General features: G+C 42.3%; 3 protein-coding genes across 18 annotated transcripts; all 3 read right to left on the bottom strand.

Annotated features, from left to right (window-relative positions):
- Nucleotides 1-4,973: 4,973 nt before the first annotated feature.
- pdlim2 (PDZ and LIM domain 2 (mystique)) lies at nucleotides 4,974-64,569 on the bottom strand. Of its 2 annotated transcripts, none has more exons than XM_015972309.3 (10): nucleotides 64,336-64,569; nucleotides 51,988-52,116; nucleotides 41,594-41,745; nucleotides 37,415-37,484; nucleotides 36,868-37,016; nucleotides 31,388-31,448; nucleotides 12,175-12,293; nucleotides 9,034-9,182; nucleotides 5,781-5,886; nucleotides 4,974-5,416 (listed from the first exon to the last, which is right to left on the bottom strand). In XM_015972309.3, exons 2-10 carry the CDS (start codon nucleotides 52,078-52,080, stop codon nucleotides 5,224-5,226), a joined length of 1,092 nt encoding a protein of 363 aa, XP_015827795.3. In that variant the 5' UTR covers nucleotides 52,081-52,116; nucleotides 64,336-64,569; the 3' UTR covers nucleotides 4,974-5,223. The 2 variants fall into 2 exon arrangements, with proteins under 2 accessions (XP_015827795.3, XP_054587382.2); XM_054731407.2 differs by having other exon boundaries at nucleotides 9,034-9,179.
- Nucleotides 64,570-65,501: 932 nt separating this feature from the next.
- Nucleotides 65,502-94,448, bottom strand: sorbs3 (sorbin and SH3 domain containing 3). Of its 15 annotated transcripts, none has more exons than XM_054731399.2 (23): nucleotides 94,314-94,438; nucleotides 93,635-93,733; nucleotides 79,464-79,534; nucleotides 78,742-78,933; nucleotides 78,511-78,583; nucleotides 78,121-78,254; nucleotides 77,963-78,026; nucleotides 77,410-77,442; nucleotides 77,240-77,330; nucleotides 75,574-75,682; nucleotides 73,406-73,459; nucleotides 73,157-73,264; nucleotides 72,483-72,532; nucleotides 72,191-72,250; nucleotides 71,390-71,460; nucleotides 70,911-70,972; nucleotides 70,767-70,813; nucleotides 69,987-70,101; nucleotides 69,776-69,901; nucleotides 67,432-67,908; nucleotides 67,228-67,316; nucleotides 67,022-67,128; nucleotides 66,541-66,749 (listed from the first exon to the last, which is right to left on the bottom strand). In XM_054731399.2, the coding sequence occupies exons 3-23, from the start codon at nucleotides 79,473-79,475 to the stop codon at nucleotides 66,688-66,690; spliced, it is 2,136 nt and encodes a 711-aa protein (XP_054587374.2). In that variant the 5' UTR covers nucleotides 79,476-79,534; nucleotides 93,635-93,733; nucleotides 94,314-94,438; the 3' UTR covers nucleotides 66,541-66,687. The 15 variants fall into 15 exon arrangements, with proteins under 15 accessions (XP_054587379.2, XP_054587374.2, XP_054587377.2 ...); XM_054731402.2 differs by having other exon boundaries at nucleotides 78,742-78,930; XM_054731404.2 differs by lacking the exons at nucleotides 66,541-66,749; nucleotides 93,635-93,733 and adding an exon at nucleotides 65,502-66,114 and having other exon boundaries at nucleotides 94,314-94,448.
- Nucleotides 94,449-98,075: 3,627 nt separating this feature from the next.
- Nucleotides 98,076-100,254, bottom strand: LOC107393732 (E3 ubiquitin-protein ligase NEURL3). The gene is made up of 4 exons (XM_015972294.3): nucleotides 100,163-100,254; nucleotides 98,613-99,122; nucleotides 98,350-98,502; nucleotides 98,076-98,249 (listed from the first exon to the last, which is right to left on the bottom strand). Exons 2-4 carry the CDS (start codon nucleotides 99,115-99,117, stop codon nucleotides 98,113-98,115), a joined length of 795 nt encoding a protein of 264 aa, XP_015827780.1. The 5' UTR covers nucleotides 99,118-99,122; nucleotides 100,163-100,254; the 3' UTR covers nucleotides 98,076-98,112.
- Between the last annotated feature and the right edge of the window lie 9,236 nt (nucleotides 100,255-109,490).

Raw genomic sequence — 109,490 nt, 5'->3', positions numbered from 1 at the left:
ATTTTTCCCAAACCACAATAATTCTGATGCCATTTTTATTTAAGGAAAAATAAAAAAGAGTATTTTCCCCCTCTGAATGTATGAGTACGTGTTTGAAAAGTTCCCAAAATATAACACAGCATTCCTGTTTTAAAAGCGCTTTTCATACACGAGAGGCCTGGCAGGATGGAGACCGTGGCGATTCAAATCTGGAGAGCATTTCAAAATATGAGCCGTCGAAGCAGGAAAGCATTTGAAATGGGATTTTATGCAATTGGGCTTGACAAGTTTTCACCAACGTCGTCAAACTGCAGGCACCTCAAGTCATGCAAGCAGCCTGGAAATATAATAGTGCACTGTACTGTGACCCCCACAGCAGAGCCCCAGCTTGTTATTCCTGTATATGATACTGTATGCTGGAGCCGGCTCAGCGTGATTATTGAAAGAAAACACAAGGAGTAGATGGATGCCTGCTCAGTAATGAAACAGAGGGCTGTTTATCCAAGCTGTTAAATAAGGCTTCATGTACAACACCCCCCACCCTAACCTCACAGGGCCCAAAATCTCTCTCATCTGGAGAGCACAGTTTCCATTTTGAATGTCACGTCCCAAACTGCACATTACATCAAATTGTACTTAATGGCATCCAGACAAACTTTAAAGTCCGTCCAACATTTTCTCTCTATACACTCCTCACCCCTCCTCGCTCCTTATAGCCGAGCAAGCAATCTCTCCTTTCTCTGCTCCACATCTGGACTCCATTCCAGGTGGGGTACGGAGCGAGGAGAGAACACGGGGACGGAGAGGTGAAGAGCACAGAGGCTTGGAAGTGTGAAAACAAAAATTGAGACGCGGTGTTTATTTGATTTTGGTGGAAGTTGTGCACGTCTTTGACAGACATGACTAATGGAAGATCATGAAAGATCCACTGAGGGTGCAGAATGTTTACATTTCCTCCAAATCAGACAACTGAGCAGGAATACGTTGAGAAAAGCGTCCTAGTTATGGACAGAATGAGATTGAGGAAAAGTGTGGGATTGTGTTTCTGTGAGAGGATAAACAAAAGAAAAGATTGAGCCAGAGCACTTCCCCTGCTGCCAAGCTGTTTTCCTGAGAAGCCCACGACACCTAGTGGAGGAAGGAGCAGGGCCCTGCAGCATCTCAGCAAGTGGTAGAGCTGTTTTCTTTAGCTCTGCACTTTCAGCACTGTATTACACTGGGGCAACGATTGCGCAGGAGTTAAGTGCTCACCTCGTAGGTTCGTGCCCCGCTCAGTCTGTCACTATCGTTGTGTCCTTGGGCAAGACATTTAACCCACCTTGCCTTATGGTGGTGGTCGGAGGGACCGGTGGTGCCTGTGAACAGCAGACGCGCCTCTGTCAGTGTGCCCCAGGGCAGCTGTGGCTACATTGTGCCTTGGGGAGTTCCAGGACTCTAGAAGATATCAAATATGGGCCGTTTACCATACACTTGGCCGTATTGGTGGAGCTGTTTCTACACTTTGTTTAGCTTTATTTCTCAATTGCAAACTTTTACTGCCCTTGATAAGTGGCTGATAGCTTATAGAAATGTTATTTATGAAGCTGTAAACTTAATAAACCATTAATAAGTGTTTATTATGCATTAAGGGAGAGAAAGACAAAACTGAGTTATTGCAAAATAGTTAGCCTAACATTTTCATCTGTTAATTTAAAGTGAAAAAAAAACCATCCTCCCAATGTCTGATAAAGGGGATGATCATCGTGTTGTTCTTTACCACTCTACAATCCGGTTTGTTCCAGACGCTCCTTTTAAAACTCATCGCTCTGTATTCTTCTCTGAACTGGCCACCATTGTACTCCAGTTGTCCATTGGTTTATCCCTCATATAATCCTCATATGTTCTAGCATTTCTACTTGTGCACAAGAAAAGGCTGAAACAAAACTCCTTATAGAAATATTATATAATATTTCTCAAGTTCCAATTTTTTATGTGATTTTCATCCTTAGCTTCAGCTCTCACAAAGCATTATAAAATATGTGTGTGTTTCTAAGACCTAACCCCTTTATTGCCAGGTTTATTATCAAATCCAGAACTATGAAAAAATAAAAATAGTGTGTTTTGTCCAGAGGACCTGTTTTGGGGGTGAATTGTTGCTGCCTTGGAGTGTCACAAATGGGCCTAAACATAGTTTTTGTGTAATGTCATATCTTCTAAAAAAGCCAATTGTAATATTTCTGCACAAAAGTCCCAACTTTTTTACATGAATTATATCCTTGGTTTCATTCTTTTTGTTACAACCCAGGCATCCAGGGGACCTGGGGCAACATGGAGGACGAGTGACTCTGTGATAAAATCTAACAATTGTTTTATTTTAGGCATTCTTTTCTTTTACTTTTGTTTCTTTGTTTCCCCAAAGGTCACAACACAATAATGACAGTGGCACAGGAGTTAAGTGCTCGCTCCATAATCGGAAGGTTGCAGGTTAGATCGCCGCTCAGTCTAGTGGTGGCCAGAGGGACTGGTGGGGCCTGCGTACGGCAGTCTCGCCTCTGTCAGTGCACCCCAGGGCAACTGTGGCTATAATGTAGCTCATCACCACCAGTGTGTGTGAATGGGTGGATGACTGATTGTGTTGTAAAGTGCCTTGGGGGGTCCCAAGACCCTAGAAGGCACTATATCAAATAGAGGCCATTTAATTAATGAACTCAGACAGGTCTTTGCCCAATAATAAGCTTTAAACAAGAGAGCTCTGAAAGGACTCTCAAAGTACCACACCAAACAATACACCTCATCTTATCCTTAAACAGTCCTTTACACACACTAACAAAATATCAAAGTCTGAAATGGGAGACAGCAGGCCGGAGGAAAGGCAGCTCTGAACTGTTGCTCTTCTGGTGTGCTCCAGCAGGTCCTTTATGCAATCAGCATAATCAGCTGCATTGCCAGGTTTATAATAAAAACAAAAAGGTAAACACATTTTTTAAAAGTTTGTTTTGTGAGTTATGTCTCAATGGTTTGCTATATGGGTGAATGTTTAACACCTTGTGTCACAAACGGGCACAAAAATATTGATTTGCCTTTGTGTATGAAATGTGCTACATAAATAAAGCTGCCTTTTTATTTTTTCTAAGCAGTGCCAGTTATTGCTCAGCTATGCATGGGGACAATATACAACAGAAGACAATAAAACATAAGAAGTCTGTGACTGGTCTGGGAACCCAAACATAACAACAATAAAAGCTAATATTTATGCTTATTAAAAAATCTTTTCATGGAAGTCAATAGAAAAAAATAATGAATGCTATAAAACCCTTTCAGCATTTTATTAATTTTCCTAGAGACCGGGATCTTAACGATATATGCTGCGGTCATTCAGACTGATTAACATTCATCTATGGCTGCTAATAAAAATACCATAAGATTAATTCATGTGTTTGTAAATGTGTGATATTTTGTATATTTGTGTTATTGTATCATTTGTTTTATTATAAAGTCCCATTTTCTTCTCAGGCAACGGCTGTAAATGAGGAATTTGTCCTTAATCTGTTTTTTGTCTGGTTAAATTAAAGGTTAAAACAATCTAGAGTTATTATTAAACATCTCAGGCTAAGTTTCCACCTAATAAGTACTATAAACATTTCCTAACATAATTTTTACCATCTAATACTACACTATCACTGTATTATGAATATAAACTGATTTAAAGGTACTGGTGTTGTAAAGTGGTACATGGTTTTCTGGATGTGATAACTTAGATGGTATATCTAAACTATTGTTTTTTTAATTAAAAAATTGTTTTATTATTCAACAGTAAACGAATATTCGTGTCATTTGCTACAGGGCCAAATTGTGACAAAAAAGTTTAGTGTGTTACAATGCTGCCCTCTTCTGATAAGCAGGTAGTAATACACACTATTTGTACTTGAAAGCATGCCCAAATTAAAAGCTACTAACAGTTTTAAATGTTTAGTCTCAGCTGTAACTCACCACACCTTAATACTACAAACTACTTCTATCTTGGTACAATTATTACATATAAATGAATCGACCAATCAGCTTGCAGGTTAGTTTTGCTTTGAGAATGTTTTATGGAAAAGAAAAGTACAAGAAAAACCAAAATGTTACACAAAAATGCAATTAACACTTTTCTTCTATTTAATTCTGGTTTCTGAGTGACTACCATTCATAGAAATAGATGTCAATTAGGTTACTATAATCTGCTTGTACTTATATGAGCTGTGAAGATGTGATTTGAAGGAACAAAGCACTTTGTAATTGAATTAAAGACTGAAACGCATTTGAATTGGTCACAAATACCATCAACTACACCAAAATTAAGCTTCAGCTTGTGCAATTTTATTATATTCCAAATAAAATGTGAACATTAGGTTCATCTCTGAGTATTGCTGTAACCGGACACGTGCAGCATCATAAATTAATCTGACACTGACTGTCCTGTGCACACACCATATGATCTATAATATATATTTTTAACATTTCCATCACAAGAATATCAAAAAAAAACTTTTGCATACTGAAAATATATCAAGTCCCTCAAAAATCTACAAAACAGCCAATCTTTTTTCTTTTCTCCAAATTCTTACAACACAAACAGATGGTCTTTGGTCTGGATCTAGCAGAAAACTCATTTTGTCTCCAAACACTTGGCTCCCATCTTCCTTTTACTTTCTTGCTCAGGTACTCACACACTCACACGCACGCACACACTCACTCACTCACTCACACTCTCACTCACTCACACTCTCTCTCACTCACACTCTCTCTCACTCACACTCACACTCACACTCACTCACTCACACACTCACGCACACACTCACGCACGCACACAACCAAATAATGGGAAGGCATGCACACCTCTGCCTTTACAATCATGCACTCATATCCACTCACACAGCAGAACATGGCTAACACGGCATGCAGACGTGGTTAGATATTGGTCCCTTTGTGTCAACAGAAAAATCAAATGGTGATCTTCATCCCTGAAGTTGGTGGTGTTGATGTCTAATAATTGTTGCTGTTAACAGGCCTGTTGATCATGATGTACTGCAGAGGCTGCACCACAAAAACCAAAAAAGCCCCGTTCTTATAAAAGAATATGAAAGTATATCATAGTAGAGCAAATATGAATAAATGTGATCGGAAATGAATCTAAAGGTCTGCCCCGCTGTAGCATCCCAAAGTCAATAACCGAGTCAGACGGGGTGATGTTTCCACAGCACTCTTTAACCAGAGGAGGCCGGCTCATTGGCGGGGGGACACAGTGGCTTGGAGGGAGGTTTCTGGGCCCTGGTACCTCTCTTTGGCATGCTTCTCACAATACATGACATCTCCGACCCAAAAGTGACCTCTCATCTTCAGGTTGAGCCCACAATCTGAGCAGGTGTAGCACTCTGGGTGGAGGAAAGTGTCTTCCCTGATGCGCACCGCACATGTGCTGTGGAGACAAGCAAAGTCCGACACCAGATTAACACATAAATAGATCTGACAGGATAAATTCAAGTGACTATTTTAATCCAGACCATAACAAAAATGTCATAAAGAGTCATTTTATTTGTTGTTCTGTTCTTTTCCATTTACCCCACGCTTTAATTGATGCTTCGTTAGACTATTCTTTCTGGAGCTGGACATTAAAAGTTTTTAAAATCTATAAAAAGCAACACGTAATCTCCTGCAGTTGTCCATTTATTAACTACTGTTTCACACAAGGATGATTATGCTGTCGGACAAGTCAAACCAATGTACAAAAAACCTAGGCAGTCCACATTATCACACAGATCCAAGCCTCCAGTGAGACTTACAGAATTTTGTTGCCACACTTCTCACAGGTGTGGTGTTTGCTGACTCCTCCAGATGTCTGTTTAGGGGCGTTGGGGGAAAGCTTCCCTGGAAACTGCAAGGCTGCCTCTGGAAACACACCCAGAACACATGAGCTGCTAACGCAGATGTTCCCTTTCAGTGAATCCTGTCCTCCACTCATCACCCACAGGACACACCTCATGAAACACACAGCATCAGTCATTAACACATCATAAAAGAATGTCAGAACTCAACGGTTTTGTCAAAGCCATGAGGGAGAAGAACGACACTGGAGGGGTATTCCCTCCACCCAGAACAGGTAGAAACCAAAACTGATGTGAGGAAATCACACTCTTATTTTCCTTGATGCAAACTAGACAGGAGTGGAGTCGCAGCCAGTGAACAAGAGTAGGAGGGGATGTAAATGATGTTACTTGGACACAAAACGTGAGTCACCAATGCTTATTCTACAGAAATAATCTTTATCATTATTGAGTTAATATAATAAAACCCTCTTAACCTCTACAGATTTTTATTTAGATCATTTTGTGACATTATCATCGTCTTCAAATGAGACATATTACGACTTTCTAAGGTCATAATAGTTCTATTGTCAACAAAAACACATGAAGTTCTTTGAATAAAATCTCTACCATAAAGCAATTTCAGCTGTTTTAATCTCAACATTTTCAGTACCTTCCAGATTGAGCCATTTCAAGGCCACACCCACCCATCCCCTTTGCCCAGGCTGCTATTGACCCATTGCACCTACATCTACTGATCACGCGGTTAAACCAATATGATGATATTGGTTGGCAAAAGCATGTAAACCGTGAGCGCTAAAATTACTAAACAAAGGGAAAAGTTGTGCCCGGGATTGTTGTTGTTGTTTTTGTTGTTGTTGTTTTGCAATGTTTAGCATGGCTTCAACAGGTTCAAGCCCATTTCAGTTATCGGAATAAGTAGCACACCTAGGTGGGGCAACAGTGAATTACAAGTGTGTTGAACGGAGAGGAAAAGTGGCGACTGAGGTCGTTTTATGTCCAGTTTAGCCTGGTTTCTACTGGTTCAAGCCCAGTTCACCTGTGGGAAGACTTAGCACACCGAAGTTGGGCTCATAGAGAGCAGTGTTTGCTAAAGTTATGTGTTACCTAGCTTGTGAATGTTAGCTTATATTCTACCAGCTGCTGGTCACCAATGTAAACAAGTTGCCGACATTGCCAGAATTCACCCTGCTGGGTTTATAATAGGGATGTCCCGATCAGGTTCTTTGGCTCTCGAGTCCGAGTCATTTGATTTTGAGAATCTGCAGATACCGAGTCCCGATTCGATACTTTCGATACATAGAAAACAAATAAAGAAAGCAAAGAAACAGATCCAGAATGTCCCATATTTCTTATTAAATTTACTTTATTCTAACATTTAACAACTATGTTAACAAACAGATCACTTCTGTGAGATAGCTTGAACAATCAAGTAATTAATAACATTACTCCTTCACTTTTGAACTTTGTTGCAATTATAAAGAAGTCCAATACTAAAACAAATAGCAACTCAACATAAAAACCAGGCAGGGGTCTATTTTGCCTTGACCCTCAAAATGCCTTGATACGTCCCTGAGCATGGGACTGAGTTTTGAAGTTGATCTGAATTGTGTCAAATAGATAAATACTGCATGCAGATAAATGATTGCTTTATAAAGGTAAAAATGAGTAGTGGGATCAAACTACCTACATTTTATTTTTCAAGAGCTCTGTTTTGTTTTCTTGGTTTTTATTTACCTATTTTCGTGTTGTGTCCGCCTCGGATCTTCCTGCATCTCCTCTCAGTCCTACAGAAAACCTGCTGCCTGCTTCCTCCTTTTTCACCACACAAGTTACTTCTTAACTAAAAGGATCAAATGGATCTACTGACTGCTATAACAGTGGAGAGTGCACTGCCCGGCCGCACCAGTGACATGGAGTCACCGGACCAAGGGCGATGAGCGCTGCAGCGGCAGAGCGAGTCTATACGCATCAGGCTCGAATAAAAGACAGAAATTACTAGAGAGAAAATGAACGGACATGAACGATTGTGTGTTAATTATTTATTTTTTGGGTGTCACCACTTTGAAAATCTTGCTGTTTCAGTGTGGAGGACGCAGCTGCCTGGAGTGCATGAATAGCTCACAAGAACCCCTGCTACACTAGGGATCCGGACTTTTTAAAAATCAGCTTTGGTGTAAATGGAAACGCTGTTTACAACATAAAGTTATAAATCCAGAGGGGTGAATTTAGACAAAGACAGCAACATGTTTACATCGGTGAACAGCTGCAGAGAGAACGTAAGCTAACGTTGGTAAGCTAGTTAACATACCGCTCTCTATGAGCCCCGGCTAGATGCGCTACTTCTTCTGAAAACTGAACTGGGCAGGAACTAGTTGAAGGAATGCTGGAGGAGTTTTGTTTTTGTCTTGATCGCAAAAACAATTTCAGGCTCTACTTTTCCCTTTGTTTAGTACTCGTGTCGCTCACTGTTTACATGCTTTTGCCATCCAGCATGATGGACCCATGCGATTAGGTGACGTCAGTGCAAAGGGTCAATATCGGGATGGAACGCCCGATCCGAGTCTGAAACCACGTGATCGGGACATTCCTGGTTTATAACATTACATGATAAACAGCGTTTCACTTTACACTGGAGCTGATAAAAGAAAACTAAGAAAAGGTCTGGACCCCTTCTAGTTTTCTGCTGGTGGGGTCACCGGGTTGAGATGCTACTCTCACACCAGGATGAGACAAGATATCTCATAACAGCAACACTCATGATAAAAAAATAATGTAACTTTAACTAACTAATCCTACACTGGAACAGCATTATTATAATAAATAATGATCTTGCATTTCATTACAGTGGATGGTAATGCACATTCTCCTCAGTGAAATATAGGATTATCAATATGAACACATCACATTTATCATTTCAGGTCCATCACAGTCAGCCCCTGTCTTCCTCATAAAATATGTGAATGTTAATCTGAGTTTGTGACATCACAAATGGGGACTTTTTGAAACAGCTTGTTGTTGGTACATAAATCCTAAAACCAAACACTGACAGAAACTGGATGGATGGAATTTTTTCATGTTTGGAGTGCTTATAGAGGATGTAGATTCCCACAAGGCAGCACAAAATTCTGCAAAAGGTGAGATTTGCTACTTTAATAATTACTGAATTCAGTTGTTTGTGCCCCACCTTAGAGAACTAATTCACTCTAACCTTTCTCATCAGCCTCCAGAGCTTCTTGTAACGCTTTAAAGGCATTGGACTGACGAGGAGCAGCGCGGGACTCCTTGTTCTCCTGGATCATCTTGTACACCTCTGAATCTCTGTCGAACTTCTGCATGGCAAAGTCAGAACTGGAGCTACTGCAGAGAAGAATAGCGACACATTAGAGGTTCTTACATACAAGACTGCACAAAAGAAACAAAGAGCAGAAACCTTTTAAAACACTAAAGTAATATAATGAAAAGAAAGACCTAAAAGTCAAAATAATGATAACACAAAATTAAACATTAATTATATTAATGTTTAGGACAGCTTATGTGTCTAACGAAGCATGATTGCTGAACTTTCCACCTTGTTCTATAGTCTAAACCCACAAAAGGAAATGCAACATACACATATGCACGCACACGCACACACGCACACGCACACGCACACGCACACACACACACACACACACACACACTAACACTAACACACAACAAACTCTACAGCCATGGGTGTTCGTTCCTGTTGGTAGGAACCAGTTGGACGGGAATTCTACGGTTAACACAGGTGTGGTTGTCAACTCATCAGTCAGAATCTGTCAACTAGACCAGATGGACTGTCCCACCTGTTGTCCCTCACAGCAGGATGCTAGTTGTCAACACACACCTGCTGTGTGAAGAACTTACAAGTCAGTGACCTCATCAGTAGCACCGTGGTTTCTGCACACTCCCTTCACCCCATCAGGCAGCATGTTCAACTCAAATGTTACAAAACAACACGTTTACAACATAAAGGGCCTTTTTATTATAATTATTCCTTCATCAGACCCGAGGTCGGGAGTCTCGTCCGTCCCCAGCTCTGAAGTGTCACTCCTCTAGTTAGGACAATTAAACCCGAGTTTTCAATGCCAAACAACAACCGTTGAAACAGGTGACTGGTTTTGGTCTTGTTGATAAACAGCAAGGTCCAAATGACTCTATGAGGATGGATGGGTTGACTCGTGGTTCCATCTGCAGCAGCAACAACTTAAAAAAGTTTTTCAGATCAAAATATGAAACATCAAGAAAACACGTCTTCTATTCACCGCTCGAGGAAACATTGTGGCTCACGCATGATTTTTTAGCAAAAATCAAATATGTTCAGGAAGATTTCTAAGCTCCGTCCACTTAAAACACGAGAATGTAGTGAGATTTAGTCTGAACTGTATTTCAGCAGCAGAAGTCTGTTTCCCACTATAATCGGGCCTCAACAGGACAAAACAGAAAACAAATATGAGGGTGAAACAATATGCTCTCGGCCTTTCCTCTGCATCAAGGTTCAAATTGAAAACAGACTTCTGAAGCACAGCCTCCAAGTTTTCCACATGTACAACTCCACCCTCAGCTAGCTATTTCCCCCTTTTCCTCCCACGTTATTACATGCAGTCTCAAACAACTCAGACGTCTTTGACAAACAGGAAGAAAACTGTAGATCTGACAGTAAAGAAGGAGGCTAATTATTATATTTTAATCACCTATGAACTAATTGGGCGTTTGCTGAATATTTAATGAAGTTTTGTTTTTCAATCTGAAGGTATGCAGCTGTGTGAATTAGCTACAAGTGCAACAGATGTGTTTTTGGCTTCCATAGCAGCCCAGAGGGACCAAAGACAACCATCTAGTCAAAGCAGGGACTGAACATGAACGCAGTATGAACACATCTGAGATCTCAGAGCTAAATTATGAAACCTCCCGTACAACAATTAAAAACAACATCTGCTGAGAAATTTTACCTGGATGAGAAACTGATGACAAGACTCACCTCTGAATGGAAACAGTCACAAAACAAAGAGATGCTAAACTTCAGATGTGACAACGTTCTGTTGATTCTAATGTCAACCTCAAGAGGAAAAGAACAACAGCACACACACTTAAATACAGAACACACACCTCTATCTAAGCAGCCAGGGAGAAAAACAAGATTGTGACTGAAAGGTGTGCCCCGGGGCTTAAACTCATTGGCTACACAGCAAAAAGAGGCGGGCAAAAGGGTGTCACAGAGCTTCTTATTGGCTGGAGAAGAACAGGGACAGGCCTGCTGAGCGGGGTAGGGGCTCCAGACTGGGGGCCGATCAGGGGTGAAGTAACTGGTCTTTTTTGGGAATATAAGATTTGAGGATAAGACTACAGCTGCTGACACGTTTCTATTGCTGGCTGTAGTTAGTTACCCAATGGGGAAAAACTAGGGCCAAAGTCAATCATCCTCCATTATGAAAACACCAGCTTCTCCAGCAGGACCTATAGTCACAAAGTATTTCAAGATGACTGAACAAAAAAATATGTTGTTATTTCTATGAAGACAAAATAGTTTCCAAGCAAAGTCCAGAGGGCAGCATTAGCACACTGGAAGGCCACAAACTGATTCGTACTCAGTGACTCCAAAGAGCTGTTTGTGCAACCAAAGGTTAACAATCAACAGTGGTGAATTCACCAGCTAAACAACAAAATCACTGATTCAATCAACTTGATTCAATATGCATTTTAAACATGAATTAGAATGAAAAATACAAATAAAACAAAACATTTCCAAAAGATGCAACTATTTCTACTAAAATCTTTTATAATGGCCCAAAATCAACCTTTATCGCGCTAATATGGGTCATTTTTAACTACAGAGTGGAACATTTTCGATGATAATTTTTCTGAACCAATACCTCACACCCTATAATCTCCATTTTTATAAGCGACTTTCTCAAGTGCAACACAACCCTGAACCTTTCTTTGAAACGCTGCATGTGGGAACCCATCTAATCAAATTAACATTTATTTAGCTGAAGCCCCAGGGAGGTTCAAGGATGGGATGGGTGCGCCGTATTTGATTGCAGAATTCAAAACTGACAAAATCTGTTGATCACCTAATTTACTGGAAGTAAAACAAAGTGACACATTCCTTCGCTCTGCACACCTGACAGTTATTATATTGTGTATAAAGTTAATACTAATAAAGTCATTCTGCACTTCGTTTGTAACCCAATTCGTAGACATGAACATACTAGTGCTGAAAACCAAGTCATTAACAAGCTTTTGAAGAACTTTGTGACCTACTGAGCAGATTCACCAATCATTTAAATGAGGTGTTTTGGTGCAGTGGAGTAAAATCTGTATTTACCTGCGTCTGGGAGACATGGGTACGTCCTGGTCGATGGGGCTGTGAGGTGAGTAGCGTCCTGGTGGAGTTGGGGTCCTGCTGGACACAGAGTGATGTCTGAAGTTTGGGGGGAAGAACTCCTGAGAGGGAGAGGAAGACTCGTGATTAAGGAGAGTTTCATGAAATGACATACAAACCATTTAAAGTAGCAATTCAGAGATTTCCCCATTTCAGGAATTATGTATGACTTTTTAGAAATCCGCAAAAGCGATAGTCTTACCCTGTACTGTGATATAATCTAGGCCTAAGTCAATTTTGTTTTGCTAAACCCGCGCCCGTTATGTAGAGCCATATATAATTTAAATTAGGGATGGACAATATATAGGCATCAATATCAGTATTGGCCGATGTTAGTCATTTTTTAACACATCGGTATCGGTCTGATTAATAAAAACGGGCCGATATTAACAACCGATATTTTTTCCATCTGGTCTCCATTTGTTTACCTGTTTCGAGGAGGTAATTGTTTTGTCATATGAACAGTGAATGAAATCATCTCAGAACCATAAATATGTGTGTTATGTGTACATAATAACGTAAATTCAGCTTTAATAATTTTCATTCTATACAAATTCTGCTGATTTTAGAAGCATTAATGTCAGTATATATTGGTATCTGCAAATATCGGTTATCGGCCATAACAGTGATCTTAATATCGGTATCGGCCCAAAAATTTCTTATTGGTGCATCACTAATTTAAATTGAGCGCTGTTCAGCATTAGCCAATAGCGTTAGACCTTTATCTACATACAGATGTCAATCGCAGAGCATGTACAAGGTTTGTAGAAATACCTAGACCGACGCAGATTTGGCGACATTTCTTCTGGACAAGTAAGTCTTTAATATATATATTCCAAGCTCGGGTCCTCTACCAGAGGCCTGGGAGCCTGAGAGTTCTGCAGTATCATAGCTGTTCCTAGAACTGCACTTTTCTGGACTGAGATGTCTGATGTTCTTCCTGGGATCTGCTGTAGCCACTCCACCAGTTTGGAGGTTACTGCCCCAAGTGCCCCGATGTCCACGGGCACTACCGATGTCTTCACTCTCCAGGCTTTCTCAAGTTCTTCTTCGAGGCCCTGGTACTTCTCTAGTTTCTTATGTTCCTTTTTCCTGATGTTGCCATCACTCGGTATTGCCACATCAACCACAACTGCTGTCCTCTGTTTGTTCACCACCACAATGTCCGGTTGGTTTGGCATCACCTGTTTGTCAGTCTGGATCTGAAAGTCCCACAGGATCTTGGCTCGCTCGTTCTCTACCACCTTAGAAGGTGTTACCCACTTTGACCTTGGGGCTTCCAGCCACTTGGTTGTGGCATTCCATGTATGCTTTCTCTGCCAGCATCTTCAGACAGTAAGGACAACTACAAGCCCCTTGGTATCCCACAAGCAAATGGCAACCTCGACGAAGCCGCAAGGAAAGGAGCTACAGCCAAATACCTACAAAAACTAAGTCCTAAGAATTCAGCTGAATAAAAATATAGCACATGAAAAATAATTGTAAACTAGTGTGTTTTAGTTCTGTTGCCTGGCTAAGTGAGTATTCACGAACTACAGCTGTTGCTCCTACCTAAATCACGAAATTAAGGAGTGGGCATATGGTGCAATACACTTTTCAGCCTCTAGATGGTGGCCTCAGAGAAAAATACTTTGGATTTCTGCTTTAATTGTGATGCAAAGCAGCAGAAAACAGACCCAAGAGTCTGGAATTCAACATCTTCTGAATAATCTCTAGGCATGGAAAGGCAGATTTAAACGTCCTATTAAGAACGGTGAAAATGGAGAAAGACTACATGCCAATCAGAAGAAGTCATCCTGTTTAACTGAAACCTAAAAACATTTGTTTCAGGTTTGTGTTGCAAAAGCAGCACATGGCCATAGTTTCATTGTTTGATTCGACGAGTTTCTGTTGCACTAGTCACACCCAACTTTCTTCTGTTAAAACCCGGCTGTTTCAGTTAACTAGTCTCATTTAGAGTATTTTCCCTTCACTATTTGTTCTCACGAAATTATTAAAACGTAGAAAACATTCTATATAAAAAAGACTTGCTTGACATTGTTTGATTTGACTGAAGAGGGCGCCACACACCAACTGAACACAACCAGGCCCCAAACAAAAGCCTCAACACCGCTGGTTCACTGTTCCAGTAGTAAACCAAATCAGAAACAGATACTTGTATTATTACCTGTAAGAAGTGATTTATTTAACACCATGAGAACACGTAAGTGGGCTAATCGCGGAGATGACAAAAGCCACAAAGCACTGAGAACATTAAGGCCAAGTCTGCACGGTCTGTATATCATCAGAGACACATTTACTGTCAGGAATCCCACGAAAACGACGCTCATGGTGTTAAACCATGTCCACCTGTAGAGCTGACCACTTCCTGATCACAAAGACCAAACTCATCCACTTTCAAACCAGCAAGATGTTTACTAAAGGGACATGTTTGCGTCATGAGTTTGTAGACGACTCATGAACACATCTCTCACAGTGAGTTTTCTTCTTTCAGCCATCACCAGCTGGCATCAGCGCTACCCAGCCCATCCAAGAAAGGAACGGCTCCACCCGACTCTAACCAGTCTGAGGCTTGAGTCAGAGCTCACGCTGGAGCTCAGTGTCAACATAGTGGCATGGATAAAGTTAAATATTTGTGTCCAGTGCCAGCACCCGTTTCCAATTCAAAAACTCTTTAAACAACCTTTCTGTTCTCAATCAAGTCAAATTTTCCCCATCTTTTTCCTTAGCGAGTGGGCAGATTAGCAGGGAATGCCAGGAAGCCTTTGGCAGAAACGGCCATTGGGATGGCTCCCGGTGGTTTCTCCTCAGATAAACCTGCTACAATAACTCAAGGCTCATCAGATCATGCTTTTTATGTTAATGTTAAATGAACCTAAACCTAACCCTCACAGCATAGAAACTGAGATCTTCACCCACTCTCCTGCTGTGAAGCAATCTAAAGAGCATTTACACGAGGAAGATTTACGCTTTAGAGAGGAAAACCAAGAGAAGACCAATGCATCCGCACTAATACAAACCAATTGTGTCTTACATAAGTGTCTGGCTTCTGACAGACGATCTTCAGGCTTTCCAACTACACACGCCTTTGCAGATAGAAATCACAACTGTGATCTATTGGACTCAAGAGGAATGGAAGCAGTTGACAAAAACAACACAGAACAGGGAGAACAAGGTCCAACTCTGCAGAAATTAAACAAAGCTCCCATCAAAATGTTCTATTCTCTAAAGCCAGAGGTTCACCACAGCAGCCATGGCAAAGTTGGCATGAACTTCCACTGGAGTCTGATGAAAACTGATTATCGTTTCATTCCAAGTCATCAACTCATTATTCATTAATGCATTTGATAAACTGCAACATGTCAACAATGAACCAGCTGAGGGAGGGGCACAGGAAAAGTGAGGAAAGCCTTTTATTTTTCCTTGGATAGTAGCATGGACATAGATGGGAGAGAACACTGAAGGACATCAGCCAGTTTTCAGCGGTTGTTGCGGCTGCCAAGAGGAGGAAGCTCTGATTAAAGCTGCACTGAACTCTAATCAGGAGTTCATAGTCAACAGACCCAGGATCATTAGGGCAAGTCACTGGTATGCTGCACTGGGTTTAAGCTGCACATACAGTAAAACATGCATTTGGCATTCAGATTGAAGCATGTAAACCTGAAGCGTGTAAAACAGATTCAGTTTCTTTTTGTGTGTGTGTGTAATTAATAGTCATTTACCAGCAACATCAGAAATTAAATTAAAGCTGCAGTGCCGAATTTAGAAAACTAATTAGCTTACAACATTTTTCATGCTTCTGAACAATGTTTTAATATAGCATAGCTATAAAAATATTGTGGAGTTTAATAAAAACAAAAAAATTATAATTAAGTGGTTCTCTTGCATTTGTCTAAAACCCACTAATAACAGGCTTCGGACCATCCTATTGTTGGTCTCGGGTTAGGGTACCTTAACCCGAACTGCCACACTTCCCTGGGTCCTCCACTCATTACACACTCCTGTATTTAGTAACAAAACACCACTGGTGTGAGAGGTTCTCCGCTCAATAACATCAGAGAAGGAGAAACAGGCGGCTGCTACCACTTCAACTTTCGGACAAACTACCAGAGTCCCAAAAAGAAATACACCATTTGAAGTCACGGACATCCAAAGACGTTTGGACCTAGAAAACGGCGACTGGTGTTTAGCGCTATGTCGTTTCCTCCGGAAACACAGATTTCTGGTTCAGGCAGAGGGAAGATATCTGAGGGGGTGAGTGTTCACATTCAAAGCCTAACTTGTTTGCAGATTCATAACAGATTGAAACAAAAATGCCTATAATTTCTGAGCTTTCCAGAAGATGCCTGCAGTAAAGTATTTAGTTCAACTATGACAAATCGCAGAACTCTGAGATTTAATTGAGCAGATAGACTGGGTATTAATATACATGACTCAGTATGAAAATATTTTTTAAAAATACTTCACATATTTCTGTGCTTGAACTGATAAATTTCCAGCAGACATGTCTCTTTGGACTTATGCAAACAAGTAACATGTCCCACTGTGGGACTAAATATTGCAGCAAAATACACAGTGACCCTAATCATGGCTCGACAGCATAGGCTCCACACTATAAGGACCTATCTAAACGCCAAACTGAAGGACTTGTACAATTGTAGCGTGTCTAAAGTGACCATTAACTTGAAGACTCTGATAACACAACCTTGTCACTCACTGAAGGGCCACCTCAGCTTAAAAGTATGTTATTAAGGAAGAAACTGATTTGGAGCCAGCTTACACCGAACACCCAGAGTTTGGAATAAAAATTTCCAACCAGTCGTTTCCACCTCCAGCTCGCCACCATCCTGCATTAATTGTAGCTCAGAGAAAAAAAGTCAGGACTCTGATTCACTTTGTTTTCAGCCTTCGGGACATTAATGCAGAAGGTTAGATTGGCTATTAACAGCAGCTTCCTGTCAGCAACTACAGGGTTCATTTAACTTTAAACAGAATGCTTCGCACATAACTTTGTTTTCCCATCAGCTCAGGAACAAGAAGACAGATGTTATGTTAATTTGTCAAACAACTCTAGAAAAGAATGAGGTCAGTGGAAATGTCTGGCTTTACAAATCTCACATCTGACTTCTCACGGCTTTTGTGGGTATTTTAGATGTTAGAATGACACCTTTTGACTTAGTATCAAATTTAACCTCAACACGCAAGAACAGCTTTGTGAGTGTCTTGTTTGGTTACATTATCAACTTTGATTACTGCACATAACAACCAATTAAAAAAAAGCAAGACTGATGGAATCAGTTTTTCAAAAATAACTCTGCTAAGTGATCATTTTATACTAAATTAAATACAATTTTACATTTACAACATCACAATTATTGAAAGGACCTTTTTAGTGAACTATTTTTTTAATTAATAATTTGGTCCCTCTGCACACTTTACAGGGTATTTGTTACATGCTACTATGACCATATATGCAGATGACACCACATTATTTGCACCTGCACAAACAGAAAGCCAACTAAATTATGACTTAATTAAGGAGTTTGCCTCAGTCACACTGTGGATTGTAGCCAACAAATTAGTTCTCAATGAAGAAAAAAAAAACTAAATGTATGATAGTTGGATTGAAACACACATTGAAATGACACCAAGTGTACATTTAAAGCTGCAATAGCAAATTTAGAAAACAAGTTAGTTTGAAACATTTTTCCCATGCCTCTAAACAACCTTCTAACATTGTATAGCTATAATTATATTATGGAGATTGAAAAAAAGAAGATTAAACAATTAACAAAGTGGTTCATCAACACATTTTGGACTGATAGCAACTAGTGGCCCATCTACTCATCCGTTTGCCAAACCACCGCACCTGGGCCCTCCATTCATTGTGCACTTGTGTATTTAGAAAAAGAACACCACTGGTGTGAGATGTTCTCCACTCAATAATATCAGAGAAGGAGAAACAGCCGGCTGCTACCACTTCAACTTAACTACCAGAGTCCCAAAAAGAAATACATCATTTAAAATCATGAACAACAAAAGATTTTTGGACCTAGAAAATGGTGAATGGTGTTTAGCACTTTCTTGTTTACACAGAATTTTGATGCAAAACACGTAATGGTGGAGATGGGAGCTAATGTGGTTATTAGTAAATAAATAGATAAAATCCTGGACTTAAATGTCCATCTTTGTATTAGATTTATCTTTTCTAATGTTAAATCACCAGTGAAAAACTGTGATCCTCTAACAGTGTTGACAATGGTGCTTTTTCTGTGGTGTTTATAGCAAAACACATCACAAACATTTAATGCCGACTCATAAAGATGTCACACAATAAAAAGACAAGTGTCTTCTTTAGCTGCATTTCAACAGGCTGCTGTGGTGATGAGCTTCCCTTCTTTCTGAATGTATTTATTTGGTAGGAAATGTAAAGTAGGACAAGCCACATTTCACTTTTCTGTCTCTACATGTGACAGTACTTTACATCTGATTTTAACCAAAAAATTGTGTTTCAGATTTAAGAAACAAACAAGTAATAAAGGCAAGCTGTAATGGCAGCTGTTTGAGATCAAGATCAATGGGAGACATTGGGGACAGCGCCAGCAGATGAGTCTTCAGTCTGGCTCCAAGTAAGCCACTCTGCATCATCATTACCACCCTGCAGCTCCAATTACAGGGCATCGGTTAGCAGTACATAGGTGGGATGCCTACAGCAGCTTGTACTCTGGGAACCCTGGTGGAGCTGTGAGATGGTGCCACAACTGTTCATCCTGCCCTCACTACAGACATGAGTGCTATAAAGTTATGAGTAATAAATACCATGGTCTGACTGATAATCAGAGCAGTGTATAGTGGTTCCCATCAATGTCCAAAGGTTAAAGGTCATGAGAAAAAAACAGTTACCTAATACTAATACCTAACAGAAAAATATCCAACATAAGAATGAAATGTGTGACATTAACCCTTTCACAGCTCCATTCTGCAACAGAAACTCAACACTGTGGTGTTATATTCAAAAAAAGAAAAAACAACATAATGTGACTGGAACAGTTTGTGCTGATGGGCGTACAATAGCCAACTCTACCAGACTCATCAGTACTGTGTGTGCTGTGTCAGCAGGCAGAATTATCCTGTTTCATCTATGGTAATGTCCATAATGGTAGAAGGGGGTCTTTTCCACCTGGATACAGAAGAGTCAATGCAACCATTGCTTTTCTATTTGCAGTTTCTCAGGTGCTAACTTTAGCCGGCTTTGTGAAGAAACCAGATGCTAAAAGCTGGATAATACTAGCGCCAGACCCTGCTGAGCCAGACTAAATACATAATAAACACAGCTTCAATAAAAGCTCATTGGAAGGATGATCCAGGCTCTGTTACTCTACATGAGTAGGTGATACATGTAATATAACTACACTGCCCACAGAATATTGTTTTGTTATCATAACACATGGCTTATTTCATTATTGCGCATTAGCTGTGTCATATTGGAGAGCACAGAAAGCTCTGAAAGAACAACTCAACCCTCTCCAGTCCTCTGATGCATTCTGACTGCAGTACAGTGTTCAATAACAGGGATAAAGCATGGCAGAATGTTGGGCTGAAAGAACCATTACCTCCTTCTCTCCACATTCATTCACAACAGTCACACACAATCAGACTGGAACAGATATAAAACATATGTACAAGGCTTGGAGGTCGAATGAACAGTAGAGAAGAAGACAACAGGGTAACCAAACATGCAGTAATTCCTTCCACTGTCGGATACAGTAGAGCTCCTTTTAAACTCAAAACCATAATTTAATTTCCAATTTCCAAAGTGTTTTTGCAACAGTCAACCAATCAGTGGCTCTTACGATTGCCCAAGAAAAACGCTCCAAACCATGTCTGCCATCAAGAACACGACAATTACTCAGTCCTGTAGTTTTATTTTTAACGTGTATTAAATGATTCTCAAAGCTCCGTATAGTAAATCAAATCCTAGGTGGTCTGCTGGAAGCATTCACACTGCCACCAAAACACAGAGAATCAATGAGGGATAAATGTAGCTCTGAGGGTTTATTTACAGATGGATGGGGCCTCCAGCAACTATTTATTTTCACCTCCAATACATTTCAGTGAATATCTTAAGCTGGTGCAACACAATCAAGCTCATTAAACATCTGGAACTCGTTCAACGCTAACGATGACTGGACTTAATGAGTCTTTCACACTTCATGGTCTTCATGGTCGGAAAACTAACTTGATGTAAATGAACAGGAAGGTTCGGGTGTACCAAAAATAATATATTGTGAGGATTGCAAATTTCTGCTGAGGACAATTATGTATTTTGTTATTTTTACATTTTCTGTATTATTAGTACGAGTAGATTGTTCCCAGTATGGGTTGGATTTCACCAATTTGACTTTGCTCTGATTTCAGTTAAAGGCCAAGTTCAATGAGAAACAGTTTTTTGCTTGTTATTTTTCAAATTTGATTGGTCACTCTTAGTTTAACATGCAGGCTGAATGTGGAAACAGTCTTCTACCCCTTTCTCCTGCATTAGCCGCTGATAGAAAATAGACTGGGAAACGCTTGGATTAGAAAAGTCAGACAACTCTACGTCACATTGCTAAATTAGCATTCAGACTCACCCATCTTGGCTTGTGACGGGAAAGGCTGTTGTTGATTAAGCATCCAGGTGACAGCAGAACATGTCATGGCTAGTAGAAGTTAACCATTAGCATTAGCGACCTCACAACACGGTGAAGCTCAATGGGTGTTTCTTAATGTCAAGGAACCTCACCTTGATGTATTGGTCCCGCCCTGGTTGCCTAGAAGATATGTCATCAGGAACCTCCAAGGCGTGTCCCAATGTATATGTTCTACCGAGGAGTCTGTTCTCCATTTGTTAGCCGCTTAGCTAGCGGAACAAGGATACACAGGAGGAGTCTTGTAGCATAGCCTTGGTCAAAAAAACATCCATGTTGCAGAGCGACTGGAGTCAGTGGTAGAGTGATCATCATGTTAGCCAATCAGAGGCGAGATGTCCATAAATCAGAAAATAAAATTCCAAATCATGCCGTTTTCTGCTCACGTCTGCTCTTGCTCACTTCTACTTCCTGGAGAACCAGAGCTCTTTCACACATAAATTGACTCACAGGGCATTCATTTATACTAAAGAACACTGAAAATGTGTTTAAAAAACAAGTGAACTTGGTCTTTAACTTGAGACTGACCAAGATAAGGCCAACATCTTAAGTTACGACCCTCAAAAAAAAAAAAATCTTGATATTTGGACCCAAAGAACAAAAAAGCAGATATACAGTACAGGCCAAAGGTTTGGACACACCTTCTCATTCAATGGGTTTTCTTAATTTTCATGACCATGACCAGTTACAAAGGAGTCAACAAGTGCTAAACACTTTTGGGAACTCCTTCAAGACTGTTGGAAAACCATTTCAGGTGACTACCTCTTGAAGCTCATCAAGAGAATGCCAAGAGTGTGCAAAGTGGTAATCAGAGCAAAGGGTGGCTATTTTGAAATAAATTGAATATAAAACATGTTTTCGGTTATTTCATTTTTTTGGTTAAGTACATAACTCCACATGTGTTCATTCGTAGTTTTGATGCCTTCAGTGAGAATCTACCAATTGATGGTCATGAAAATAAAGACAACACATTGAATGAGACTGGTGTGTCCAAACTTTTGACCTGTACTGTACATAGCGAGAAGGTGTTTTCACCATTAGGTGGCCTAGCTCAACCAGACATTAAAAGGTGAGGAGCTTCATCGTTTGCAGGGAGGGCTCAGAGTGCTGATCCTTCACATCAAAAGATGCCAGCTGAGGTGGTTCAGTCAGATCATTAGATTGTCTCATGGTCATCTGCCTCTGGAGGTTTGCCAGGCACATCCTACTGGGAGGAGACAGCAGAACTTGATGGAGGGATTATATATCTTGTCTGGCCTGGGAACACCTTGGGACTCCTCAGGGAAAGCTGGAAAGAGCCACTCAGGAAAGGAATGTCTGGGTATTCCTACTAGATTTGTTATTTTGACATTCTGACTTTGGATAAGCAGCTGAAAAGTAATTATTTAAAAGAATTATCATAATCTGCAATCTGTATGAAATTATCCAAATGTGTCAAAATCTACCAGTTTCATTACGACTGATTACAGGCCTCTCACCCAGACAGTCTATTTTTGTACCAACATCCTATATGTATCGGCAGACTTTACATTTATAGTCTCTGTTGGAGAATTATTCTAGTTTCAACTACAGATGACATGTTTTCTACCAACTCTGATTTATGACAAACAAATGGTGCCATAGAAACCATTAATCTTATACGTTGGTGTAGTCGGAGGTAAAACTAGGCCAATTTAAGCTAACAGGTTTATTTTGGTTGGCACACACCTTGTCAGTTACTAATGTTGCTGACTTGGGAACGACATCTAGAACGATGGCATACCACTCAGCCCCTTTCATAAACAGCACCAACTAACAAAATGGGTCCATCTCACTGGGCCAACATTCCTCCATAAAACACACAGGGCCAGTGGTCGGAGGCCTGCAAAGCACAGGCAATCAAAAGTCCCCTAGTCTGCGTTTCCACTCCTGGGGAAAGAAAAACACGCAGGCTGATCCATCAGTGGGGATGAGGCGAGGCATGCTGCCCATGGAGTGGCCACAATGGACCCGAGCTTAACGGCTAGCAGTCCACGTGAAAAGGCCACACACTGGCTAGTCACAGAGCTCAGTGTGCACAGAAGAAGAAAACAGCTCCCCGCTAAAGCCACAGCGAGCAGTACTCCCCGGACACTGGCTCAGCTTAGGCCAGCACCAACATGCCAAACCAAACAGGAAGAGCAGTCATAGCAGCACTGAAATAGTGCATCATTCAGAGTCACCATCATCACCACCAACTATAAGATATGCACGTGTTTGTCAAGTGCTGTTTGAGGAGTCATCAAAAGTGAGGTATAATGAGTTTCAAAGGTAAACGTTCTACCAACTATATGTTTTAACCAAAGCTACTTAATATAAAGCTTCATATATCAACTTCATTAAAAAATAAAACCTTTTTTCTATTTGTGCATGCCAAGTTTTTACTCAAGCTCTAAAGCAATGACCACAGTTTTGCTCCACATCTTTAAAAACTGAAGACTTTTGCAGAGAATAGTGAACAAAAATGTGCAGATAGAGGATGAATGGAGAGATCCTGATTAGCTTAATGACACATTTCACAAACAAAACCATTAAGCAGAATAAAACGTTGGGACAAAAGGTCCAAAAAGCATGTTTTAATTGGACAAAGAGGCCATTGTGTAGAAAAATACTTGTGCAGGAACGTTTGTGTCTCATTAGACAACCCTCAGTACCCTCAAAATGATGCGTTACAAAGACAGACAGGGAGCTTGGTTATGATAAGGGATGGTCAGGTCTCATGAAAAGTAGTCTTGTTTTGGTTGTGTTCACTGCAATAGAGATCTTGTTGTGGCTACTTCTGGATGATATAAACAAATGCTCTGAGTCGTGACAGTGGCCAGGTACATCAGATACAATCTTGTGCCCAGCTTTCTGGAATTTAGGAAGCATGTAACTCTTGTCGTGCTAGTGAGCTTGAGGATATTAAAGTCTCTGAAGACAGCCGACCACAGCTTGGCATGACAAAGAATAATCACAGGTTACAGGGTTACATCCATCAGTGGATTGACGTTTCAGAATCTGACATTTAAAAAAAAAAGTTTGGCTTTTTGTTCTGCAGATGTTTGTCTTTGGATTAAGGTTTGTTCTGTCTGATGCTGCAGGATTTAAACTAAATGTTTGAAAAAAGGAGCAATTGTTGTGACGGCTTAAGAACAGTTTGGGAATGTCAGGAGGTTCCCCGGTGCCCACCCCGCTCCAACCCAATCCCCTTTCTGTTCCAGCTCACATCACACAACAGGCCTTGTGACATGAGGGAAAAGCAAGACCATACGGCCACAGCACCAGCCATCACAGCCACCATTATTCTAAGGGTTTTTCTCAAGACATCCAATATCATGGAAGACAGGGGATTCTGTCACATATCCCACTTTCAACTTGGGCAGCCAGAAAAAAAAAGAGGTGGAAGAAGCTTTTAGGAGCTTTTTATTGAGCTTGATCACCTGATACAGCAGCACTCTGCACCTCTCAGAGAGGACAGAGGCCCTTGTCATGGACGTTCCACGTCTCGACACTCATTGAGCTGCTGTGTTGCGGCCAGCTAGAGCAGCATAATGGACAAAGAACCATGGCAGGCCTCTTCCCAGCCTTTTCCTCACCAGGAACTATGAATGAGCTCTACTCACTGAGCTCAGTGCTGAGAGGGAGGCTGAGGTTCATCTCAGCTTTAAAAACAAGCATCAATCAGAGGACAGACTGTGGAAAAATCTAAAACTTTTATCTATTTAACGGATTAAACTACAAGATAATTAAATAAATAAATATATATAAAAAAGTCTCAAAGAATATAAAACAGATATCAAAACGTGAAGAAGTTAGAAAAAGAACATTTTTCTTAGAGATCCTAATCTAACCCATTTCCGCATTCCTGTGGCAGCCTGCCCCCAATTTTATTTTCACCTTAAACACTTCCACCAATGACATTCCACGCAAACACACACTTAGAGCCTTGGGAGTGAGCACACTCAACAGCATTTGGCAAGGGGACCTTTCAGCCTCATCCCGAGTGCCGGTGCCCACTTCCATTTTTAAACTGCACTTAAACACAGAGGGCTGTGGGGGGAAGTGAGGTTGTGTGGTTGCATCAGCTGGCGTAGGCCAGACGATGCCCGCACTGCCTGCTCACCACAGCCATGGAATACACCTCATCAACACTGTATTGGAGCAGGTGGAGGGAGGCTAGGGGTCTTAGCACACCTCTGTTGTTGCTTGGCTTCCCAGGGCTGGTGGCTAGCCGTCTGGTTGGGGTCTGGGGTGGCGGGATGCTTTGCTCAGCGTTGGGCGGGGGAGCCTGCTCATCATCACCCCAGCAGGAAGGGACGAACTCTGGGAGCAAGTGATGGTTGTACCCCTTGTGCAGCAGTACCAGGACCAGAGTGAATAGGGTGTTTGTAGGGAGCATGAGTGGGTGTCTAGCGTTCATTTTTGTAAGTCTTAGGTTGTATGTGTATGTGTGAGCATGAGGGAGGGAGTGTGTGACTGTGTCTGTGTATGGCTGTACATGTCAGGTGGGGTCTTGGACTCCTCCCCTCTCCTGGGACTTCTTGTGCTGCTACCAAGTCCCCACAATGCGGCTCAAAAATTGAGGCCAACCCGGAAGTACCAAAAATTGCAGTTCCACCCTCATCCGCTGGGGGCTGGTGTCAGAAGCGAGCAAATCCTCATTGACTCCCATGTTAAAAATACCAATTTCACAGCAGAAATAAACATGTTTACAGCCTGGTACCAAAACATGTTTTTTGTTTAAATTATCTAGTTTACGCTCATGACAACTCTGAGGGGGGTGAATTTTTTTCTCACTCTTCTGTTTAAGTGTATCAAAAGCCTAAAATTCTGTATAATTAATGAGCATCCGACCCACGTGACCATCGCCTCAGACCCACGTGACCACAGAGCTAGCTCCGTGGAAAGGCCTCAGTAGAGCCTCGGTCTGACTTGGAAACTGTTCCGGGATTTTGAGTCTCTGTGTTTGTGTATTCTTTTTCGGATATTATTTGTACAATTGTTGGACAAAATGACTTGCTGTGGCATTAATTGCACTAATAGAGCATCCAAGGAGTCTCCACTTCATTTTTTTCGGTAAGTAAAATTATATTTATGTATTTTAGGTCACTGCCGAGCTGAGCTTAGATTTTAACATGTACTGTTTAACCATGAAATTTAGGGTATTAAATTAAATTTAATAGAGATGTCCGCATCTCTGTCTGATCGCGGCTCCTGTCTGCTGCGCGGGCTGCCGGCTTGTGGAGCTCTGGGATGGAAACCTTTCCACCCGGTTCTCCCCAGCAGTAGCTCTGCGCATCTCAGATCGCAGCGGCACTTGTCTGCTGTGCGGCTGCCGGCTTGTGGAGGTCTCGGAGACCTCTGTGTTCCACCCGGTTTTACCCAGCGGTCAGCCCGGCGTATCTCTGGCTCAGAAGCTCTGGTGTTGTGCACAGTTAACTCCGGTTGTAGCTACAGTAGGTTGCTACCTCCATTAGCTTAGCCCCCACCTCCGCATTAGCTTTGGGTTAGCTTCAGGTTAGCTTGTAGCTAGTTCAACCGGGTGTCGTCAGTTGATCCCAGCCTTACAGCCCCACCCTCAGCTCCACCTCTCTTCCTTTTTGTGGAATTGTCTGGGCTTGACGGAACCTGTGACATAGTCAAAATGGCAGTGGTGGCCACCTCCCATTTGGCCTCAAAAACATGTTATTGGAGCCTATGGAAACCCATTGTCCAATATTTATATGTCGATGGCTGATACACATCTTCGCCTAGCCTCCCCCTGCCACATTTGGTGTGGAGTGTGGTGCCTTGGTCTGCCTGAGTGTTCGTGGCTCCCGGGTCAGGGGGTTTAAGATTTTTTGGAGTCTGCCTGATCGATTCCGGTGGCTGCCTGGTGGGATCTGAGTCCCTGGGCTCTGTTGGGTCCCCGGCGGGGCTGGTTGCTCCTGGGTCCCAGGTCACTGGGTTCCGGGCTCGGACAGCTTGGGGGTGGGAGGCTGCGGGCAGGTCTGTGGGCGTGCCGCTGATATCTCCTGGGACCCCCCGGAGCGATCCTCTGCGCCTCTCGAGAGGGGACTGGGGCTTTTCTGGTTGCAGTCTCCCTGGGGTCCCTGCACTCTGGGGCAGCTCCTGGATCTCTGGGACTTGGAGCTCCCTCCATCTCCTACACATCTTTGGGGGGCAGATCCGTCTCCCCTCCCACTCTCTATTGGACGCTCCTATAAAGAAACCTTACATATGCAAGCGCGCGTACACGCACAGGTGCTCATATGGTGCTCTCATAAGTATGGATTTGGGCATTTTCAACACAAGTCTTAAGGCTGTGGCTGGCACTAAATACACTGTGATTTATTATCGTGATTGTTCAGTAAAACAATGTTGATTTAATAGTTCCTCATCAGGTTGACGTAGTGATAGCTTGCTCTTGTTGTATTGTTGTGTGTCCCTTTTCTGCAGGTCTAGAAGCAGACTCTTGTTCATCATTGATTGTTTAGAGAGTTTATTATTAGATCAGAAGGCAGCCATGTGCAAGAGTAAAGGTGTAGAACAATCAACACATTTTCAGTGGTCTCTAGTAGGAATGAATGCCTAGTAAGCCATATTCTGGGGAAACAAAGCTCTGGTGCACCAGTTTCAAGAAGTAAAAGCAAGCCACATCAGGGTTCAGCTTCAGACGGCAGGATTCAGAATCTTATCTCTTGATATTTGGATATTTTGCCCCAGATTGGATAACAGCAACACTACTCTACTCAAGTTTGCTCTGCAACATTAAGGGCTTATCTTCACAAATAACACACGCCTGAAGGAGATCTGCTGTGTGGTGGAGTTGCTAATGCTTATGGTTAGCTTCTACTAACTAAAATGTTCTCTGCCATTTCCTGAACACCAAACCAACAACATTCTAACCCATTGCAAATCAAGGTGGGCAAGCCCATGAATGTCAAATGACAGTGTGACGTAGATCTGTCAGGCTTTTCAAATCCTTGAGTTTCATCGTCTATTTTCTATTACAAGGGAATGCAGGAGATAGGTAGCCTAGTGAACTAGACCAAATTCTTGCTTTGCAAAGAATTGTCTAGGCATGCTCCATTGGAACCTCAGCAGCTCCTAGCAGGACTCTGGCTAGCCAATCACAGCTCTCTAGAGAGGTTTCAAACACATAAAGAGCTGTGATTGGTCCATAATGGTGGGCCAATCATAGTGCTCTATCTGCTTAGTGAACAAATCACAGAGCTTTATGCGCTTTGTGGGCCAATCAGGGCACTCTATATGCCTGGTGGGTGGGATGATGCAACAGAGTGAAACAAGAGTATGTCACATTCATTGTCCAGTAGAATGCGGAGATCATTTGAAAGACAACGATAGAACCCGCCCCACAACCGAGAGCCGTCAATGGAGCATGGCCAGACTAAATAATACATTTATTTAGTCTGGCTTGCCAGGCTAGGAGATAGGTGTAGGAGACTGTTTTCATGTTGAGCCTGCATAAAAAATTCAGAGTGACTGATTATAATTAGAAATAATAATTTCAAAAGGCTTTTCAGTGTTCCACATGTGTAAATGACTCTCATCTGGTGTTGTTACCAAGATCAAGAAATCCTGACTTAAAGTTTGGAGACTCCATGAAACTCAATAATTATTTTCTCCAAATTAAACACGTCTTGTAGACCATCTCTGCCTGGTACTGTGAATGTTTATAAGTGCTTAAATTATTCTGCAAGTCAAACTTTAGGTGTAAAATACTTAAATATCACCAATATTTATGGTTAAAATTTCAATCTCATCAAGTAGGGATGCAAAAAAATTAACCAATACCAGGGATTGATACCAATGCAGTTGCCTGAAAATGGCTTCACTGCAGCTTGTCATTTCTGTTTACCTAATATTTTGGTTTTGTAATAATTTCTATTAATATATTTTATTTTTTATCCACCTCACAGTCTTTTCCTGTTTTTTGTGTGTGGTAGAAGTATCGGTATTGATAAATCGGTATTGGTAATCGATATCGGTGAGTGCTCAGATCCAAGTATCAGTATCATATCCGTTTGGAAAAAAGTGGCATCATCGCATCCCAATCACCAAGTAAACAAGTACTATTCTAAGTCGAGTTCAAACTTTATTCTATTAAAAAGGAAAAAAAAAAAGTTAATTCATTTTCTCCATGAGTCACTTCTTCTGAGCTTTTTTGGCAGATTTTACCCAGATTTAATTTCCAGCAGTAAGATTTGACACTAAACAGATGCAGGGTTAGAACTTTTATTTCATATGTCTTTTTTATTTAATTGAAATGCATTTTTTAACCTTTCCTGTCCTGTTAGTTGAACCAGACAGAATGATTGATCTGGGTGACATTTTACTCTACAACAGAAGGGTTGTGAGATACTCCTCCTGTTGCACAGTTGCCTTTATTGTGTTTGTAACTTGATAGACCACATCCACTTAGGCACCGGAGTGGACAGGCAGAGAGAAAAGAGACACAAACAGAGAGGGAGAGGGGAGTGGGAGGACAACTGGGATGATAACAATGGCAAAAACAGAAGCAGGACAAAACAGTGGGGTCATCATGAAAAGCTGTGTTACGGCTCTAAGCTGTTTGTATGAATCACTATCTGGTTGTGGGTGTCGGTATGAGGATTCATCATGTTTTTTGTTTTTAAATGCCGTGTGTGTGATGAGGGAGGGGCTGCCCCGCAATAGCCTGGGTCTCACCAGTGCCAGAGACAGGTGGCCATACATAACCAGCAGCTGAAAGCCCCCGAAGGATGGACCGACAGCAAGACCAGAGAACAGCCCCAAGCTCAGGTAAGAAGTGGGGTCCGCCAGAGGATAACAGGACACCAGCCCCCAGGCAAAGGGAACCCAATTGGGGCCACAGCCTAAAAGGTTTTCCCCCCACCAATCCCCCATGAGGGGTCACCAAGCCAAGTCAACCAGACCCCGTCCCAGAGTGGGTGCAAGCCCTTGAACTGCACCCCAACCCATGATGAGGATGGTGGATGAAGAAGACACCCTTGGCCATGAAACATGGGGGACCATGCAGCAAAGGGACCCCTCTCTCTGTGGCTGGCCACCGAGGCAACAGGAAGCACAAAATGCTGCAGCATGGACCACCATCCCCAAACCATACTCCAACAGGTGGGCAACTAAACTCACCCAGCCACCCCGTAATGTCCCCCAAGCCCCACAGGAATCTCCAGGTTACTTAACCCCCCCCCCCAACCAACCGAGGGCGGAAGCAGCAGAAATGGCACCTTCACCACTGCACTCACTCATGAGAACAGCAACTGAGTGTACATGTGTATGCTGTGCAGGCTGGTGTGTGGTAGTGTATGTAACTAATGTGCAATAAAACTTGGAAAAACGGTCCCCACCAGGGATCCTACTACTTGCATACAGCACTCTCACCCTTCTTCTTCAAATGGGGGGCAGGATAAGGGCTGGGACAGGAGGCTGGAGGGAGAAACCAAAGTTTGGCACCCTCGCCCATCTGACATCTACCCCACTCTTGTGCCTAAACACCTAAATCCCTCATGTTGTATACCTGAGGGGAGTGGGGCAGCAGGGGTCACACCATTAATTGGAGGGGTTCTTGATTACTCCCATTTCAACTGGCATCTGTGCCCTTTCTCAGCAATCCTGTGGTAGCTCAAAGCTGTGAATATTTATCAAACGTTTTTTATGATGTCCAAACTTATAAAAATGTCTGGAATTCTTTGTGGCACCACAAAGGTCTTGTATGTTTTTCCTCCTCTTGTCATTTTGCATGTTGTCTTCAGTGGGACCCATGCATGAGTCCAAGTATGTAAGCATAGCTGAAATAGTTCCTGATGAACTTTCCCACAACATTTTCTCTCTTTAATTCACTGAAGTCGTTCCAGATGCCCCGACTCCCCCCTCCTCAGTTTTGTTAGTGGAAGAGAATAGTTCAGCAGAGGTCTTAGAAACCTCAAAATCTGTATTTTACTCCCATTTTTCTGCATGTTGAGACAAACTGGTCTCCATTCAAACTAAAGGTTGCGATATTGTTCTGAAACAGTGGTATATTTGTTTTTTCTTTAAACAATCTCTGAATAAAATGGCTTTTAAGTATAATGCCATTTACGCTCCAAGACTGACCTTTGTAGCTTACACACTCCCTGTTATAAAAATGTCAAAGCCAACTGAACCCTGCCTTTCCTGTCACATGCAACACACAGCCTGCAAAGCCATTCTGTAGCATTGAAGACCAAAAATCCAATAGGGGAGGCAAAGATTTTTAATTTATTATTCTAGCAAACTGGCCAGTGCAGTTCAAATAAATGTACTCCATATAATGGAAAAACAAAACCTTCAGCTGTGTTTTCTGAGTTTCTAGAACTCCGGCTACAGATGCACAACAGATTTACTGTTGTGAAGCCAGTTTGAGCACCATGTACCCAAACAATAACCAGAAATCTAAATATTAAATTTGAGGAATCAAGTATTAGGGGATTTTGTTAGAAACTAACCTGAGACAGCGGTCTGGGCAGCTGGTTTCTTTCCTCTACGGACCACGAACGCAGCTGCAAACTGCAAAAAAATAAATAAATAAAAAATGAATGGAGAAAAGTCACTGAAACATTTGTTCTATTTGACTTTTCCAGTATTCATAAACCAGTAACATCTTTCTGAGTCAGAGCACTTGTTGTAATTGCAACTTCAAGAAAAATGTTAACAATCATCATGTTCCTTGCCAGTTCCAACTGTGATGGGGTTAACAGCTGATCAGACACTTGCCATCACTTTATCCAAGCTATGCTTACTAGCTTGCACTTGAAGACAAAGGTCACCATAAAAAGTACCACGGATTACCTTTACTTTATTGTATTACAATAAACATGTTAAAGGGGACATTTTTTCTTAAGTTATAATAGTACCATAGTCGATACAACACATGTTTATGAAGTTCTCTGCATTAAATCCCTTTCGCATGAAGTAGTTTCAGCAGTTATATTCCTGGCAGTTTCAGTGCCTTCCAGAATGAGCCGTTTCATAGCTTTGTGAATTTAATGGCCCTTCTCATTGCTGAGCACTCCTCCTTGAACCGTCACCTTATCGTGGTGGAGGAGTTTGAGTGCCCTAATGATCCTAGGAGCTATGTTGTCTGGGGCACTTAGTGCCCCTGGTAGGGTCTCCCATGACAAATTGGTCTTAGGTGAAGGGTGAGACAAAGAACGGTTCGAAGGATCTTTCATGGCGGTTAAAACGAAGAGTCGGAGTACCCGGCCCGGAGGGTTACCGGGGTCCCACCCTGGAGCCAGGCCTGGGGTTGTTGCCCGTGAGCGAGCGCCTGGTGGCCGGGCTTTCGCCCATGGGGCCCGGCCGGGCCCAGCCCGAACCGGATACATGGGCTCGTCCGACTGTGGACCCACCACCCGCAGGAGGAACATGAAGGGTCCGGTGCAATGCGAATCGGGTGGCAGACCAAGGCGGGAGCCTTGGCGGTCCAATCCCCGGACAAGAAAACTAGTTTTTGGGACATGGAACGTCACCTCGCTGGCGGGGAAGGAGCCGGAGCTTGTGGCAGAGGTTGAGCGGTACCGGCTAGATATAGTCGGACTCACCTCGACACATTGCATTGGCTCTGGAACCCGAGACCTGGAGAGGGGTTGGACACTCTACTTTGCTGGAGTTGCTCCGGGTGAGAGGCGGAGGGCTGGGGTTGGCTTTTTGTTAGCCCCGAGACTCTCTGCCTGTGTGTTGGGGTTTACCCCGGGGGACAAGAGGGTAGCTTCCTTGCGCCTTCGGGTCGGGGAACGGGTCCTGACTGTTGTTTGTGCTTATGGGCCAAATATCAGTTCAGAGTACCCACCCTTTTTGGAGTCCCTGGGACGAGTGCTAGATAGTGCTCCATCAGGGGACTCCATTGTCCTGCTGGGGGACTTCAATGCTCACGTGGGCAATGACAGCTTGACCTGGAGGGGTGTGATTGGGAGGAACGGCCCACCTAATCTGAACTCGAGCGGTGTTTTGTTATTGGACTTCTGTGCAAGCCGCAGTTTGGCCATAACGAACACCATGTTCGAACATAAGGATGCCCACCGGTACACTTGGTACCAGGGCAGCCTAGGTCACAGGTCGATGATAGATTTTGTAGTCGTGTCATCTGACCTGCGGCCGTATGTTTTGGACACCCGAGTGAAGAGAGGGGCGGAGCTGTCAAATGATCACCACCTGGTGGTGAGTTGGATCAGATGGCAAGGGAACATGCCGCGTAGACCTGGCAGACCCAAACGCATAGTGAGGGTCTGCTGGGAACGCCTGGCAGAAGAACCTGTCAAGACGGTCTTCAACTCCCACCTCCGGCAGAGCTTTGACCACGTCCCGAGAGCAGTGGGGGACATTGAGTCCGAGTGGGCCTTGTTCCACTCTGCGATTGTCGAGGCGGCTGTTGCTAGCTGTGGTCGTAAGGTGGCCGGTGCCAGTCGTGGTGGCAACCCCCGTACCCGCTGGTGGACACCAGAGGTTCGGGGAGCCGTCAGGCTGAAGAAGGAGGCCTACAGGGCGTGGCTGGTCTGTGGGTCTCCGGAGGCAGTAGACAGGTACCGGATAGCCAAGCGGGGTGCAGCAGTGGCAGTTGCCGAGGCAAAATCTCGGGCGTGGGAGAAGTTTGGTGAGGCCATGGAGAAAGACTATCGATCGGCTCCAAAGAGGTTCTGGCAAACTGTCCGGTGCCTCAGGAGAGGAAGGCAGCAACTCGCTCACACTGTTTACAGTGGGGATGGGGAGCTGCTGACGTCAACTGAGGCTATAGTCGGACGGTGGAAGGAATACTTTGAGGAGCTCCTCAATCCCACCAATGCGCATTCCGAGGAGGAACCAGAGCTGGGAGGCCTGGGGATGGACTGTCCGATCTCGGGGGCAGAAGTTGCTGAGGTAGTCAAACAACTACACAGCGGCGGAGCCCCGGGGGCGGATGAGGTTCGTCCTGGGTATCTCAAGGCTATGGATGTTGTAGGGCTGTCATGGTTGACACGTCTCTACAACATTGCGTGGTCATCGGGGGCAGTTCCTAGGGAGTGGCAGACCGGGGTGGTGGTCCCCATCTTTAAGAAGGGTGACCTGAGGGTGTGTTCCAACTATAGGGGGATCACACTCCTCAGCCTCCCTGGAAAGGTCTACTCCAAGGTACTGGAGAGGAGGGTCCGATCGATAGTTGAATCTCAGATAGAGGAGGAGCAATGTGGTTTTCGTCCTGGCCGTGGAACTGTGGACCAGCTCTATACCCTTGCAAGGGTGATGGAGGGGGCATGGGAGTTTGCCCAACCAATCCACATGTGCTTTGTGGATTTGGAGAAGGCTTATGACCGTGTCCCCCAGGGGCACCCTGTGGGGGACGCTCCAGGAGTATGGGGTGGGTGGCTTTCTGTTAAGGGCCATTCAGTCCCTTTACCAGAGGAGCGTGAGTTTGGTCCGCATAGCCGGTAGTAAGTCGGACCTGTTCCCAGTGAGGGTTGGACTCCACCAGGGCTGCCCTTTGTCACCGGTTCTGTTCATCACTTTTATGGACAGAATTTCTAGACGCAGCCGTGGTGTGGAGTGTGTCGAGTTTGGTGGCAGGAGAATCTCGTCTCTGCTTTTTGCGGATGATGTGGTCCTCCTAGCTTCATCCAGCTCTGACCTTCAGCTCTTGCTGGGTAGGTTCGCGGCCGAATGTGAAGCGGCTGGGATGAGGATCAGCACCTCCAAATCTGAGACCATGGTTCTCGACCGGAAAAGGGTGGCTTGCCACCTCCGGGTCGGGGGAGAGGTCCTACCCCAAGTGGAGGAGTTTAAGTATCTCGGGGTCTTGTTCACGAGTGAGGGTAGGAGGGATCGGGAGATCGACAGGCGGATTGGTTCGGCGTCTGCAGTGATGCGGACGCTGAGCCGATCTGTCGTGGGGAAGAGGGAGCTGAGCCAGAAAGCCAGGCTCTCGATTTACCGGTCGATCTACGTCCCAATCCTCACCCATGGTCATGAGCTTTGGGTAATGACCGAAAGAACGAGATCGCGGATACAAGCGGCCGAAATGAGTTTCCTCCGTAGGGTGGCCGGGCTCAGCCTTAGAGATAGGGTGAGGAGCTCGGACATTCGGGAGGGACTCGGAGTAGAACCGCTGCTCCTCCGGATCGAAAGGAGCCAGTTGAGGTGGTTTGGGCATCTGGTCAGGATGCCTCCTGGACGCCTCCCCGGGGAGGTGTTTCGGGCATGTCCTGCCGGCAGAAGGCCCCCGGGTCGACCCAGGACACGTTGGAGAGGTTACATCTCCAATCTGGTCCGGGAACGCCTTGGGGTCCTGCCGGAGGAGCTGGTGGACAAGGCCGGGGAGAGGACGGCCTGGAGCTCCCTAGTTGGGATGCTGCCCCCGCGACCCGGACCCGGATAAGCGGAGGAAGACGAGACGAGACGACGAGAGACGAGCTCAGTTCAGCTAAACTTGACTCAGCTCAGCATGGTTTACTCCTCCAAGTCAAACTGAGACACGGCTCTAGTGGGTGGGCTCGTCATAGCCCATGTGGGGAGACGTGGACACCCGCAGGACTCGTGATATTTACACAGCACAAAAGGAGTGCAACGTGGTATGTACGTAACTCAAAAACACAACAATGGTGTTTATGTTAAACATTTTGCCCAGTCTTTGGCATTTTGTGAGACTCTGAACCCAGAAATCAGCTGCAGGCAACAGGGGAAAATGCTGGAGCAACCTGTGACTCCACTCCCTAGCCAATCAGTAGCTGACAGTTGCTGATGTCAGGTTTTTGGACCGGCTCAGCATGCCAGGAACCACAACAAAGCAGGTACTGAAAGGTTCAGGGAAAAATACTAGACCGCGCTCTTGGAAAAGGCTGTCAAGTCAAATCAAACCCAAACAAGTTACACTGAGTAGTGCTGTTGGAAAACCCCCATAAGAAAACAAGCTGGAGCTGACCACACCCACCCCTCTACTGCTCCGGCTGCTATAAGCTGAGAAGCTCTGATATCTGAGAGGGGCTCAGGGTACAGCCGCTGCTTTTCCAGCAGCAGCTCACTGTTGCATGTGAAAGGTGTTTCTGTTCTAATTTCCTTTTTGAAAACTGTTAGCTGTTAATACAGAATTCCTGAAATTAAACACAGACAGAATAAAGATGGACTTTATTGGGGGGTGTTAATGGAGGCAGACCAACATGGAAGCACAAAAGTATGTGAAAGATGAGTTTTGCATAATTTGTCCCCTTTAAATCTTTAGTAAATTAATCAAAGTTAGCTAAAGACACCTTACACCCAAGTCAACAAACTCGTCAATACAAATGAAACAGCATATAATTACTCTTGCAGACAAAACCACATGTTAAAATAGTAATTTTAATAGCTCATTTTCAATAATATTCCAAAATATCCCAAATCAAATGTCACCGAGTTCAAATGTAATACAAAGGAAAACTAAATGAAGCTTTCAATAACCTGCGGTTTCACCTAAAAGTTAAAACACACATAAAACCTCCGGTGAGTGAACAAATGGCCCTGTACAGAGAAACCTCAGTGAACGTTCCACATTCTGCCTTTTGTCAAAGTGAATGCAAACAAAGGAATGTGATATCCTGTGCACATCTTTTGCTTCAACGGCACTACCCTGTGGCTCCCCTTTCAGTGTGTTACTCTCTACCTATTGACCTGCCTGCTGCGGTATCAAGAGAGCACTTGCTACAGCCTTTTGTCCAGATGCAGGCTCATTTGTGCAATGAATGGTTCTGAAATAGAATCTTCTGTCCATCTAAAGAGCTGAGCTCTAAAACATCTTTTCAGACCGTGTTCACGCCGATAGTCCAAAGTGATCTTTAGAGCAACCTAGATGTGTTGATAAATGCAAATGATCCTTGAAGTTAGTAGATTTGTGTCTGCAGATGACAACCGTTGGGAATTAATGTGATTTAACCAGATGTTTGAACACTGAATGATTATATTAGAAGTAATAGAAAGGAGGATCTACCTCTTGTTCACAGTCGGCGTGAGCCGGTCCTTCCCGGCGGGGCTGCCAGGAGAAATGGATGAGAGCGATCTCGGAGACATGAAGGTAGGGCTGGGGATCGTGTACTCTCTGTAGTTCTGGTTCTCATCTCGGCTCACTATCACAGACTCCTGGGTGTATTTCATGTCAGGCATAAGTTGAGTAACAGAAACACAAAAACATACTATAAATGAATCAGGATGAAAAGACTGAAGAAGTTGGTTTCAACAATACGTAGAAACAAGTAGTAAATTCTTATTATGTCTTGGTCTGCTCCCCTCAGGTGAACAGTGGAATAAAATGATATGTGATAAACAGATGTGTAATGCATGCACAGGAAGAACTGAAGCAGAATATCCCCCGCAGTCATAAAAAAAAAATCATGAAAATAAAAAAAATGTATAAAAGGTTTTGGGGGTTAATGAATGAAGTACATTTGGGGGGCATCAGTTTGTCTTGATTTTTGATTTTGTGTAATCAGGAGAAAATATAGAGAAAATGAAAGTCCATGTGGAGCCTCAGCACTGACCTGGAAGCGCCCGGTGAGTTGTTCAGGAGTGCTGATCCCGTTGGTCTGTCCAGGGCTGGAAGGTTCAGGTCTTAAAAGGAAGTAAACCAAGAGATTCAGACTCAGTGACATTAAATCTGGAGCCATGCACCCAAGTTGAACGTGTATCCTGCTTGCTCCTCTGATTTTATTCTAAATTGAAGTATAAACAAGCTGATGTGCTCAAATTACAAAATATGTTCAAGACCATTAATTTGCTGAGTGAGAGGAAAGTAGTGGCTCTTCTAAAGACTACAGGACTAAGTACACTTCATTTCAAGTGTTTGCTACTTCAAATTGTTTTTAAATATCTTTGTGTCTGTTTTTGTTGTTTTGATTATTCTTGGAGATTACTAAATATAAGTTCTGCAGACTCCATTTCCCCTTACAATGTCATCTAACCATTATTAAATGAAGGAGAATCTGGGCAGAATAAGTGCCAATGCAAACACTGAGTGGCCTCCTTGCTGCAAGGCCAAAGGCTGACAGCTTCTTGGTCGAGTCCGAGGTAATGAGGCGCACAGGAAGTCTGAGATGCCTGTGGTAAATCACCCTGAAGGAACACCTCTAGTGGCCTTATCTCCACATGCTCCTTGCAAAGATAACATGGTGTGAAGATGACAACTGATATGGCATTTGGATGCCATGGCTCCCCAGTGACCCATTGTAGGTATGAAAAACTAGATTTGAACCAGACCCTGCAGAGCTGCACCCTGCCATTGCAGCGTTAAAGGTCTAGTTTCAACCACATATTTCATGACAGCATTTTAGACCAGTCCACAGACAATGGCCGAAAGACACAAATTTCCTTTTTCTAACTAGTCTTTAACTCAAAAAACTAGGGATGAGCCGTATCCGGTACGGATAAAGCATTTTTGATGATTACGAACGTGAAATGAGTAAAACTCGTAAATGGTGGCATGGTGGCACAGTTGTTCGCACTGTTGCCTCGCAGCATGAAGGTTGCAGGTTCGAAACTCGGCCGCGGCCTTTCTGCATGGAGTTGCGTGTTCTCCCCATGCATGTGTGGGTTTCCTCTGGGTACTCCCGTTTCCCCCACAGATCACAACATGCCCTATAGGTTATAAACTGTAAGTCACTTTGGATAAAAGCGTCTGCCAAATAAATAAACAAAAATAAACATAAACATATCTGTAATCGTGCTGAAGGAAAATCCTCATTGGGTAACTGACTGTCTTCTGTGATTGGCCAGTCACATTGAGCGCCCGCCCCTCCCTACACACAAAACTCTGCAGCCGGGAGCTCAGTCCGTCCGGCACATCCACGCACACACACACACACAGACAGTAACGGATCTCTCTGTGCTTGCTTCACTGTTGCTCACGTTTCTTCAGTTCTCCCTAGGATTTCCTCAGCTCGCCTCTTTTTCGGTTGAATATTTAGTTACCGTACCTTTTTCGTAACTTACTTGGTGCATTTGACAAGACAGAGCTGACGTGCTGCGTCAGTCACTGCCTCCACTCTGCAAGGCCGGATTAACCATATGGGCAACTGGGCAATTGCCCAGGGGTCCACAAACTCTAAAGGACCCAGGCCCAGGGCAGCAAGGGCATGAGCAAAATACTGTACCAGTAATCTCCCGCTTTATATTCTAGAGTGACCATACCTCCTCTTTTCCCCGGACATGTCCACATTTCACTCTCTGTCCAGGGCATGCGGGAGGGGTTTCTTGTATTGATGAAAATGTCCGGTTTTTCATCCAGGAGCAGGGATTGAAAAATGGGGGAGCTGGATATCCTACACATCCAGGGGAGCCGGAAAAAAACGTTTTCTACCTATATTACATCATTTATGGACTCAGCATTGTTGGTGCTCTCCAGGCTGCTGCATCCAGCGCACGGTCCATTCTCAAAGTGGAGCAACCAAAAAACTATAATTAACACACGATCGTTCATGTCCGCTCATGTTCTCTACTTTCTGTCTTATTTGTGCCTGAAGTGCTCTGCTACTGCGGAGCTCATCACCTGTGCTGCGGAGATTTCACCTCACTGACGCAGCATCGAAACGCGCTCTCCGCTTTGCGGTCAGGAGATCCTTTTGATCTGCTCAAAAGTAACTGATGAGGTGAAAAAGTAAGAATCCAGGCAGCAGTTTTTCTGGAGAATTTAGAGATGCAGGAAGATGAGAGACAGACAGGACAGGAAAATAGTTAAATAAAAACAAAATTACACAATGTAGGTAGATTTATCTCCACTACACGTTTTTACCTGTGTAAAACAGTAAGTAATATTTATACATCTGATACAATTCAGATCCCCTTTAAAGCTCAGTCACACGCCCAGGGCCGTTTCAAGGCATTTTGGGGGCCAAGGCAAAACAGAACACCCCCCACCCCTACAACTGGGCTCCCCAGAAGCCTCTGTGTAATCCATACCCTGTCTAGGAGTGTTAGTTACACAGTGTTTGTAAAAGCCCCTCAGACATTACTGACATGTTCTAATATTATCAGCTGAAAAACTAAATTATCAGACATGCTGTCTCGTATTTTCTAATCTTGCAAAAACAAAAAGTAACAAAACCATTTGAAAGCCACTATTTGTGGATTATCTGAAAGTTTCCATGGAGTGTGTGACAACTTATTTTTTCATTGACCCTATCGTCTAATCTCACAGCTGAAACAAGCATCCTTAATGATCTGTGCACAGGAAGCTTACCGATGCTGTAGTAAAACAAAAGGTATAATAATTTCTTATTAATAAAACCTTGTTGCAGCACTAAAGCAGAAAAATGAGATTTTGCAATAAATATGCAGAATTCAGAGCCGCTGGGTTCCGGTTTTAGCGGTCTGGCAAGGACCCGGCCTTGCTAGACCGGCGAGGACTCATACTCATAAGCATCCTGCCCGTGGATTTAGGCACACCCACAGATACAGATAATTTAGATGGTTGAACAGATACAGATAGTGGTGTACTCACTCATCCCTACTAAAAACTTTAGAACAATGACTCATGAACATCATCCAAATTAGTATTTCAAGTTACACATGTAACTTGGCTTTTCTGATTCTTGACGTTCCACTTCTCATCTCCTCAGATAAGAGTGAGCAGAATGATGAAGATGCCAATGTCCAACTCCAAAAGCATGCATGTTAGACTATCAGGCTACCCTCAACATTCTCTAGATGTAAAACTGTCTTCTTTAGCTTTGTGGTCATCCTGCAATTAACTGATGACTTGCTATGCAGCCTGACTCCTGCCCATCGACTGCTAGAGAGAAAAGTCACCTTAAGGGCCTTAACTATAATCAACATCACTGCTGTGTTTGGACCAAAATGGTGATCAGCAGGAAAATAAAAGCCTCCCAAGAAATAAACATCTGATTTGTTCTTTCTAATTACAATCTGTGAGTATAATTAATGGTTAAAAGTAAAGGGGTCGCACTAAACAGAAGGCTGTGAGGATGGGCTGCAGAACACCACTGGGGTATTGTCCTGGCCAGGCAAGGAGAATTAGTGCTTCTGACTTGGTAGGAGACATGAGGTCAGAAAGGAAAAATTCTCTCACGTGGACTTAGGGACATCCGAGAAGGAAGTCTATGGAAACAAGTGTGCGTGTGTGTGTGTGTGTGTGTGTGTGTGTGTGTGTGTGTGTGTGTGTGTGTGTGTGTGTGTGTGTGTGTGTGTGTGTGTGTGTGTGTGTGTGTGTGTGTGTGTGTGTGTGTGTGTGTGTGTGTGTTGCATGTCATAAGAAAACAACACTAACAAAAACAGTTTGATGGGTGGGTGGCACAACAGGGGCCGCATGAGAATTTAGGAAGGAACTGTAATCAAAAGGCCGGCCAACAGCAGCCCTGGCTTGAAGTAAAAGTGTTTTTGTAGCCAGCGGGTTGTCATTTGAACAAGGTCTTAGTAAATCCCAAAGCAAGGCCTTTAGGCGGGACTGAGGAAAGGAACAGTGTGGTTCTCAAACATGCTGGTATTTCCCCTGATCACAATCACTTTGTTTGTACAGTGCTTGTCTGAGAGGTAAAAACATAAAAAACAGCATAACGACTGTAGCCTTGAGACAAATGGAAAATCAGAGTTGTGACACGATGCAGAAGGCAGTGAAATTTTGGTTAAAACTCAAAAATGCACAGAAAAGACAGCTGTAGGTAAATGCACACATTCTATTCCAAAGGCAGCTCTGCATGCTTGCATACCTCTCCACCACCAGCTGCAGCTGGGTCTTTGAGTTCTTAATTTTGTTCTGGACCTCAGCATTCAGCATGTCGGCTGTGTTTTCCCCATTGATCTCCAAGATTATGTCCCCAACCTGAAGGTCCGCGTCCTCCGCCTTGCTGCCCATATTGACCTGCTCAACAAAACAAAGAGCTCTAGTTAGCTAGTGTAATGTCCTCAACATAATCCTGTGTAGCAGTGATATAATCTAAACACGAGTGACACAAGATCTTGGAAGTGTGTGGGTGGTTCAACCATTCAAAAAGAAAAATAAAGAGGTTTTAAAGTGCTCCAATTCTCTGTCCAATTTCCTTTCAATATGTCAGAGAGCTTAAACAGAGAGAGAGCAAAACAAGAGAGAGCTGTGCTGATCAACAGTAGACTTATTCATGATGCTCGTGTAGCAACCACTGATGTGACATCACTGCATGGTTTGATGGGCCTTGACCTTTGAAGAGCCTCGCCACATGTAAAGCCAGTATTAGACAACCACAGAGGGAATTCCAGGCTAATGGGCCAAAACATTACATCGGTTTCTTTCACTGCTTTCACAATCAGCAGACAGAGCTACTGACATCACAACGTACTGTTTCAAGTCCTGTAGGTTCAGTTCTGAAGTCTCAAACTAAATGGAACACTAGGGAAGCGCCATGTCACACTGACCATGATAACGCAGATAAATATACGTGTCATCCAACAATATCATTGATACGACGACACAGTGAGAACAACACGTCAGGGTTAAAGTGCTGCACAATCTAGTAACACAGAAGCTGGAGCACAACAAGGTCATAAAGGCCGCTGACTAAACACATCACAGCTGGGTCACTTGGAAGGATGGAAATGCAAAGCAATTTATGAACAACACTAATGGAGTTACATACCAGCAATCTGTTAACAGTATCTATATTTTAACTAGGGGTAAATATTTATCTGGCGATACGATTAATATTACAATACAGGGGAGACAATACGATATATATTGCCATACTTAAAGACAGACAATAATTGTTAATTGGAAAACTCAGGCTAGATACTTATTATCGCAAGATCTCGTTGTTCTATCAGAATGACGGAGTTAAAAACTGCTGCCACCTAACAGCAGACGTTTGAATTGCACCACACAAAGAGAAATACAGTGAATGTTTGTGTAATAAAAATGAACTTGTCATCTGTTGTATAATTGCTTTATACAAGTTATTGATCACTACTGTTTGTCAATCACACTTATCATGATGATATAATCAAGGGTAATCATGGTAGAGCCGAACATAATGTGATCATGAGGATGTAATCAAGGTAATCCTGGTGGAGGTGTGCAGCTTTGCACGCACATCAGGGAATGTATAAGGAGCAGAGCAGAGCTCAGGTTTTTTAGAGCTGCTTGCTTCACCTATCATGGATTACGTTTTCTAACTGGGGTGTTCAGCTCTCCACCCATAAGCAACGGTAAGAGAAATGTTTTGTTCATGATTGATAACTTGTATGAATGCTGGTTGAATAAAGCCTTGTTGTTCCTCTGATATTCAAGTTGTGTTTCATTGTTTCTGGCGTCGACTTGACAACGATCCTGATTAAATAAATATAAAGTGTAAAAAGAGACTTTGAGTCTTTTAAGGTAATTAGAATAAAATAAAACATTTTATTCTAGAACATTTTTGGCGTCACGAACAGGATCAGTCAAGCTATTCCAGCAACAATGAAGTGTTTTTGGAGAAGCAAAAAGGAGCCGAGTGCTTCTGGGGAGGGAACGCCGATTCCCGTGCCGATTCCCGGCTGGGAAACGGAGGAGTTCCGAACCATTGGTGATATGTTAAGGCAGCGCGGTGGACGCCCTGGGCCGTGGGGAGAGTTAAATGGAGTGGTCAGCCCCGCCGTGGTGCTGGACCGTCTGACGCGGATAGAAGTTAAAGAAAAAGCGCCGCTGGCAGGAGTGAGAGATATGATGTGGCTTTTTGCAGAAGCATGGAAAAAACAGGAGTTAGAATTGAGCAGTTGTAGAGAGCGAGCGGCGCAGGAGAAAATCCATGCTGAAGAAGTTGAAAAATCATGCTCAGAGTTTGAGCAGAGAGTGTGTGTGATGGGGAAAGAGCTAAAGCATGCTCAGAATGTTTTGGATAAAACGCTGACTTTTGTGTCTCGAGCGCAAAGGAAGGAAAAGAAGCGACCTCGTAGAACAGGTCCTGCTCAGATCCGGGCATTTGTAAAGAATGTTGGTGAAGATTGGGACCCGGAGAAATGGAACGGGGACCTTTGGGGGGATGATGAGGAGGAGGAGTGGGCGATTAAACCTGACCCACCACCTCAGCCCTTGTATCCATCATTACAGGGGATAAAGATGTCAGAACAAAGACCTATTACTAGGCGTCGGCGAGAACAGCAAATTATTCCACCAATACTGGTAGATATGGTGGATGATCAGGGACGGCCGGAACTCGATGAGGCGGGTAATATAAGAAGGATGTTACAACAGCAGCCACAACCCGCCCCTAGGCTGCTAACAACGCTAGAGGATTATTCACAAGATGAGTTAAATCACATGAATGGGAAGCTGAAACAGCGCCCAGGCGAACCAACTGACTCCTGGCTTAATCGCCTTATGGAGGATGGTGCGTGTGATATAGCCATAGATGCCGGTGATGCCATGAGATTTTCAGGATTAAGTACTGATGCACAGATAAATGCTGAATACCGGGCTACAGTCCGGGCATTGCCAGCTGATGAAGATTTCAATGTGGGGGATGCATATGCTCTGGCATGTCATGTAATCTATCCTACCACGGCGGACTGGTCTGAGATTAAAGGGCAATGGCAGACAGTGAGAGATGCCATTCAGCGGCTCACCAGACTCACTATTAGAGAGCAAGTGGCTCGAAATGGGGGAGCTGGAGTGGTGGACGGTAACATCTCTAAGGCAACTAGAGATCACCTCATCAGACATGCCCCACCACATTATAAACCCATGGTGACCAGCTTGTTGTTTGGCGCGGCAGACCAGACTTTTGCCGCGATAAAAGATCGTCTTGGCGAACTCACCACGCTGGGTGATTGGTCTGAGACGAGGAGAGAGGGAGCTAGAACTGAAAATAAACCCAGGATTGATCCACGTTCAAGGGGTCATAAAGGGGGGGCAATGGGCCCCTCTAGAACAGATCTGTGGAGGGCACTGCGACAAGCGGGAGTGCCGTTTGAGGAGATTGATGGATTGCCCACTAATGCATTGATGGAGAAATGCAGACAAATGGGACTGAAGGTCCATTGTCAGTTCAGACATTGTCCTGAAAAGGACGACAGGATGTCTGTGTCAGAATTGGCTGGAGTGTTGCAGAATGTGATCAGGGAGGTGGCGTCGAAGTCTGCTGAACCTTCCGCCCCTCCCAAGGAATCTTCAGAGGAGGAGAGTTCAGATGAGTGTTATCAGGTGGCGGCAGTGAAGCGTAGAAAGGAAAAACAGCACCGAAGGGAACATGATGATGAATAGGATGAAGGTCAAGCTCGGGTTGTTGCCAGTGCCTCAGGATGGTCAATAAATGATATCAGACCACATGTGGAATTACAGATTTATTGGAAAAAATCAGTACAGACAGTAATGGCATTGGTTGACACTGGGGCGGAGGCCTCGGTAATTCATGGCAATCCTGATAAAATAAAGGGAAACATTGTACCTTTGACTGGACTTGGGGGGCAGATGTTAGTAGGAAAGGGAGTAACTTTGCCCTTAAAAATAGGAAATCAACCTATTAGAAATTACAGTGTAGTAGTGGCTCCTGCAAAGGAATGGATTATTGGAATGGATATATTGGCCGGAATGACTCTTCATCTGAAACATGGTCGATTTTGTTTTGGTATAAACAGAATCCACACCATTTTGGTAGGCAAGGTCAAAATGACACCTTTTCCCATTCCTGAAGCAACACAGGTGGTATCACAAAAACAATACCGGTTGCCTGGGGGTCAGAAAGAAATTACGGACACTATTAAAGAATATCTGGAGGCAGGAGTTTTGAAAACATGCACCACACGGTGGAATAATCCCTTATGGTCAGTGAAGAAATCAGATGGTTCATGGAGAATGACTGTGGATTATAGAGCGCTGAATAAACATACTCCTCCTTTAACGTCTGCGGTTCCGGATGTTATCACGATTGTGGAAAGGGTGCAGCATCACTCTGGTACATGGTATGCGGTGATAGATTTGGCCAATGCTTTCTTTACCATACCTATCCCTGAGGACAAGATGGAACAGTTTGCCTTTACATGGGAAGGAAGACAGTACACCTTCACCAGATTACCACAAGGGTATTTGCATTCACCCACAATCTGTCATAGGATAGTGGCTGAAAATCTGTCGACTTTAAAGATCCCATCAGGCATATTGCTATCACACTACATTGATGACATCATGATTCAGGGAAACACTAAAGAAGAGGTTGAGCAATTGCTCCCACTTCTGATAACACATATGAAGAATCATGGATGGGAGATAAATCCAGCGAAAGTGCAGGGACCTGCACAGTCAGTGAAGTTCTTGGGAATTATCTGGAATAGAGGGGAAAGAGAAATAACAACTAAAGCTAAAGAGAAAATAGCACGGTTCCCAATACCACAGAATAAGACAGATGCTCAGCGGTATATTGGGTTGTTTGGGTTCTGGAGACACCACATACCTCATTTAGGACAGATCTTGCAGCCTCTGTACAGATGCACTCGGAAGAAGGAGCAGTTTGAATGGGGGCCTGATCAACAACAGTCATTTGAACTAGCTAAAGAGGCCATCCAACAAGCTGTTTCTTTGGGGAAGATGTTGTCAGGACCAGTGGAGTTACAGGTTTCTGCAGTAAATGATTATGCTAACTGGAGTTTGTGGCAAAAACAAGATAGGTGCAGAAAACCTTTGGGTTTTTGGTCTAGGAAATTGCCTGATGCAGGACAGAGATATACTCCATTTGAAAAACAGTTGTTGGCATGTTATTGGGCTTTGTTGGAAACAGAAGCCCAAACTGTGGGGCATGAAGTAATGATGAGAACACATATACCCATTCTAACTTGGGTCATGAGCAATCCTACAACTCACCGCATAGGGGTAGCTCAAGAGGCTAGCATCATAAAATGGAAGTGGTATGTTTCTGAGAGAATGAAACCAGGAGAAAAAGGAGTATCAATGCTCCACGAGCAAGTGGCAGACGTTCCAGAAATGGATGAAGTGCCTTTTGAGGTAAAACAAATCCAAGATTCTCCTGTGAAACTGGGGGTAAGATGGAGCGAACTCACCCCAGAGCAGCAGGAGCGAGCCTGGTTCACTGATGGTTCCTGTCAATATGTGGCAGGAACCAGGAAATGGAAGGCTGGGGCATTTAACCCTGGTACACAACAAGTTATGGAACTCACAGGGACAGGAAAGAGTAGTCAATGGGCGGAGTTGAAAGCAGTACACATGGTAATAATGGCGGCTGGGGTGCAGGGAGTAAGTATTTATACTGACTCCTGGTCAGTAGCCCAAGGAATGTTAACTTGGATGCCAACTTGGCATGCTACACAATGGAAGATACATTCAAAAGAGGTTTGGGGAGCTGACCTATGGAAGGACATTTGGGAGAAATGCCAAAATATTCCTGTGTCAGTATTACATGTGGATGCTCATACTAATAACAATGATCCTGAATCCCTGCATAATCAGACTGTAGATAAGATAGTGAAAATTCAGGCTGTAAGACAATCAAGTCCTGGATTAGCCAAATGGGCTCACGTTACTGCTGGACATTGGGGTGTGCAGGGAACATTGAAATGGGCGAGGGACAGAGGAATAGATCTCATCATTGATGATATTAAAACTGCCATAGAAGATTGTGAACCTTGTCAACATCAGAAAAAGAGAATCCCTCGACATATACAGGTCAAGAACCGTTGGTACTGGAAAAAGGAGACAAGATAGCTCAGTTAGTAATCAAACGGTGTGTAATGTCCAAAGTTGAAGAGATTACTAAACCTACCATTATCACTCAGAGGGGTGAAACTGGGTTTGGATCATCAGACTTTACTGCGGGGACAAAAGTGTGGGTGGAGCAGCTCAATGGTCCTCCCAGAGCTGGAGAGATTATTGCACAGGGAAAAGATGCTGTGGTAAGTGTATTGTTCCCCGGAGAGGAAAAATGGATTAATATTCCGATAAACAAATGTTACAGGAGAGAAAATTAATGCTTGTCATTCTATCTGCAGTTTTGTATGTATCCCATAGGCGGATGTCTGAGTGACGGTGGTTGACTGGGTCCCCTTCCCCTACAAAAGGATTGAACCCTTGTCGAGGCGATGGATGGGCTCCGCGGACCTGGTGGTGTCGGATGTTTGTCATCGTCCTCCATGTCCTCGCTGTCATCGCACTGAGGGCACATTTCTGTTGGGGGCTCACGGAAGGACAAGTGTTGGAAGAAGGGGTCATGGGCCATCTGGAATTGGTTAGCAGTATGTCCAACCGCACTCAAGGCACATTCACATGCAGAGCAAATGACGCTTGCTACTTGGGAAACCTAACATCTACCGGTAAGATGTACCGGTGCAGAGGATGTCTTAAAATCCGAGGAAGGGTGATCAGCCCGGGGGTGTTGGTTCAAGGATCAACAGTAACCTTTAATTCTGCAGCGTGCATCTGTGCATACCATCAGGGGAATGGTACTTGCATACAAAATGGCACAAATTGGAGTATGAAGGTTGATCGCGATTTCCGGATCAGGAATGGAACTGTAATCACAGGAGGACACGCCTATTTGTACATATTCTGGGTGCTGCCCGACACAGCTAGAGCTACGCAGACAGCTGTAGCTCCCCTGGTTCACACTTGTCAACAAATGGGACAAATAAGGGTAGCTGAATATGTGCGATGGACTGTGAAATTCCCTCCTATTCCGCCTTGCAACAGGAGGAGGCGAGCATGGTATGACACCGTGCTAGGAGGAACTGGAACTTTGTATGGTCTGGCTAACACAGCAGACAATGAGGTAACACGAACTATGCTGTCCAACACTGGAGAATACACCGCACAAGCTGTCACCAAGACTGCAAGATGGATGCCTTCGACTGTATCTAGTCAGCTAGAAGGAAGTGATGTGTGGAAAAGTGTATTTAAATGGAATCTAAAGCTTTGGAATGAAACTTATGATGCATTGCATAATTTGTCACACATAGGTAATTGGACAGTCTGTTCCTTGCAGACTATTCATGCTGAAACACAAAGAAATAGGTTTCAAATACAGGTAATGAGTAATAACTATCATGCATGGCGAACATTATGGAACATCAGTAGTTCATTATGGCTACAGCCACATGCAGAAATGACGATTTGTAATAAATCTATGTGTACTGGATACTGGGATCAGTATAATATGACATCAGTAATGACTGTGTGTAGATATCAGATACTGCCGGTGATAACCACTAAAGGGTTTTGGTATCTCCATGTTAGTGGAGAGTGGTGGGATGTTAAAACAAATCGAACATATGAAGTAAAACACTGTGATGAGACTGATAAGGGTTTAGCCTGCCCATTGGTAAAAGGACATAGCAATCCATGTTTCACTGATTCAAGGGTCGTACTCTGTGATTGGACGGTCACACCCCCAGAGGAACAGTTTTGGCAGGTGGGTCCTAACACCTTATGCGTGGCTACAATGACCAATTCCCCACAGGTACCTTCAGTTCCCTTTTCAGGTTGTCTCAAGGGTATACCTATGTGGGAATGGAATAACGTGACCTATTGGTTGAGTAATTACACTGTATCTAGTCGGCTGACTAAGATACAATGGGAGGTTTTACACTCCCCTTGGACACTCTCACTGGAACGATTCAAATGCGCATTGGATGGTTCCACTGAAGTGGCAAAATTGATTGACTCTCATAGGTCCAACCTTTCTAGGCTCATGGTGTCTACTCTTGTGACACAAGGGGAAATAAAACATGTTGCTACATTGATTGAACAGGCTTCCGCTCATCATTGGTGGGATATATTTACAGGCATGTCGAGTACCGCTAATAAAGTGCTAATTCCACCTATGATTGCAGCATTAATTATAATCAGCATTCTAACATTGTGTAATCTTATTATTTGTTGGTATGTTATTCGATTAAGAAGAGAAATAAATTGGGTAATAATGCAAAGACTACGATGAAAATTAAAGTGGAACTACAAGGTATGTTATAAATGACGTTGGTTTTGATGGGGAAATGGTGATGATCCATGATGTTACATAAATTAGATGAAAAGTTCAAGAGTGGAATGTAATAAAAATGAACTTGTCATCTGTTGTATAATTGCTTTATACAAGTTATTGATCACTACTGTTTGTCAATCACACTTATCATGATGATATAATCAAGGGTAATCATGGTAGAGCCGAACATAATGTGATCATGAGGATGTAATCAAGGTAATCCTGGTGGAGGTGTGCAGCTTTGCACGCACATCAGGGAATGTATAAGGAGCAGAGCAGAGCTCAGGTTTTTTAGAGCTGCTTGCTTCACCTATCATGGATTACGTTTTCTAACTGGGGTGTTCAGCTCTCCACCCATAAGCAACGGTAAGAGAAATGTTTTGTTCATGATTGATAACTTGTATGAATGCTGGTTGAATAAAGCCTTGTTGTTCCTCTGATATTCAAGTTGTGTTTCATTGTTTCTGGCGTCGACTTGACAACGATCCTGATTAAATAAATATAAAGTGTAAAAAGAGACTTTGAGTCTTTTAAGGTAATTAGAATAAAATAAAACATTTTATTCTAGAACAGTTTGCATCAACAAAATCAATTCAGTGTCGTAACACGGAATATCATGATAGCTCTGCATCAATACGTCCTAATTTTGACATAATGTTTGACTATAAAGCTGCAGTTGCAGGGTGCATGAAGTAATTCATCGTTCTGCAAGCAATTAGGCATATAAAATACTTGCATGACTAAATTATTGTACCTTCAAGTTGCAATTACAAATCAAACATTTTTGCTATATAGGGAGCCTAAGTCACACCTATTCTACCTCCGGACCATGGGTCACCGGAAAAGAATGCAAGTCAATGGAGCTACAAACGCTGTTTTCTAATTCTGCTTGTTATGTGCCATATTTCACATATGATGTTCGTGAATTTAAGAGACACATTTTGATACCAAGAAAGAGCTTTTTTTTTCAAATGGAGGGAACCTTTATTTTAGGTTTTGTGTGAAAATAAGGTCCAAGACTACAAATGCACATCACCAAAGTAACGTCACCGAACCAGACACGGAGAAAAACAAGAAAAAAGGAGAGAACATGGCTGTAAGTTGTTAAAAGATTGTCACACATTTCCAGAGGCTATTGTGATAGGATGTTGAGGTTACCACCCCTACAGACATCAATAAAGAACATGTAAACAAAAACAAATAAACAATCAGAAGTCCTTTTTCCTGCCTCTTTAGATCAGTGCAGATGCAGAATGCCAGTCAGCAGAGTGTTTGTGAGTTTAGCCAACGTGCCATGTCAGTGGGCCTATTTAAGAGGCTAATGGGAGTTGCTGTGGTGACCTAAAAAGTGATCCAGTCACGCCTGGTTTCACATGAGCCAAGGCCAGCTGGGGGTCCTTTTCTAGAGTGTGTGTAAGGACAAAAAGGGGTAAACTATCTTTCTGGGAGCATCCATGCACTGACTGTGGGAGCCCCAACCACTTCCAACACTACAACATTTTAATTAATGGCGCTAAGATGAGGAGTTTCCCATGTTGTATATTTTTTTAGCCAGTTTTGGTGATAAATTTTCTTTTACTTCATATGAGGAAAACAACAATCGTGACAACTCAAGTATATGTCGGTAAGAAATACCGAACAATAAATGCTTCTGAAGTTAAAGGACGTTGAAGTTACAGCAGTTTGAAACGGCTCTTCTGCCACAGCCTTGCCATCATTTTTCCTTAACGGAAGAGTCTCGCTGCCAAGAGGAAAAAACATGTCTGAGATTGTGTTGAGACCACGATGAGAAGTGGGCAGGCAGGTCAGGCCATCTCAGTCCTGCAGAAGTTAGTCTGAGCAAAGTTTCCTGGTTCTGTTTACTGCAGACTGCCAACAGCAGAAACATTTCCATTCACCCTGCTTTACCTCGTTACTGAAACTACGTCTGAGGGAGAATGTTCAGTAAAAACCGGTGCATCTTTAAATAGAAAAGGTAGAAATCTATGTAGTAAAGACATAAAACAGCACACACATTCCTTCCCCGTCACCTCACACGTCAGCTTCCACTGTAACTGTAATCAGCAGCTTCCTTCTTATGCAATCGACTTCCGCTTTATGCTAATAGGTTCAGTAGACAAGGAAATAGCTGACACAATGGGTAAAAACAATGCCATAAAAGTAGTTTAGCCCACCTTGGAGATAGTTATGGCCCTCTTGAAGTCCCTTCCTCCAAAAATTCGGAATCCCCATGGAGACGGGCCGATCAGGTTAACCGTTAGCGCCATTTGGTAGTCAGATCAACACACGCTCTAGACAACAACCTGGAAAGGAAAGGACACACAGTAGACATGATGTTAATTATAAGTGACAAGTCAAACCTAAACATGTGTACAGCTCAATGCTTTCAGTCCCATATTTCTGTCAGCCACATTTAAAATTAGATCATCTGGTGGAGATTGAACATTTGCATGAGTCTCCTTTCATCTCCAGCATCACTTCACTTTTATTGGCCCAAGTCCTCTTCACATAGATTGTGCAACCACATCAAATAGTAATGGGAAGGATCTGAAACCAGACACATGACCAGCATTGCTCAAGTGGCTGCAGAATCAAAGACGTTCATTAAATCCAAATGTTCTTTCAAAACCTAGAAAACAAATAAGCACAACTCATGCAAGGTCTTTGCACAAGGAGCTGAACATTATGCATCCATCCAGTGTTTATCATGCATGCAGCAGTACAAGCATGTAGCACATCTGCAACACAAAAACCAATGAGAACATTGAAACTTATTTGTTTAGGAATATTTGTGGTTGAAATTTGCATGATCGCTTACAAATTTTGCTTCCTACAGACCGTTGTGAATTTTACACTGTAAATATCAATACAGTTTCAATTTAAATTATTGGATAATTATATGCAAGTCAAAATTGAGAGGTAAAAAGTCTTCACAACACAGCTTCTGTTCTGGTTTTATCAACATCTGGTTTTAAAACTTCTTCACTGTATTTATTATTTCTTAAATCACATAATATTTAAAAAACAAAAAAAGCTATTTTTAAAAAGCTTTTATTTGAAATAAATCAGCCTCTAAAATACTACATGCTTCAGGATTATAATTCATGCAGATTGTTTCTTTCTAGAAGAATGTAACTTTATTGGGTCTCATAAAAGCAGATGTCATTAAAAATCATTTAGGGGTTTAATGATCTATTCGGCTAATTTCATCGCACACGGATACAAATTTCCTACTTCTCAATAAAGCTTTGAATCTAGAATCTTCCTGGTAAAAAATATGTTGCCCTATCGCTCTGACGTCAAAGGTAAAATACCAACGTCCAGTCATTTTTTTCCATGTCAATTCCTGATAGGTTTTTGTTAAGGTATAAGAAACATTTTCTGCTTGTCCCACTAAAATCATGTTATGTTGAAACCCTTGACCTTTGGCACATCTTCTTGACTGTTTCTGGACCCACACTAGAGCAGAAAGAGGTTTAAAGCATTACACTTGTTTACGTGCTGCTCTTGGACTATAATCTGTAATTTGACTGTCAGTTTACTCGGGCTCTGCTCGCTGTGGATGAAGACTGCCTGTTTCACGGCTGCATAAACAGAGAGTTGTTACGTGTTGATGGGATAAGTACTACAGGTTCTTGAACACATCAACACCTGAGCAGTCCCAACATGCATCTCAGCTGGCCTGCTGTGACGATGTCCAGAGTAGTTTCACCGAGAAAGCATGCAAAAAGCTGGAGTAGACTTTATTTAACTCCACTTTTGGTTTTTGGAGGTATCATAAAATGACCCACTTCTAAAAGCTGGCTTCTTTAACTGAGTAACTGGAGCAAACAGAAGAGCACACCTCACTTCTATTCCAATGTCTCTGCAGTAGTTACCCATAAACTTTATAGTTCATTTTATAATCCTGACTATAACTTTCAGGGCTACATGGTCAAGCTCCTCCCTATATTACTGAACTGTTAAAGCCTTGTGCTCCAACCCGAGCCCTCAGGTCCACTCACCAGAACCTTCTAGAAGTTCCAAAGACCAGGTGTAAAACGCTCCTTCCAGACTGTTGCACCCCAACTTTGGAATGATATTCCTTTATCCTTACGTAGCATTGACAGTCTGCACACTTATAAAGAACAGCTAGACCCTTTTGTTTAAAGCTGCTTTTACCTAAATCTTTTATTTTCTTATTTGTAACTCAAATTTGTAATCATCTTTCGTCTGTTTATGAAATTTTGTAATTAAATGACTTTATTTTTTCTGATGTTAAACTATTTCTGTTTTGAGATCATTCTGATTTAATGACTTTATTTTATTTTGTTTTCTATGTAAAGCACTGATGTGTCTGACAAAATGTACTTACTACGACTAGATCATCAGATTAGTGATTCTAGTGGTTCAGTAGTACAATTTAACTGAATTATCAGAATTAACACAACTAAATATGGGACAGCATGATTAATATAAGGTCAGTGTGGAACTACAGCACCGCCAGCTAGGTGAAAGGAAATCATCTTAGCCAATAAAGCTATAAAACCCTGTCAGTGAGTGCAATATTATATAATGCTGTAAGATTACAAGGAAGCAAGGGGACTTAACTAATGCTGTTTTTTTTATCTTTAATCTTTAAATTTTATTTAAACTTGGGCCATGTACACACGTAGCGGTGTTTAGTAAAACCAAATATTCTCCCCCACCCATTTAGGGAAAAAAAAACACCACCTTGTTTTCAGCAAAAACTAAATGTAGAGCATTGTGAAGCACATAGTTCCCAAAGTCATCAGCATCGTTCATGAAAAACATTCTTTGGATGTGCAATAGTTAGGTGGTGTCGTCCTTCAGGTGTGATTTTCTACAAAGAGCTTGTGTGAACACAGGTCACACGGGATGTCTGAGCATTTTTGTCCCATCACTGACATTGTGACACCTAAAACCCTGAGGCCTCATTTATCAAGCTTGCTTACGCACAAAACGGGGTCGGAAAACTGCGTGAGCAACTTTCCACGCAAACGTTGGGATTTATGAAAGAAAACTTAGCGGAAAAAGGTGCACAACTTTAAGTTGACTAAGGACCTGGCTTACGCACATTGTGGACATGGAGAGCACCTGCAGTGCTGCTGCTGAGAAGGACAATTATGAAATCCTGCAGCGTTATCACTTGTACTGCTTCATACGCACACAGAACAAGCCTCCCTGCACGCACGCGCGCACACACGCACACACGCGCGCACGCGCGCACGCGCGCACGCACGCACGCACGCACGCACGCACGCACGCACGCACGCACACACGCACACACGCACACACGCACACACGCACACACGCACACACGCACACACACACACACACACACACACACACACACACACACACACACACACACACACACACACACACACACACACACACACACACACACACACACACACACACACACACACACACACACACACACACACACACACACACACACACACACACACACACACACCCTGAAGCACAGAATACGAAATGCAGAATATCAGCAGGGGGACAGATTGAGACAGAACGTCATGCGTCTGTGACAGTGTGTGTCCTGTCACTGTGACCCTATTGATCATGGCCTGTATTTGATATAGCACCTTCTAGAGTCATGGAACCCCTCAAGGCGCTTTACAACACAATCAGTCATTCACCCATTCACACACACATTCACACACTGGTGGAGATGAGCTACGATGTAGCCACAGCTGCCCTGGGGTGCACTGACAGAGGCGAGGCTGCCGAGCACTGACGCCACCGGTCCCTCCGACCACCACCAGCATGCAACGTGGGTTAAGTGTCTTGCCCAAGGATACAACGACAGTGATAGACTGAGCTCGAACCTGCAACCTTCAGATAACGGAGTGAGCACTTAACTCCTGTGCCACCGTCGCCCATCATGCGCCCTGGCTACTTGTACAGGGGAGAGCTTTGTTTGGCTGACTGTTAGCCTGCGTGACTTAAACCTGGGAGTCTGGAGATCGAATCCTGACTGGACTATTTTTTTATATCCGCCACAGATCTCTCTGAAAAACTCACAACATTGACGGCTTCAGCAATGCCGAAAATCACTCTGTGGATTTTCTCTCATTTGTTTTGCAAAAGCACTTCCTTTCATTTCTCCACCTCACCCACAGGTACCTCAATTTCTGCTTCTGTGAAATTGCTCTTCCTTGATCTGCCTTGATCTATGGTCGCAATATCATTGGCGGAGCGCTGCAACATATATGCATGAGATCCACAAGGCACTTTGCATTGACTATTTATGGCAGTAAGTGGGCGTGGTGAGGGCGGGATGTGACTAAAATGCAGCTGAGAAACATTCTCGTTAGTCTCCGATTTATGAAATGGAGATTGCGTGCAGCTGTGCGTACTCCATGTTTGTTAGATCACAAACCTACTTGGCGTAAGTACTTTTTTTTTGCTGAGCTTAAGTACGGTTTTAGTAAAGATTCTACACAATGTTTGATAAATGAGACCCCAGGTTATTTACGCCCACCAGAAAATGCTGACAATACAGAATTTGCAAATCTCCACTTTGATCAGAGTTTTGGGAGGAATTGTTGTTGATGCCATACATCTTCACCTACGTGAGGATGATGGCCAAACTGTAGAAAATATCTTCGTTTTGTGGAACACTCTGCTACGTGAGTAGAAGGTTTTAATAAGGTAATACACGTTTATTTTTTTACAGGCAACGTGGAAATAAGTTTCTGTTTTTAAGTGGTACTTCACTCATGTTTTAATATGTTTGCAGTGGTCTCTAGTAGCAATGAATGCCTTGTTAGTGGTATTTGGAGGGAAAAAGCGCTGGTGTGCCTGTTTCAGGAACTACAAGTGAGCCAGATCAGAGCTGAGCTGAACATGACCTCACTTGGATTAGCTAACAGCAACGTGACTCAACCACTGGCTCTGTTTGCTTTGCAATGTTGATGTTTTTTCTCCACAAATAACACAAGCCTGGAGGAGTTCTGCTGTGTGGTGGAGTTGTTATGCTAATGGATAGCTTATTCTTGCTATTCTTGCTAATAACTTAATAAATAACTCAAATATGTTTTTTCAGTGTAGTTGACCTTTAACAAACTAAATCTTTTAGAAAACCAAATGTAGCGAGGTGGATAAATGAGGGCCCGGGCGGGATTAGATCCCCAGACTCCCGGGTGGGAGTCATGTGCGCTAAACAGTCAGTCAAAGGGATTCCTTGTGTCCAAGTAGCCAGCGTGCATGATCAATTGGGATACAGTGACAGGAGGCTCACACTGTCACACAAAGTATAAAAATATGTTACCATTAAAACTAAACATACACCTAGTTCAGAGTCTTGTTCATTTAACTTGATGACGTCAGTGAAATAAAGTGTTGCATCTAAAATAAAACTTGTGCATCAGAGATGGCACCACACATAAAAATGATTATTCTTCTGTAAAGGCCCTTGTTGTTCATGAGGTATAAATTCTTGGGATTCATTTGGAAGCCATCACAAAAACCAAATCAGGACTGAGATCAGCTGTAGGAGCGTCCCACTACAGATGACGACTCACACTCCTTTTCATCAACAAGCAAACGTGTCACAACTTCAAGTGTAACCGGTCAAGGAGAGCAGCAACAGCACTCCCCTACATCCTTTCACTCTCTCATTTCATCGTCTGCACATTCCACAAGTATGAGGGACAAACTGTGCATACCTAGTTACTCATTAAAGCCTGAGGCAATTAACAGGATTACTGGCCTCTCCATCATTAGGGTCTCTTAATTGCTGTGGCCTGCAGAAATAAGCACAGTTGTGATAATGACAGGGAGCGGCCACTCCAAACTTTCCCAGCCTCCAGGGGAGTCAATTAGGTCCATGAGTCTCTGCAACCTTTCCTATATAGACTATTATCAGCTATGCAATTCAGTCTAAATCATCACTGGAGGCGTCACGCAAACGGTTGTGAAGGTTCCAATAAAACAATGATGAAAGAATGTCAGAGAAAAACAAACTGGTATCGGGAATGAGGGGCTCGCTGACTGGGGAGTTTATGGGGACCCACACTGCTGCTAGCAAAGTGAAAAGTGCTAAACACAGTTAATCTTCATATCACACGTGTGCGTAAAGGGCAATATCACAAGTACATTTTAGATGAAGTTCCAGAAATCTTTCAGATTTCCCAAAACAGTAACAAAAATCCCAGCAATTATTCAGTTTTATTTGCTTTGAGCAATATCAGCAGGATACGCACTGGGACATGGGGAAACTATCACTTCAGCAAACACAAAGACCTACGTCTTATATGTATATATCTGCACACTAACAATAACTTTTCATGTCTGACAGCTGATAGAACACTGCAGGCTTTTCTGATACATTATATTATTTGCGTCATACGATTGGCTAAGTGTTTGTAGCACAAACCTAACAGTAATATAACCTCAGAGCATAACTGATCAGTTCAAACAAGACTTGTTTTAAACCAGTATGCATGTAAAGTCTCGTCTTTTTGTGTGTGCGCGCACAAGAAGATACTCTGTGCACACAGAATTTCACTATTAAAAGTACTTTTATTGAACACTGGGAATCCCTTTCACCCTCAAGTCAAACCTTACATGAGTCTACAAATCTAGAAGAGCAGAAGTTGTAGCAAAAGATTTTGCTCTGCAGGTCGGTCTAGCTACGCTCTATTGTAGCGTCAGCAGGTCTACCATTAGCTCAAACATTTTTAGGTCAGGCCAATCACAGCAATCTCTGTTTATAGAGATGTTGGGCATGCTTAGCAAGAGAGATGTGATGAAAAAACTACAAAGATGGTGTCGGCTCCGGAACAGCACTAGATTTAAATGGCTGTGGTATCAATTTTGGATGATTTAGGCTTTTCATTGAGACATGGGCTGACAGAGGTACTTAAGTAATTTATTTAGAAAAAGGATTATTTTGCTTCTTCTCCATGGTGGGATGCCCTGAGTTCTTCCTATGGGTCATGGTCAGACTACATACATTTACACATATGGCTCCCAGGATAACCTTAAACCTCACAAGCACAATGAATTTTCTATGATGAGAATGTTCTACAAACTAAACAGACGAGCAGCACAGAAGAAGTTCAGTACATCTTCTCTCTGAAGGTTAATCAGTACCTGACGACTGTAAATGCATCATGTGATCATATCAGATAAAGTATAATGGTTTAATGACAGTAGGGGTCAACCACTGCACTGGTGCACATCCTTACATCAGCACACGAGGGCTAGAGCCACAATTTTACCCTGCTCAAAAAATAAAGGGAACACAAAAATAAGACAAACTAGATCGGAATGAAAGAAATATTCACACTAAATACTTTGCTCTTTACATGTGCTGACAACAAAAATCACACATAAATGATCTGTGGAAATAAAATGTATCAATCCATAGAGGTCTGGATGTGGAGTCACACTCAAAACTAAAGTAGACACACACACACACACACACTACAGGCAGATCCAACATTGATGTGATGTCCTTAAATGAAGTCAAAAGGAGGCGCAGTAATGTGTGTGGCCTCCACGTGCTTGTAAGACCTCCCTACAATGCTTGGGTATGCTCTTGATGAGGTGGCAGATGGTCTCCTGAGAGATCTCTTCCCAGACCTGGACTAAAACATTCATCAACTCCTAGCCAGTCTGTGATGAACGTGGCGGTGGTGGATGGAGTGAGACATGATGTCCCGGATGTGCTCAATCGGATTCAGGTCTGGGGAAAGGGCTGGCCAATCCACAGCATCAATGTCTTTGTCTTGCAGGAACTGCTGACAGCCACATGAAGTTTAGCACCATTTTGCATTAGGAAGAACACCAGCATATGGTCCCACAAGGTCCTGAGGATCTCATCTCAGTACCTAATTGTGGTCAGGCTACCTCTGGCGGGGTAGAAATGCCAAAACGACACCCCACACCATTACTGACCCACTACCAAACCAGTCATGCTGGAGGATGTTGCAGGCAGGAGTCCATCCTCCACGGCTTCTCCAGACTCTGCCATGCCTGTCATATGTGCCTAATGTGAACCCACTTTTATTTGTGAAGAGCACAGGGTGCCAGTGGGGAATTTGTCAATCTTGGTGTTCTCTGGCCAGATATCCTGCACGGCGTTGGGCTGTAAGCACAACCCTTACCTGTGGATGCCAGGCCCTCATTCCACCCTCATGGAGTCTGTTTCTGAACGCTTGAGCAGACACGTGCACATTTGTGACCCACTGGAGGTTATTTTGCAGGTCTCTGGCAGTTCTCCTCCTGTTCCTCCTTACACAAAGGGTTGTTGCCCTCCTCTGGCCTCCTTAACATGTCCTGATGTACGTGCCTGTCTCCTGGTAGCACCTCCATGCTCTGGACACTACACTGACAGACAGCAAACCTTCTATCCACAGCTCGCATTGATGCACTATCCTGGATGAGCTACACTACCTGAACCGCTTGCGAGGGTTGTAGACACCGCCTCATGCTACCAATAGAGTGAAAGAACTGCCAGAATTCAGAAGGGACCAAAACATCAGCCAGAAACATAGGAACTGAGAAGTGGTCTGTGGCCACCACCTGCAGAACCACTCCTTTATTGGAGACAGAGTGTGAAACTGATTGACAGTCAGTGTTGCTTCCTAAGTGGACAGTTTGATTTCACAGAAGTGTGATTGACTTGGGGTTAGATTGTGTTTTTTAAGTGATCCCTTTGTTTTTTCGAGCAGTGAATATAAACATATCATTGTGGCATGATAAGGGTATCAAAGAAATATCCAGTAATTGGTGGAGTCGGGGATGAGAAACTGGGAAAAATCAGAGAAAAAGTGTTTGTCTCATGAACTCATCGGATTGAAAATGTTCCCAGTTGACTCTGAATACACGTTCCTGTTTTTCAGTCTCCGCGGGGATATTCTTTCTGTTTTAGTGAAGCTCAAGCCTGCCATGTTGAAGAGAGCTTGTCCCTAAAGGCAAAAACAGAAAGATGAGGAATGAGGGGAAAGAATGGGCCTTTGGTGGCGGAGCCAAACGGCTAAAACATATTAGGACCACAGAGTTTCAATTAAGCACTTTATTATGACAGTAAAGTATGTTAACACGTAGTTAGTGGCTTTAATCAGTGAACAAAAGGAGAAACTCCACCTGAAATAGGTGGAGGAAATCTTTTATGTAACATTTATTCCTGGTTACTGGAGCTGAATCCTGAAACTACATTCTAAGAAATAAATGTTGAAGTTGCCTAAAGCAGCAATGAGGAGTTTTCCCCATTTCAGAGAATGTGTATGATTTTTTTTTTTAGAAAAAGGGATATTCTGTGATGTCATGTGGGCAAAAAGTCGGTTTTATTCTTGCTAAGCCCGCCCCCCTGCCAGTAGAGCCCCGTGCCATTTGAATTGAGCACCGTTCAGAATTGGAATACGTTTATGTTTGGATGTCAGTCACAGAGTGGGCGCCACTGGGAAAGTACCTAGACCGATGCAGAGTTGGTGACTTTTTATACACATGTGAAGGCATGTTTCCATTGTCAGAACTTCAGGGTCATTTCTGAGAGGGGAAATTAATCGGGAGATACGATGGCCCAGTCCTCTCAGCTGTTGTGTCTCCACACAGATTCAGCTCTTTCGGCAACATATCACAACTGCTTCAGCGATGAGTGTCAAAAGTATCAGTAGTCAATGCAGAGTGAGCAACTTTGCCGGCACACTATTGAAAACAGATCACGTGGGGTTACTACGACTTTTCTAATCTACCTGTTACTTTATTTTATTATATTTACATTTTACTTATCATGCCATACCAGATTTTGTGAAAAAACACAACAAAACGTGTTTTTAGTTGGGTAAACGCCTTCCTCAATAGAAATAAATGCACTGGAAGCGAATGAGAACCCATCCAAGATGGCGGCCTGCTTCTGTACATTCATACAGTGTGTCTTTTCAACTTGCATTTTCTTGGTTCTTTTTAAACACAGAAAAGAAAACTTTTCCTTTACCTTACTAGCTAACGTTTCGGCTACTTTCTGTAGCCATCCTCAGACCTGTGACGATGTTGGCGGCATCACATCCTTCACCGTTTATCTGTGGGCAGCAGAAGACGGTGTCGCCCTCTGCTACCAGTGTTCTTCTCGTCGATGACACAGTCCCATGCGTGAGCTAAAGTGTAGTAACGTGTTCATGGCTCCTTCTTTCGAAACGTTAGCTAATACATTAAAGGAAAAGTTTTCTTTTATGTGTTTAAAAAGAACCAAGAAAATGGCGGCCTGCTGTTACACCAGCTAGACAGTTCCAGTACACAAAGTGTCTGTGTATGATGTCTGTGGTTGACATATGGTTTGGAAAATTCAACATTTCATTTCCTAGATTTTATGAATGGCACTGAAAACACTGATGAGTCAAAAGCTTTCATCAACAACATAAATAAAGGTAGCCAGAGGTTATTTTTAAAGATTTGTTTTTGTTGATGGAAAAAGAGAACACGTTATAGAATTACAGTGATAGGAAATGCTGTTGCATAGCCCTTTACAGGAAGCTATTCACCATTATTCTGTTTAACAATGCCAACTTTGGGAATTAGCACCTCATAACAAGAAAAATGTGGAGAAAACACAATTTGGTACCAATTGTGCTGCACTAGAAATCCAACACCCTTGTTAAAAGTATGGCCCTGAATTAACTAATTCATCAGTTCTGGTAAAAATATAAATAAAAGCCACGGCCACCTACATCTGCTCCACACCTCCACACTTTTCCCTCTCAAATGAAAGGTCGCCGTCTCTCCGACGTGCCGTTGCTAAAATAAAAGGCAGACGCACAGAGAGATGTGTCTGAGCATAGATGTGAAGTAACACTTAGATGAACCACTGTAGCTTCAGGGGAATATTCCTAGGATGAATCACACACACTCTTGTCAAGACTCTCACTGGACGCCACACAGACACTGGTGTGAACCCTCCGCTTGTCGGTGATGCTGTCTGCTGATGCTCACTCTAACCTGCGTGGGTTAGACACCGACAACACACTTACCTGGACAAACACGCCCTCTGAATCAAAAGGAGAAGAATGCTATAGCGAGCCTCTCCCTGGAATGAACAGAACTTCATGTACGCTCACCCAATCACACCCATCGGCTCTGACATGACTAAGGAGGCAAGATTCAAACAATAACAAACATTCAAACACGTCAAAAAGGGTGTCTGCTCATGAGTGTTCCTGTTGTTTTGTGTTGCTGCTGTATTTAATTGCTCAAGTTACTAATGAAGTGCAGCATACCTGCATTTTTGTGGGTTACTGTCCTTTAATGAGAGAAAAGCTAAATGTGCATCTGCAAAAACCCAGAAGACATTTGCTCTCTCTCTTCCACACATTTCTGATATCACTCTGAGCAGATCTGACACATAATTTGTCAACCATTCCTGCACAATCAGGCCATCTCACCACACCCCCTGCTTTCTGAGAACAAGCAGATCACAACAACTGTTTTTCATCTGCTCAGGTTAAGACATCCTTTGATTCACGTGCCTGGCTAAAAGCCTCCAAACACCCCTACGAGTGATCGAAGCAGAAAAAAAGCTTCAAACAACTAAAAATATATTCATTTAAGTTATTTTAAACAAAAGCAACATTCACTCAGAGAGCTATGAAGAAACGTTGCTGCAAAATTACAGAGTTCTGTTTTTAGTTTGTGGATGGTTTAATCCTGAAAGCTCAGTGAGAATAAGAGCAGGATGGGTAGAAACGACACATGAAAGGCTGCCAGATACAATAAAGAATACCAACAGCAGATATGAAAACATGATGCTTTCACCGTGATTCATCTCAAGTAGTTCCCCATCTGCTGAACTCACACAGCACACCCTTTTTTATAAGGACTTGGTGAACTACAGAAGAGCAGAATCTGTGTAACAGATAGTGAGAGGTTCTAGAGGCAAACTCAAGCTCAAGATCACATTTTAGAGTCATCATCAATAACTGGATCACTTTACAGTAAAGATAAGAGCACCAGGAGCTGGCCTAATGAGACATGTGTATATATATATATATATATATATATATATATATATATTAGATTAATAGATAGATAGATTCATAGATAGATAGATTAATAGATTCATAGATAGATAGATAGATAGATGTGTGTGTGTGTGTGTGTGTGTGTGTGTGTGTGTGTGTGTGTGTGTGTGTGTATGTGTGTGTATGAGAGAGAGAGAGAGCTTTAGAGGGCTGCACCTGGATCTGCTCCACAAATCACTGAGTATTTAATGAGCAAAAAAAGAGAAGAAAAAATCAGAACAGAAAATCCACAGACCACTGTTTAGTTACTTCTATGTTCTGACTTTGCACAAATAATGTAAATTTACTATAATAGTGCAATTCTTTGCGGCATATTATGATCACCGCTGTCCTGAAATAAATAAACTGAGACCATGACACAAACTAGACAGTGTCAAGAGAGGACGCTGCTGCCATAAGCACAAAACTAAGTGACTAATTAAACCGCGTCGAATCAAATCCAGATTTATCACACAGAGATGAGACACTCACCTCAGACCGGATGTTTTCTCCACCTGTTAAATCTGGCGTTTGACGGTAGACAACTGGATGTTCAGCCAGGAGACAGAAAGTTCTTCAGCTTGTCAACAAACGTCTCCAAGACGAGAACAAACACAGCCAGAGAAACCTCCTCTGTGACTGTAAAGGCGTCGCTGCCCTAGGCTCCTCCAGCTCTGTCAGATGTAACGATGGTGCGCCTGAATGCCACCTCCGCCCGCGTGCGCAGTGGTACCACCGGGACGGGCTCGCGCTGCCATGTGCCGTAACCAAAATAAAAGGGTCGGCACCAGCAGGAACCAGGGGTGTGTCCAAAGGGGGGGAGGAGGAGGGAGATAATTGAACCATTAATCCAAAAAAAAAGGCTGAGTTTTGTGTCTTCGCGCCTCCTGCTGTTGGAGAAGAGCAGCGCGTGCGGTCATAGCAGAAAGTTTAATTGGCACGAGCCATTTTCACCTGAGTTAGCAGCAGGTGTGTGGAAATCATGAAACAGCTAGTTTGCAATATAAATATGTAAAACATTTGTAAAATATCATTAGTTACACTCAGGGACAGAACTATTGGCAGCACTTTGATGTATAAAAAGTAATTTGTGTGTGTGTGTGTGTGTGTGTGTGTGTGTGTGTGTGTGTGTGTGTGTGTGTGTGTGTGTGTGTGTGTGTGTGTGTGTGTGTGTGTGTGTGTGTGTGTGTGTGTGTGTGTGTGTGTAGTAGTAGTAGGTTTTTTTCCGCAAGGGACATGTTTCTATAATTTTATTTATTTGTTTCTATCATGGTGTATAAAAACACACAACAATTTTACAGAAAGAAAAAGTGATTTTGTTATGCAAACTGTGCATCTATTAGATCACAAGCAGTCCGTATTTGTTTACCTTGTTTCCTTGCTTGACTCTAACTCATCAGTGCATTAATTAAACATTATTCTGTAAATTATTCAGTCTGACCCCATGGATATAAAATGTGTAAAACACTTTCTCTGCCTTTGCACAACTCAGCTGACTACTATTGCTGTTCGTTTATTTATTTATGTATTTATTTATTCATTCATTCATTCATTCATTCATTCATTCATTCATTCATTCATTCATTATTTTATATTCTGTTCTAATGCAAACAACTTTAAAATAAATCATATAACAAAATGAACACAACACAGGCTACTGAAGTATCACTCTGTAATGTTTAATTATTTTTTCATATAAATTGTGTACCATACATATGTAATACATTGTTTTTGAGCAAAAATATATATTATCATTTTGGTTTCATAAACAGTTATATTCTGTACAATAATCTTCAACTAAATTAGATTCATTTTACAGGGAAACTGTCACATTAATTAATATGTAAAAAGAGATAAAGGCAAGGCTTTCTAGTTAGAACCTTGTCAAAGTCCTCTGGCACAAACGTGATTATTTTGTCTCAATACTGTCATCGTCATAAACAGAGAAAATTTTGTAAAAGCAGCAACAGTAAAAATAAAGTGAGCTTCAGGATAGTTAGTTTTGGCACAAACAGAATTAATTCAGTCGCTTTAAACATTTTTTTACCAGATATTTTTCATTTAACTAAAGCTCAGAAATGTCTATTATAGCACAGACCATGATGTGCCTCTACTTTTACTATTGGCAGCCCTCAATAATGACTATTTAAACCGGGAACCACTGCAAGCGCATCCTCTTGATACGTCAGAGCTCTTACTGTACTATGCGCAGATGTCTGTGTTGTTTCCTCAACAACAGCTGCAGGTATTTTCAAAGATCTGAAAGGAAATCTGGGGACAATATTTGAAAGAATTATTATTAAATCGGGTAAATGCAAAAGGAAGAAATGCATGTTTTGGCTTGATTGTTCAGCAGTGGCTTGTGATTGCTCTGTGGAGACCATAAACCTGAGTGCAGCAGTGTTCTGTGTCGGGACCTCACGAGTGACTGCTGTTCAGTGGAAAGGAATGCAAAATTTCCTGCAGCTGCAAATAGTTGTGGTACCAGAAAAAGTGCATCTGAGACAGTCACATCAGCATTCGCTTGTTCCTCTCATCTGATGTGTATGAAAACTCTCTTCAAGTCTCCTTACACACACACACACACACACACACACACACACACACACACACACACACACACACATGCACACACACACACATGCACGCACGCACATACGCTCTGTAAGTGCACACGCATGCAGGAAGTTAAGGAGTGAAACCACATGGTTGTCCTTCCCTTTTCTTTTGGGAACGGGGTGAACATGCAGGGTTCAGTAAAAGTAAGCCAAAACAGGTCCAGGAGATTTTCATCTGATAATTTGTGAGGGTCCTGATGGAAGACGGCAAAAGCAAGTGAGGAAGTCAAACCGGTGCCACGTAATTCCCAGGAAAAGTCCCAAACGCACGAGTCCGTTGTGACGTACCTACGGAAAGCAGAAAAAAGTTTTGTCACACAACAGAGACAAAATATTTTGAGAACATTTCTAAAAATCTACCTGCGGTGTTTTATTGTGTCCACTAGAGGGGGATCTAACTCAAATAAACTTTTTTCCTGAACTCCTCAGACCACAGTCACTTATCAACCAAGTCACTATATGTACAATGTATCTGATCACCAGTCTTCTGCTAAAGGGTTACCTTAAATTTTGACTTCAAACACTGAATGTCTTTTAATCTTGAGAATAAAAATCTTTACCTACAAACCAGCCATCATCACATTTTTCCAATACTTGAACGATGTCTCCTTCTCTGAGCTCCAACTCGTCTAAATTCTGTGGCTTGTAGTTGTAAATAGCTTTATACCTAGAAGATAAAGTCAACATATAAGTCTTAGCCAGGGTTTGCACTAAAGCTGCACCCCTTGTTCTGTTCTGTGTTGATGTCACAAAAACACAAACGTACGGCTGATGCTGCGTCACCGCTGAACCAGTGTTGCTGATGAGTGAGTTCACATGAAGACTAGAAAGAGCGCTCTGGTTTGGGACGGCACCCTGGGAAAAACACAAACATGTCAGGCAGTATGTCCTAATAAATAACGAGCCATGCTCCGTGAAGGCAAACAGGGAAAACACAGGTGTGGGCATGCAGGGAGGCGTGAGAGCACACCTGTGAGGGATCTGTGCATCTGTTCGCCGTGGGAGCTCCAGATCTGAGCGCCGACGACTGAGAGGAAAGAGAAGCCGTTCTAACTGTGGAGATCTGGCTGGGGCAGTGAGGTGGAGCCATGTGGTTGTTCTGGTTGGTGCTGTGGGGAAAACGGTAGGGTGTCTGGGTGGGGGAGCGTGATTGTGAGGCTGGGCTGCCACATGAAACAGGTGAGGACAGTTTGATGGGGGAGTGCTCAGGTTTGGGGCTCAGGGAAGTGGGGGTGAATGGGGAGTGGAGAGGACGCCCTGGACTCTGCGGTCCAGGGGACGTGGGAGACATGGGGCTTGATGGGCAGTCATCTGTGGAGTATTTGGTGCGGGGCATCTTGTTGACCTGGACGTAATTGGCTGGGAAGATGCCGCTCCGGCTCGTTCCCGAGATCCTGCCTTCCAACCACTTATCGTCGACGCATCTTGTTATGTCGATCACCTCACCCTGAAGGAGAGGTAATGCAAGGGTCAAAGGTTAGATCAGACATATGTATGGTGGCTCTGGGGTGCAAAAACGCCACAGCTACATCAGCCTGATTAGATTCCAAGCAAAACTAAAATAAAGCAAAAATGCGTGTCAAATAAAACCTTTTACACGGGATGTAACGGGTCACACACACTCAAAAAGTTCCACTTGTGTCTTGTCAGCCTATTAAACACTTTCCTAAAAGTCTTCAGAATCATCAAGATGTGTTTGGCAAATGTGAAACAGGCCCTTATGTTTCTTTGGGTCATCAGAGCTTTAGACTTGAGGCTCTTCCATGAGGACATTTTAGCCTCTTGTCTTATTCTTCAATCATGAACTGCTGCTACATCATAAATGCTGCTACTCTGTGTGTGTATTTGTAAACACTACTGTTGATTTTACATTCATGTTATTTCTGTGTTATTTTCTTGTTTTCTTTTACATTTTGTACCAAAGGAAGTGGCACTCCAATTTTGCTGTACAACAACAATAAAGGCTATTTTATTCTATTCTATTCTATTCTATTCTATAAACTCTGCTCTAACCAGAACAAAATGAGGTCTGCGGCAATTTTAATGTTGTTCTGTTTTTCTGTCTTGTCTTTCTTCAGAAAGCAGCACAATGTGTGTGTTTATATGTGTATATATATATATATATATATATATATATATATATATATATATATATATATATATATATATATATATATATTTAACCAACATCCTGTTGTCAGATGGTTGTGCTAATGTGATTTCTTAAATTTTCAGGTCTGGTAGTAATCAGGCCATCGTGTGGCTGGAGCAGCTTCCATAATAATGTTTTGCATAATGGAGTCTCACATTAAAATCAGGTAGATGTCTACAAACCTGAGAGCTGTTAACTTTGGCCAAGTGAAGTTAGAACATCTTTATCTTTGAGTTTGAGGGAAACCATGCAGTTTTGGCTTGCTGTTAGCACTCCCTAGAGTCCATTATCAATCCACAGTTGTAAAACCGAAAGTGAAACTCTTTTCTTTGCTCTGCATTTTTAACACCTTAATCTAACTGCTGAAATGACTCTGCAGCCTCCATTAGTGTCTGCAGGAGCGACTCATCACTAAATCAAACAAAGAAGCTGTGTTCATGATCTAAAACAAGCAGTAACCATGCTGGAAGCAGACTGCAGCGCCAGGTACGCCAGCTCCACATTACTAAGACTAAAGTAGGACCATACAGGGAGTGGTCCAGATAAGTTGCAAGTCCGGTATTCTGGCCACAGGTGGTGGTGGGGTCTGAGTGACATTTATTTAATCCTTTTACAGGTCAATCTAGCACAAACTGGCTCAATAAAATGATTTAAAAATAGGAAAAGTTGATCTCTTTTAAATCATACTCAGATTTATAATTAGAATTTCTCTGATGTAAGTCCTGGAGTTTAAAAAACAGCTTATTTAAGACCTTATGCTCTTGGTAAATGTAATCACATTTTTCTAAAGAATATGTTAATGTGTCATCTGTGTGCCAAAATAGGACGCTCCTCTCAGCATCCAATTAGCTCCTCTCCAAACTGTTCCCATGTTTCTGCCAAGAGAAAATCAGCACAACACGTTGTTTTGATCCCTCTGGTTGGATGGATTTAACAAACAGAACAGTACAACGCCAAGACAGCTGTTTGCTTTTTGTCCAGATGGCTAGATCTACGCTGCTCCATACTTACAGCACACAACATGTATGTTAACATCTTACTAGAAACATTAGATCACATAAGAAAAATGTGAAAATGTTCTTAAACTCTTCTAGGTGTCAGAAAAGCTATTCTACTTCACCATTTTGGCTCAATGTGTGGACCGGACAAGAGAACGACTCACTTTACGGAAAGAAAGTTCAACAGGTAGGTCAGCGTTGAAGTTGTACAGAGCTACAGCTTCGCCGTACTCCAGCACCTGAAGAGTGGGAGACCTTAAGGGTGTTGGCTTCTCTGTCGGAGGCAGAACCTAAAAATACACATAAACCATAACTCAGTAGCCTTTATAACACAAAGTACTTCAATAAGATCTGGCGTTAAATGACATAATTCACCTCTACATAAGAAGTGGGGAAGATCCCAGCTCTACCATGGTGCTCCCCTTCAAACCAATTGGCATCGACCTGCCTGTGGATGTAAACAATGTCGCCTTTCTGCAGTGTGAGCTCCCTGAGTGTAGGAGAAAGCGTGCAATCTAAGTTCCTGATTTGAGATTTTCTTTTAAAATATCATCGGAGTAAGATTTAAAGGTACATGAAGTAAGAATGGCATCCTGTGGACAGATGTGGGTACTGCAGTCCATGTTTCAAAACAAATGTGTGACTCTCCTCCCTCCTGATCGTGAGTTTCATGGCTGTTGCCAGTTACGGCTCAACGCCAGAAGATTCTAGATGACGAGCGAAGACGAGTCATACACTGTAAGTTTATAAGCCATTAGAATTGTTAGCTCAGCATTAGCCACTACCCTACTGTACCCAATATTAGAGTAAACCAAATAGACGCTGCGGCTTCTTGGGGGCACAAGAAGCAACTTCTGGGTCGCTCCTGCTACTGGGTAACATTGTTTCCATAGAGCAGCTGCACAGACTCTGTAACCCTGCAGGCTCAGCGATTGTAAACAAAGACTATGTCCCTCTTTAGCTTTTTTGAAAGGAGGAAAACTGACAAAGCTGAGAATTAAATCTGTTTTAATGTAACCTTCCTTCCAACATGATCGACACATTAGACTGTTTAGTGATTATTGCACAGTAAGAGTCTTACTTATTGTACCTTTAAGGTTTACCACATCATTATAAAATTATCACGTTGAAAGAATCTGATGAAGAACTACTCACTTGGGAGACTGAGCCTGGAAATTAAACTTGGCTCTTGCAGCTTTCATCTAAAATAGGAAGATTTACATTCATACTGCAACTATCAGAAAACGTTCATTTTACATTTTGCAGCTTTTCCAGTGACTAGAATTAGTTCAGACGTACCTTTTTCTCTTCTTTCTTTGATGGGAACTCCATGTTTTCATTTGCAGATGGAAGACGTTCTACTGTGGAGCACAACAAGAAGGCTCTAAACACTGAACTCTTTTGTTCTGCGTTTTGTTCTTAAGCGTGTTGCCATTACAGCCAGAACAAGTTCAAAAGCTCTAGGGATGCTACATTTCCAGGGAAAGAAACGGGATGAAGTTAATCTTCAATCAGTTCTTCCGAGTTTCACTTCCTATTTTTGTGAGCTTCCTCCCCACCCATCTACAGCTGTTTCCATAGAGAAGGGAAAACGGTCTAATGAGGGCAACACCAGAGCAGAAGACACCACCAGCAACAAAGCCAAACCATGAGACCGTCATACAATATTAGATTACTCGATGCTTTTATCAAACGTATTAGATCAGTGGGATGGTCGCTGAAGGGAGACAGTTACACAGAGAAAAACATCCAAACAGATAAAGAGGTTGTTTTCTTACCATGTGCAGGAGCAGATGTTATTAATGGGCCACCAGAATGCAGGTCAGGCTGCTTTGATGCTGGCAAATTCCTGAAAATGTGAAAAAGATAGACATAAATTAACTTTTGAGGTTTTATTAGTTTTCTGGTCCAGTGGAGGACTTTCTAAGAGCAAAAAAAGGCTGAATACAGCAGGGAATAGATGCATCCGGCACTTTCCCTCAGCTTTACAGTGTACATCAACTGTTTGCAGCTGGTTTTGATATTTTTGAATGGAGAAGAAACAAATTATCAGACAAGATTTTATCCTTTTTCACTGGAAATCTTGTTTCAATGAGCTTCATGAAGCTCTATTCATGACCAGGAACAGGTGTGTTTCTGTGTTGAGCTTTATCTCCTAACCCACAGATTCCAGCTTTCCTTTTGTTTTTCAGTGTTTGGCAGGCGGACAGAAGAATCGTAGCTGCTACATGCTTTAAATTTACACATTCTTAGTGAAATCCCCTCAGGATTGGAAACAATTGCTCAGTTTAGCAAACAGCAGCATGAACTCTTCAGGAATGCATTACACACAAGGTGAGAAATGAGTTAGTGGAAACTTAATTTGTTTACCTGACAGCTGCCCAACACTAAGTCACATATTAATCTAACACACAACTATAACACTTGGATTCCTGAATCAGCAGGAGGTCTGCTGTGATTTCAACTAAACAACGATGCAACATGAAAGTGGACTGGGGAGGGTGGGGGCGGCTTAACCCTGATTTTTCAGCTTCTTTATGCTTAAATGATGCAAACTTTATGGATTATCGAGCATCTACTTCTCTATAGTTGATTGCAGTTTCAGTTGCAGCCTTGCTTCATGCACGTTTGTTTGTATTCTAGTGAAAAGAATGAATCACATTAACAGGATCAGCTTGTCACAATGGTGTAAACCTCCCATAAAACAGTTTTAGACAAACGCACAAGAGAGAAGCGTAGAACACAAGTATTTATCTCACTCTAAAACTAAAATACTCATAAATTATAGAAAAATTGGACTAAAAGGTGATGAAAAGCTGATAACTTGATCTTTATAGCTTCATTGAAATGGTACGGTGTAGATCAACTAACCTGTGGTTGGGAGTCTTTGGAGTGGGATCTGGATCCCTGTTTCTGGCCTCCTGTAAGCAGAGGGAACCCTTTAGGACGTTGCTCTCTGCAGCACCACTCAGCCTTCTGCATCTCATACTTCAGAGGAAATCTCACAACAACTCAGACAAAGTAGAGGTGCTGCTGACCACTCCCAAGTGAGCAAAGAAATCCCCAGGGTCCTATCCTCCTCGAGCTTGCAGCAACACGGCTCATGATCTGTCTGAGCTGTCTGTGATTTCATGCTAACCCTAGGAGGCTGGTTCTGTCACAGAAACATCAAACATGACATCAGAGCTGTTGGAAAGTTCCCGTGGAGCAGGGAAGAGGAGGAGCAGGCAGCACTATGGTTGTATATGATCTAAAGGAAACTATGTTTTTATCTTTTGCTCTTTTGGCAGCCAGGTCTAGATTTGCTGTGGGGAACTGTCAGGAGGGCGATTAAGAGAGAAGATCAATCTGAGTGCAGGGCAGGCAGGCCATTCTCAGGCAGTCAAAGAGAAGAATGTTCACGTTCTCAGCTAGCAAGCAAAGGGATCTCATTGACACGTAGCTTTCACTGGGAGGGTAGGGAACGGGAGTGGGTGGGAATTCTGCTAGATTGGTGAGATAGAGGGGGTGATTTGGCAGAAAGAGTCGGTAGGGAGGCTCAGTACCTCACCCCGGCCTTGACGCTGCTTCTTCTGGGAAAGAGTCCTCTCCAGGCCCTGAATCTCCGAGTCCAGCTCAGCCTCGAATCGACTCAGCTCAGACGCCAGACTGGCCTGACTCCCGCAATTAAAGAGTTGGAATAAATAAAACACAGCTAGAGCAGGGGTTCTGGAGCTTAAGTGGCCCTCGTTTACTTTTAATATTCATAAAGTCAACAAAATAATTCTACGTGAAATTGTGTTGTGGATGCTTACCTCAATGGAAGGGGACTTGGGTTTCTCGGGTTGTGTCTTTGGGGATAAAAAAGTCTAAAAGAAGAGAAAAAAGAGAACACAGTTGAAGCAGATTTAGAGCTAAACATTAGTGATGTTGTTGCACCAAATGGAAAAAGAAGATAACAAGAGAAATAAACTGATTGTGGCCTTAAAGCGGGACATAATGTGTTTTTTTTTTGTTTTGTTTTTGTTTTTTTGTTTTTCAAAAATCTGCATTGGTTTTTAGTATTATTAAAGATTAAATTAAAGTCCCATACACATGTCACACACACTGGTGTGGTGTGGTGAAAATTATCCTCCACATTTGACCCATCCCCGTGGGGAGCGGTGAGCTGCAGACATGGCCATGCTCCGGAACTATTAGGTGGTTTATGAGTGCATGCCTTAGTCGATCTCTGTGGAAAAAAGCTCTTGCGCTCCTGTTTTAGGAAGTAAAAGGTTAGCTGGAGGGAAGGGGGGCTGAAAACCGACGCGATTTGGAATTTCACTCATTATCATTCATGCTATGTGGAAATCTGGCCTCTAATTGGCTAACAGCAACACAACTCTACCATTGACTCAGTTTGCGCTGTAACGCTGATGTTTTATCTCCATAAATAACTCAAACATGAAGGAGTTGCTAATGCTAACAATTAGCTTCACTAGCTGAGGTGAGCTCTGCTCTCTCCTGGATGTGAAAATCAACAACAGCCTTTCCCAGTTGTGAGCCCAGGTGGCTGGGTCCATGACAGCTATTTGACGTAGATCTGAATGACTTTTTCTGATCTGAGTGTTTCCCCGTATATTTTCTTCTGGTGTCACAACAGGTCGGTGTTTAGGCGTGAAACTTTTTGGCACAGAAATTTTACCAAGTTGAGCAAAAGTTATGAAATTACTCCACAAACAGACTTTGTTTTAAGTGAAAACTTAAAATTTTCTGAGTGTTTGGTATAAAACACATGAATTAAATCAGTTTCCATACAAAAGCTGTTTTTTACCCTCTCAGGCTCAAAAAAAGTCTTGATAAAAGGACGAACAACTAAGTCCTTCAGGAGTACTTCTGAGTTTAAAAATGCTCATGTATGTGGAGTAGCCAGGTAGGTAGGTTTTAACGTTGCAAATCTGCAACGCCTGCCTGCAGAGGGTTAAATAATCTTTCAGAATAAGAGTTTCCAAAATGCAGAGGTCAAAGTACAACATCTATAGCCTGCCAAAGCACATTTTGGACTCAACACTGCTGAGGTATAAACCAGCACATTTTTTTCTGTTTAACAAGCGCTGAAATAACTCGTTCACTCCCTCTCTGCACATATTTGACACCACTCGCCGCTGATTCGATCGAACATTACTTTAAAAGGCCCTGTTGGTGAGAACCGCAGACGACTGCTTCATTTTTTAGTAGAACCTTGGCTGAACGTGTCTCTCTGAATGCCAGAAACCTTCATCGTCCCGTCTGCAAGCACAAACAGCGATGTCACAGAGAAGCAGCACAACACCTGATATGGTCTGTGAGCTGCTTTTCTAAATGCAGGGGATACGGCTTCAGCCAATTCCACAAAGACTAAATGAAAGAAGTCCCCGTGCTGTGAGCCATTAAACACCACAAGAGGTTAACACCATAATACAAATCACAAGACACATCAGCTCCCATGGGGGAGTGGAAACAAAGATTTATTTTCTTCTTCAGATGAGACACAGTATGCACCACAGATCTGGAGCAGTGTTCCCAAACAACCCGAAAACTCACAGGGTGTATTAAAACCCACAAACACTAAAATAACTAATAAATCACAGCAGAAAGCCAAAACCATGGGAGAAATCATCAAAAACTGATTCTGTACAAACCACAATAGATTAGTCCCTTTTTCTCTGCAAATCTGAATGCATCATTGTTGAGATGACTAACAGGGATGAGCTCACCTGGAGTTTAGAACCCTCTGGTGAACATTGTCTGTCTTTACCAGGTACTGCATAAGTTGCACGAGAAGATGAAAAACAAGGGCTCAGACGATAATCCTAGAAGACGTGACCGACTGAGACAACAAACCATACTGAGAATTGCACCTATAAGTCCCAACAACAATGCTGAGGAAATTTAAAGATTAAAAGAACTTTATTTTGGACTTAGAGTCTATTTTTAAACCGTGTGACTGCGTGTGAGGTCGTACCTGGCTGTGAGTTTCTGAGGTGGGGCTCTTTCCGGGCTCAAAGTCGAAAATGCTCCTCGGCTGAGGTTGTTGCTTTCCGGGGTCTGACAGCTTATCTACATCCTCGCTCCTGAAAGGTAACACCCCAACACACACACACACACACACACACACACACACACACACACACACACACACACACACACACACACAACTTAGTTTCGGCTTCATTGTGAGTGCTGTAACAACAGATCCAAACTTGTCCGTCCTACACGTTTACTCTCCGCTGCACATGGGCAAAGTTTTGGTTGGTTTTTTTGGTAACACTTTACAAAAAGGGTTGCTTCATTAATGTTACTTTGTGCATTATTAAGCATTAATAAACTATTTTAAAAAGTTTTAACAACTGCTTAAACATATTATTATGCATTATTAAGCAGACCATCCCCGTCCCTTTGCGTTAACTTAAAGGAAACGCAATAGTTAACAATAACGGTAGCATTAATATAGGTGTCCTTTCTTTATTAATACTTAACTCACTCACTAAGTAATGTTAATGAAGGGACATTTATTGTAAAGTGCTGCTGGTATTTCTACAAGTCAAGCTATATCCTGGTAAATAATGACTTCTTTTCATTTAATTTTACTTCTTAATAAAAAATAAAAGAAAAACATGCCAGCACCACTAACAGTTCACTACTAAAATTTTATTTTTCTTTTTTATGCGTGTGCAGTTAAATTACGTGAGGCAGCTTAATTTAAACAGCACATTTCATACACAGACAGTGACAACATACAACAGTAAATTTTAAAATCCACTTTATAATACACAAACAGAATTACATTTTAAAAAGGCTAAGTTAAACACTGAGCAGTTACAGTCACAGACGGTGCAACATAAGAAACAATAACTCAAAGGCTGATGAATGCTTGAATGTTTTCACTTTGATTTAAAGGTTTCTGGTTTGGGGATTTGAGGTAAAGGGAAGCTGAATCTGTGTGCAGCAAAGTAGCTAAACGCAACTTCTGTTTGGTTCAGAATTGTTTTAAATGATAAAAAATGTAGTAAAAAATTACTTAAAGTTTTGAAATCTTTGTTTAATGCTTCCTCAAAAAGTATGATTCTAGCAGGGACAGGCTAGCTTAGTTGTGTGCTAATTAGCAACGGTAGCTATCATAACAGTTGAGCACATATCAGTCCGAAGTCTGAACATTTGCAGACTTTATGGATCATCAGGGAACTAAAAAACATCCATAATGCATTTAGAAATATTGTGTTTACTGACAGAGACCAAACGTTGGCTGAGCCTTAAAAATCCTGACTATGTCTGTCGTCAACAACTTGGTAATTTTTTTTATCCTCCTTCTTCAGCCAACTTGTCCTCCTTTTGCTTGTTACCATGGGAACGAGACTTCCAACAAGATGCAGAGTACAACCTGCTGCAGCTTCGTCTGTTTCAGACGTTTAACTGAAATCTAGTAAACTTGTTGGTAAGGTGAATAAAATATCATAACAAGTAATTCTGACAAATACCAGGTTTACTACATCGTTTTCATTTTACTCTTATCGCTGAGGTTTTTGTTTTATCTAAGAGGCTATTATTTATCTGTGATGTTAATCTGCCTAAATCTTTTTTTTCTCAGAAAATGAAACTGAATGTGTTAGATGAACTCTGCGTACACTCACCAATCTGGCAGAGACCCATAAGGTGTCAGTCTGAAGAGATTCTTGTCGGCTTCATTACTTTCTACTTTGTCAGCAGATGACGGGAGCCCTGCTGGTCATACCAGATTAAACGTTAACTATGATCAGACTAACCAAGGCGGAATGGGGCCGAATGTGGCGGAATCACCCACGTTCTCCTGAACACCAGTCCGAATCTTCCAGCTCTGGTTTGGAGAAAACAAAAAGATAATTTTTAGATGTTTTATGTCATTTAGTTACATGCTTTTTCTGAAACCAAATAATATTTTACACTGAGCTCTGAGGATACGTGTGAAAAGATGATGAAAGCAGGGTTTGAATTATGGGCAAGCTAGGGGAGCCTGGCTCCCCCGAAAGGGCGAAGGGCTCCCCGGAAGTTCTCAACTGATACACCCAGGAGGAGCCCGAAAAATGGTCCAGCCCCCACCCCTGCCATTACAATGAAGGTGATTGGACGGACCACTCAAACACCCCGCACTCTCTGTCACAGAGTTTTAATAGAGGTGATCTGACGGACAACCCCACCCCTCACCTCTCATTCTTACTAACCCCCCACCAGATGCCCATATGTAAATCAAGCTCTGGATGAAAATCAACATTTTAGAAACTTGATTGCAATATTAGATGTATTTCTTGCTGTAAATGTATTGAAGCAGGAGGATCATCTCTGCAGCAGCAGAGAAGGAGGAGGAGGAGCATCCTTACCTTGTGGCTTCTTGTGAATCTGTCTGAACATGCTCCTGTACCAGTCTCTGGGCTTGTTCACACTCTGGTGTAAGAAAACAGGCACATAAAGAAAGTAAATTTGTGGATTCAGGTGAGCTGAAACAAGAGCAGAAGGAGAAGATGCATTTGTGGCTCACAGATCTGGAGGCGATGGGCATCCCGCTCTCATCCACTGGTCCGATACCCGAGAACTTAATGAGCCTCTCCTCCCCGCTGGGCGTCCAGCTGCGTGGTAACGTGGAAGAGCTCTGGCCTCCATTAGACAGCCCAACTGAGAGACATGTGTGACTGATTTTAGATGACAACATGAATGAGACAGGTTTGAAGTTTTTACACGCCTTTTACGGTTCATGTCATTCCAGCTTTAACATTTATTTCAGATGTTTGACTAATATAAAATAAAACGCACAAATTCTGGACATTTTGCTTTTTGTAGACTTTTCCAAACTCACATCTGGGTTCCTGAGATCATCCTTCTAATTGTTTCTCTAAATTTAAATTACAGATTAAAACATTAGTGTTTGTACCTTGTGACTGTGAAGGTCCGTAGTATGACCCAAAGCTAAGAGTAGATGGTCCTCCGCCGTTCAGATCCGAGCCCTTGAGTAAACAGAAACATCCCGATAACTCCTGTTTTCCAGCTAAACTTTGGACTGCATGAGTTGTTTGTAGGAGACGTGATGCATTATCTTTCCACAGGGAGGAGCAGTTGTTTTCCTAATTCTTTGCACTAAACCAGTCTGAAGGATGTCACATACCCTGACAGCTCCAGATGGCAGCCTCGCCGAGCGAAACGGACTCAGAGGAGGAGTTGGGAGTCCGGGAGAGATGACCACTTCATGAGTCAGATCTGGAGAATTCAGGATGTATGGGGTTGAAGGAGCTTCCGGGTCCCCGGATGAAGCAGCCTGGGAGCCATTTGTATGGCCGAACACTTCTGCACTCTGCTGCTTCACACAGAGGAAATGAGAAATATGGATGAACAAAAACAATGGGTGAACTTTGCTGCTGTCATGTCCTCCTGTGGGCTCCGAGTAAACAAGGCGCTCTGTGAAAGGTCATGTGAACTTGTTAGCTGCCCTGCTATTCTCTGGAGAACAACTGGCCTCTGTGGGGGGAGCTTGTGATGAAAAGGCCCTCTAACTTATTTAAAGCAGGAGCAGTGGGACGCGGGTTTCCACCCTCGTTATCTACCACAGCTACAGAAAGGCCTCGTTCAAGGTGCAGAGGTGCTGAGTGGACTGTTTATGAGCTCATAATCCTCCTGTTTACAAGACATGAGGTGGAGCTGGGGAGGCATAAGTCAGTCAATCTGATGACAAACTTAACCCAACTCCTGAATCAGGTGCTTAGGTTCTCTGTGGTCACAGAGGTCAGGGGAAATCTCCCTGTTTCTTGCACAAGAGGCTTGTTTTTGTGACAGAAGCTGCATGTGCTTGTCTTTTATTTTGTTTAACATTGCCGGTTTGCACGGTTTTACCTGAGTCTGCATGTGATCCTTTATTTTCCTCCTATGGTAGATATCAGACTCTTGCACCCAACATCGAGTATCTGCAAAGACACATTTGTTGACATGTAAAAATCAGTTTAAAGAAAATGTGAAAATAACATTACAGTTTCGATATGTGCAGGTCTTTAACTGTTGTGGCCATTGTTTGGGATTAACACCAGCTTTTCCCCCAGGCTGAAACATCTGTTCCATTACCCCATCCAACCGTTATCCCATCGAGGAAAAGTCAGCGTCATACTGCAGCGGTGGAGAAACCCACCCGAGTGACTCACACTCCCGCCTTCTTACTCCCAATAACAACTCTCTAATCTGGGTTGGATGATGGAGAATGTCGTCTACAGAAGGCAGAGATTAGATCCCTATCGATTTCACTTCAGACAAGACTTCCCGTTTCAGCATCAAAGGTGTGTTGAGGGGGGGGGGGACCTGTTTTTTGCTGAACAAGTCAGGCAAATACACAGTAAAAACGTGAAGTATTTTCAGTTGTAAAAACTTTGAAGACCAAGTTCACTTTTTTTCCAACACATTGTTAGTAGTATCCAGTATGAATGAATGAATGTTGATCTCTGTGTAGAAGAAAAGCTCTGGCGCTTGTGTTGCAGGAAGTTAGCTTAAAGAGAGGTGAGCAGAACACAGCAGGATTTGGACATCTCGCCTCTGATTGGCTAACAGCAACGTGACTCCACCACTGAGTCCATTCGCTCTGCAACGTTGATCTTTTATCTCCACTAATAACACAACTCTGACAAGTCCTGACGCGTTGTGCAGTTGCTAATGCTAACGATTAGCTTCTACTAGCCAAGAGGTGCTCTGCTCTCTCCTGATGCTAAATCAACAACAGCCTTCCCTGTTGCGAGCTTAGATGGGTGAGTCTATGAATGCTTATTTTCAGTTTAACGTGGATCTAACCAGCTTTTTCTGACCCGAACGTTTCCCCGTCTGTTTCCCATTGGTGGCTAATGCAGGAAATAGGGGAAGAAGACTATTTTCATGTTTAGCCTGCATGTTAAACCGTAAAAAAATAGTTTTTCTGTAAACTTGGCCTCTAAAATATCAATTTCATACATTTGTGACTATATTTCATGTCAGTCCAGTAAAACAAGGCAGTTAAATGTTTCAGCGCAACTTTGTGAGTTGTCAGTTCTTAAACCTTATACCATTGCAACAAACTAGAATTCTGCTTATTTATTTATTTGTTTATTTGTTTGTTTATTTATTTACTTTTTGTAGTGAGAATGGAGGAAAACCAACTACTGGAGTTGGACTTCCTTCCTGAGGCTCAGTTTGCTGCACAGAGCAGGAGGCTGCACACACAGCAGCTAAACCCACCTCATCAGCAGCTCCAGACCCATCTGACTCCCAGTCTGTGTTACACCAACAAAAAAAAACATTACTTTTCTGGTAAAATACTCTGATTAATTGTGGAACTTGCTTCCAATGAAAGCTTTACATTTGTTGCTTTGTGAGAAAGCAATGACCAAAATGTGGGCCAGATTACGACTCCAGGCTGAGCGGTGGCCAGTACAGTTTGCACTAATGATTTTTCCATGTGCCGTTGGCTGCTGAGAATCAGAGTCTATAATCTTTATGGTCAAGACAAGAAAACCAACGCTCTCTGTGTCTCGGTGCAGCACAGAGCCCATGTATTAATCCTCACAGACACTTCCCAGGAAACAACAAACCAAACATTTCATGCCTAAACATGTTAATCGACCTATCGACCTTTAAAAGTTTCCAATAAGCGAAACTGCAAACAAACCTCACCCACAAAAATGTGTGTTTGCACCAAGCAGGGAACATGTATTTGTAAAAGACTGTTGACATTCATGAACAAGATGAATGAATGGGTAATTTTCTATTTAATCTCCTCATTGGTGCAAGTTTGAACACAAACCTGTTGGCCACCGTGCTTTTCTGTGTGATTCTGATGGAAAAGTCTCACGTTAAGACACGATGAAAAGGACAGAAAGTCTGTAAAAGAACAACAAATAACCGGAAAACATCACATCCTGCTTTTAATCCAACGCAGCAACATGATCCAAACATCCCAGATGTGTCTGACTCGCACTTTCTGCTAAAAATATGTTGTTTCAATCCGAAGCAGCCCTGAAGACCTCACCATGAGATCATGCAAGATTACGCAACTATTATAAAACTCTATTTAGCAGTGGGGTTCATTTATTGTCACATATTTCTTTTGCAATGCTAGCTTTTTACGCTTTATTGGTCATAGGCGCTTGAATGACTATTAGCTCTTAATCTTGTTGAAAAGGTTTAATTTATACAACGTTTTGTGTATAAATCAGCAAACCAGGTGTGGTTTAAATGTATTGATCACACGACAGAAAAGCATTTTTCTCTTTCAAATACATCAAAGATTTTATTTCTTGCCTGTTCTGTTTCACATAGCAGCCTCTAAACGAGCAAACACATGTCACAACAGACTCGTTATTCAAGGAGAGAAAAGTCCAACACAGAACCCGTCCACAGCTGCAAAAACAATCCTACCTAATAAGGAAAAACTTCTATGAAATATCGAGTATTAAGAGTCCAGTTCTGTGGGTCGTCTCCTCACCGGAGGAAGTTTCAGAACGGCGTATGTTCTTATTTACAAGCTTCACTCCTGCAAGGTGAGAGGTTCATTATCACCACTGGATCAGATGTGGAGTAGAAGAGAAACAGAACCATAAAAGGCCCCAGTATGCTCCCCCCACAACGAGATGATGTCCTGCTTCAGATATGCAACAGGATTCAAGATTTCACACTTTCACTTCTGCAGCTGAGGATGGGAAAGATTCTGAAATTAAAATATCAACTTCTGTCTACAGGAAATTGAGACGCTATCTAAAAGGGCTGACCCAGATGTAGACTAATAGATGGGCTACTGTAGTGAGATATTTAGATTTTTTATGCCAGATTTTCCCTAAAAGGGTGGAAGAGAACCCAGACTGTTGAGGCAGACCAGACCTGCCCAGTAGCTACAAGGTCAGTGAACTTCACCACACCCCTTCAGTTCCTGTGAGCCACAATAGGAAGTTCCTCCGCTGTTATTAGCAGCCCACCAGGAAGCCAAAAGAAAGAGATCTGCAGAAAAATGTCTAATCATCTGACAGTTTGAGGTTAGCAGCAGAAGAAACATTCAGTCATCAAAATTCTGTTTTCCTGTGATGGACATGTCGGACCTCACTGAGAGGATGATGACCCTCAATGACTTTCTGCTCTCTCTCACACACACACACACACGCACGCACACACACACAAACACACACACACACATACACACACACACACACACACACACACACACACACACACACACACACACACGCGACCGCATGCATTGTTCCCTCCATGAATAAAACTGCCAAGGTGTCTACAGAAGCCCCAAAGACTAACGGCTGCAGGGCTGACCCTTGACCTTCAGCGCTCACCACCAGGAACGTGGTGATTTGTGATCCGTCTCACTGTGACAGCGTTACGATAAACTGCTCCTTTGTGCATTAGCATCATTTTGTCTTCTGGCACCACGTTGAGGGCAGTTAGCAGAATCACTCAGTTAATGATTGACTCTAAAGGTGGAGGCTTTTTCACACAGAACAGCTTTAACTTGGGTAATTGTGACACTTTTAGTTCTATAAATGCCATTTTTTAAATTCTTAATTAGGAGATAGGTGAGGGTGCTCGTGTCTGAGCGCAGTTTAGTCAAAATTGATCATTTTCACACATTAAAGAGTAAAAATAATGCTATCCTACAACAGAGCATCCAGTTTGATCTGGAATAGTGTGCTATCAGTCAACCAATCATAGACAAATCAGCAAAACCCTGTGAGAGAAGTCATCATAGACAATGAGATTGGTTCAAAACAGGTGATGAAACCCCGCCCCCTTTAGAGTGTTACTGCTCAGGTAGAACTTTCCGTTATCAGAGTTGGACTTACCTGGCATCTTGATGCTGTTTGTGGTTTTTATATAATTAGTTTTATGATTTTAATGGTGCTCACTCATAACTTTTGAACTGTGTAAAATGTTCACTTCTTTACTCTCATGTTTTCACCTCATATTTTATAAATGAGCCATGAAAAAGTTGGCATTTTTATCTCCTTTCACCCGACTGCTTGAGGACTCATGAGGCCCGTTTCCATGATCGGAGCTTCTGGGTCATTTCAGCAGGCCGGCCCGAAAGGACCATCTTCTGGACCATTTCAGAAACCAGCCAAGTACCTGAACCGAATTACAGGTGCTGGCCAGTAAATTAGAATATCATCAAAAGGTTGAAAATATTTCAGTAATTCCATTCAAAACGTGAAACTTGTACATTATAGTCATGCAATGCACACAGACCAATGTATTTCCGATGTTTATTACGTTTAATTTTGATATTTATAGGTGACAACCAATGAAAACATCAAATCTGGTATCTCAGAAAATTAGAATATTCTAAAGGCCAATGAAAAAATGTTTGTTTCTCTAATGTTGGCCAACTGAAAAGAATGAACATGAAAAGAATGTGCATGTATAGCACTCAATACTTAGTCGGGGCTCCTTTTGCCTCAATAACTGCAGTAATGCGGCGTGGCATGGACTCGATCAGTCTGTGGCACTGCTCAGGTGTTATGAGAGCCCAGGTTGCTCTGATAGTCGTCTTCAGCTCCTCTGCATTGTTGGGTCTAGCGTATTGCATCCTCCGCTTCACAATACCCCATAGATTTTCTATGGGGTTAAGGTCAGGCGAGTTTGCTGGCCAATCAAGGACAGGGATACCATGGTCCTTGAACCAGGTGCTGGTGGTTTTGGCACTGTGTGCAGGTGCCAAGTCCTGTTGAAAGGTGAAGTCTGCATCCCCATAAAGTTGGTCAGCAGCAGGAAGCATGAAGTGCTCTAAAACTTCCTGGTAGACGGCTGCATTGACCCTGGACCTCAGGAAACAGAGTGGGCCAACACCGGCAGATGACATGGCACCCCACACCATCACTGACGGTGGAAACTTTACACTGGACCTCATGCAACGTGGATTCTGTGCTTCTCCGCTCTTCCTCCAGACTCTGGGTCCTTGATTTCCAAAGGAAATGCAGAACTTGCTTTCATCAGAAAACATAACTTTGGACCACTCAGCATCAGTCCAGTCCTTTTTGTCCTTGGCCCAGGCGAGACGCTTCTTGCGCTGTTTCTTGTTCAAGAGTGGCTTGACACACGGAATGCGACACCTGAATCCCATGTCTTTCATGAGTCTCCTCGTGGTGGTTCTTGAAGCGCTGACTCCAGCTGCAGTCCACTCTTTCTGGATCTCCCCCACATTTTTGAATGGGTTTGTCGTCACAATTCTCTGCAGGGTGCGGTTATCCCTAGAGCTTGTACACTTTTTTCTACCACATTTTTTCCGTCCCTTCGCCTGTCTGTTAATGTGCTTGGACACAGAGCTCTGCGAACAGCCAGCTTCTTTAGCAATCACCTTTTGTGTCTTGCCCTCCTTGTGCAAGGTGTCAATGATTGTCTTTTGGACAGCTGTTAAGTCAGATGTCTTCCCCATGATTGTGGTGCCTTCAAAACAAGACTGAGGGACCTTTTAAAGGCCTTTGCAGGTGTTTTGAGTAAATCAGCTGATTAGAGTGGCAGCAGGTGTCTTCTATATTCAGCCTTTTCAGAATATTCTAATTTTTTGAGATACCAAATTTGGAGTTTTCATTAGTTGTCACTTATGAATATCAAATTTAAATGTAATGAACATTGGAAATACATTGGTCTGTGTGCATTGCATGAATATAATGTACAAGTTTCACGTTTTGAATGGAATTACTGAAATATTTTCAACCTTTTGATGATATTCTAATTTACTGGCCAGCACCTGTACTCAGATATCCATAGAGTCGCTGGGCGGGACTCGTGGTTAACTATTGCTGATTGGTCGATATGAAATGACATTAGCAGACATCTCCAAACAACCAACGTTTGTAAAGTTGCTTGTGAAGCAGAAAGAAAAGAAAAGAAGGAGCACTCACATTGCTTTAAAATAGCCGTTTCTTAACACCCAACACTAAATATTAGAGCAGGACTACCGCCTACAACGCCATAATTCATGCTGCTAGTGTACTTTGACAAAATAAAACGTTTAATGTTATAATGTCCTTTTGGCACTAGTCAATGACATCACTCACTGCCAAACCGGTCGCAACATGCTGACGTCTTGAAAAGGCCATTTCTCTATGGAGACACAACGGCTGAAAGGACAGAACCAATGTATTTCCTGTGTCATCTTCCCTCCTCCCAGAAAATTCCCGTAACTCCTGCAGCAGAAACACAGCTCAAGTTTTACCATACCATACCATACCATTTTATTTATAAAGCGCATTCAACATGGCATTACAACCAGACAAGGCGCTGTACATTAAAAGATTACAGTTAATTAACACGTTCCGAATGACATTTAAAGCATAGTTTATAAGAAAAAATGAAAACAAGAAAATACTAGAACTAACAGTCGTGAAACACTAAAAACACAAAAGGAATGTGAAACAACAGATAAAAACATATGAAAGAACCACAGTAATACAGATGTTAATTATAGTTCATTCTATTGTAGAAAGAATGCAGATGTCGAAAGTGGTCCATGACTATGTATTATATGCAAGGTTGAAGTAGTGAGTTTTCATGCGAGATTTAAAAATGCTAATTGTTGGTGCTTGCCTCACTAGTAGTGGTAATGCATTCCACAGCTTGGGAGCACAGACAGAGAAAGCCCTTTCTCCACGGCTTTTCAGACGTGCGTTTGGAAGAGCTAGGAGGAGCTTATCCTCAGACCTGAGAGCACGAGGCGGATTGTAGTAATGGACGAGTTGACACAGATATGGAGGAGCTTGACTGTTCAGGGATTTATAAGTGAGAAGCATGATTTTGAAATTGATCCTGAGATGAACGGGCAACCAGTGGAGAGATTTTAGAATTGGTGTAATGTGCTGTCTTCTGTCAACTCCAGTCAGGAACCTAGCTGCTGAATTTTGGACTAGCTGAAGTCTAGATTGAGCTGCTTTACTGATGCCGTATAAGCAGGAGTTGGAGTAATCCAGCCGTGAAGTGATGAAAGTGTGGACTACTGATTTGAGAAGACGGACACTCAGGATGTGCTTAAGTTTAGAGATACGCCTGAGGTGGTAAAAACATGATTTAACTGTGTTATTGACCTGAGCATCCATCTTCAGAGCCTGGTCTATTTTAACTCCAAGGTTGGAAATTACAGTGGAGACATTAGGTGAGAGATAGTTGAGGTCAGGTTGATGAGTAGCCGGGATGCTGTGAGGATTAAAAACGATTACTTCTGTTTTGGAGTCATTCAGATGGAGGAAGTTATCAGCAAGCCAAAGCTTAACATTATCGATACAATCAGACAGAACTTGCATTGATTGAGTTGGCTTGAATGAAAAGTAGATCTGACAGTCATCAGCGTAAAGATGGTATGAGACAGCGTGCCTTCTGAAAATGGCTCCTAAGGGCAGTATATAGAGGTTAAATAGTAACGGGCCGAGAATTGAACCTTGTGGGACACCCCAACGGAGTGGTTGTGACTCGGATGAACAGCCGTCCAACATGACTCTAGCGGACCTGTTATAAAAGTATGACCTGAACCAATCTAGGGCTGAACCAGAAATGCCAGCCCAAGTCTGAAGTCTGGTGATCAAGATGTTATGATCGATCGTGTCAAATGCTGCTGATAGATCCAAAAGTAGCAGAACCACATGGAAACCTGAATCTAAAGCGAGAAAAATGTCATTAAACACCCGAACATGAGCAGTTTCAGTGCTGTGCTGTTTTCTGAAACCAGACTGAAAAATGTCCATTACCTGATTGTCATTTAGATGTGTCAGCATCTGTTCATACACTATTTTCTCAAGGACCTTAGATAAAAACGGTAATTTGGAAATTGGTCGGAGATTAGAGTAATCAGTGGGGTCGAGACCAGGTTTTTTCAAGATTGGCTGAAGAACGGCGTGTTTAAAGGCAGAAGGAACTTCAGCCAATGTCAAGCTACTGTTTAAGATGTCTAGCACATTATGGCTAATGAAAGGAAAAACCTCTTTCAGGAGACGAGGTGGGATAACATCTTCTGGGGAGCCAGACGGTTTCATGGCAGCAACAGTTTTTTCTAGATAGGGCAGAGAGATGGGCTGAAAGCTTTGAAGTTGCACATGAGGGGGAATGACTGAATCAGGAACATGGTTGGTTTGGTGAATCTGAGCTCTGATTACACTAATCTTATTTAGGAAAAACTGCAGGATTTGGTTACACAAGTCAGCAGACGCAGAGGAAAATAGTTTTGTAACTGGTGAAAGCACTGCATTCATAGTTTTATATAACACACCTTGATTATTAGAATTAGCCGTTACGATGCTTGCAAAAAATCGATTTCTTGCGCCTCTGACTGCTCTTTGGTACTGAGACCACGCCTCTCTCATGGATTCAAAGGATACAGTAAGCCTGTCTTTTATCCATTTACGTTCCAGTCTTCTGGCATGTTGTCTCATGGAACGAGTTTGCTCGTTCAGCCATGGGTCAGGTCGGGATGTATTTCGCCTTGATTTTAATGGAGCGACAATATCCAAAGCAGCCAGACAGGATGAATCAAGCGCATGAAGTAATCCCTCAACAACAGTAAATTCATCAGTAGATTGAAATGGAGCTGAATTCAAAGCAAGAATAGCAGCAAAATGTGCAGCAGTATTGGGTCTGATTGATCGAGAGAAGCTGGGACGGAAACACTCAACACGAGAGGCAGAGTCTAAGTTCATATTAAACACAACTGGTGAGTGATCAGAAAAAGTTGCAGGTAGAATGCCAAGATCACTAATTTGCAGCCCATGACAAAAAATCAGGTCTAGTGTGTGTGTATGACCATGAGTGGGTCCATTAACACGTTGGGACATGCTAAATGAGTCAATAAGATCTAAGAAATCCTTTACCAAAGGTTTGTCAGGACAGCAGACATGAATATTAAAATCACCCAGCAAGAGTATTTTTCCATATCTGCAGGAGACGTCTGCCAGGAAGTTTGCAAATTCATTAAGAAAATCCTTGTTATAGGGTGGTGGACGGTAAATGAGTGCACATAACAATGGAGGGGAACGTCCCAATTCAAACAAACTTAATTCAAAAGACAATGGAGTTGATTGATGGGTAATCGGTGTGCAGACAAGATCTGATTTGAATATAGTCAGTAGACCTCCGCCCCGGCGCTGTGCTCTCGGAATGTTAATGAAGGAGCATCCAGGAGGTAACATTTCAACAATAGCAGCTGAATCTCCAGGGGTTAACCATGATTCAGTGGCGCATAGAACAGACAAGCTATTGTTCAGGAAGAATTCCTTCAGAATAAAAGTTTTATTTCCAACCGATCTGGCGTTGATCAGTGCAAAGCGAGTCGACTGCTTTCCCGATGGAAGAGAATGTCCGGCTCCATCAAATCTTGCAATATACTGTAGGTTGGCCAGATTTATTCCCCGCTGATTGTGCCGTCCAAAACGAGAGCGGCGAAAACGAGAGCGGGAGGGCAACCCGGTGGAACCCATAGAAACAACAGGCACCAAGCACCCACCTCGAGCATCAGGGGAACTCCGAAAGCACCGCTCCTTTCCCCATACGCAGTAATCTGATGTGATTAGGCGATCTCCACATCTCCCCCGATTGTGTGCCGCAAGCTGGTCAGCAGCGGTCGGCCGCCGGATCATCCTCGGTTCCGAAGCACGCATACAGCGCTTGGCTCCGTGAGCTCCCAGCTGGAGAATCATCCCCACATCCCACGCAGTCGCGCAGCTCTCAGCTCCGTGATCTCCCAACTGGCCGGTCATCCACACCTCAGACACATCCATGTAACATTCAGCTCCATGTCCTCCCGGTAGCAGCGAGATCAGCTCGACTCGATTGAGATGCCGATGGATCCGGGACATCACAGTCACGGAGCAGCGCTCCGATATGGCTTCGCCACGCCGGATCCTTCGGAGCTGAACAAAGAAGCCGCCTCGTTTCCCCCGCTTCTTTTTCCACGGTCTCCGGGGCAGCGGTAAACCGACGGGCAGCACAAGCCCGGAAGCTGGGCTAACGTCAGTCTCCAGCGGCGGTGGGAAAGCGTGGAGCAACACAGGCTCTGCAGCTGGGTTCGCGTCAGTCTCCAGCGGCGGTGGAAAAAGGTGTCCCGCATTAGAGTTCTGAAAATGATCCATTCTAGAGCGGATCGAGAGCAGGAAGTCCCGATCATACACCAGCAGAGAATCGGCACTGCAAATGGCACTGCAAATGGAAAAAATACAAGAATACAATAGAAAAACAAAAAAGGTTGGGAGCTGAGCAGACACGCAGCCGGTCATGGGCGCCATCTTGTCTCACGCGCCCTCAGAGTGCTGAGAACACACACTCGAACTTAAGCATACTGGTGTGTGCTCTCATTGTCTCGCATTAACTTTGCAGGAAAAAACACAAGTGTGCAGTAAGCGCCGTGGCCCAGGTGAGCAGCTGATGGTTACCATGGTAACCCAAATGAGGCACTGAAAACAGTTTTAACATTTCTGTTCATTTTCTCTTTTCCAGCTTTTAAGTCAAGTGGAGATTTTGTCTCAGTGTAAATCTTTCCAGAGTCAGCTGCATTTACACAAAGTTTCATCTTTTCGAGGTTAATGCGATGATTATGACCTGGGCACTGATTTGACAGAACTATAAAGCCTTATCTTCCCTGCACTGCTGCCCCAGTTACATAACAGGGATGTAAAACCAAACAAGTACAAACACATTCATTGAGTAAATAAAACAAGCATTTTATAAACACACGAGGTGAGTCACTGCGCAGCTATGTGAGTGGTCAGTCCTCACAGCTAATCTGCTCCTTTGCAGCCATGCAGATGTGCAGACAGGACCCATACAAGGTCCTGCAGCTGGGAGTTTATGATATGGAGTTTTTCTGTAATGACGAGGGGGATGCACAGATCTATCAGGGAGGGATGTGTTTCACCTCCTTGTATGGTGCTCCTGCCTAAGGAGTTTCTGTGCTTCTTGTCAATGAAGAGGCGACAAGTTCCCAGGAGACGTTTCAGGTTTGTAAATCACCACCTCACTCTCCAAGAATCTCCCAGGATTAAATCAGAGTAGATTATGGAAGAAAAAAACTTCAGATCATTTGTGTGCAACATGCTGAACAGAGTGTGAGAAAATGCACGATGGGAGTGTGCAGAAGGAGAAAAATCCTCACGCCTGTCATTTACCACCTTTAGGCTGGATGTAGGCTGTGGATATGAGGGCTGCCAGCAGCTGGGCTCATAGTTTCACCACAAAGGGACTCAAGGGCAGCTGTGGAAATCACCCCGACAGTCTGGGGGCCTAGAGATCCGCTGCAGGACAGCTACGAGCATCAACAACTTCCTGCAGCTCTTTGAAGCTTACCTGGAAGCTGACAGTACCCACTTGGCAAGAGCACGAGCGATGACATCTTGGGTAACATTACCCAGTGTGTGTGTGTGTGTGTGTGTGTGTGTGTGTGTGTGTGTGTGTGTGTGTGTGTGTGTGTGTGTGTGTGTGTGTGTGTGTGTGTGTGTGTGTGTGTGTGTGTGTGTGTGTGTGTGTGTGTGGCTGCAGCTGCTCTCCCCTTTGCCTTTTCCATCTCTTTCAGTAACACAAGCACACAGATTGCACCAGTTACCTTATTTCCAGACACAAAAGCATTCGCCACCTGTGACATTCAGCCTTTCATCCCTGAGCAGTCAGACAGGTTACTCAACAGATCTACCAGATAAGTTTCTATTTACAACCCTAAAAGTTGATTTCCCTCTCTGTTTTTAAACCCATCACAAAGAGAGCACTTACCCAGCAAGCGGCACCAACCTGCAAACTCTCACGTCTCTCTGAAATCCCACCGCAGACCCTCTCTGCTCTCTCTCTCTCTCTCGTTCTGTCTGACTCCTGAAACCAGCCAGGACACACAATCTCTCTCACACTCCCAGCTCTCGCTCTGCCTCCCTGCCTCCGAGGAGGACTTCCCAGTTGACAGGCATCGCCATAGCAACCCACGTTCAAAAGGCGACCCGGCTCTTGCTCTGAAGGAACCTCCTTGACTGACCCATTGTTGGGAAAGGTGATCTAGTCAGAGGAAGGGGTTAAACAGAGGGGAATGCAAATTAAGCATCACCTTCATCTCTAAAACTCTGCCCCCTCCTGACTTCATCTCTCCCGTGCCCCCCTCTCCAATTGTGCATCATTGTGTGTGTGTGTGTGTGTGTGTGTGTGTGTGTGTGTGTGTGTGTGTGTGTGTGTGTGTGTGTGTGTGTGTGTGTGTGTGTGTGTGTGTGTGTGTGTGTGTGTGTGTGTGTGTGTGTGTGTGTGTGTGTGTGTGTGTGTGTGTGTGCAAAAGGCATGAATGAAAGGAGGAAGAAAAGGAGCTTTTTCAATTCCTGTAGCTCTGGAATTATTTCAGGGTATTTCAACGCAGCTGATGAACACACACATGCACACACACACACATATGCACAGCTGTACATCTAGATGTAAATGTTAAAGGAATGATAAATGACCCGCACTTGTATAGCGCCTCTCAGAGTAAGGACTCCAAAGCGCTTTACACTACAGTGTATCATTCATCCATTCACACACACACACACACATTCGCACACTGATGGTGATAAGCTACGATGTAGCCACAGCTGCCCTGGGGCACACTGACAAAGGCGAGGCTGCCGAGCACAGGCGCCACCGGTCCCTCTGACCACCACCAGCAGGCAACGTGGGTTAAGTGTCTTGCCCAAGGACACAACAGCAGAATTCTCTGTCCGGAGCCGGGATCGAACCTGCAACCTTCCGATTACTGGACAACCCGCTCAACCTGTTGAGCTACTGATTATTCTTTGCCGGGTAAAAAGACAAATTATTCAAAGCAGGAGACGTGTTCTGTTCCCGGATTATCAGTCAAACTTCAGCCTGGAGTCAAGGAGAGCGTTAACTTCTCCTGCTTCTCTCTGCACAAACGCTTTGCGTCATTAAAACCAGGACTTCCAGTTTGCCCAGTTTCTGCCAGTGAAGACAAACATGCTGAAGGGTTTTTGGCCCAGAGCCTTCAGCAGGTAGAGACCCAGTAACCTGCTCACCCTGAGGCATATTGACTTCAGTAAATAAACTAAATGCTGCACAAAGAAGAGCATTCAGCTGGGTTAATAGCATGATCTGTGTTTGTTTTAACATCCAGTTTCATCATGGAAATAAAAGACTCAGCCTTTTTTAATAATTCAGCTGCCTGGTCCCACAGATCCATTTACCGCCTTTAACTCTTCAGCTGCTGAACTGTGTGGACGTGTCCCGCTGGAGCAGACTTTCACCCTGCTGGGACCACGTCTGCCATCCTCTCACTAAACGAGGTAATCACGCAAGAGGTAATTGGAGGTTTGGCTGGCCTCTGAGCACCTCTCCTGTTCCCTCAGGCTCAAACAAACTCAAGAAGCTTCTCAGCTGTAGCTCCACTTGCTCTGACTGAGCAGAGACGAGCAGGACAGGAAGAGGGTGCAGGATTTCCCACCACTGCCCTCTGTCCCGTCACACATCTCCAGCATGTTGCTCATCAAAAGGAGAACAGCCAGATTCCAGCCAGCGAACAAACCCTGACATGAACTGGTTACATAATCCAAACCTACAGCGTTTGGTGATTAGATCCATGCCTTTTCTGTACCGGCAGACACAGGAGACAGAAAGTCTGCAAAAATCACAGAATGATGATATCATGAAAAAGTGATTTGACAGGAGAGATGAAGGTCTGCAGGTGAGCTTCGACTCAGGATCAAGAGCAGATAAGGAATGAGATGTATCATGCTTCAAGGTTGTGGAGTTTGTCTTAAAACAAACATTCAGTCACTTAAAAATCTGTTCTCTATAAGATAATTTAATAAATTAATAAATCCTAACAAACACGGAGGATTTAAGAATCTGGATAAACATTTCTGGCCCATTTCTAACAGACAAAACAACAAAAACTGCTCTGATGAGCCATCACCGGTGGAATAAGCAGCTCTCGTGTTACACACGACTGCTCATTGATGCCTCACCAAGAGAGAAGCATCAGTTAGTTAAGTTTCTAATGAATTCTCAAATCTGGGTTCAAAAGTCCCAAACAAATAGTGGATATTTACTTTCTTGCTGTTACTGTGAGGAGAGGAGTCAGCAGCTGTAGTCGGGTCTCTGCAGAGGAGAGGAAGTGAGGAAAGCACGGCTGCCTCCCGCTTCTTCTGCTGGAGGACATAACAGGGTGGCTTTTATCTTTGCTGAATTATTCAGCTCGTGTGTGTGTGTGTGTGTGTGTGTGTGTGTGTGTGTGTGTGTGTGTGTGTGTGTGTGTGTGTGTGTGTGTGTGTGTGTGTGTGTGTGTGTGTGTGTGTGTGTGTGTGTGTGTGTGTGGCTTAAAGCTCATCCGAGAGAATGTGTTCAGTAAGAGTTTCCATCCCCAGCTGGGGATAATAGAGATTCCCATACAGCCACTGGCTCTGTGTGACCACCCTCCAGAGTGAGGAGGAGGAGGAGGAGGAGGATGAAGAGGTGATTTCCTCCGTCATCTCAGTAAATAGGTCTGAGTGACACACTTGTGATAATAGGTCAGTCTATTCACTGTCTGAGCAGGTTTTGTCCGTCACATTTGTCTGGAACACAAAAGACGGTCTGAGCAGCTCCTGATGGATCAGCTGACTCGTTCACCCATCTGCGTGTCCAGGAAACTGCTTCCCTCTTTATTTTACAAAACAAATGCATTCCCACAAACAGCACACATGTGAGCACCCAGAAGCATCAACATTTGCTGCTTTAGTTGGAACTTACCCTGTCAGACGGAGACAAGCATGGCAGCACAGCCGGAAGGACTGGTTTGTTGAGACATTTGTGTTTTTCCCTCTCAGCCTCCTATGATTCCTTCAGCAAGACGTCAGAAACAGCTCAGCACTCTCAGCCAAGAGAAATATTTAACAGGTAGCTTCTGATTAGGAACCAAAGGTCACACCTCTGGAGTCACCCGCCCGCCCACGCGTCAGAAGACCAACAACTCCACACGGACCTTACATTCATCCTCGTACACAGTTCAGACAAACACAGTAAACTACTGCAGGATTTTTATATATTTCTGTAAAAACCTGACTTTTTTTTTTTTTACAAATCAAGTAGATCTGTTTTCTCTGAGATGTGGAGTTTATTTCTAACCAGTCCTAACCCCAATTATTAGAAAATCCCAGGAACAAGGACTAGTTGCCATACAGCATAAAAACGTTTTATTATTTTTTTTAATGCCACAATTTATTTCACTCAACAGATGGTAACTTACTGCCCCCCAGTGGTTTAACATTAGCTACAGTTTCATTTTTATTATATAGTCACTGGTTTTATTTCTTGTTTTAACAATTTGCAGCAAAAAGTTGCATAAAATTAAAAAGTCAAACAAAATGAAATTAATATTAAAATTCAAATTGTATTACTACATGAAAACTAATAATTTCAGATAAAACCTGGGTGACAATTTTATGTTTTTCATTGTTATGGTGAACAAATTTAAAGAAAGGAGGAATGAAGAAGGATGAATTTGCTCATTAAAGTTCAGAAAATAAAGCCAAAACAAAACACTACCGTTTTTATTAAAGTTGCATGTGTCATAACCCGTAGAAGCTATCTTGGAGAGCTCTCGTGGTCCTTATTTGCTAAAATAAAATAAAAAATTAAGAAATCATTCAATTTTTTTTGTTGTGGAACTCTTCAAACCTAAGAAAGAACACAGCTTGCTTTAAAGAGGAAATAAATTTTGATTGTTTTACATGATTCACAAATTCCAACTGTTTTCTTACTGTTAATCAGCATCTACTTTTATTTTGAAACTGCTTTTATTTAGAAAATTATCACTGTTGTTTCTCTATTCTTTCCATAGGAGTCTTTGCAGGTAAATAGTGTTTTTGTGTCATTTTTTAATGTTGTTGTAATACCGCTAAATAACCACGAGGGTGCGACACACGTCCATTAGAGGTCAAAGAGGTTGAAGTCAGAAGATAAATCACTGTTTGGAAAACTTTACTCACTCACTTATCATCCCAACTGGTTAATCCTAGAGCCGAGGGGAGGACACCCTGGACACGTCTCCAGTCCGACACAGAGACAAACAACATTCATCCACTCATGTCGAGACACAATTTAGGCTCCAATTAACCTAACAAGCATGTGTTTGGCCTGTGGAAGAGAAAACCCAGGCATGCATGGGAATGCGCTAATGCAACACAGCTGGGATTTAAACCTGCAACTTGCAGCCTTCTTGCTGCAAGGCAACTCCACCACCATGCAGCCCTTTTTATGCACTTTTAATAGCCTTCACTTCACTTTGGTGTAAAATCATTTCAAACTGACACTGTTAGGCTATATTTTCACTCATGTTGTAAATTCTCTTTTGATGGTCTTAAGACATTTTATCTTAAGCAATTTCTACTAAATATTGATATTTTTGCACATTTAGATGACAATCTGCATCAAAAAATGCAAAAATATCTGTAAAACTGACCTCTCATATATTATTTTTATTACTGTTTTCTAGTGAGAAACTTAACTTGTCAAACACAAACCAGAACTTACACAACCAGTCAGTTTACACAGATATCTGCATCATTTCATGAAAGCTGCGTTCACTAAAACAACACACACGTGTTTCCTAACTCATCCGTAATCAGTAGCCAAATAGTAACATTTGAATAAAAGTGTTTTTGAGTTAAAAACCTTTGGATGCCGATGCAGATAATTTCCTACGGCATCAACGACATTCTGGATTCAAGGTTAAACTGTAGAACCCCTCCCATCAAGTTAGGTTCAGTTTAACTAGTTTGGTTATTGTTTACCCTGCAGCACCAGATTAAAGGCGTAGTTCAAAACACAAAAACACGCATTGGTCATAATGAAACTAGAGCCAGTTGTATTTGTTGTACTTTCACACTTGAGCATAAATCAGAAGATAAGCTGAGCAGATAATTGATTACGTGTTTGTTTTCCTTCACTCAAACATGAATTTGCACGTTTACCATATCCAAAGCATCTCAAGACTGAATTTTTGCTTGTCGTGGTCTGATTTTTATCCTGTGGTTCTGCTGCCAGTTTCTCTTCAACAACATACTAATCTGATGTTAATCAGTCAGCGTAATGGTATAAAATAAGAGTGAGAATCTCAATTTGGAAACAGGTTTACGTAAATATCCCCATCAGGGAGCTCTTTAAAGGCTTTAGATTTATGTGGGTATTTTAAAGTGACAATGTGTAGTTTTTACCATTAATCTCTGGAAATATCCATCAAAATGTTGTTGTATATGAATTAAAAGATGCCCAGTTGATGAAAAATATTGGTGGTTTCATAACCATAAAAATATGTTCTAAATTACCTGGGAGCAGGTCTAAGTCTCTGGGCGACACCATGAATGCCACGTTTCCTTCTACAGAAGCCCATGAGGACAAAATGCATTTACTGATTTATAACTAATGGTTACAGAACTTTCACCATTAATAAACTTTGCTGTTTTACACATTAACCTTTTCACTCGTTGCCAGTGATGAAAGGGAATCTGATGTTCTGGTTATTTTGCTGGAGGTTGTGCTACCAGGGATTTTTGAACCTAACGGCCATCCGTTGGTAAGGCCTTACTTGAACACAAAAATAATGCTTGTACTGCTCCCTATCGCCAGGGAAAATACACACTGTCACTTTAAGCTGACTTGTTTCTTTCGGTACATTTGCAGTGATCTCTAAATGAATGTCTTATAAAGAAATCTCTGTGGGGAAAAACGGGCTCTGGCAATTCGGCTTCAGGAGCTAGAAGTGAGTTGGGAGCAGAAAACAGCAGGATGTGGAGTCTTATTTCCTGATATTCGGACATCTCTCCTCTGATTTTACAGTGTTGTTGTTTTATCTCTTCAAATAACACAAGCCTGCAGGAGTTTTGCAGATCTGCCAGGCTTTTCTAATCCAAACGTTTCTCTATTTTCTATCAGTGGCTAATGCAGGAAATTAGGTTAGAAGACTGTTTTCACATTTAACCTCCATGTTAAACTCAGAGTGACAAGTAACAATAGTTTCTCTGTGAACTTGTTCTTTAAATCAAAATTTCAGCTAAAATAAGAACAGATCACAGAATTCTGCAGGTGACTGCAATTTATTTTCACAAACAAAGTAAAAAACAAAATGCACAATGTTTAGAAAAAGTTACTTTTAAGCAACAGTTGCTTAAAAATGCTAATTATAATCAAAATACATTATATACACATAATATTAACTGTGTTTTTAGTGCAAAATAGTAGCAGCATATAAAGGAAATCCCAAACATTTAAAGCACCACAATTTAAATAAATAGTAATTATACATTGTTGATGCATTTATAGTGAGCTACATTAAAATAATAGCTTTTGTGCATTTTCTAAGCCATCCTATACAAATTTTGCAGGATTTACAATTCAAGTAAAAATTTTCCTTATTTACATGAATCAACACCATTATAGCTACACCGCCCCACACTCATCTGGATAGGGCACCGGGACACATGCAGCATGTTCACAGTAGGTTTTTTTTTTTTGTTTTTGCATTTGTAGTCTAAGAGTTCTCTGGCAGAGCTCAGATCTGCTGTCGGCACAGCGGGCAGGAACCAATGTGCTGCCTGACCTTTAAGGTACAGGGACTGCATAAACACCGGTGTCCACATCTCAGAGTCACTGTGGGTTCCTTCACCATGCACGCCACACAGCTGCTTCCTGTGACCAGAGGAGAAGAATCACAATTAGATCAACATCCAGGTGGTCTCATCCTCTTTCATGCGCAACTAAGGTTAAATAATGTGTGCAGGATCTGTACCTGCTGAGATTTCCCTGTTTGGAGAGGAGACAACGTCTTCACGGTTTTCACACGGACTCAAAAAATCTGGATTAAAACTGGGCGGAGGTTCGATGAGAGGCGCCGGTGCTGGGCAGGATCTTCTGGTGAACACCCAATCCTTTTTCTCAGAACCTGCAAGAGATCAATAACAACAGTCATTCGTGTAATTCCAGCTGCTCGTGGAATGTGGAACTGGAAAATCGTGCTGTAAGTAAAACTGGATTTAGGTGCATTCGACTAACCGAGGAGGAAAATGGAGCACGTCTGCCCGTAGAGGTCAATTACAGCCCACAGCGGCTTGCTGAGGTCCACTCCTGACAGCAGCTTGTGGCGCCCGGTGTTGTGGCCTTCCCAGAATAATTTACCACTATTAGAGACCCAGAACTGCAGCTCTGAGCCCACAGGAGAGAAGGCCTCTGGAACCACAGCGGCCCAGTGACCGTGGACACTGGTGAGGTTGGGGATGGCCATGGGGGGCAGAGGCAGAGTCCTTGCTGATGGAGACAGGTTGGTGAAGCCCACACGCAGCGCCCCCTTCCATTTGCACGCATGCTTCTGCACACACACACGGATCCTCTCGTTGACCCTCACCGGACGGCTGCTGAACACCAGACCATCTCTGAACGTGTCCCCGATCCTCTCAGCTCGTCGATCGCCCTCACTCAGTTGGATCCGGTCTCCAGCCCGACTGTGAAAGGTCAAGGGGCCGAGACAAGTGACGTCACACCTGTGAGGCATCGCTGGCATGGAAGCTGCAGAAGAACAAAATCAGTGATAAGATGTACAAATTAATAATGCAGATTTACATCTGACCTTTCCCCCTTGCCTCCTCATTTTAAACAAATGGTCCTTTTATTTTACTTTTATTGACTGGGTTCAGACATTTGTTAATTATTACTGCAGATAAAACTGTAAACAGCTCAAAATGAAACTAATAAAAAACTGTAAACAGCTCAAAATGAAACTAATAAAAACTGTAAACAGCTCAAAATGAAACTAATAAATCCTTTAAGTTTCACTTTTAATGTTTATGCTAATCGTGTGCTTATCTTCGAGGTCTTGACCTCCATTGTTCCTGTTTACAGCCTCTTCCTAATCACATGACAGACAGAGGAAGCAGCTCTGGTATCTTTATACAACCTCTGGTTTTTTATTCAGGACAACTCTTTATATCAAAATGAGTTTTCAGCAACAAGATTTTATGAAGCTCAAAAATGTTCAATCAGCCGTTTTGCTGCAAAGAAACGTCTCACCCTTAACTGGGGGGTTTCTAGGGATCATTCATTCAGCTGCTGAACTAGAAAAAATAAGAATTTCCAAGCTTTTGTTCCCTACTGTAGGCGTGACTCAACAGCTTGTAACAGGTAATCCCCGAATTCTCCAGAGGCACAATAAATGAATTACAGCAAAAACACCTTTTCCAGGTTTTTCCCTTTATCTGCTCCACTTATCTATACAACTCTAGATGCGGGACAAAAGAAGCACTTGGAAATCCTCGTTAGAGCTCTTATCATGTTTTGCAGCACATCGCCGTTATTGTGCTTCTGATTTGAGCACCGCCGCTCAGATTTATGATCTTTTTCCAGATACATCTTAAGGTGTTGAAAAGGATGGAAGGAAGCAAACTTAGCAGCTGCCTCATATTTAACTCTGTAGCTGACCTTCAGCTCGGGACACCAAACACATCAGAAGTTTTCCACTTTGTTAAATAAATACACTTTTTTTTTATATAAAGAAAACTGTCATTTAAAGCAAGGTTCATAGATAAAATCAAGTAATTAGATCATCTCACCAGAGTTCTTGTTGGCTTTCACCTCCTCATAGATGAAGTCGGTGATCCTAAAGAGGAACGTTCTCACGTCTGATTCTTGTTACAGTTCTGAGGAAACTGGAGGCTGGTCTGCTTTTAACTCATAGGCGCACGTGCAGCGGGAAAACAAACAACCACTGACTCATTTGGAGGTGGGATGAAAAAGAGGGAGGAGGAACCAAACTTAACTTTGGAAATTTACGCAGATCTAAAAAAGAGATTATTGTGTAATAATTTACACGGTAAGAAATGGACTTTTGGGGAAATTTGGAATGCTGTCCCTGTATAATGCATTAATCCCTCTGCATGACTTATTATCATTCTGCTATTGCACTGAACTGTTATGTTCATGTGGGTTTTTAATGTTTTGAATGAAATAAATATGAAAAAAATGTTGAATTTACTTAACCGAGTTATGTTAACTGGCTTGCTTAAATGTATAGATTAATATACATATTTTAAATGTTTTGTTAAAAATAAATGTATGTTATTATTTACAACAAAAGCTTAGTGGAACGGGTTGACGTAACTTGATTAAGTAAATTCAACTTTTTTTTTACAGTGTGGATTTAATACACTTTAGGACAGTAAACTGTAAATGCAGTAAAACATGTTTCATTTGTTTTCCTTCTCACACTTTTCTTTATCTGAGTCAGCTGGTTTTAAATCCACTTTTTTATCTAAAATATCATAAAATGTTCACATTTGCTTGATTCTTGCTTTTATTTCCAAAACAAGACTCCAATTAAGATCTTTATGCAACACAAGGACGTTACTATTTATGGATTCTTACGATGGAAAATTACGCCAAAGTGTGTTTTCATTACTTTGATTTATCGTAAATGTCATCCTCAAAGATTTATGACAAATCCAAGTTTACACGTGTTGTTTGTTTGTTTCTGGTTAACTGAAACGTGTCCTAGCCTCAGCTCTCATTGGCTCAGCCCTGGTCATGTGACCATGTGATTACTTCTCATGAAATTTTACCTAGGTGATCCAAATGGCTGCAGTAATTAGCTGCTGTTCATGTGACCAAGTTTACGTTGCATTTTAGATCATCCTCTCAGTCATGCTGGCCTAGTTGGAGACAAAAGTTTTATACAATTATTTATTATTGTTATTATTATTATTATTATTATTTTCTATATTCAGTACATTGAATCAATATACTTTATGGTAAGCTGCAAGAATACCATTTGAATAGTGACTTGTTACAAACATTTGCACGGAGGCTACTTATCTTCATCAGGTGATTTACAGGAAGGAAGAGACGGTGGCAGGCTGTGATGTGGGTGAGGTAAACTTTCTCACGTGTTGCAACACATTCCAAAACTGAAAGCTGGTTACATAGAAATGATTGGGAATGCATTTCTGGGAAACGACTTCGGTGATTTCACACAGTTACACACAGACATGGAATGCACCACATGAACCTGTTTGCAACCGTTTCATTTCTTAACTTATTTGCATGAGTAAAACGTGACTGTTTATCGTAGAAATGGAAAGATAAATGCAAACGTGAGAATTTTTTAAATCTATTTCTGTGTTTTAAATAGTGCAAAAGTGTGCTAAATGTAAGCTAAAGATCAATAAACGATGCTGGTCAGTGAGAATAGTTACATGTAGGGCAGGCTTTGTTGTGATTTGAACATAAATAGTTATTTAACGTATATAATCAGCATTACTCTACTGCTTGTTTTAGTCTGCTGTTTATCCTCAGAGTCATTTTTCTAAGCTTGTAATACATTTTATTAAGTTTATATTTAACCAACATTGTAATTGAATAGTGACAAAATAATGTTATATGTGGCAAATTAGAATTGCTGACAACTAGCCACAGTGGCTAACTATTTTAGCCTGTGACATAACCCTAACCCAACCACTTTTAGGTCAGGAAAGTCATATTTTAGGTCACACATCATAGTTATTTTTGCTGTAAATGTAAGAAAAAGGCCCATGGTTGTGCCGAGTGATTTTATTTTAAGGTGAGCACTGATATGATCATTAACCTTTTTTTTTTTGTTTACAAAAAGCTCTGTTGCAGGCTAGTGATTTAACCCTTTGCCTGCTAGCTGGTAGAGCATATCTTAAGTCACTACATGTCACTGAAGCACTAAATGAACTTAACAAGAAAAGAAAAATAATTAAACTAAACAATTCTAAATAATATGTAGTTGTTTAAAGAAAAGGCATAAGATAGTTATATTGTATTATTATCTTAATATTATTAAAATGAGTATATTATTAATATACACTAAACTAAAGCCCTCATTGCCCCAAATCAAACAATGCAAGAGTAGAATATTTTCATTGCTTTTTTCTGGGTGAGGGTTAACACAAGGATCAGTATTTCACAGTTTCATGCTGGCAGTAATTTTTAATGTTTCTACATTTTTCTTACTGCCTTTGACCATTTTAAGGTAAGTTGTGAATTGAATTAATCCAGGTGTCTGCTCATCTATCACAGGAGTTTGTGACCTCCGAGTGTCCTGTCCGCCTCTGTTCACAGCTATTTCAGTGACTGACCAAAGGAGGGAAACAAACTATAGCAAAGCACAAAAATGTTTACTTTTTGTTTTGTTTTCTTAAAAAACCCAAAAGTTTTTGTGTTTGAGATCAATTTGGGTCAGGGTCAGATCAAACCCAAGTCATGTTTTCTGTGTATTTTTAAAACTACAAAGTGTAAAAATGACGTTTAACTGTCAGGCTCAGCTGAACGTCCTACAACTCTGTCAAAGATAACGCCGTCCATGTCCTCATAAAAAGGCTCATGTGCTTTTAAGACATGGAAAACTTTACACATTCTTTTCTGTCGAGTTCATACTAAAGCTCGCTGCCCGGAGACTCAGGGGTTTTCCACATTCTGTTTGTAAGTTGTGTGCATAATAAAGCAGCCTTCCTATGGAAAAAGAGAACTTTGACACAATAGGTGTGTTTCCACCATCAGAACTTCCTGTGTGCACGTGCCTCCACTTTACCGGGCCGGTGTCGGTACCAGATCCGCTCGGGTGCCAGATAGGCTCGGGGTCCTGTGCCTGCCGATGACATCACACAAAGCCAAATCCACTTTTACACTTATGTTTTGGAAAGAGTTTAGCAGTTTTGTTATACATTATTGTGTCTTACGGCCTAAATTTTTTCTTTTTAACATTAATTTGGCAATAAAACACCATATTGTCTTTGTTTTTCAAAGAATGTTAAACTACATAAAACCAAAATCAGACTGTTAAAAAGCACAACAGGTCTTAAACGTGGCATTTTTAAAATGAATTTACATAATTAGCAGCCATGTCCGTTTGTGTACATTTGGGATTCCTCTGTATATTTCGTTAATTCTTATGTAAATGAATCCGTTCATTCATTAAAAATGTCGCTTGCTATTTGTTCTACAAAATTTTTCATTTATTTGTTGCCACATTTCATCAAAATCATTTTTGTGTGGCAATATGTACATATTTTGCCCACAAAAGGTTTGTTTTGGACTACATGACTTACACCGCAACGACTACAACCCCAAATTTGTTTGGACCAATCAAAATCTTCTGTGTCATCATGCTAGTGTAACGTTTCCGAGCATGGTATTGTAACTTTAGTAAGTCCTGCCTTCAGCCCAAGGGCGTAGAAACCGGTGGTGGGTGACACGTGCCACCTCCAATATTGGACAAATGTGCCCCCCCCCCCCCCCCCCCCCCAACCACGTGGAGATGGAAAAAAATTCATTTTGAAATATTTGACTCGTGACCATTTATGCTGAAAGACACCGCAGACTTCTCACCGACACAGCCCCTCCCCTCAGGAAGTCAGGTAGACTGGCTAAGTGAAGCAGGAGCCGGGGCACAGACAGAGGTGCCTGAACGTCTCTCTCTGAGAACAAAGTAAGGAACCTTGCTGTTATCTTTGACCAGGACATGTCATTCAAATCCCACGTTAAACAGGTTTGTAGGATTTCCTTTTTCCACCTTCGAAATATTGCTAAGATTAGAAGAAGAAGAAGAAAATATAATTTCTATAGCGCCTCTCAAGATAAAAATCACGAGGAGCATGATTAGAAGCATCCTTTCCAGGAGTGATGCTGAAAAACTAGTTCATGCATTTATTACTTCAAGACTGGATTACTGTAATTCATTACTCTCAGGAAGTCCACAGAAAGTCTTCAGCTTGTCCAAAATGCTGCAGCTAGAGTTCTGATGAGAATTAAAAAGAGAGATCATATCTCTCCTGTCTTAGCTTCCCTACATTGGCTGCCTGTTAAATTCAGAATAGATTTTAAGATCCTTCTTCTCACATATAAAGCTCTTAATAATCAAGCTCCATCATACATCAGTGATCTGATTGTTCCATACGTTCCTAACTGCTCTCAGACTGCAGGTTTACTGGTGGTTCCCAGAATATCTAAAAATAGGATGGGAGGAAGATCTTTTAGCTATCAGGCTTCTCTCATGTGGAACCAGCTCCCAGCTTTAGTCCGTGAGGCAGAAACCTTGTCTACTTTTAAGACTAGGCTTAAAACATTTTGATTTGAATGGGCCTATGGTTAAAATCTGATGTTAGCCTAGATCTGGACAAGTGGGGGAGTAGAGGGAGGTGGAGTGTACATTCGGTAAAGACGGCTTTCTCTTGCCCTGCTTCCAACATGCCTCCATCTAAAAGGCTAGGTTATCCAGAGTTATCTCTCTAGTTATGCTGCTATAGGCTTAGACTGCTGGAAGACATACTGACCACTTTCCACACTCTCCTACTTTCTTCTACAATTTGCTCCTTTACTATTATTTCCTGCTATTTCATCTGTTAACTTTATTTTTTCTCCAAGTGTTTTTCTCCCCAGAAGAAGCTACAAGGATGTTCTGCTGAGCTGTGGTGCCCTCATGGAGGGGGCCCTCGGCTTGAACACTGTTGCTAACCATTTAATCATTCTCCCTCTCCTGATAATAACATTTTACTTTCTTTGACATTGAATGTGCTACTACTAGTTTACCCGTTTAATTATAGATTCACTAGGATAAATACAATAAAGTTTATCTCTCACCAAATAGAGTATTTACTAAGAAATCACAATGTAATCATAGAAACACTAATTGATATACACTCAACAAAAATATAAATGCAACAACTTTGTTTCTGCTCCGATTTTTCATGAGATGGACTTAAAGATCTAAAATTCATTCCAGATACACAATATTACCATTTCTCTCAAACATTGTTCACAAATCAGTCTGAATGTGTGATAGTGAGCACTTCTGCTTTGCTGAGATAATCCATTGGCATTTTGAATGCACAGAGATACTGTGATGAGATCCTGAGGCCCATTGTTGTGCCGTACATCCATGAACATCACCTCATGTTTCAGCAAGATAATGCACGACCCCATGTTGCAAGGATCTGTACACAATTCTTGGAAGCTGAAAATGTCCCAGTTCTTGCATGGCCATCATACTCACCGGACATGTCACCCACTGAGCATGTTTGGGATGTGCTTGGCTGGCGCATACCACAGCGTGTACCAGTTCCCACTAATATCCAACAACTTCGCACAGCCATTGAAGAGGAGTGGACCAACATTCCACAGGCCACAACTGACAATCTGATAAACTCTATGCGAAGAAGATGGTTGCACTGCATGAGGCAAATGGTGGTCACACTAGATACTGACCGGTTCTGAGTCCCCAGACCCCCAATAAAGCAAAAAAACTGCACATTTCAGGGTGACCTTTTATTGTGGGCAGTATAAGGTACACCTGTGCACTACTCATTATGTCAGATCAGCATCTTGATGTGACACACCTGTGAGGTGGGATGGATTATCTCAGCAAAGCAGAAGTGCTCACTATCACACATTTAGACTGATTTGTGAACAATGTTTGAGAGAAATGGTAATATTGTGTATCTGGAATGAATTTTAGATCTTTAAGTCCATCTCATGAAAAATGGGAGCAGAAACAAAGGTGTTGCGTTTATATATTTATTGAGTGTATATGTTGTGTGTGTGTGTGTGTGTGTGTGTGTGTGTGTGTGTGTGTGTGTGCGCGCGCGCGTGTGTGTGTGTGTGTGTGTGTGTGTGTGTGTGTCTGTGTGTGTGTGTGTGTGTGTGTGTATGGGTGGGTGGGTGGGTGGGCTGGTGTTGGTATATGAGTGTGTCTGCTCTGTCTTCTCGATCCCCAGTGAGTCGTGGTGGATGGCTGCTTATACTGAGCCAGGATCCTCTGGAGGTTTCTTCCTGTTAAAAGGGAGTTTTCCTCTCCACTCTCGCTAAATACTTGCTTAGTATGAGGATTGCTGTAACGACTCTGACACTAGTCAGTGACTTGATGCAATTTGCTGTGATCCTTATACAGTCAGGTCCATAAATATTGGGACATCAACACAATGCTAACATTTTTGGCTCTATACACCACCACAATGGATATCAAATGAAACAAACAAGATGTGCTTTAACTGCAGACTGTCAGCTTTTATTTGAGGGTATTTATATCCAAATCAGGTGAACGGTGTAGGAATTACAACAGTTTTTATATGTGCCTCCTACTTGTTGTTGTTGTCCTACTTTTTTCTGATTGGCTTAATGAACAGACCTGTATTGGAATGTTTACTATGTGAAGTGACTTGAGATTACTGTTGTCATGATTTGGCGCTATATAAATAAACTTGAATTGAATTGAATTGAATTTTCAGAGATGAGCAGCAGCTCAGCGAGTTCTTCTCATGGACAAAAAAAGAAAGAAAGAAAATGTAAGTTGGTAACAATTTAGTCTGAGGGGATAATTGTATTTTTAGTCAAACGTTAGACTGGTTGACTAATGTAAACATCTTGCTAGGTAGCATTAAACATTAAACAACACTTACTAGTCAACAAAAAATGGCGAATTTTATAGTAACAGACAACAACCATTTGACTCGAAATAAATAAAAAAGTTGAATCTCCACATAAAAATGGAGTTTGTAAGTGTGATTGTTGCTTGTTTGTGACATTCTCGTCAAATTTTATTTTTAAACCTTATTTATCACTTTTGTTCATATAAGAGATCAGAGGAAGTTCAGCAGGAAAATGATGAAGAAGGTGAAACAGAGAGAGCCAGACCTGCTGAGGTGCAGGTAGATGCTACAGTGAAGAGTGAGATTTTAGATGGTTGATGATGAGAGAAAGATTCAAGTAGGTGTAACGATTAAATTTACACGTTATTTAATGAACCATGAAATGTGAGATTCCATAGGAAATATGAAATCAATCTTATGGTTCTGTGGATAACTTAAACCAGAAGATTGGAACTTTTTATTGCAGGGATTATGTAACCACTTCGTATTAACTCAGAGACAAAAGAAAGAGTCGAGTATTAAAAGTTTAGAGATTTATTGCTAAACAAATTAAAACTAGACTAAATTTAAACACTAAATGTATGGTGTAACTAAGGTGAAGTGAGACGGAGAATGGTGTAATGTGGAATATTGTTCAGAACCAGCAAATCCGGAGAAAAGATTAGTTCTGATGGGAGTGAAGATGATGTTTTTGCGCAAAGCTTTGGTTTGGAGATTTATAACACACATTAAGACGCCATTCTGCCGCCCCATTCGGAAGTCCCTGTTAGATCAGGAATGTCAAGGTCCAGCTTGACCTTGTCTGGAACCAAAGCCGGTAGGAAAAGAAGCGGTTGCCGACCACACCAGTCTTGAGATACTTCTGGGTCACGACAGTTTTATTGGCATCTAGCGAGACCCAAAAAGGGGTCGTGATGATTCAGCTTTTATTCTGAAAGGAACCATTGCAGCAGGTGGAACAGCAACAGATTTATCCAGCTTGTCATTGGTTCTTTTGGCTGAAGAGGAAAGTTACTCCGACAACTTCTCTAGAAAGCTTTGAACTGGAGATTAAGATGACGTGGGCATAGTTTTATAATTTGGATGTTTTGATTTACGGTCAAATCAAAAAGGGACAGCTTTACCAACCACCCCCAAAACCACGCCTCCGTCAGATCTGGAAGATTCTGATTGGATCAGTAAAAGGAAATGTGTTGTGTGACTTCTAAAGCATTACGTGTAATCCGTCTCTAGTGGAAACATTTAAAGTTATATTACTTATTATATTCTGTAGGATTATAATATCAAGTAATTAATATTTTCATTCACAAACTGGTTCACATTTTTATTGCCTAACACTTTGTTTGATTAGCTTATTAAAAATAGAGTTCTTTGATTTATTAAAAAGAAAGAGTCCTTTGTCTTCATTCTTTTCTTGAGCTGGAAAATAAGAAACTGTTTAGAAGCAGAGCATGAGACCTTGAGCAATATCTCATGCAGATTAGTTCTTGCTGAGGAGAGGGGGAAATGACTTTTAGGTGGAAAACAGTCATTTCTTTCTGTTACACAGGATAACAAGTGAACACGGCTAAATAATACTACTACTACAACCATGATGTTAATATTGCACTGGTCCTCCAACAGCATTTTTTACTCCTTATTCGTGTCCACTGTTTATATATTAGAGGTCGGATGAAGTTCAGCAGGAAACAGCTGAGGGTGAGACAGGCTGAGTCAGACCTGCTTAGGTGCAGGTAGGTGCTACAGTGAAGAGTGAGATGATTTTAGGTGGCTGATGAGAGGAAGATTTGAATGTGATAAGTGAACACAGTTAAACTGATGTAATCCCATAACGAGTAGGGCTGGGCTGTATGGCTTAAGAATAAAATTAAATTTGTACAAGCTTCTTTAGAAATATTTGACAAAAATATAAGTGTTAAACATTGCATTCTGGTGCATTTAGACTACAATTTTGGCCACTGTCTTTTCTTTTGGCCATCTGAAAAATAATTTTAAACATCTACATTAAATTATGACCAATAAGATGTGATGATTCCACATACATATGAAATATCAATCTGACTGTTCTTTGAATGTGGAATCAGAAGATTCTAGGGTTCTTTGCTTCTTTAGGGACCATAAACACACTTCGTATTAATTCAGACAGAGTCAGTATATAGTTTATGAAATGAACTTAATTCTATTTCCTAAACTAATGATACATGACAAGATATGAATAATGAGATGTGGTGTGGTAGATGTGAGGTGTTGTGATGGAAGCTAAATGTTTTAGCAACCGTTCTTTGTATCTGAGAGAAATTGTGAGATCTGGGTGTAAAAGAATTTGTTGTTTGGTTCTGAACTAGAGTTGTTTATTAAAAACAGCATCAGACACCAGTATGCAGGGTTACGATACCCTTGTATGAGTTGCTCCCGGCGGTCCGGAGGGTTGCGGTCAGAGTGGTGAGGTCACTGGACGTCGAAACCACAATACTCAGAGATTAATAGCTTTCTCTGAGTT

Source organism: Nothobranchius furzeri, chromosome 17 (assembly GCF_043380555.1).
Source record: "Nothobranchius furzeri strain GRZ-AD chromosome 17, NfurGRZ-RIMD1, whole genome shotgun sequence".
NCBI lineage: Eukaryota > Metazoa > Chordata > Actinopteri > Cyprinodontiformes > Nothobranchiidae > Nothobranchius > Nothobranchius furzeri.
This window is presented reverse-complemented; position numbering and strand designations above follow the sequence as displayed.

What these genes read in the sequence shown, in the direction of transcription:
- pdlim2 (XM_015972309.3), bottom strand. Translation starts at nt 52,080, where the DNA reads ATGGCGCTAACGGTTAACCTGATCGGCCCGTCTCCATGGGGATTCCGA. An exon ending in CTGCAGCTGGTGGTGGAGAG is followed by an intron (nt 37,485 to 41,593) that starts GTATGCAAGCAT and finishes CTTCCTTTTAAG; the next exon opens with ACCTGAACCTTCCAGCCCTG. An exon ending in ACGCCGACTGTGAACAAGAG is followed by an intron (nt 31,449 to 36,867) that starts GTAGATCCTCCT and finishes ATTTTTTTGCAG; the next exon opens with TTTGCAGCTGCGTTCGTGGT.
- sorbs3 (XM_015972295.3), bottom strand. An exon ending in CGGACCTTCACAGTCACAAG is followed by an intron (nt 78,255 to 78,510) that starts GTACAAACACTA and finishes CATGTCTCTCAG; the next exon opens with TTGGGCTGTCTAATGGAGGC. An exon ending in AGCGTCAAGGCCGGGGTGAG is followed by an intron (nt 72,533 to 73,156) that starts GTACTGAGCCTC and finishes CTCTGCTTACAG; the next exon opens with GAGGCCAGAAACAGGGATCC.
- LOC107393732 (XM_015972294.3), bottom strand. Translation starts at nt 99,117, where the DNA reads ATGCCAGCGATGCCTCACAGGTGTGACGTCACTTGTCTCGGCCCCTTG. An exon ending in GTGCTCCATTTTCCTCCTCG is followed by an intron (nt 98,503 to 98,612) that starts GTTAGTCGAATG and finishes GATCTCTTGCAG; the next exon opens with GTTCTGAGAAAAAGGATTGG. An exon ending in AAACAGGGAAATCTCAGCAG is followed by an intron (nt 98,250 to 98,349) that starts GTACAGATCCTG and finishes CTCTGGTCACAG; the next exon opens with GAAGCAGCTGTGTGGCGTGC.